The sequence below is a fragment of the Anolis carolinensis genome, chromosome 1 (assembly GCF_035594765.1).
Source record: "Anolis carolinensis isolate JA03-04 chromosome 1, rAnoCar3.1.pri, whole genome shotgun sequence".
Classification (NCBI taxonomy): domain Eukaryota; kingdom Metazoa; phylum Chordata; class Lepidosauria; order Squamata; family Dactyloidae; genus Anolis; species Anolis carolinensis.
The window spans coordinates 74249866-74394044 of NC_085841.1; the positions used below are offsets into that span (position 1 = coordinate 74249866).

At 39.7% G+C, this 144179-nt stretch overlaps 2 protein-coding genes across 5 annotated transcripts in view; both read left to right on the forward strand.

Annotated features, from left to right (window-relative positions):
- Positions 1 to 18008: 18008 nt before the first annotated feature.
- On the forward strand, positions 18009 to 87046 carry cnksr3 (CNKSR family member 3). 2 transcript variants are annotated; one of them, XM_008123699.3, is made up of 13 exons: positions 18009 to 18185; positions 46960 to 47123; positions 54829 to 55031; positions 60741 to 60828; positions 64229 to 64270; positions 67495 to 67614; positions 68847 to 68906; positions 72567 to 72635; positions 75440 to 75586; positions 79078 to 79205; positions 81260 to 81468; positions 83244 to 83333; positions 83975 to 87046. In XM_008123699.3, the coding sequence occupies exons 1-13, from the start codon at positions 18134 to 18136 to the stop codon at positions 84274 to 84276; spliced, it is 1674 nt and encodes a 557-aa protein (XP_008121906.1). In that variant the 5' UTR covers positions 18009 to 18133; the 3' UTR covers positions 84277 to 87046. The 2 variants fall into 2 exon arrangements, with proteins under 2 accessions (XP_008121906.1, XP_008121900.1); XM_008123693.3 differs by having other exon boundaries at positions 18010 to 18185; positions 79075 to 79205.
- Positions 87047 to 117252: 30206 nt separating this feature from the next.
- The window catches only part of ipcef1 (interaction protein for cytohesin exchange factors 1), a 52403-nt gene continuing 25476 nt past the window's right edge, over positions 117253 to 144179 (forward strand). The window contains exons 1-3 of one of the 3 annotated variants that reach the window (XM_008123706.3): positions 117253 to 117301; positions 138103 to 138152; positions 143675 to 143711. In XM_008123706.3, the coding sequence (XP_008121913.2) occupies positions 138129 to 138152; positions 143675 to 143711 (61 nt within the window). In that variant the 5' untranslated portion in view covers positions 117253 to 117301; positions 138103 to 138128. The other 2 variants (XM_008123707.3, XM_008123713.3) reach the window with 2 other exon arrangements.

The following is a 144179-nucleotide window of genomic DNA, read 5'->3' on the forward strand; positions in this document are numbered from 1 at the left end:
TGAAATCTATACTCCACTGCAATAGGCTCATAATCATAGAGTTGGAAGTTACCTCAAGGGCCATCTAGTCCACTGCTTCTTAAATTGTGGGTCCCATGACACCAAATGGGGTCCCATTTGATCAAAGTTGGGATCATGAAAAATTTGACAACAGCAAAAGGCTTCTGAACACCACCTAAACATTTACATAAATCTGTTAGCAACAATGTGCAGTGTTAAAAAATTGACTCTGCAGAAATGACTTCAGCTGTACTTCATAAAAAGGAAAACCAGCCTGTTTAGCAAGCCTCGCAAATGCTGATTTGCTATCAGTAAACATCTGATTTTTATACTTGTTTAATGTACCTATATACCTGGTGTCACATAAAAATATCTTGGGCAGAAAGGGGGTCATGAATGGAGAAAGTTTAAGAAACCCTGATCTAGTCAAACCATTGTAGATCAAGGAATCCACAGCTGCCTCACTTTGTCCACAAAGGATTTTTCTTAATCCGAAAAAGAAAATTTTAATTTTAATTCCAGACCTGACTGCAGAGGAAGCTATCAAAGGAGCAAACAGTAAGGTAAGGAGAACAGTATCAGCAATGGACAATACTATCAGCAAAACGTTTAATGTGTTGATGGAGGCTTTCATGGCCGGAATCACTGGGTTGTTGTGCATTTTCCGGGATATATGACCATGTTCCACAAGCATTCTCTGTATGGAACATGGCCATACAGCCCAGAAAATGCACAACAAGCCAGCCAAAAGTTTGTTTTGTTGAACTCTTTCTCATTTTACATACATACATTTTACATTTGCCTGTCTCTAGCATCTGGCATGGTCTATTATAAATATAAGAATTAGATCACAGAGCAGGCCTAAAACCATGACCTATTTATCACAAAAGGTTGCTTATAATAGGAATATTTGAATGCACTTATTGTATTATATTTTAATCCAGATTTCAGGCAGAAAATCTCTTTCAAAGCAGCTCACAATTAAAACACAATCATTATTTATGTTGATTTCTTTATACCATAGTTCACAATGCACATCTGGACAGTGCTTGTCAAATACATGAATGACAGCAGGATAAAGCTCCTATCAGATGGTGCACAACTAAAATACCAGGATAGTAAGACAATGAACAAAACAAAGGAATGAGACATTATAGACTATGCCCAGGCATTTTGGAAAATAACTTGAGTTATTAACAGGTATTCCAAATCACTTGGAGTCATGGTAATCTTTTCTCAGTTCTTGTTACCCAACAGTCATGGACAGATTATGTCAGTGTGTAATCCATTTTTTTTGCACCAAACTTATTAAACTTATTTGACTCTTACCACTCTTTTGAATGTGCCCTTGTGGTGTTGTAGTGTTTATATATCACATATTTTCCTTTTAAGGGTGTAGCCAGCATGATAATATTTTAAGTGTTGCACCAGGACTATGCAGACCAGGATTCAAATACCTGCGTGGGCATGGAAACTTGCAGGCTGACTCTTGGCTTCAGAGAAAGGCAAAGGCAAGTCCTCACTGAACAAATCTTGGCGAGAAAAGCCATTAGGATCACCAAACATTGAAAATGATTTGAAGGCACACAATGGGCCCCCAGCTCTATCTTATTAGATTTGCCATTACAAGGCAGTCTTATCCCTTTATTTGCCTGAATGTAGGGTTCCAGCTAGCTTTTGAACCTAGAACACTGCATAAAAAGTTTGAATTTTTATAATTCTATATGAATTCTAGCAGCTGCCTTGTCTCTGGAGCCGTGGATCCAGATTTTATCCAGAACACCACAGGTGGTTGAGAATCAGGTTCAGCACTTTGGATAGTATCTGAAATAGTAAAACCTAAAATGAATTTGCCTCTCCAGACCTCAAATAATACTGAAGCCTCTGTTTTCCACTATTCTATACTGGTCTGATATGGTCCCTTCAGTAATTCCCTGTGCTTCTGAGATTAAAAATGGGAGTGGGGGAAGCTGATTAAGGCCCATTATATGTGATATTTGCAATATGAGTTTGAGACCTATAATTTTATTGCTTTTGCTCCCAATATAATCTTACACCCTCCTAAGTAATATTAGCTGGTGGGCTGCTTGGGATTTCTGCAGATTCACTGACTAGTCAGTTTTGTGGGTGTTGTGTTGTATGTCTTCTCCTATGTTCCATTTATGTGAGTTGTGATTAATGAACCACTGACAGCAGTGAGGCAACAGTGAGGAGGTTGCTTCCTATTATTTTACAGATGTTGAAATGAAGTTATTTGGCACTGTCTTATTTGTTATATGCATGACAATGGCCTGTTTTGTCCCTTGAGTTGGCTTTTCCTGTGTATGGCTGAAATATAGACAATTTCACCAGTTAGTGAAATGTGGCAATATTTCCAGGGATGAACATGAGATGTCTTTCATTGTTTCTACACATTCCCAAATGTTTTGACACTGGTTTTTTCCAATCTTTTCCCAGGATAAAAACAGGAGAGGCGGTGGTTCTTCTGCTGATGTCATATCCTGGTGTATTGTGAACATACAATTGTTAGAAACATTATTTAGAATTGGGGTAGGCAAATTGTAGCCCCCATCAGAGCTTGAAAAATTACTTTTTTGAATGGCTACACTCACAATCTCTGAGGCAACTTGGCTAATGGCCAATTTGATCAAGAAAAGTTGGAAGTTCTAAATTTTTTAAAATATCAAGTTCTATATGGTGTTATTCAAAAACTCACATTAGTATCCATTACTGGCTATTTTACCTAGTGCTAATAAGATCTGCAGCCCAACATTATCTGGAAGGCTAAACGTTACTTGCCTTGTCCTGACCTGGAAGATGTGACTCATTGTATGAGGTGAAGAGGCAACCAGGCTGTAGAAGCTAGAATCTGAGGGCTAACATCTAAGGACTGAAGTGAGTTTTGCTTTCAATAACTGTGTGGTTGGATCTACACTGCCATATAATCTAGTTTCTGAATCCAGATTATTTGCTTTGAATAGGATTATATGAGTCTACACTGCCATATAATCCCGGTCAAATCGGATACTGGATTATATGGCAGTGTAGATCCAACCAGAGTCACTGTATCTCTCTGTCATATTCCCCTTGGAAAACTGTCCTATTTACCCTTTCCTGTGTCATTATTATAAATGAGAAGGAGCTAATTTGGGCTAGATTATATTTGTGTTTATATGTATTTCTGCTCTCACAGGAATATTCACTTAGAATAGTCTTAGAAGGGTAGGAAATGCCTGTACATGCTGAGCACAGTGTTTCTCTTTTTCAAAAGTGGTCTTTATATAATGAAGTCAGCAAGAGACAGTCAGGGTCAGGGTTGGGATTTTCAAATGAACTTCTACAATTCTCAAAAACCCATAGCAATCAAACAAAAATCACCTGAGTTTTATCCAAAGATGTTGATTATACTTATATAAGAATAATACTTACATAACAAATATTTTTGATGCACAGCTGCCAGCATTTGAAGCCAAGCCAGAGTGCTGTGGTTAAGTATGTAAACTGTAAAAACATACCAAGTAATAAAATCAGACTTTGTTAAATACTGGTATGTGCTCGAAATAAACCTGGTGGCAATAAGAGAAATGTAGCAAATCATATGGTGAAACATTAGGAAGACGCTTTTGTGTTTGGAGATTATATATTGTTGCTGTGTGTCTTGAAGTAATTTCCAACTTGTGGTGACCCTAAGGAAACTTACATGGTTTTATGGAGCTGAGAGCGTGTGACTCAGGCAAGGTCACCCAGTGGGTTTCTATGGTCTCCAGAAGCATAGTCCAATGCTTAAACCACTGACGATGTTATCCCCCAGACAGGTCCAGCTCTCATGTAAAGTTTGGACTACAACAGGGCCGTAGCCAGAAAAAAAATCGGGAGGGGTTTTGAAAATTTCGGGGGGGGGGGGGTTGAACCCCTGACCCACCTGCCCCCCGGGTTCAGACCTGTCAATATCTGCTTGAGATAGTGCCTGGAGGGATTCTTAATGTTTTACATCTCATAGACTTAGCATGGGGATTTGGTTAACCAGTTAAAATTCATGAGTAAACCAGGTTTTTTTTTAACCTGAAAAATTTCGGGGGGGGGGGGGGGTTGAACCCCTAACACCCCCCCCCCCCTTGCTACAGGCCTGGACTACAACCCAGAAATGATTTCAGCAGCATCACAGCCACCAGTTGCCACTGGCTGTCATTCAATAGGTCCCACCAGTTATACCACAACGAAAATAGCAAAAGTTGTGGTGATCTTGTCATTTCCTACACTGGGAGTTTTCTTTGTTAAAGGTTTAATATTCTTTGCTTTAGAATCTGGGAACTCTGTTGGCACAGAGTTCTGGCATTATTGGTATGTTTTCATACGTAGCCTATATGTTTATCTGGGTAACTATTTGCATTAAATACTAGCTTGCCTTTTGTAAATAATGAGCATTCCAAACTGTACAAAGATGTAGGGAGCTTACAGTGACTTCATAGTACAATTTGTTTACCCCGCCCTGTCCCTAAAATAAGATTTTCACCTTTAACTAGCTTCAACCTCAGTGTATAAGAAGTGCCATAGATAATACAAACATTTTTGCTAAATGAGAACAGAGAGAAGTTAGCAAACCATTTCTAGAATCTAGTAGATGCAATTTAAAGAAGGAGGAGGCGGGTGGTATTTTTTCCCTGCTTGGCAGTAATTCAGTTACATTAGTCTACATGTTGGCACTAAAATATGTCAACAAGAAATGGGGCCTGAGGTATTTGAAGAATATGCCAGGTTTCAGTTTTAGATTTAGAGAAAGTAGTGATTGACATTCTTTTGTTGATTAAAAGAGGCCATAGAGTACTTTCCAGACTTAGATCTTACTCTCCACATTTTAAAAGAAACACGCCTAAACAAGAATCTGTGGTATCATTACCTAAGGCAAGTTATAATGATACCACAGATACTTGTTGCTGGACTGAAGCACCCATCATTTCTACCAACATAGCCAAATGCAATCCAACATTTGAAACACCTCTGGCCTAAGGAAAATGGGACATTTATTAGTGGCTGAGGCTACAGTCCTATATACACTTTGGCCCCTTCCACACAGCTGTATAAAATCCACATTGAACTGGATTATATGGCAGTGTGGACTCAGATAATTCTGATCAAAGCAGATAATGTGGATTATCTGCCTTAGTATCCTGGCTTATATGGCTGTGTGGAAGGGACCTTAGAAGGACTTAAAGCCCATTGATCCATACTCAGATTTACAAAAGCATGAGATGCAAAGCTTCACAAGAGGCATCTCCAGATTTAGGCTGGTATCCTGAATACATTTATCTAGGAGTAAGCCACATTGACAGATCCAGTATGGTTTTCAGCATTAGATCAGGACTCCGGAGACCAGGATTTGAATTCACAGTCAGCCATGGCTACCCCCTGGGTGGGCAGATCTCTTTCTCTCTCAGCCTCAGAGGAAGTCAAAGGCAGACATACTTTGAACTCATTTTGCTAGAAAAACTCTGTATTAGGGCTGTCAGAAACTACTTGAAGGCATACAGCAACAAGGATGACAAAAGCAACCACATTTAATTCAGTGGGTAGATACTTTAGATAGATACGTATAGCTCTGTTAAAACCCTACTCACACCAAATAAATCTGTCTTCCTTGTACAGTTTTGATTCTCAGAGGTTTTTCCCCTGTGGATCACTGAAAATTGCTGGAAAGGTCAGCAAAGTGCACATAGTAAAACCTTTCTTTTGTATTTCAATTCAAAAAATATATAACTTATGTTTGAATAACATTTAAGCATCATCAAAACCAGTGCTGCATAATGAAAAGAATGAATCTGATAACAGGCACTCATAAGGAACTTTTATGACCAGCAATTTTAAAGGGAAAAAATGAAGAAATGGAAACAGTGCTTTATTGTGGAAGCACTATTCCTGTGGTAGAAGGCTTCTTAACTTCTTTGAAAATGTGTCCCTTATCCAAAAGGTCGTGATCTCTGTCCTTGTTGGTGGTGGTGATGGCGGGAGTCAAGGGCAGGGCCAAATTCAGATACTGTTGACATGTACAGAGATTTTTGACTGATTTGCACCTCTGTGGAAAATGGAATGGAGAACCGGTGCTTCATAAGAATTCAATTCAAAGTACTGCTTCTGCCATGCTGTTGTTGGTTCATACCAACCTATTGCAGTGAAGGATAGTCACATTCAATTTGTTGTCATTGTTCAGTTTTTGTTTGTGATATTTGTGACCCTATAAGTTTCAGCAGGAAACTTGAAGGAACTGGGGGCGGCGACGGCCGACAGGGAGCTCTGGCGTGGACTGATCCATGAGGTCACGAAGAGTCGAAAACGACTATACGACTGAGCAGCAAGTTTCAGCAGTTACTTCAAGTATAGGCACCTTCTGAAATAATCCAATAGTCCTTGGGGTGTGTGATGCCCCATGGGCCTCTGAGTCCTGACCCCAGCGTCATCATGGATCATGATGATGAAGACATGGGATTTTTGCCGTCTCAGCAAGAGACTGTGCCATTCCAGATGCCTGTTGTTGACAATTCTTGCCAAGAACTCATTAAAACGGACCTTGAACAAGTTCTTCCCAGCGCTTCTCCCCCTTTCGCGAGAAGGGAATTCTTTGAGGTGAGCCGTTTCCAGAGAGCACAAACAAGGAGAAGCGCGAGATTAGCAGCCAGACAGGGTGCTAATTAGCTAGTTTCCCCTGGGAGCTTTCAGGGAGGAACGCATCTGGATGAAGATGTATTTCGCTTCTTTTTCCCTTGGGAAAAGAAGCTCTGGACACCTGTTTGCAGAAAGATTCGAAGTTCCTTAAAAGCTTTTCGCACGGACTAGCCTGTGCGGAGTCAATGAGTCAGTTGAAGGATTAACTTCGGTTCCAGCTAAGTGTGGACTGCGTTTTGAGTCTGCTATCTCTAGTCTCTCCGTGCCTTGCCTTGCCGTGTTCTTGACCGGTCTCACCGTGTTCCCAGCCTTGCATCTTGTCCCAAGTACCCAGTCTTGTCTTCAGTTCCTGCCTTGGACTTACTTTGAACTCTAGTAAAACTTTTGGACGCTTTCCCCACTCTAACTGCTTGGAAGTTGAGTGTGTTTCGGTTTTGGGATTACAACTTTGAACTCTAATATTATAAACTGGACAATATATTTCTGGACTATATTTGACCTTCCCTGAAAGGTCTATTGCTGAACTACATTTTCTATTTGTTTTTATCCTACTATAATATTTCCTTAATAAAGATATTAGATTGTTATTGGCATCCGTGTGTTGGTTCTTAGTGCTCCACTGTGATGCCTCATGGGCCTTGTAGTCCTGCTCCTAGTGCCATCGTGACAGATGAAGACGAAAACATGGGGTTTTCACCGGTTCAACAAGAGCCGGAATCTTTCCAGCTGCCGGATGTTTTCGCGCAAGAACCCAGTAGAACAGACCTTGGGCATTCCTCACCCCCGTTCCCTAGGAGACAGTCCTATTCTGCAGACAGGGGAGTGAGAGAACAGACTCGCAGGAGCTTACGGATTGCAGCTAAACAACAGACTGATTAGCCATGCTTCCCTTGGGAAATTCTAAGGAGTTTCACATCTGGACAAAGTTGGGTTTCGTTTCCCGTTCTCTAGGGAAAGAGGTTGTTGGCGGGAAAACGAGACCCCAACGTGCCTGGCACGTTAGAATTGTTGCGGAGTCAACAGAGCAGCTCCAGAAGCAACTTCGTGTTTCCAGCCTTGTGTGGACTTCGCAAAGTCCGCAACCCCAGTTCCTTGCCTTCCGGATCAAGTATTCAAGATTTGCCTAGCTTCGTTTCAACCACGGACCTTGTTCTTAGAATCCCTGTTTCGACTTGTTCCTAGCCACGGACCTTGTTTAATGATTCAAGTTTGTTTCCAGCCTTGTTCTCAAGCTACCTTGGACTTCAAAGACTCTGGGCATTTTCCCCACACTATTGCTTGGCAATAGTGTGTGTTTCGGTTATTGGATTAAAAACTTTGAACTCTAATATCATTTATTGGACAATACATTTTTGGACTTTATTTGACCTCATTTGATAGGTCAGCTTCTGAACTATATTCTTCACTTGTTTTTATTACCTTTATATATTTACTTAATAAAGATATTAGATAGATACTGGCCTCTGCGTCTGGTTCTTGGTGCTCTGTTGCCTCGGGTGTGACATCCGCTGCCTGGGCGTGACAGTTTGACTCCGCCACAACAGCACTAGGTAACCAAAGGCCAATATGACTGATCAGCAGGGGGCCGGGGCAGCCGTGCCGACCGGGGCCCCTGTGCCCAGCTTCACCATTACTCAAGAAGAATTTACCAGGATTCGAGACAAAATCCGGGAGCAAGAGGGGGAGATTCGCGGCCTGAAGGATCGCGGGGTCCGACTCCCAACTCTGGCATTGCCAACCAAGTTCTCCGGAGAAGCCTCAAAGGTCCACGTATTCCGTCGCCAGTGTTTGGCGTACCTAGAAGCCTGCCACACGGAGTTTCTGCAGGAGGACCTCAAGGTGGCTTGGATCTACAGTCTTTTGGATGGACCTGCGGCCACCTGGGTGACGGCACTATATGATGCAGGATCCCTGTACCTTGCTACCGCACAGCAGTTTCTGAACCATCTCCGGAACACATGGGGAATTGAAGACGACCAAGAGGCGGCTGGTCATAAAATCTGGCGCCTATTCCAAGGGGACAGACCGCTGTCACAGTACATAGCCAAGTTCCGTGTGCTGGCTCAAAATACAGGCTGGAACAATATAGCCCTTAAGGGCCAGTTTCGTGAGGGACTTAACCATGAAATGCAGGAGGAAATCTCCAAAGTGGACCCCTCAGAGACTTTTGAGAGACTTATCGCCCACTGTTTACAGGCAGAAATCCTGCTTGCCAACAAGAGACAATGGATCCGGGGGCAGAGTGGAAGGCCCAGGATAAAAAACCCTTCCACTGCTTTTCCCCAGCCTCGCGCAGTTTGGAGACCCCCGCAACCAGCCCCCACTTCCATGGGGAGCGTGGATGAACCGATGCAACTGGGCCACGTGTGACCCAAGTTAGATGTTGCGGAGAAGGCCCGGCGACAGCATCTGAACCTTTGTTGGTATTGCGGAAATGGAGGACATTTCGCCAAGGAGTGCCCGGCGAAGAAGCGAACACCCACCCGGTTGGCGGCAGCGTCCTCTATGAACGCGGAGACCGCTGAGGTGGCCGAGACGAAGCCAGCGGGGGAAGGGAATGACCGGGTATAGAAGGGCTCACCAACCCGGTCAATATCTCCACTCAAGAGCCACAAACGGGGGTCCTATTCCTTTTGGTGGTCACGCTGTGGTCAGTCAAAAAGGGGCCCGTCATGATTCATGCCATGATAGACTCTGGTGCAACCAACAACTTCATCGATAGAGACTATGCTAATTCGTTGGGGTTGCAATACCATGATTTCAAAAATGCCCGTGTAGTTCAGGCCATCGATGGGCAGCCGCTGAAGACAGGGCCTGTTAGCCAATGGACTGAGCCTACTCGAATGTGGATTAGGGAACATATGGAAGAGGTCTCTTTCTTTGTCATCGAGGTTCCTCACTTCCCTGTGATCTTGGGAATTCCCTGGCTAACACTCCATGACCCAAACATTTCTTGGTCCCGAAGAGAACTCCAGTTTGCCTCGGAATATTGTCATAACCACTGCTTGGTAGCCAAGGTCTGCCAAACCACAGAATCAGAAACCATCATTACCTTGCCCAAGAAATATTCGGATTTCTGGGATGTATTCAACGAGAAGGAAGCCGAGAAACTGCCCCCACATAGACCTTACGACTGTGCCATCGACCTTGTTGAGGGGGCCCCAATTCCGCGAGGACACCTCTACTCCCTGACTGAACCGGAGCAGAAAGCTCTCAGGGAGTTCTTAGAGACAAACCTCCGCAAGGGGTTCATTAGACCCTCTCAATCCCCGGCTGCCTCGCCTGTACTCTTTGTGAAAAAGAAGTCAGGGGACCTACGCCTCTGTGTGGACTATCGGGCACTGAATAACATCACAAAACGGAATCGCTATCCGTTGCCATTGATTGGCATTGATTGGATCGAGTCCGAGGAGCAAGAGTCTTCACCAAACTGGATCTTCGAGGGGCTTACAACTTGATTCGCATCAGGGAAGGGGACGAATGGAAAACTGCTTTCCAGACCAAATACGGACTGTACGAGTCATTAGTTATGAATTTCGGTTTGTCCAACGCTCCCACAAAATTCCAACATTTTGTCAATGATATCTTCCAAGATTATCTAGACCGTTTCCTAGACCGTGTACCTAGACGATTTTTTGGTGTTTTCTAAGTGTCAAGAGGAACATGACCAGCACGTCAGACAGGTGCTACAGCAGTTACGGGACCATGGACTATATGCTAAGCTGGAAAAGTGCGCTTTTGATTTGAAAGAAGTAGACTTCATGGGATACCGCGTCTCGCCACTGGGGCTATCCATGGACCCGGCAAAGGTAACGGCCGTACTGGAATGGCGGGCGCCATCCAACAAAAAAGAAGTACGCTTCCTGGGGTTTGCAAACTATTACCAAAAGTTCATCCCAGATTTTGCCCGCCGGTCTGATCCAATCACCAGCTGCATCCAGGGAAAGAAACCTTCAAGTATAGGCACCTTCTGAAATAATCCAATAGTCCTTTGGGTGGCCATTTATATCTACACAGAGGTCTTCTGGGAGACATTTACTTCAGTCAATCAGGACAAGGCTGCAACTGTTAACCAGATGACTTCTTCATCAGCCCCCCCCCCCAAATTGTGGAATGATCTGACAGAAGAGATTTGACAGCTGGATATGTGGGGTTTAAAACAGAATCAAATTCTCTTCTGTTAGACCTGTTTGGATTGCTTGTAAATTATAAGTTTTTAAATTATGCATTGATTGATTTTAGTAGGTCTTAAACCTTATGCTAATACAGGCAGTCCCCAAGTTACGAACAAGATAGGTTCTGTAGGTTTGTTCTTAAGTTGAATTTGTTTGTAAATCAGAATATATATTCTGATTTACAAACAAATTCAACTTAAGAACAAACCTACACACACACACACACACACAAGCTTTAGATAGCACAGGGAAGAGTTAATACTCCTGCGGTGTTTGTTTTGCTGTCTGTGCCCATTAGGAAGATTTCACCTCACTTTCTGACCCTGTGATAATTGGAGTTTGAAAAAAAATTGGCTTGTTGTGGAAACAAGGATTGGCGAGAAAGCATCAGTGGAGACATCCTTTTCCCATTGTAACTCCTCCAGGACTGAATTTCCCTTCCGAGGGGTAGATTTCTCTCACTTCCTGTTTCTCACTCCCGTTCTACTTGAGTGCCATCACCGTTCAAGCAGGGAGCTTTGAAATGGTTGAACAGAAGCTCTCCAAAGCTTTAGGTGCGCTTACTGCCTATTACAGGGAAAACCACCTTAAGAACAGAGCATCTCAAGCTCTGAGGATCACTTGGGAAGGAATTCCACTGGAGCATTGCAGCACACCAAAATACCTGGGAGTCACTCTGGACCATGCTTTCTCTTATAAGAAGTGCTTCTTGAATATCAAGCAAAAAGTGGTTGCTAGAAATAATATCAAACAAAAGTTGATTGGCACAACCTGGGGATCACAACCAGACACAGTGAAGACATCTGCCCTTGCGCTTTGCTATTCTGCTGCTGAATACATATGCTCAGTGTGAAAAACATCTCACCACATTAAAACAGTGGATGTGGCCCTTAATGAGACATGCCACATTATTGCAGGATGTCTATGCCCTACACCAGGGGTCCCCAAACTAAGGCCCGGGGGCCGGATGCGGCCCATCAAAGCCATTTATCCAGCCCCCACGGCACAAGGGCAGAAGAGGGTTGGGCTAAATGACGCAAGGGGTCTCTTCTTCTCTTCCAACCCTTATTATTATTATTATTATTATTATTATTATTATTATTATTATTATTATTATTATTATTATTAACATTGAGGTTGGGTGGCCATCTGTCAGGGGTGCTTTGCTTGTGCTTTTGGTGCACAAGGGCAGAAGGGGGTTGGACTAAATGGCCCAAGGGGTCTCTTCTAACCCTCTTTATTATTGTTGTTGTTGTTGTTGTTGTTATTATTATTATTATTAACATTGAGGCTGGGTGGCCATCTGTCAGGAGTGCTTTGCTTGTGCTTTTGGTGCACAAAGGCAGAAGGGGATTGGACTCAATGGCCCAAAGGGTCTCTTCCAACCCTCTTTTATTATTATTATTATTATTATTATTATTATTATTATTATTATTATTATCATTGAGGCTGGGTGGTCATCTGTCAGGGGTGCTTTGCTTTTGCTTTCGGTGCACAAAGGCAGAAGGGGATTGGACTTAATGGCCCAAAGTGTCTCTTCCAACCCTCTTTGTTGTTGTTGTTTTGTTGTTGTTGTTGTTATTGCTCGGTGGCCAATTATAGTCCGGCCCTCCAATGGTTCGATGGATCGTGAACTGGCCCCCTGTTTAAAAAGTTTGGGGACCCCTGCCCTACACCGCTGGAGATATTATAATGTTTAGCTGGTATTGTACCACCTGACATCCACTGGGAAGTAGCAGCCTGTAATGAAAGGATCAAGGCAGTGACATCTCCGGCCCATCCTCTGTTCGGATATCCTCTGTTCGGCAAGCTAATACCTGGAACCTCAATCCATGGCTGATATCAGATGAGAAACTCCTCTCTGGGCACACAGAAGACTTGGCAACTTGGAAGGCACTGACAGTGCTCTGGCACCACGAGATGCAGAGCCAATCTTAGGAAATGGGGCTACAAAGTGGATTCGCAAGTGTGGAAGAGAGCAAACCACAAACCACTTACTGCAATGTGGTCTGAGCACATGCACAATGGAGGACTTTCTTACAGCAACACCAGAAGCACTCCAGGTGGCCAGCTTCTGGTCAAAGGAAATCTAGTATAATGCCAAGTTTTTAACTTTGTGTTTTTTGAATACATTACAACTGTATCCTCAATTTGTTTGTGACACGATAAATAAATAAAGAACCCTTGTTCTTAACTATGAGTCATTTGTAAGTCAGATGTTTGTTATTTGGCAACTGAGTGTACGCTTTTAATTGATTGTGTGTGTTTAATTGGTGTTCAGGCTTTAACTGTGTTATGTGTTTATTTGGAGCTGCGTTTTAACTTGTTCCATGCTTCAATCCATAAGATATGGATAAGAAATAATAATGATGATGATAATAATGATAATGATGTATATGCCTTCAAGTTGTCTGACGACGTACGGCAACACCATTAACTCTGTAGGTTTTTTTTCTTTTTGGCAAGGAATACTCAGAGGTGGTTTTCTGTTGCCTTCTCCTGAAATATAGCCTACAGCAGCTGGTTGATTTACATGGGCAGACATAAATGGATGAATAATAGCTATGACTGAAGTGGGATGGTAATACATCTCAGCACAGTCAGGAAGACTGTGACCAAGTGATTTATCTGCCTGTTTATTGGCTCTGGAGTGAAGAGTATCCTCTTGCTTCATGGATGTGGATGCCCCTTCAATACTATTCATTGTAAAGCAGGATGCATGACCATTTTACAGTGATTCCAAGAAGAGCACACTGAATTAAAAAGGGCAAATAATTTCACTCAATTAATTCAACTAGAGAGAAAGTACAGGAGAGGTAGAATTATGTCCTTCTTTTTGACTCAGGCAAAAGCAAACTCCTGTGGCATTTCCTAACTTGTGCATTCATTCTCATTAAAACATTGTCATCTTGATGTTGCTTTGCCAAAGTGATGTTGTTTAGTTACACGTGTTCCAGTTTGCATCTATGAGATGTTGAAGGGCATGCAAAATATACATGAAAGTTGCATCTCTAAATTAATTCTAACTACAAATCAGAATGCCCTGAAATTGAAAAGTCCCATTTTAAAATAAGCATATTTAAACATAATATGTGGAATAAAATTCTGTAGGTAAGGTAAAGGTAAAGGTTTTCCCCTGACGTTAAGGCCAGTCGTGACCGACTCTGGGGGTTGGTGCTATTCTCCATTTCTAAGCTGAAGAGCCGGCGTTGTCCGTAGACACCTCCAAGGTCATGTGGCCGGCATGACTGCATGGAGCGCCGTTACCTTCCCACCGGAGCAGTACCTATTGATCTACTCACATTTGCATGTTTTCAAACTGCTAGGTTGGCAGGAGCTGGGTCTAACAGCGGGCGCTCATTCCGCTCCCGGGATTTGAACCTGGCACCTTTTGGTCCGCAAGTTCAGCAGTTCAGCGCTTTAACGCACTGTGCCACCAGTCTAAACATTTGAAGGCCACTTGCTGAAAGAAATTCAAGAGTATAGAGCAGGCATGGGCAAACTAAGGCCTGGGGGCTGGATACAGCCCCCTGGGCGCTTACTTCAGGCCCTCCTCGTTATCCCTGTTCTCTTGGCATAAAGCCACCACGACCCACCACATCCTTATGCACAGAGAATAGGGAAGGAATGCATGCAGCTGTTGAGAACCCTCTGGAGTGCTCTCAGACACCGCATGTCTTGCCCTCCTCCCGGTATAAGGACAGTGTTAGCAGCCCTGTCCTTATGCTGGGAGGACGGCTTGAGGCAGGCACGCAGTGGTTGAGAGCCCTCCGGGGTGTTCTCAGATGTTACCTGCCTCACTCTCCTCCCGGCATAATGCCGAGAGGACAACCCAAATATTGAGGGAGGAGTATTGGAGAGGAGGATCGGGGCAGTTGCAGTCATGACCCGCCCCCTCCTGGCCCCGCCCTCTCACAGATCCTCTCCCTCCTGGGTCCATCTTACCCAGCATGTGTCTGGCTGGCTACTCTTTTTCCTGGCCCAGCCTGGCCCTCCCAGCAGGGCCCACAATGCGACCCCAAGGCAAAAAAAGAGGCTATAACAGGTTTTGTCCCATGAAGCAAGCTTTCTTTGGACCTTTGCAGAAACAATTCCCCTAGGATTATATAGTGCCTGGGTTATATAATTAATAATAATAATAATAATAATAATAATAATAATAATAATAATAATAATCTTTATTTATATCCCTCCCTCTCCCCGGAGGGACTCGTGGCGGCTTATTTAGAGCTTTATAAGTTAGCATCTAAAACTGGGTATGGTTTGATGCTTGTAAGCAGGCAAACAGTACTTGTATTAAGTCAACCCTCTCATGTCAAAGGGCAGACCATAATGTTATATTTATTTCCAGCCTCCAAATTGTCATCAAGAAGACATGATGTCTATAGTAGACATCAGCTGAAGCTCCCCATTGTACCAATATTTTCTTTAGGGAAAATGGTGATGTTGCCAGATCTTTGCATTCAAATACATATATTATCATTACAATGGGCTGATCACGCACTAGGCAGGTTTCACTGGTTATTCTCTTACTATATAGTTTTATTTGGGTGTGTCGCCTTCCTAAATTAGCAGAAATTACGTTCCCCTATTGAGATGATAGTATTTTGTTACTGACATCTGTTTGACCTTCCAGTTGTGTTTAAGATAGTTGCCACTGCAGGCAGCCAGGCACCTAGCTCTTCTTACTTAGTTTTTTTTCCATGTCAGGAGCAACCGGAGTTGCTTCTGGAGTGAGAGAATTGGCCGTCTGCAAGGACATTGCCCAGAGGACGCCCGGATGTTTTGATGTTTTTACCATCCTTGTGGGAGGCTTCTCTCATGTCCCCGCATGGAGCTGGAGCTGATAGAGGGAGCTCATCCGCATTCTCCCTGGGTGGGATTCGAACCTGGCAGCTTTCAGGTCAGCAACCCAACCTTCAAGTCACGAGGCTTTTATCCCCTAGGCCACCGGAGGCTCCTTCTTATTTAGTTGTAGAATAGAGAATGTATAAACAGTGGGTGGGCAGACTATGGTAAAAATTCACCCACTACATATGAATCCACATTGAAATACGTCTATTGATGAAGAAATGCGTGCCTATTGGGTTTAATTAAAGACAACAAATTGATCAAAGCAGTTGTTGCACCCCAGGCCTGAAGCCACCTATGACCACAGCCTCACACAAGAGTCCAGAGTAAAGTGACAGCGATGAATCCAGAAGGATCCCCAAACTGCGGACCTGCACCTTCAGGGGGAGTGTGACCCCGTCAAGCAGGTAGCCACCCTATGCCCCGATCGGTCGAATGGCTGACCTGGAGGACCTCTGTCTTATCAGGATTAAGCCTCAACTTGTTGGCCCTCATCCAGCCCATCACAGCAGCCAGGCACTGGTCTAGGATCTGAGGGGCATCCTTGGAAGTAGGTGGAAAGGACTAGTGGAGTTGAGTGTCATCCGCGTAGAGATGGCACCGAACTCCAAAACCCCGGATGACCTCGCCCAGCAGTTTCATGTAGATATTAAAAAGCATGGGGGACAGAATGGAACCTTGCGGGACCCCACAGGTCAAAGGCCAGGGGTCCGAGCAGGTGTCCCCCAGCTTCACCATCTGGAATCGGCCCTCCAGGAAGGACTGGAGCCACTGCAGAGCAGTAGCCCCAAGGCCCATCCCAGAGAATCGTCCCAGAAGGATACCATGGTCAATGGTATCGAAAGCCGCTGAGATGTCTAAGAGAACCAACAGGGACACACTCCCCCTGTCAAGCTCTCTACCGAGGTCATCCACCAAGGGGACCAAAGCCGTCTCAGTGCCATGACCAGGCCTGAAGCCAGACTGGAATGGGTCAAGATAATCGGTGTCATCCAAGAATCCCTGGAGTTAGTCCAAAGATAGTCCAAAGATAGTCCCAAAATACAAAAGCAGCTTAAATCTATAAGCAAAACTTGAACAAGAATACATAACAAGAGCATGAAGAACTCCCAGAATGCTTGAATCCCCAAAACTAAGACTTAAAACAAGAACTAGAGAACCCAGGCCTAGCTGTACTTGAAATCCACATTGCCTGAAGTGAAATCAGAGTGCCCATTAGCTCCTAATAAACGAAGTTGATCTATGATTTGGTTTTCAATGTATGTTAGGCATTTAATTTTTACAATATTATGTTGTAAACTGCTTTGAGTCCCTCCCAGAGGTGAGAAAGGTAAAGGTAAAGTTTTTTTGCTGACCAGTCTCTTTGTGTCCGACTCTGGGGGTTGGTGCTTATCTCCTTTTCTAAGCTGAAGAGCTGGCATTGTCTGTAGACACCTCCAAGGTCATATGGCTGGCATGACCGCATGGAGCACCGTTATCTTCCCACCGGAGCGATACCTATTGATCTTCTCACATTTGCATGTTTTCGAACTGCTAGGTTGGCAGAAGCTGTGGCTAACAGTGAGAGCTCACCCTGCTCCCTGATTTCAAACCGCCAACCTTTCAATCAGCAAGTTCAGCATACTCAGTGTTTTAACCCGCTGTGCCACCAGGGGCTCCAGGGGTGAGAAAAGTTGTATATAAATACAGTAAATAAATAAACATATTGAAAGAAACTCTTATAAGGGGTTGATTTAACTGGTTTGATAGTACAGCTGAATGACTGTTTTGCGAAACAAAGCATGTTTAGAAAAGTATGTGGCCAACAGGGGATATTGGGAAAGAGCTACACTCATGTGTTGTCGAAGGCTTTCATGGCTGGGATCACAGGGTTGTTGTATGTCTTTCGGGCTGTGTGGCCATGTTCCAGAAGTATTCTCTCCTGACGTTTCGCCCACATCTATGACAGGCATCCTCAGAGGTTGTGAGGTATATCTCACAACCTCTGAGGATGCCTGCCATAGATGTGGGCGAAACGTCAGGAGAGAATACTTCTGGAACATTGCTACACAGCCCGAAAGACATACAACAATCCAGCTACACTCATGTTTCATGACACACAGTCGGAAAGCCCCAGAAGCATCTTCAGGGGGAGAAAAGGGTAAAGCAAAGCAGACGGGAAAGCTGTGCGGGCTCTCCTCCCGGGAGCGCCTTGCCCTCCTGCCCTTCCGCGTCCCTCCTGCAGGGGGCGGAGCGGGGCCGGGCGCGGAGGAGCAGGGAGGCAGGGAGGCTGGCCCGGGCCGAAGGGGGCGGCGCGGAGCCGGGGACTCCCTCCCTCCCTCCCTCCCTGCTGGCCTGCCTCCTTCTGCGCGCCTGGGCGGCCGCCTGCTCCGATGGGAGCCCGACGCCAGCGGGGCCAGAGCGGACAGAGCAGCCAGCCCTAGCCGCCTCCGCCCTGGGAGCCTTGGAGGATGGAGCCGGTGAGCAAGTGGAGCCCCAAGCAAGTGGTCGAGTGGACCAAGGGTAAGGAATCACAGCACACAGCAGCGCGGTACTCCGCCAAACTTTCCCCTTCCAAACTTCCCTCTCGCCCGCTCTGCTCTGCTCAGCTCTCTCTTTGTAGAGTTGTATACAGTACTTTTCTCCCTCTTCTTTCTCTTGGACAGAACTCTGGGCTCCTCTTTCCAAAGGCTTCTTTCTCCCGCGTCAACTCTCTCCCAGACTTGGGACTTTCCTTCCCCGACTTCCCTCCGCCTCCGATCCCGTCCTGTTTACTTTGCTGCCTCCTTGGCTGTTGTTTTGTTTGGTTTCGCCGAAGGCATGCCGGGGCGCCTCTAGCTGCAGATGGCAGTCCCCTCCGCGTGTCCTCGACCCCAAGGCGGCTCTTCTGCGTGTCCCGCGCCCTGGTTGGTTTCCTGTGAGTGGGCTTCGGAAGGGAGCCGTGGGCTTCCATTGCCCTCCCCCCCCCGTCTCCAGAGGGAGGGGTTTCTTGAGGCCTGGGCGCTCACATCAACAATGTGTTGTCGAAGGCTTTCATGGCCGGAATCACTGGGTTGCTGTGAATTTTCCAGGCTGCATGGCCATGTTCTAGAAGCATACGCTTTCCAGGCTGCATGGCCATGTTCTAGAAGCATACCCTCCTGACATTTCTCCCGCATCTATGGCAGGCATCCTCAGAGGTTGTGAGGTCCTAGGCAATTGGGGTTTATTTATTTGTGGAAAGTCCAGGTTGGGAGAGAGAACTCTTGCCTGTTTGAGGCAGGTGGAAATGTTGCAACTGTCCACTTTGATTAGCATTGAATAGCCTTTCAGTTTCAAGGCCTGGCTGCTTACGGCCTGGGGGAATCCTTTGTTGGATGGAAAGGAGGAGGCCATAAAAATGAACAAAATCTGGCTACCAGTATTAAACAAAACTCTAAAATCAGGACAGTAAATAAAGAACACCACTAAAAAAAAACAAAGGAATTCCAGACATAAATCAATCAGGGCCAGCTAACACTTCCCAACAAAGGATTCCTCCAGGCACTAGATCTTGAAACTGAAAGGCTATTTAATACTAAATTGAAACATTCATACAGGCCTGAAACAGACAAGAGTTCTTTGTCCCACTCTGGACATTATTCCACAGATATATAAACCCCACTTGCCTCCGGTGGCCTAGGGGATAAAAGCCTCGTGACTTGAAGGTTGGGTTGCTGACCTGAAAGCTGCCAGGTTCGAATCCCACCCGGGGAGAGTGTGGATGAGCTCCCTCTTTCAGCTCCAGCTCCATGTGGGGACATGAGAGAAGCCTCCCACAAAGATGGTAAAACATCAAAACATCCGGGCGTCCCCTGGGCAACGTCCTTGCAGACGGCCAATTCCCTCACTCCAGAAGCAACTCCGGTTGCTCCTGACACGAAAAAAAAACAAAAAACTTGCCTAGTTTCCGACAGACCTCACAACCTCTGAGGGATGCCTGCCATAGATATGTGTGAAACATCAGGAGAAAATGCTTCTGGAACATACAGCCCAGAAAACTCATAGCAACCCAGTGATTTTTCCCAGCAACACAGTGTAGATACAGTTTGGAATGCTTGGGGCTAGAAGTATTTTGGAACTTTTAAAGAAATGGCACATTTTTAATGTGTACATACATACATCATTAGATATCTCAGAGATGGGACCCAAGACACCTTATAATACACATTGCCTGAAAATAATACTTTTTGTACCTGAGACCAAAATGTGTGTACATTGAACCAGCTGAAGCAGAGGTGCCACTGGCTCAGCCATCCATGTGGACTGTTTTGGATTATTTCTGAATTCTGAATGCTCAGCTTATAGTTGAGGCATGGGCAAACTTGGGCCCGCCAGATGTTTTGGACTTCAACTCCCACCATTCCTGACAGCCTGAGGCCCTTTCAGCTTAAGCGGCTGAGGGGGGAAAGGAAGGGGCCTGAGGCTGTCAGGAATGGTGGGAGTTGAAGTCCAAAACACCTGGCGGGCCCAAGCTGGCCCATGCCTGCTATAGATACATATCTATATCTATATCTATTTTTCTATTTAGCTCTCTTGCTCTAGAATGGTCTTTAACACATTGCAGACTCCATAGGTTCTCCATCTCCCTTAACCGATGTTTCTCGTACCAACTGGCCTTGTTTATACAAGGAGACAAATTATCGCAGTTTCACCCTAGAACTTTAGACTCTGTGGGAGGAGGTCATTTGGACTTGGGCAGGACTTACTTCTGAACAAATAATATCTATCAAGTTGTCATAAGCCTTGCATCAATTTTTTAGACTTGTCTTATTTCCTTGTCAGAGTCAAGCAAGCACATCCCAGATATATGCTATACGTTTGGGAGCATCTGTGTGCTCAGACATTCCTCACAGATTATCTTTTTGAATCATGTGAGCTCTGCGCTTGTCTGTTTAGATGAGAGCCTGCTAGGAGTTGAAGGCAGGAAGACTCCAGATGTATGATGCCAGACATGTTTTGGAGATATACATGTCCTGGCTTCTCAAAACTCGAGTTTTCATAGAATCATAGAGTTGGAAGAGACCTCATGGGTCATCAGTCCAACCCCCTGCCAAGAAGCAGGAAAATCACATTCAAAGCATCCCCGACAGATGGCCATCCAGCCTCTGTTTAAAAGCCTCCAAAGAAGGAGCCTCCACCACACAGAGAGTTCCACTGCTGAACAGCTCACATAGTTAGGAAGTTCCTCCTAATGTTCAGGTGGAATCTCCTGTAGTTTGAAGCTGTTGTTCTGTGCCCTAGTCTCCAGGGCAGCAGAAAGCAATCTTGCTCCCTCTTCCCTATGACTTCTCTTCACATACAGTATTTATACATGGCTATCATGTCTCCTCTCAGCCTTCTCTTCTGCACGCTAAACATGCCCAGCTCTTTAAGCCACTCTTCACAGGGCTTGTTCTCCAGATCTGTCAAGACCCAGGCTACAGAACACCAATAACCATGCGCAGAGGCCGGATTCTATCTAATATCTTTATTATAGGAATATATAAAGTCAATAAAAACAAGTAAAGAATATAGTCCAGAAGTAGACCTTTCAGGAAAGGCCCAATATAGTCCAGGAAAATAATGTCCAATATGTGATATTAAAGTCCAAAGTTATAATCCAATAACCGAAACACACACTTTGCCAAGCAATAGTGTGGGGAGATGACAAGGTCTTTTAGTCCATTGAAGCTTGACAACAAGGCTGGAAAACAAACTAGATTCTTGGCAAAACAAGACTTGATACGAGGCAACCAAGAAGCAAGAACAAGGTCCGTGGCGAGGTCCGGGGAACAAGGCAGGCTTGGAACTTGGTCCTGGAAACAAGGAACTGGAGTTGCGTAGTCCACACACGATCTCACTCCTCAAGCTGACGAGTTGACTCTGCAAGGTTTCCTTCGCGGCAAAACACCTAAATAGGGTCTCGTTTCCCGCCAGGAGAACACTTTCCCTGGAGAACTAGAAGTGAAACCCAACTCTGTCCAGATGCATGACTCCTTAGAATTTCCCAAGGGAAGCAGACCTAATCAGCTAATTGTTTGGCTGCGATTCTGGCGCTCCGGCGATTCGCCTCCCTAGCTCCTCAATCTCTATTATAATTGTCCTTTCGAGAAAACGGGGGAGAGTTCTGCCCAAGGCTTGTTTGGCTGACTTCTTGAGGGCAAACATCCTCTAGGTGCAGGGGCTCCGATTCTGACTGAACCGGTGGAAATCCCATGTTTTCCTCCTCGTCTGCCACAATAGTACTAGGAACGGGGCTACAAGGCCCATGAGACATCACAAGATCTTTGATCATTTTAGTCGCCCTCTTCTGGACACATTCCAGCTTGTCGACATCTCCCTTAAATTGCGGTGCCCAGAATTGGACACAGTGAATCCAGGTGTGATCTGACCAAGGCAGAATAGAGGGGTAGCATGACTTCCCTGGATCTAGACACTAGACTCCTATTTATGCAGGCCAAAAATCCCATTGGCTTTTTTAGTCGCCGCATCACACTTTAGGCTCATGTCCAAGATTGTTTTCACACATACTGCTGTCGAGCCAGGCATCCCTCATTCTGTATCTGTGCATTTTGTTTTTTCCTGCCTAAGTGGAGCATCTTGCATTTGTCCCTGTTGAACTTCATTTTGTTAGTACTGGCCCATCTCTTTAATCTGTTAAGATCGTTTTGAATTCCGCTTCTGTCTTCTGGAGTATTAGCTATCCCTCCCAATTTGGTGTTGCCTTCAAACTTGATGATTTTGTTTCCAGAGTGCCTGTACATTAGCTGGTTTGTGGAAAGGCTCATTCAGAACAGGTAAATAGCAAGCAGGACAGCCAGTGTGGTGTAGTGTCTATGTTGGACTATGACTCTGAAGACCGGGGTTCAAATCCCCACTCTAAACCCAGCAGGTGACTTTGGATATTACTCTTTCTCAGACTCAAAGCAATGTGCTGGCCAATGCCCTAGTAACAAATCTTGCCAAGAAAATTCAGTGATAAGGTTATAATGACTCGAAAACTACTCAGAGGCACACAACAATATGCAATCACTTAAGCTAAGCAGCCAGTCAGTTGTAATGTTCCTTCTTTTACGGCCTCTATGCTTCCATATTGTAGCAGGTACTTGGTATCTGCTGAGATTTGGTCCCAGACGACCTCATGGGTATCCAAATCCATGGGTGCTCAACTCCCATTATATACAGTGGTATAATAAAATGGTATTCCTTATATAAAATGGCAAAGTTAAGATTTACTTATGGAGCTTTGAAAGTATTTTAAAGCTGTAGATGGTTGAATCCATGGGTGCAGAAAACATGGTTATTTGACATCTATTAGACATTCACCATGCAAGGTAACTGTTTTGGATCCACCATTTAATATGGTGCCCACTTCCATGTATGACAACCAATCTGGGCCCTACCTGTGACTGATTATTCTGGATATGGTAGTTTTTTTTAAAGTTGTCATTCCTTTCTAACTTCAAGAAAAGGTTTTTGAAAAACTTGGTTGGAACAAAGTTAGCCATATCAATCTCTGTTCACTGAGGAAGTCGTCCTCTTTTATCAGTTTTTGTGGCCATCTTGCCTTAATTCAGGTGGTTGAAATCAGTGCAGTTAAAAACATCTTTTAGGAAAAAATGCTTTAAAAAGAAATGTGGTTAGTGTATATTACCTCGTCTGTTGTGACCTGAACTTCATCCTTTGTTTTGTCCCTCTTGCTAGCAGTCATTTTTTCACAAATTTGCATAGCCATGTAAAGAAAGCTAATGCCTCCTTCCAAGAGCCTGAGACAGGGCTGAGCCTCTATACCTCTCCTGAGAGGCCTTTTAGGACTAAAGGGTGGGGCTAGGGGTGGGGGCGGGGCCTCTTCCCAAGAGAGCGGGACAGGCTGTAAACCTCCCCTGAGGCGCTTGTTAGAACATGGGGGTGGGGTATAGAGGTTCAGTCCTGTCAGGCAGTTGGGAAGAGGCCCCGCCCCCTCCTCTAGCCCTGCCCCCTGTGTCCTGGCAGGCGCCGAAGGACAGGGATAGAAGCTCAGCCCTGCCTCAGAGCTCGTAACTGCCCATCCCACTCCTGGCTGCCCATTTGTGACCCCGCCCACCTCCCCCTTCCCATCCCTGCATCTTGGACTAGGGGAGAGGCTCAGCCCCACCCTCGAGCAGGAGCCACACCCATCCCTCTAAGCCACGCCCCCTTTCCAGGGGGTGCTGGGTTGAATTTTTTCTGGAAAGGGGGCGGTAGGCCAAATAAGTTTGGGAACCACTGTACTAGACTTTGCATCAGTTTAGTCAATTGAGCATCAAGAAACTCAAGACATTTCGAAAAAACTGCATCATCCACCAGTACTATAACAGGTTCTGCCCTGGTATGGATACCTTAAGGTTCTGCATAACCAGGGATTACAATGTCATCAAGCATATATGAAGTTTGCTAGGGTTTGCAATGTAGCGAGGGAGTGATTTTTACTTATTGTGAAGAAGCAGTTTGAGAACATGGTTGAGAATATCAAAATCCTAATGATGTAAACACACTTAAAAGTTGAATTGGCCTATGAAAATGTGTTCATATGTTTTGAAACTATTTTAATTATAGTTATATTTTGTTTTTTCCCACCTGAGACTTGGGCTTAGGTGACTGCATTAGACATTTCAACTTTTACAGGTGTTAAAGGCATAGAACCCTTGCAAAAGTGGGGAAAAATGAATGGAAAAAACTGTTTGTTTGTTTTTTTACCTGCAAGCATACCTCTCTTGGAATCTCTATTTTGACTGTAGAAGAATCCAGATTTTGACTGTAGAATCTCATTAGAGGACCTACAGATAGTTAAAGAAGTTTTCCTTCTGGGACTCTCTAGGTCCTCCTTTGCGACTTTGTGGTCAATGTCTGTGAAAAATTAAATCTGAGAATAATCACATCTGCTAAAGTTAAACCAACAAATTTGGAGAGCTGACTGTACAGTTATGTACGATTTGTAATAACGCGAATTCCCAAGCAATTTGGCATGCCTATTCCTCATTTTTGGTAAACCTTCAAAGAGTTTTGAAGTTTTCTTCTCAAGTTAGAATGATCTGTATCTTTCAGCTACTTTTTATCTACTTGCTTTTTAAGATCTCCAAAAGCATCCTGGATTCATACTAGGGTTTTGACCTGTGAGGTGTTGATTAATTCCAACCAGAGAAGTCCCTTTGAATCACTTGTTTGAATGGTGAATCAACTTGTAGATGAAACCTACTGATGTTAATGGGATCCCATCCTCACCACTTAGCTGTTTTTCAAAGCTACTCTTCAAGGTTAGGATATGTTCTGGTGTCACAGTTTGGAAGTGTTTCAAACCTGGATTGCAACTTCGAGAATCCTCCAGCCAGCATCGACAGAAAGAGAATATATCCAGGGGTACATTTGCTGTATTGTGATGTTATCATTGAAACCACAAATCTGTTCAAATATATGTGAGCTAATGAAGGTTAAAATGTAGAATCTATGTCTACATCCTGTACCTGAATCAACCTGTCAACCTGAATGTCTTTAAAAAAACGATTAGGCAACTAGGGCAATCGGTGTCTGCTGGCTAGGGTTATTTGCTCCAGTGTCAGAAGCAGTATGCTTTCACATATCACTCACTGGGGAGCATGAGATGGAGGATGCTGTGGTGTTCATGTCATGTTTTTAGATTTCTTATGGCACCTGGTTGGCCCCTGATTGAACAAAATATGGACTAGATGGGCCTCTAATATTTGGCGTCTTGGACCTTCCAATTTGCATAGACCTAATTTTTTAAAATCCAGCTATAGTCTACATTTCTGTGTATATTTCCTAGTAGTATACATATTTGAATCCGAGGAGCGGGGTGAGCTACCATTGCTAGCCCCAGTTTCTGCCAACCTAGCAGATCGAAAACATGCAAATGTTAGTAGATCAATAGGTACCACTCCAGCGGGAAGGTAACAGCACTCCATGCACTCATGTCAGCCACATGACCTTCCATGTGTCTACGGGCAATGCTGGCTCTTCTGCTTAGAAATTGAGATGAGCACCAACCCCCAGAGTTGGACACGACTAGACTTAATGTCAGGGGAAAACCTTTACCTTTACCTATACATGCATTGCACTGCAACTGCAATGTTATTAAAATGTGCACATGCAAATCTTCTAGAAACATAAATATGCCTAGCATCCAGTGTGTTTTCATGTCATATGCTTGATTTTGGCTACAATACTATTTCTTTTTTGTGATTCTTGAAACTTTCCTCTGATTTAATTCTTCATCTTGCATCCAGAAGTTAATTTCTTTTCCTAATCCAAGGACAGGCACTAGACTCACTTATACAGTACTGTAATGTGGGTTTAAGTGTGCTAGGGTTGCTTCCTTCTGCTGTTTATTCTAGGGGACCCCCCTCTAATTAACCAAAGCTTGGTCTAGCCATAGTTAGTGGTTTTAACTTTCTGTTGGGTATGTGTGCTTTTAGCAGGAGGGATCTCTCTTTTCTACAATACAGTGTTTTCATGCTCTCAGTGTGACAAGACCTTTCAGTGGAACATCAGAAGGTTTCCTAATTCTATACTTTGCCTGATGAGTTTGTAATAAGTCAGTGGTCTGGAAAGAAGTGAACTCGTTATGTGCTCATACTAATCATGTTTGTTGCTTTTGGGCATAACAAGTATCATTTGAAATCATCCAAATGGCTTGATAATCACATTGGTGTTATGTTTAATTTTAAATCCATAGCCAAGAAAAATGCCCTTTTTTGGCAGTGATTTCTTAGGTTATTACTTCTCACTAAAGGTTTAAATTTCAGTTCATGTTATGTGTACTCTTTTGAGGACATAAAGGAAGACCACAAATTTCAAAAATTGCTGTAAAACACTAGTGTTTGAGATATTTGTGCTTTTTAGGTCCACAATTATTGGGCATAGCATGAGCATCCGTAGCAGAACAATATTTGAGGGCTGTAAATAAACTGTTTTATATGCGCATAGGAAACAGTGGGTTTCACAATCTCTACAGATAATAAATAAGTGGCTACTGCAGTGGTAGAACATTTGCTACTGTCATATAGATTGAATTCCTGCATTTCTAAGAAAGTCTAGGGCAGCATGAGAAAGCGGCTGCCAGTCGTTATTAATAATCTAGATTAGCGCTCCAACTGAGTTAGGGCAGCCTTCTAGACCCTTATAAGTGCGATCGTATCAACTCCTGTTGAGAATTCTCAGATTCCTTGTAATACCTTACGAGTTCAGAAGATAGTTCGTTAGGGCTAGGAGAACAGTGAAAACCAAATACCTTATAAAAATAAATAAAGTAAATGTGCTGGTGGTTGATGCGATTTAAGGTTAATGTTGCAGAGTCAAACTGGAGAGGGCTACTGTACTTGTAATGCTTGTGTAGAAGAGGGAATTTTTCTTTTTACATATCACAAGAAAAGATCTTCTGAAAGTCTCTTTTCTAAAAAACCAACAAAGACCCAAGACCCCTCTCCAGTTTTCACTCTGGCAATCCTTTTTCAGTTCAGAGTGGGGAAGGCTTTTAAAGAGCTTTTACAGCTCTGTCCAGAAATCCCAATTCATTCTTCCAGGAAGGGGTACCCTGAATATTTGTTAGGCTACAGACACCATCATCTGCAGTCATGATCATGCTTGTCCAGAATTGTGTGAAACTTAGCCTAAGATTTCTAGAAGGCATAAAGATTGCTAGATGTTCTTGCATTGCATCTCAGAACTATGAGGAAGAGTCACTTCCAGAGACCTGACACTGAAGCAGGGAAAAATGGAGGTAATGCATTTGCCACTCCCAAGTGCAGTTAAATTGCATGTCTGTACAATAGGCATCATTTGTGGGGGAGGGCATTGCAAGGCATCTGTATCCTCAGACATGGTTTCGCACCAGGGATTCTCTTGGGAACTTTGGAATGCAAATACTGTTGCGTTAGTGTTGCACAAGATCGAAATGCGTTAAGAACGTAGAGACAGGAGGAAACGGCTGTGAATGACTAAATCCATCATCTAGCTGGCTTGTGGAAAAGTTAACCAAGTGATTCTGTTTAAGTTAATTTGCTTTCAACTTTTTGTTTTCATGATATGCCAAAATATACAACACTTTGAAACTTGCTCTTTTAAAAAATATTCAAACAAGCAAAGCCCCTGCTTGAATAACTAATTTGAAAAAGACACTGTTGTTTAAGCAAACATACCTCCTCTTGGAACATTTTTTATTTTTGTATAAGTTTATATTGGCGTGCTCTTCTGGAGGCTTTGCTCTGGAAAAATATCTGAAAAGGTATGTCTTAATGCTTATATAGAGTCTTTTTCCTTTTGCTTACACAATATTTATTCCCAAGGGACATGCTGAAAATCACTCCAGCCTAATTTTCTCTAATAAACCACCACCCTCAGGTTCTGCACTTGCAGTTGCTAATCTGCAGCATGTGTTTCTCCAGTGTCTGTGTTTTAGAAAGCTGTCTAAACTTTATTGCAAACCCAGCCCCCCTGATCTGCACCATATGGGCCTAGCTAATTTATTTTTTTCTGGGTGAAGACATTAATCTGGGTGAAGGCTTTAACAATTGGTTGGCTGTTGTCTTAAGACCAAGGGAATTAATGAGACTTGGTTGCTGTCAGAAAAAAAAAACTTTTGTGCATGAACTAAATATACCCTTTGGAAGGACTGCTTGAAGGGTGCTTGGAACAATTTTGTGGCTTTACCTGATGTTTTGCCATTCCTAAATGACTATATTTAAAACACTTGTGTATATATGTTGGTTTGGAAAGGGAAAGGAATCAGCCTTTAATTTGGGGCGTGGGAACTTGTACTCTTCCAGATGATATTGGATGATAGCACCCTTCTTATTTGACTGTTTACAAAGTTGATTCATTTTGGCTGCTTTTAATGCTAGTTATAAATATTCTTTAAAATGTGATTTAAAATGAAAATTGAGCTCAATGAATGTAGGCACGTTATGGTTTTCACACTAACAATCTCTTAAAAACCACTTCTATTGGTTTTATCAATCACTTTCAGTTAAAGCCTGCTGTAGAAGAATGATCTCATGGGAAAATATATTATTTTTTAATAATTTTTATTAAAGATTTTCATATTACTTGTACAGTGAAAGAGTGAGAACATATATTATTCATGTGCCCAAACATTTATATTTTTATATGTATGTGTATGATAAAAGACATGCATTTGTTGTGTGTAAGATAGGATTCTTTGAACTGTTAACCAAAGAAAAATGGGCACGTTCTTATAGGCAATCATATCTTTGAATTGCTCTTTTCTTAATGGCATGAGAATTCAAAACAGGAAGTCTCTAGGTAGCTATAACTTCACTTTGGTCCAGATTAAGAAAGTATTGCTGTGTGCCTTCAAAACTTTTCCAATGGATGGTGATGCTAAGGTGAACCTGCCATGGAGATTTCTTGGCAAGATTCCTCTGAGACTGAAAGAAAATGATCACACGCTGAGTTTCCATATAAGCTGGATGTCTGTTCTACTTCCTGCACAAGAGAAACACTGAGATTGTTTTCTTGACTTTTTTTGGTTAGAACTTGCAGATATGAAAGGTCACCAGAACTAAAGATATTTCCAGCTTCTGTACTATTGTGCCATTTTAGGGAATGTTGTGTTGCTTGTTTTGCCAGTGATGCCACTCAGATTTCCTGTGTTTTTCTTTATGCGTGCATGTCCTTTGCATTTATAGCCCATACTTCTTCCAATGATCACAGGTGGCATGTGTAGGGACTCCTTTCCTCATCTGTTTGCCCAGGGCACTTAGGGCCCTTCCCCACCCATATAACCCAGAATATCAAGGCACATGCAAATGTGAGTAGATCAATAGGTACCGCTCCGGCGGTATGCAGTCATGCCGGCCACATGACCTTGGAGGTGTCTATGGACAACACCGGCTCATCGGCTTAGAAATGGAGATGAGCACCAACCCCCAGAGTCGGACACGACTAGACTTAAGGTCAGGGGAAACTGTTACCTTTACTTTTATCAAGGCAGAAAATCACATAATATCTGCTTTTAACAGGGTTATCTGCCATATATTCCAGTTCAAAGCAGATAATGTGGGATTTTATTCAGCTGTGTGGAAGGGCCTCTGTGACCTTTATAGGATTTGTCATTGATTTCATTTACCAATTCATTTGCCCAGTGAAATTTTCATTTGCCACGTTATTGCTGTTGCTGGTACTGTTTTAAGTTGTACTTTGTTTACATTCTGGGGAGGTGTGTGTAAAAAAGATTGTTGTAGCGTAAATACAAATACACTGATATCCACATATGTTGTCTTAGGCTTAGGACTGCCAGCTCGAGAAGTATCCAAACAAAGAGGTCAATTTTTAAAACAAAATTAAACAAATTTATTGCTGAGCTGTTAAGATGGAATTAGAAACCACAAATTACATATATTTAGCAGTGATCCACAATTATGGTTCAATACTTTAATCTCACTTGATGTGTTAAAAGGAGCAATCCATCAGTTTGGTTGTGCACATAGTCCTACCATTAAAAAACAACTTGTTACCCAAATAATAGGATTTTTAAGTGAACTTTTTCCACATTACTGTGAAGGTATTTCGTGCTGTGCATATGGCCAATTAATATTGTCTCCTTCATATGTAACAATTGCATCACTGCTATTTATTATGCAGAGCTACAAAACATATAGGGAACAGAAATAGAAAGAAGTGCCACATGGGGCACAAGATCATCAACAATCTCTTTTTTAAGGCTGTCTTGAGAGCACTTAACTAGTGTTGCTAGGTACTAAGTAGTGTAAGTCCAATTGCGTGGGTGTCTTTACGTATCTATTTCCCGAGTGCTTTGTTTCTGCCCTTTAATGCTGAAAAGTGAGTCCTGTTTCATTCTGCTGGAGAAGAATTTCCTTTGTTTCCTAGAGGTTAAAAATATATTGAAAGAGCTTTTGCATAATAGGCCAGGAAATGCCTCTGACGGGATACTATTTCAGACTATCTATCGCAGGTCTCAGTAGGACCAGCCAAAGACCTTCAGGGTCTCAGACAGATATTAACAACGGAAAAAATATGGGATTGAACAGAAGTTGCATGTTCAGCTGGTATGAGCGCCAATCTGTATTACTGTTTCCCCAAAAATAAGACAGTGTCTTATGTTAATTTTTGCTCTCAAAGATGCACTAGGTATTATTTTCAGAGCATGTGTTATTTTTCCATGAAGAATTCATATCTATTGTTGAACAAAAAACTTACATTTATTATATACTGTACAGTAGTTGTTGTCACAAACCAGCATAACCAGACAAACTGTGAATCCTATCAATAATTTCTTGTTACTACCATTATTTCCATGTAAAACAATCCATGGTACGTACATTTACCGATCCTGCATGCTTTGGTGTTCTGTTCAGCACGTAGGCTTCCAAAATAAAACTTTGCTGGGTCTTACTTTCGGGGGAGGCCTTATTTTTAGCAATTCAGCAAAACCCCTACTAGGTCTTATTTTCAGGGGATGTCTTATTTTCAGGGAAACAGGGTAGTGATCTCTATTATGGTAAAGTAGATTGGGCAAGTTTCACTTTCTCAGCCTTCTAAACAAATCTACCTCCCATAGGTTGGCATTATGGTTTCCATAGGCCAGAAATGACTTGAAGGGGCACAGCAACCACAGCTTTGGGGAAGAATGGATGTTTGTATTTTACTGTTAGTTCAACTTTATCCAACTTTATGCTTTTTCGATCCATCTGATTCCAGTGTCCATCATATTCAGATAGCAGAGCCAATGGGGTTGATGTCCATTAGAGTGCACCAGTTTGTGAAAATTTGCTTTCTTCATGTTTTATGTTTCACTTTGGTATTATGAAATTATTTTACTTTTCCTAACATGAGAGTGAACATTGTCCTGTTTGCTTATCCCCTTTTGAACACTTAGGTTTGGTTGCATTCATTTTAATTAAACTGTCATATTGATTAATTGGAGGCTGGAGTGGGCAAAAAGTACATTTTTTCAGGCAGTTAAGTTGGGTTGTTGCAAAATTGGCTTTTCAACAGGACAGGTGCTCTCCTCAATTAGTCTCATTTATGAAAATAAGTTTTTAAATAAGTTTTTAATGTGTTTTAACTGTATTTGTTTTGTATTATTTTACTGTTAGCCATATTGAACTCCAAATTTTGGGAGAATGGTAGAGCAGAAATAAACAAAATTTCCTTTCCTTAAACAACCCAAATTATTACTTCCATAAACCCACCCACATTTAAATTACACACATTTTTGGATTTTGAGAACAGTCTTTTCCCGCTTCTTCTACAGATGCCCAAGATATTGAGGGCCCTTCCACATAGCCATATGTGACAGTGGAGACTCAGATAATCCAGTTCAAATCAGATAATGTGGAATATCTGCTTTGATAATCTGGGTTAAGTGTTGTGGTGTTGCAGAAGCATAAAAGTAATGTTGGAAGGTATCCCAGTCAGCCACTTGACAATGCAGAACTCCATTGTGCAGAGAAGTTGGAATGTGATGTAGGTGAAGCTGAAGGGTGACCTGTGGATTACCCTGAATGTTTCTGAGTCATGAGAGAGACAGCATTTGCATGTTAGACAGAGAATGAAAAGTCATAGTAGTGCTTACTGTCCTGTTGCCTGGATGCGGTCCAGAATATTGCTGTAGTGTAGTTACATCAGGACATACAGTGAACCCTTGTTCTCCTAAAGAATTTCCATTCGTAATATTTGTGCCTCAAACCAAACTACTGTTTACATGCTCTGAAACAAACTACTGTTTATTTTTCTTGGGTTTCTATTTCAGTAAGCTTTACATGTTTTTAAGGTCCAGGATGCAAAGTTTTAGTATATTGAGCTTTCACTACAGGTGATCAGTGTCAGGCAGTTCTCCACGTTTTGTCCAGTTTTCCTGGAAAGGGTGTGTTCTATGCAAATCAAAAGCACCCAAGAAATACAGACACCTGACGCCTGATGGCCTTAGTAGGTATACATCTGGGAATCATTGATGCCAGGGGTATCTGCCAAATATTGTCCTGTTGCCTATAGTTGCTAGAAGGCCTTTGGACTTAACTGGAAACCTCCCCATCCCTTCTCTATCCCCAACTGCCAATGGGGGATATCTAATTAAACTTGGACAAGACTGGCCCCAGTTGTCCGAGCGTTGATCCTCAACGAAGTGGAGTAAGGGTGGGGATCAGCTATTGAAGTCAACCTTGAATCTTCATGCTGTGTCCAAATAAGTATGTGAATTATTATTATTATTATTTATCTATTTATTATTATTTACTTCATTTCTATCCCGCTCTTCTCACCCCGCAGGGGACTCAGAGCGGCGTACAACATATATTTAGACAAAAATGCAATGCCACATTATACAAAGCAAATAAAACATAACAAAAAATAGAAACAATCAACATATAAATATAAATTAAAACCATTAACATTAAGATATTAAAACATAAAAATATAAAAACAGCATCTGGGTACACCTTCCCCCTCCCCCTTCATGGTCTTAATGTCTTCTTTGACTCTCTTGGATGCACTGGGCCCTTGCCAGCATCCTCCTTTTATGCCCCAGCCTCAGGAGGCAGCAGGTGTTTCTGCTGGGCCTTGCTTCAGCCAGGCAGTCAGGACCAGAGTCTGCAAGGAGCTGAGGTCAAAGGCAGCCTGCAGCAAACAAACAGTGCCCTTTCCTCCAAGCTCCTCGTTGTTGATGTTCCATGGCTGTCTAAGATGGTGCTGGGTGACTGGGCCCCCACCAGCATCCTCCTTTTATGCCCAGCCTCAGGAGGCAGCAGGTGTTTCTGCTGGGCCTTGCTTCAGCCAGGCAGTCAGGGCCAGAGTCTGCAAGGAGCTGAGGTCAAAGGCAGCCTGCAGCAAACAAACACTGCCCTTCCTCCAAGCTCCTCGTTGTTGATGTTCCATGGCTGTCTAAGATGGTGCTGAATTCTGAAGCAGAGACTGTACAGTAGCTTCAGCTATGTTTGAACATACTTGGTCCATCTTTGTTGGAACCTAGAATATAAACACTTGAATAAAGATCTTTCAGGGAGGCCCTCCTCTCGATCCCGCCACGTCACAAGCGTGGTGCGTGGGACGAGGGAGAGGGTCTGCTTGGTGGTGTCCCCCCCCCTTTGGATTGCCCTCTCCAGGGAGATTAGGATTCGCTTTTCGTAAGGACCTGAAGACCTAGATGTACAAACAAGCTTTTGAGAACATCTGGTCTGTAGTTGCTTTGTGCAATTTTTATGCAATCTTGCATTACAACCCATGCTCTGTCCCATGGCTGCCCTCGTCCCATCACCTTTGCACTTATCACATTCTCTTGCCCATTGTTTACAGTCTGGCCATGTTTACAGTAGCTTACTGCCAGAAGAACACTGTTTTAATTGAGTTTTAAGTTGCTGTTTTATATGTATATTTTGTTTTATTTAATTGTATTTTATATTGTGTTTTATCTTATGCTGTGTTTTTAGGCACTTTTGTGCTGTGTGTAAGCTGCCCTGAATCCCTTTGGGGAGATGGAGGCAGGATACAAGAATAAAGTTGTTATTATTAAATCAGTGGACATATTACATCAAATGTTGATGTGAGATGGGGTCTATGGGAAGCTCAAGACAATTGTTTTGTGAAAATTGTCTATTAATATAGTATTATATGGTATCATAAAATTATATATGTGTGTGTATCAGTAAATGCTGAAACAGTATAATTCTTTGTTAATGTCTCTGCCAAAAAGGGTGGCTCAGAGGAACTAGTTGAGGCATGCCTGAAGAATGTGGTTTAGAAGCAAAACTTTTGTCACTCAGTGATTGAAAATAAATGAGAAACAGAAACGTCTTAGGGAAAAATTAACTTTTCATTACGGTGTTAGTTTTTCTGGATTTGAAATGAAATAAAACACTTCTTTACACAGCAGTGTTGGCCTTGAATTCTTTTGCCCTCTTATAAAAATAGGAAGTTTATTTTTTGTTATGCAGAGCTTTAAGTTCTTACCGCAGGATTCTCTGTCAGAAGTTCACTAAAAACAATAAGAGAAAGTTGAAATCTTTCCCAGTGTGACAAAGGATCTTCTTGGCAACATATGTCTGAAGCCTGGCTGATTTGCACATGGATGTCTGCTGTTGTTACTGAGCACAAACTGAGTGTCTGAAGTGTGCTGGGTTTTGTACATTCAGTACATGGCAGTGATGCAATGTCTTCCGAGAAGGCTCAACAACCTACATCAGATGGACAGAATGGAACAAATGATTAGTCTAGGGTAGGAGAAGTATTGGAGAGAGTTGGATGCTGACAGAGGCCAAATAAGTCCTCGATTGATCTTCAAAGGTAAACCGGTGAAGGGTTTGAAAAATATAGGTTGACAAGTACAGGTTTTCTTTCTTTTTCTTCTGTAAATATCTAATAGCAGATCACATTGCAAGCCCATGCAGTCCATAAGTTTCTACTCTACTATAAGGGATAAAGGAAAAGCTGGGGGCGGATGAGTGGGATGGGATTAAGATAATAGGATGGATGGTCTATATCCCCCCATGCGCCACTGATGGTCTGATTGTTTCTTTGGCCTTAATGCAAGTACGCAGATAAGGAATACAAGGTATTGGGGCGGGGGGAGACTTGTATTGGCACAAATTTTTATGTTTCCTGTTGATATATGCCAGGCAGTTACTCTGGGGGCCAGATGTAAAATCTTGGCAAGCTCAGCTGCTCTTTCTGATGTGTATGGTGATTTCTTTATGGCTTCTCAGGCTCTTCTGCCTTGAAATGTAATTTATATTCTGAATGAAAATACCTAAAAGGCTGTAAGGAGTCTCTTTGAAAGCACTCTGAAATAGATGAAGGAGGGTAAGTAAAGGTCAGAGATTGGAAAAATTAACTTTTTGAATGAGAATTCCAAGAACCCTCCATGCTGATCAGGGATTCTGAGAATTGTAATCCAAAAGCTATAATTCTCAAAAGTTTCTGAGTTCTTGTAAGCGAATACAGAATTATTTACGGTTCATAGAAGGCACAAGGTCTGTATCTTCTTTTGGAAGGAGAGTGAATAAGATCAGCTCTTTGACTCAGTTTGTGCCAAGATCAATTCTCTAAACTTTCATTTTAGAGAATGGCCTTATAAAGTAAAAACATTCACTTAATTTAACTTAAGCACAGGCAATTACTTAAGTAAAAGCAATCTCTGTTATTTCTCTTATACAATAAGAATAATAGGAACTACAGAAAAATAGCACCAGAAAACATTAATGGATGATGGATCACTCCAAAACACTTTGCAAAGTCAATCCTGTCTGCATTTCTAAGCATACTAGGCTACTTTTCTTCTGATTATTATTATTTTAGAGGCTTGGGATGCTGGAGTGAGAGGGAATTAATTGCAGTGTAACATTTTGGCCCTGTGGGTTCTCCCCCAAAACTCTTGCTTAATAAAAGGCCTGAAAGACATGATGGGTGTAGCATCACACTTCCCCCTTCACTGATTTGTGGACAAAAGTCCTTGCTGTGCTATTTTGCTATTTATTTTGTGTTTAAATTCATTTGTTTCCAAAGTGATGCAAATCTTGTATTGCTAAGCCGCTTATCAACTTGGTATCTAAGCAGGCACAGTGGGGGCATTGTAGTGTCTGAGCTTTATTTTTCTGAAGGTTTCAGCTGGGCAGGAATTGTACTTGCACAAATCCCAAGTATAATTGGAGAAGAATTTTAACTCCCTGTAGGCAGGTCACATGCCTGGCATACCAGCGCCTTTTATTCAGCTCTCGTTCACAGATGTATTCACTTCCCAGGTCCTGAACCTTCCTGAGAGCCTTAATGACTTAGACTTGTGTTAAAACAACGTGTGCTACCATGGGGAAAATGGCAGTGGAGAACAGTAACAGTCGACATTCCCAAATCACAATTCAGTCAACTGGCTGTCTGAATGCAAGAAATAAGGTGTTTTTTAAAATGATTGAAATTGTGAGCAGTGTTACCTGTTTATGATAGGTTGGGCATGAGTAGAGTGGAGATTACCTTTGGCTTTAAATTCATTCCTAGGTGCCTGCTCAAGTCACATCTAGACTTTTGGGTTATTTCTTCTATTTCAGAGATAAATTCTTAAGACATGGAATTCCTGTCAAAAAGGAAATAATAGTAAAGAGGCATAATGGGGGAAGGCCATGCTTCTACCAGGGAACACTGGAGCAGGGAAAAGCTTCCTTCTTTGAATGACAACCCCCAGAATATCTCAGCTAGCGTGGCCGGTTTGGGAAGAGCTGTGCCCTGCTGTTGTTTAGGCATCTTCAGCAGTATATCTTCTCAGGTTTAGGCCATAATCAGACTTTTGACACTAACTGTTGCTGGAGCCTCTAATGCTCATGTCACAACAGGAGGACCTGGGGCCAGAGGGGGGAAAAGGCTGTGGTCAGGTTAGAGGTGAGATAGGTGTGTGTAATGGATGCAAAGGAATACTAAGATACCTGTTACCTAGGGCTGAGACTATCAGACTGCACAGCTTTGTTTTGGCATGGTTATTATTATGTTCTTCAATTTGGTTTTGTTTTAGCTCAATTTCTCTTGCCAGAAATTTTAAACTGGTGTTGCTAAGTGCTAAGTGAAAATTCTCCCCCCCCCCCCCCCGCCCCAGGCAAATGTTTACAGACAAGTTGATGCCAGCAAGATTGCATGTCATGTAATGAGTCTAGCCTGGAATGACAGAGATAGCTACCTCAAAACTCCTCGGTGGCATGTGCTCTTACTACACAGTGGCTTCCGACTGGTTTATTGTGTGTAGTAGTCAGTGTAGGTCCTTGTATATGTGTGCATTAGTCATTTGGGAGCCAATAGAGATTGGGTAGGTGATGATTATGGTGTGAGCAAGTATCTTCATTGCAGTCCTTCACAACAGTTTCACGTTGCAGTGGGAGGCGTTCTGGCCCAGCCCAGGTGTTGCCCCATGTGTCCCAAACAGCCTGGAGCCTTCATTGCAACATGGCTTCCGGTTTTCACTGTGGGAATAATCTTTAAAGTACCAATTATTCAGAGTTCAAGCCAGGGAGCCAGCATGATTCACAAACAAGTCCTGTAACCACAGAAAATCCATTAACTTGGAAACAACGCACACTCTCGATCGCAAGGTCTTGGAAGATGTGGGGTGACTGTGGTGTGTTGAGCAAAAGATATTATTAACATGGCATGTAGTCTCTCATGCTGGAGAAGTATAAACAGAGTTTGCAGTTTACTAAGATTTTTTTTTTCTCCTGAAAAATTAAAATAAACTTTGGCCTGACTGGCCTAAACTTAGGGCTTTTATTGCCATTCCCAAATAAATAAATATTTGCACTTCTTCAGGAATGTATTCATAGAACTCTTCCTGGAAAGGTGTTAACTTAATTCCCTGAGTAATACAAGTGAAATATTATTTCTGGGTAGCTAAGGAAACAAACTATATGTTTAAATGGAGATGCTGGCCTTTTAGCTTTTACTGCAGGGGTCCCCAAACTAAGGCCCGGGAGCCACATGCGGCCCATCGAAGCCATTTATCTGGCCCCCGTGGTGGCGGCTCCCTCCTCCTCCACCGAGGAAGGTGCGTGCAGCACAAGGGAGAAAGGAAAGGCGTGCACCTTTCCCACCTCCTACCTCGCCTGGTGCGTGCCTTTCAAAGCTTTGCTTGTTTATAATTGTATTTTAATTATTATTTAATTAATTAATAATTATTAAGGGGTGCTTTGCTAGTGCTTTTGGTGCACAAAGGCAGAAAGGGGTTGGACAAAATGGCCCAAGAGGTCTCTTCCAACCCTCTTTATTATTATTATTATTATTATTGACAGAAGGATACAGTATAACACAGCAAACGATATATATATGCTGGATTTTGTATCACAAAATCACAAGTCAAACACTTCCCAAGTATTTAGGACTGTGTAATATATTATTATTATTATTATTATTATTATTATTATTATCATTGTTATTATTATTTTTATTAACAACATTGAGGCTGGGTGGCCATCTGTCAGGGGTACTTTGCGTGTGCTTTTGGTGCACAAAGGTAGAAAGGGGTTGGACTAAATGGCCTAAGAGGTCTCTTCCAACCCTCTTTATTATCTTTATTATGATTATGATTATGATTAACATTGAGGCTTTGTTCCTTCTTTTGTTACATACCTAAAGTTTATGTGTAGAAAAGCAAAAGTAATATGGCAACTCATGTAATTTTGTACAGGAGAAAGAATACCTTCTGAAATTATTTGTTTTCATAAAGGTGAAAAAATAAGCTAATTGTACCAACTTTTTAGTAACAATGTTATTAAAACATTTTGACTATTTGATTCATTTTACTTTGGTTCCTTTCATTGTATTTTGTACTTAGGAAATCTGTATTTTGAAGTACAGTAGAATCTCACTTATCCAACACTCGCTTATCCAACATTCTGAATTATCTAACACATTTTTGTAGTCAATGTTTTCAATACATTGTGATATTTTGGTGCTAGATTAATAAATACATTAATTACAACATAACATTACTGCATATTGAACTACTTTTTCTATCAAATTTGTTGTATAACATGATGTTTTGGTGCTTAATTTGTAAAATCATAACCTAATTTAATGTTTAATAGGCTTTTCCTTAATCTTTCCTTATTATCCAACATATTCGCTTATCCAACGTTCTGCTGGCCCGTTTACGTTGGATAAGTGAGACTCTACTGTACTTTGCTAAGTGTCTGTTTAGAATTCTTGTTCATTGAACTCTAATCATCCAGAGAAGTAACCATGTTAGCTCAGTTTCAGCAAAAATGATGATAAGGTTGAGGATTCTGGGAATTGCAATTTAGTTTATCTAGGTAGTAGCAGATGGAAGAAGTCTGATGTTATAAGCATTTGTGAATTAGTCCCCTTCTCTTTTGCTGTAATGGAGTTCAAGGTAAATCAGTACAGATTCTTACATGAGGTATGTAAGTAAGCTTACTCCTTCCTTCACGAACACAACATGTCCAGGTTCCTGGCATATGAATCAAAGGCTAGGTAAAAAGCAAATAAGCAGCAAAAAGACTATGTGGCATAAAGTGTCATCTGGGTTAGGAAAATCTGAAGTGCAAATTTAAACAAGGACATGAACAAGAGCAAACAGATGGTGAGATTAACCTTAAACAGAGCTAACAGAAAAAGAGGGGAACCTATATTTTAAAATAACAACAGCCCACAAAACCATTAATTTTCTAATACTTCATGTAGTAGTAGTTCAGATTGTTAGTTAAGATACTATAAAGTCAGGGCCCTTCCAGACAGGGTCCAAAATGCGGGCCCTGTCGGACTTTTAAAGAGGAATAATTTGAGACAAAGCGGGATAACCTGCTTTTTATGTCCAGAAGGGCGGTCAGAGCAGCCTCATAGTAACCCAGTAAGTTTTTCTTTAGTTTTAAAGCTTTTTTTGGTGGTGGTGGTGGTGGTGGTGGGGGGGGGGGGGGGGGTTGGGTGGTCTGATGCCATCCCAAAAACTTTTGGGATGGCATGGGGATGCCCACCTGGGAAAGTCTTGGTTTTGCAGGGAGGTGTGGGTATTTAAACCCGCTTCAAAGTGGGTTTAAGTCTAGTCCCTTAGAGAAACTGACTTTAACAAATAATGTACAGTTCTTAGGAATATTGGTCAATTCCCCCCCCCCCCCCCAAAATCCACAAAAGAGCCAATGTGATGCAGTGAGAATTCTAATTGCTTTCCACTTTTGCTTTCCTTGAGCCACCTGTGTATCCCTGCCTCCCATTTTTTGACAGCCCAATCAACTGATCAGGTGTTTCGAGCTTTTAAAATGTGCAGATGTACTGAAGCGGTCCACACAGGGGGAAGGGAAGGGAAGCATGTCGTTTGCATGACCGCAGGGATATACAGTCATATGAAGGTGTGCATTGTTTGGGCAGAATCGGGTTTTAAGTGCACCTTTTTAACACAGGCTTTTCAGCTGTTAACCTGATTCCTCCCGCAGATTCCCTAAATTTCATGTAGCCACGCCTTTCATTTATCCCCATTATTTCTGGCTTTTTAGAAATGTGTAGAAGGGCTCTATGATTCCATTTAACTGCTGTGGCATCATCACATGAAACCCTAGGGTTGGTAGTTTAAGAAGGAGCGTTTTCAATTCTCATTCATAGCAACCTAGTTCCTCACCAGACTACAAGTTCCAGGATCCCATTGAATGTTATCATAGCAACTGAATTGGAATATAGCACTGTACAATACAACTCCTTTATCCACAGCTTCAATATCCACCCACAAATAATCATCCCAGAGTTGTTTATGGGCCTCTCTGGGTCCTCCAGTGTGAGTCTGTCTGTGCTATGCTTCTGGCCCAAAGGATAGTTAAGGTATAGGCTTCAGTATTTCTTTGGTTTCAGGTATCCACAAGAGGTCTTGGACTGTATCGCCTATGGATATGGGGGGCATATTGTATTTGTTTAGTGTGAATGGACCCCAGGGCTTCTCTTGACTTGAACTTAACATCTAGAACTTGAATGGGGAGGCCCAGGTTATGCAGATTAATTCACTAGATAAATCTGGAGTTCCAGTCTAGCCTTCTGGATTTTTCTTCCTAAAAGTTTGAAATACCTGTCCTTATATTTAGATATTGATAGTAGGAGCTTCAAATCAAAAAGTGTAGCTAGACCTCCTTAATTGTGGAACCCTTATCCATGGTCTCACTTACCAAGTCCCATGCGGGAAGTGTCACTCTAGGAATGTGCTAGGTCCTCAAAGTTCTCAAGGTGTCACCCTGGAAGACATAGCATGCTATTTAGAAATTTCTAGATCTTCCAGCATGACTGCTATTCTAAGACTAGACTTCTGGTAATTTAACTGTAGCCTAGCCTCTGTCAAGACCTTTTCAGAAATTGAATTTGAATCTTGGATGGACAGGAGTTCGTCCCCTTCTAGAACAATGGCCCTAGATCGTGGTCCTCAGGACATAGTTGAACTGCAGCTCTCAGCATGTCTCACCTTTGGCTGTGTTGAGTAGGACTGGTAGGGGTTACAATCCAACAACCTCTGGGAAGTCACAGTCCTGGTCTGGTGAGCAATTTTCTTGGGGATATACACACTCTGGATAACATTTGGGGGGTGGGGGAAGGGACCTATCTCACAGGTGTAGATATTAAATATTTTATTCACCAGTGGACATTTTTGGATTTTAAAAAGGCCTGCTCTGGAGGTATTAGAAAGTGCTCCCTGTTTTTCTAATGTAGTGTTCTTGGAAAAGTAAATCACAGCAAAGTGCCTTATAAATAGATGACAAGAGCCAAAATTAAACCTTACACCCAGTCTTCCCCAACATACTGTCCTGAAGATATATTTGATTGCAGTCCCATTATCTTGGTTAGTATTCCATGTCTCCACAATATGTATTTAAATATAATTTCTTTAAATCATGCTGTGTGGGGATATTCAAGTTGTAATCAAACACATTTTCAGGGACAACTGCGTGTATGTGGGGTACCAGGTTCATTAAGATGTTTTAGATATGCTCTCCACAGCATGGAATTAATGGTGTGAAGCATTGAAGTAAACATGAAAACATGGGACCCTGCTAACCAGGCAACATTGAGATTTAACAAGATACCATCCTTCATCAGTATCCATTAAAGTGGTTTTGCAGTGGCATTAGGACTGCCTAGGCTTGCCTCTTACGGTACAGGTGTTTCTTCAAATCGATTGATACCACCTTCAGTTGTTGAAAGAAGCCAGCCTTTGCAACTGGTTTTGTTGAAACTTGAATTGTCAGGTGTCAGCAGCAAATCTGTGAGCACACTCTTGTTTCCAGTTTGTGTATTCAAGCCTGGTTATTAGCACTGCCTGGCGTTGTTGAAAGATTACGTTTTGGACGAAGGTGGTGAATTGCTAAAATCTCTATTGTGTGGTTAGTGGAAGCTCATTGACACTACTCTTGTCTAGTGATAGATTGCATCTAATGAGATGTACCTGAGGCCACCTTTCAGAGCTCCACTGTGCAGTTTTATTCAACAATAACTGATCTTACATTGAAGGAGACATAGTGCATATGTTAATGGAGAAGTCAACATATCCATGGGTCAAGTACTGTATCTTAATTATTCTGTATTTTTTTAAATCATGTCTTTCGCCAGAGTGCAAAAGTTTTCAATTTAGGAGAACTTTAAAAAGCATTGACCCTCCCTGATGCAACGCTGCTTCTGGTCTTTTTCAATAGCAGAAGCAGTATTCCGGTGGTGGTGCCCCTGAGGCAATACTGGCACTTACTGCTCTGTGCAGGTCATATCACAAATCATACCAGTATCCATAATTTTTGCCCCCTAAAACCTGTACTTGACTTATGCATGAGATTTGATTTATACATAAGCATATATGGTACTTAATTATTTGTTAATTACACTTACTGCTTGCCTCTCCTCTAAGGGATTATAGACATTGTCCTCTCCATGCTTTCTGAACATGTGTCCAAAACTGGATTTATCACACCTGGACAGAAAGAATGCACTGTTTTCAGTGTGCAAGCCTAATGGATGCAAACATTAAATTGGAGCATTTGTGATTCACTGGAGCTTAATTTGAGCTGTGTGTGGTTGTATACAGTCCAATAATAATATTTCAGCTATCCTTAAGCCCTGCTGTATTCGTTGGACATAAGTTCTTGATTACGGGTTGAATTACCCCTTTTGTTTCTCCTTGTCTTCATGTGTGCATATGTATGTTTTACATTTAGATTTTTTTTACTGAAGCATTCACAGAACGTATGATGAAGCAGAGTTGAAATGAATGCTGTGATAATAAGAAGTTTTCATCATATAAAACTTTTCTTTTAAAGATTGTCTGGTTTTGTGGAATTTTGGTATGCTTTGTTCAACAACAGAGGCACTTCTCCATGTAAACTACATCACAGGAGAAGTCTCTTAAGAATGGAGCCTACTTTTGATTTTTCTCTCCATGTGGTTGTTAGGAACCCTCCTTTCACTGGATTTCCCCCCATTTTTAATTGAAAATTCTGTTGTTTTTTGTCTCAAACATTTTCCTTCTGTTCCAGACATGGCTTGATTTCTAGGCACAGTTCTCACATCTTGATTTGGAAATGTCAGTTGCAGAGGTTTTCTGTTTCTTGATCTGTATCCAGGTATTCTTACTAATTAGAAATAATGGAGGTGGCACATCTTCATTTCTTCTTCATGGTAATCTGTGCTTCACACAAATGGATGCTATACCTGTGCATTGACCCAAGTAGAATGTGCCAGAGTTGAATAGTTTGGAGGCAATTCTGCTCCTGTCTATCACACATGTCCATGCCAACTGAAGTAATTGTCCTCCAAGTTTCTCTCCATGTGGTTGTTAGGAACCCTCCTTTCATTGGATTTCCCCCCATTTACTGAAGCAACAACAAATTAATGACCTAAATCGAATAAAGATGAAGGTAAGTTACTCAACACAGAGAACACTCCAAGAAAAATTATTCTTAGTGGACAAAGAATAATTTTTCTTGGAGTGTTCTCTGTGTTGAGTAACTTACCTTCATCTTTATTCGATTTAGGTCATTAATTTGTTGTTGTCTTTTGTTTCATTTATATCCCTCTTTTTCAAGGCTCTCAAGGTGATGTACTTGGTCCACATACCCATTTTAATCTTGGCTACCATCTCATGAATTAATGTAGGTTGGGAGATAGTCTATGGATTTCATGGCTAAATATGAATGTAGACCTATGGTCCATTCATAATGAAGGAAAACACCCAATGAAAGCCTGGAACATGTGCTTTGGTGAGACACTAGAAGAACATTCTGGCTGATTATTCTAAATACCCTCCCATCTTCTGATTCTATAGAATGTTGCTCTGGCAGTAAAAGGGGGATACTATCATTATAATTGTGTAGTGTGAATGGGCTCCACTTTTCCCAAATCCCAATCCAAGATTTCAGCCACTGTACTATAGTAGATACTGTTTTTTCAATTGATTTAGAGTGGTAGCAGCATCTTTGTCACTCTTCTTTTCACAATATTCAAGGCAGCTTACAATCATAGTATTCCATAGCAAGGGAAGGCAGATATTCCCAGCTCTAAGCACTCTGTTTCCCCAATTCTGTCATAGCTATTGTACCCGTGGCTTTTATTTTCATCATGGTGGCATAGTGTGCCAATAGGAATTCAATCATAGATGCTCTTTATCTCCATATCTTCAACCACAAATTCATGCATATTGTGGCTGGAATTCAACTAACTACCAAAGAGTCTGCTGCACATAATCTATGTGCAACTTCAGTGCCTTGTATTTGAGGAACCATAATTTTGAGGCACAGCATTTTGTCTATACAGTATTTGAATCTCCTGCATGATGTACAATCTGCTTAAGCATTAAGCCGGGCTATTTATTTATTTTGTTAAGTGGATCTGTTACACCTTTTTTTTTTTAGCTAAGTGTCCCAGTTTGGTTATCTGATCGCTGTTCTCTAAGGAATTTGCTCAAACAAAGAACCTTTTTTCATGTAGAATGAGTGAATTCGTAACCCTTTCATTGTTTCTGTTTGCATTCCAATGTTTCAGTGCTTTCTCTTGTTCTGTGATACCTCTAAGGTGGCCACATGTGTAGGTGAGAGCATTGCTGCACCTTCAATAGTTGTGCAGACAGGGGATTTTGAGCAAGTGTAATTTTCCCAGACTAACTTAAAAACATTGAATCTAGGAGCTTGTGCCTGTATGTGTCCTGCCACTGAGCCAGGGTTCCTCCTCTGTCCTTGTATGTTTATACACTGTTTTGTTCTGCTTAAATAGTGATTTAGAACTATATATAACCTAAAATCTAACATAACCTGAAATCTAAGATATTAGCACCTACATTATCCTTTATTCAAAATTCCAAAATCCTCCAAAATCCCAAATTATCCATATTGGTAGTTGAGATAGTGACATCTTTAATTTCTGACGGTTCAATGCACACAAACTGTGGTCCGTGCATAAGATTAAAATATTATTTGAAGTGTATATGAAACATACATGAATTTCATGCTTAGACTTGAGTTTAATCTCAGAGCTATCCCACTTATATGCAATACATGTACAATAGAGTCTCGCTTATCTGACATAAACGGGCTGGCATAATGTCGGATAAACAAAAATGTCGGATAATATGGAGTCTCCTACTGTTACCCATCTGACGCAGCACTAGACACCTAGAATACTAACAACAGAGACTCAAAGGGTTAAGGCAAGACAATGACTTGGGGCTAGAGCAGCTTAGCAGGAAGTGCCCGGATGTGGAAGAGGAGTGTAGAAATCACAGAGGGAAGGAGGGAGGATGTTACCGCTTCTGGCCTCTTTTCCCCCTTTCTTCGCTCCTCCTCCTTGTCTTGCCCTTTTCACTTATTGGGAATGGAAGGAAAATTTGGAGTGCTCCTTTAATTGAAGGGGAAATGCTGGAAGAAAAGTGGCGTCGAATAAGACCTAATGTCGGATAGGCAAGACTCTACTGTATTCCAACATCAATTTTTTTTCCAAAAACCAGATAAGGGATGTGTAACCTAAATGCTAAATGTAGCACATTTAAAGGACTGACTGATAACTTTATAAATGCAACCCCAAGTGAAATGCAGTGGTAGTTTTCAGTGCTAGACTTTTACATGGCTGTATCTCAAATTAGGGTGGCCAGCTTCCATCCCCTTCTTCATTCTTGGAAAGTCCTCTGTTCCTTTAACCATTATCAAAGTCAAATGCAGTAATCACCACACAGGTAGTTCCCAAGTTACAAACATCCAAATTACATACAGCTCATAGTTAAAGACAGGGCGAGACAACAGTAATTGAGAGAAATCTATTCCTAGGAAGGGAAATGCACTGCTGAAAGAGTTATCATGGAGAAAAGGTATCTGTACTGAAGCTTTACCACCAAACCTGTTTCCATAACAAGCCAAGTTTTTCAAAATCTAAGTATCACAGGGACAGAAAGTGAGATGAAATCTTCTGAATAGGGGTGCAGACAGCAAAACAAACACCACAGGGGTGTTATCCCTTCTCTTTGGTATCTAAAACTAAAAAATATATTTGGAGTTCCACAGAAAATGTGCTTTTTCTGACTTACATATAAATTCAACTTAAGAACAAACCTATAGAACCTAACTTGTTTGTAACTTATGGACTGCCTGTAGTACATGTTTCTTTTTAGTGGGTTACTTTGAATAGAATGTATTTTCATTATATGATAAGGAAGGCAAGAGATTTAGGAGTATATATTTTAGCATTTTACATAAACAAGAATAAGCTAGAGAACAGATGTGCTGATTGTCTTGTGCATGCGTTTTTAAATGACAGAAAAAGCATTAGAAATATGATTACAGTGAATTTCTTTCTTATTTAGGTTTGGATGATTGCCTGCAGCAATATGTCACAAAATTTGAACGAGAGAAGATAAATGGAGCTCAGCTGTTACAGATTTCTCACCAGGATCTCGAAGAGTTAGGCATCACCCGCATTGGGCACCAGGAACTCGTTTTAGAAGCTGTGGATCTTCTCTGTGCACTGGTCAGTTTATAGAATGAATAAATATCAGAATCACCCCTCCTTTCCCCATCCTTTGTTTCATGGAAGTGTTTGACAGGTGGTTGCATATTTCCCAATGAAAGGGAAGACATGTTCATGTAAAGGGTTTAATTTTGATCATTGCTAACTTGGTTATGAATGCATAACTAAGTATTGTCTCCTGGGTCACCCCCTATTGGAGGGTAATTTCCAAAAAAGGAAAAAACATTCAAAAATGGTAAAGCAATAGCAGCAGCAGTTCAGCAGATCAGAAGCTTCTAGTGTCAGCAGTAGAGTGAGCTGAAGCAGTTCAGGAGCAGAGTCAAGCTTGAAACTTTATTAAAAGAACTACATATCTAGATAGGAGAGTTAACAACACGGCCTAACTAACTCACAGCAGGCATCTTGCCTCTCCATGCTCACAGGAGAAGAACAAACATGAAGGACTCAGAGCTTTGTCATGAGCTCAGAAAAAAGGTATGTCCTTAAGAAGTATCAGTCTAAACAGCAAGGTAATGGGAGCAGAGAAAAGAGGACAATGAGGGAAGGGCTTTTCCCAGCCAGCTAATTCATCTCCCTGTCTTAAGTCCTTGATGAAGACTACAAGCTTGCGCAGGCTGTGGTTGAATTCCAGCACCCACACCTCAAACCTACTTTAACAGTCAGCAGCCACTCCAAGCAATGAAATCCGTTCTCTTGTGTGCCTGCCATAGATATGGGCGAAACGTCAGGAGAGAATACTTCTGGAACATGGCCATACAGCACAGAAAATACCCTGTGATTCCAGCCATGGAAGCCTTCGACAACACAATAGTTCCAAAATAGGGAAGAGGCAGTGTGGCAATATCACGCTATTGTAAAGCCATATCTCTAGGTTGCAAATCTGTAACTACAGTACAGGATGCTGTTGCTATTACTGTTATTGTCATTACCATCATCATCATCATTTTTATTCATGTTACTCCTTTCTGCCAGCAGTGGGTCTCAAGGCTGCTTATAAATTGTTAAAACCATATAAAAGCATCACTAAAATATGTAAATGGAAATGTTTTTTTTAAACAGCAGTGACTCAATCTGTAGAGTATTAAAGATCAGTTCGACCTTGCAGCGAATGAATAAAGTTTATTTTAGACAGTTGGATGGAATAGTAAGTTGCCTGATGAAGGAGAACAAAGAGGGTATCATCCTAATCTTGAGAGGAAGTACCAAAGTCTGGGAGCCGACACTGAGGAGGCCCTCTCCTTTGATCTCAACAAACAACCTTAAATACATTTTGAGACACAGAGAAGGGCCTCTTGTGATATCTCAGAGCTTGAACAAGCACATAGAAGGAGATATGGTTCTTCAGATAGCTGGAATCCATTTGAGAGGCAAATCCAACACTTTGAATTGCAGCTCATTACATGGGATGTAACTAAGACCTTGTTACTATGACCAATAAAACCTCTCCAGTAATAAGTGTAGTTAAACTGACTAACATTCTTCTTCTAAAACACCATAGCTTAAAATCTCAAACAAATTAAAAACAATGAAATAAGCAAACATACAAAAATAGAACATCCATCCCCAGTTTTAAGAGCCATAGGCCAGGCAAAGTAGCAAAGTCTTCTTGGTTGTCGTCAAGAATATTAGTAGTTTGCTTATTTCCTTTTAAAATGAATTTGAGCTCTAGCTATCGTTGCTGATTTTGAGGAGGGAAAATGTTGCTGAGATTCTTAACTCATTGACTCACTCATGTATACCACATAGGTATTGCAAAGGCAAACTAGAAGAATTCTCTCCTTTAAAATATGACATAAGGTATTGTCAGGGGTTCTACGCAGTCATAAAACCCCTGTGCTTGTGGAAGTGATTCTATTAGTTCCAGTTAAGGAACCAGGTATCCAAAATCACAGTCATAGTGGTCTTCTACTTAAACAACGATATACACAGAAACTTCTGTTAATTTGCAAATGAGCAGAAAGGCTTTTCTTTCTCCTTTGTTGCAGCAGTATACAAAATATACTAACTTTACAGATTCTTCTTCCTCACTACTTAAAGCAGTAATTCTTCAATACACTCTCCAAACCTCCATCTGCCCCTCATCGAACTTACTCAGTATAACTGCAACCTATATACTACTACCACTGCATTGAATCACCACACCCTAATTACAGTGGCTTAACTCAGAGGTATTAACTCTGCTATCACTTAGAAAATGTCAGGTAATTTCCAAATATTGACAGATATATGGCTGCCAGAGTGTTGGGTTCATATCAAGAATGGCTTGCCTGGTTAGGAGCAAAAGATGTCCAGCTGTGACATGGAATTAGGCACATATTAGGCAGATAAGTGAAACATTTATCAGAGTGGCTCTACCATTTTTTACTATTTACTTGTGTTCATCTAGGCTGGATCTATAATGACATGTAATGCTGTTTCAGAATGCAGATTAACTGTATTGAACTATGGCAGTGTAGATTCAGCCCTAGTTCAGTGGGGGTATTCGTAAAGTAGGAATTTGTGTATTTATAGAGCAGCTTCCATCTCCTTATATCTGTCAGTGTCTGAGTCTATGTCACTCTTATTCTGGAGTGAGACAACTGAAAAACTAATTTTTCATAACAGAGGTGACTCCCTCTTTTTTCTGCATGCAGAATGTTTTTTTTTAGTTTATTTCTAAATCTACCAGGATATTCTCTCTTCCCACCCTTTGCTTTAATTCCTGTTGCATCAGAGTCATTGTGCTGGATACAGTTTACTTTATGATAGGGATATTCTTGTTCTGGCCAGTTGCTCCATTTCTCTAAACTGGTGCCAAAAGTGTATACAGTTTCATCAGTGAGAATGGTGGGAAAGAATTTGTTGTCACTCTGTTATGCCCTGACTCGGCTACATTCCGTTCATTTGGTAACTCTTCCTGCATTTGAATGTGTTTTTCTTAAAATGGTCAGAGCCTCTGAGGGCTGATATAAAATGTGCCCTTGTTCCAGGGGATGGAACAGAAATAATCTGTGCTTAATAAACTTGGAGTGGGTGTATGGGGAGTGAGGCGACCCATAACAAATGCATTTTGTTTGAAACAGCTGACCTAAATATACCCCGCAATCTGCAATTTATAGGGTTGTGAACATCACAGATTTTTAAAAAGTGTTTCATAAAAATTAAGCAATGGTGAATATGACCACCCTCAGCAGCTCACTGGAGAGCAAAAGAAGAACTAATATGAGACCTGATGGGAATCTAGAAGTCAGGGCCACTGACCTTTCACCATTTTCAAAATGTCATTTCATGAAATGGGAGAGGATTTGAATTTGTACATGGCTAATCCCAATTTAGCCATGAATTTACTGGCTGGCCCTCTGGCAAGTCTATTTCATTCTCTGTGCAAGAAGTTTATAGTAATACATTGGCAACTGCTATTTTGCGATAAAAGATGAAGGCGATATAAATTGCTAGTCTGCTGCTGTGTTGATGTTTAGTATAGTAGTAAGCAATCACAATTGGTGGTGTGCAGCATTCTAAAAATAAAAATCTACAAGTGTGAGACAGAGGGACAACGTTTGTCTGTCTCTCCCCTGTTGCCTCATGTTGTGGGATGCATGGGCTACTGAGCTCAAGATATTGTTAAGTTGAACCACAGTAAGCTTTTAGGAACCTTGTCAAAGGCAAGTTGATCCACAGTGACTCCGATTAATGATTAACGAGACAAGAATGTTTGACCTTAGTGTGTTCCCAGGTACATGTGCCTTTCTCTGTGTGATGAAAAGGGTGCGTTGAGCTGAAAAGGGGCTTTGGATCTATTCCGTACGATTGCCTGAGTGCAGCTGTGGGGAAGACATTTCCAAAAATGTCTTTGCTTCAATCAACACTATTTGCTTTAGCTCCTTGACCAATATGGCAAATATCATTTTCCTACATAAAATAGATTTGTCTTTCCCAGCCTGGCATTACCTATGGTCCCCTGCCTGCATGCTAATACCACGCTGGGGAAGGAAGGCTGATAAGAGCTGGAGTGAGATTGGAGAAAGGGATGGGGACACTGGCGTTGTGGTACTCTTGTTTAAACATATCAGGTTTCCTTGGTTGCAAGGTGGGGACAGAGTTATGGGAGTAAAACGTTAAATCTAGTAGTCTAACCCCCTTCCTGCCATTTTTGCATTTTTCTACTGGAAACAACCTGTTGGCATGTTTCTTTGTATTGGGAAGGAAATGCATGGCTCCTTAAAGTCAATTCATAAATAGATACCACACACCAGACAGCATAGCCAGTGAAATAGGATAACAGGGGCTCAAGCCTGATAACTTCTGAAGGTCTATCTATCTACACCTTTTCCCAGCTTTATAGACGTAAATATTCGAAATCAAGATAAGTCTAGATGTTTAGTACCCCCTTCCGTTAGCAGTACAGTTTGGAACAGTGGGTTGTCATGTGTAGTAGTGATAATTGTATATACAGTAGAGTCTCGCTTATCCAACGTAAACGGGCCGGCAGAACGTTGGATAAACGAATATGTTGGATAATAAGGAGAGATTAGGGAAAAGTCTATTAAACATCAAATTAGGTTATGATTTTACAAATTAAGCACCAAAACATCATGTTATACAACAAATTTGAAAGAAAAAGTAGTTCAATATGCAGTAATGCTACAAAGTAATTATTGTATTTACGAATTTAACACCAAAATATCATGATGTATTGAAAACATTGACTACAGAAATGCGTTGGATAATCCAGAACGTTGGATAAGCGAGTGTTGGATAAGTGAGACTCTACTGTACAATTTAATGATTCAGTTGCATTCTTGTTTTGTAACTGTAAGCACATGCCCAGTCATTTGCTTGCGACCCCTGAGAATACAGCAGCTAAAAGCACTTTTTCTTGCTTTCTTCGAATAGTTGTAAATTGCTTGACCAAACTGTAGCTCATGTTTGAGCATGTTCCATTTTCTTAGAGAAGATGTTATGAGTGCATTAGTTCATTTGCTGACAATTACATTCTCTTTGTTAGCAAAATACGGTAGCTCATAGAATCTGGCTCAGAACCAGATTTGGAGGGAAAGCAACATAACAGAAACAAATCTCACAGCATCCTAAAAAAGGCAACAGAGGAACATTACTGGAATGGCTTCTTGTGCTTGTGTACTAATACATTTGAAAGTGATAGGTTTATATTACTGCTGCATTTAAATATTTACTTTGTTTAGTAAATACTGTAATGCAAAAGTGCTGGGTCATATTTTGTTTTGTTTTAAAAGGAGAGCCTTAACTATAGACAATAGACCTTTAGGGGATTTCAAGTAGAATTGTAGGTTTAAGCCAGTGGTTCTCATCTGGTAAACTGGCTGGGATTTCTGGGAGTTGTACGCCAAAAACATCTGGGGACCCCAGGTTGAAAACCACTAGCTTAAGCTATCGGATCTTGGAAACTAAGCAGTACTTAGATGGGAAACAACCTCCCATGAATACTAGGGACTTTATCCCATGCTACCCCCTTCTAAACACTTAGAATCAATTGAGGGTATGATTTATGATGGAGCCCTTCCCACAACACAGAAGACTTCCTGTGAGTGCTCATTGTGCTTAGTTAGGGAAATGTCTGAAACAGTCTAACAAAAAGAGGGAGGAGAAGACAGAATGGGGATGTAACTGGAGAAAACACCAATAAGCGTGTGTGATAGTAGCTGTCAAATTTGTCTGGATTGAATTGCTTTAGTGATGCACAGTAAGGGGTGGTCCTGTGTGTGGTTCCCTTCCAAGCATTGACATTTCTGTTCTAAAGTCCTGCTTTTTTTGTAATTAATATAATCATTCAAAATATCGAAATTTCACAATATCTTTGTTCTTCCTGTCAGTACGGCTAGCTTTTTAAAGTTTCTTACTTCTGTGATGGAGATTACAGAGTACAAATCAGTGCCTCGGGTCTCCTTCAGAGCAGCAGGATCGGAGGGAGGGGAAAGCTCTGGAGGGAGGGGAAAGCGCAGTATGCTCAGGCTCCCCCCCCCCTTTAAAAAAAAGGTTTTTTTATATGGAGTGGCTGGGAACTGCACTCACTTGTATGATAAACTTGAAAATGAATTATTTTGGGAGCAAAGACAAGGGATAATGTTTTAGGTCAGTGGTTTTCACCCTGTGGGTCCCCAGTTGTTTTGGCCTACAACTCCCAGAAATCCCAGCCAGTTTACCAGCTGTTAGGATTTCTGGGAGTTGAAGGCCAAAACATCTGGGTACCCACAGGTTGAGAACCACTGTCTTAGGTGGTTTAGCTATACTTCAGAGGAAGGAATTGGTCAAATCACTCCTGAGTATTCCTTGCCTAAGAAAATCCAATGAAATTCATGAAAAATCCAAGAAAATCCAATTAAACCCAAGTTGACACGTGACTTGAAGGCACATTGTCAGCCTGCCCATTTCTTCGTGTAATTAAACACATATTTTTAGTGGCTTTTTTGCAGCAGTATGTCAATTCAAGAACATTTTCTTGTGTGTGTTTCTTTGTCTTGTTTTTCAGAAGGCTTGACTAGCAGTTTGTGATGCCTTATCCTATGCCCTATCCTATGCTAAGATTAAAGAGATCTGGATCTTAAACAGACATGTATATCTTCAAATGTATGCTTTTTCCCAATAAAATGTTTGTTATCCAAATATGTGGTCTGAAATGTAAGATTGTGTCTATGTATGTGCTTTCAAGTTGTCTGCTGATTTAAGGCAATCCTATGGATTTAATGGGGTTTTCTTAGGCAAGGAATACTCAGAGGTGGTTTTACCTATTACTTCCCCTGAATAAATCTAGCTTAATTATAAATACGTGGTCAAAAATCAATTCTTTAAAATAAAACAAAATTGGTTCTATGAAGTATCATTTTCAAAAAATATAGTTTTAAAATAAATCTACCTATAATTCAAACATATATGTTAAATTCTCTGTTGTAAAACCTCAGTCATGACCATAGGATACAGTAATTTTCATAATTTTTATGGCAAATAGACAAGTTTTTATGTACTACTTTATTACAAAGTTATATTATATTTTGGAATTATATCTTCTTAAGTTCACGTACATCTGCTGGAACTGGGATTGGTCTGTTTTGTCATTTCCATATCTGGTAAAGTGCTGCTGTTAAGCTGTTATGTAGGGGGCTAGCAAAGTGATCAAGGTTCTCTTGGAGGTGTCCTTTACACATCTTCACAATTCACTAACAGATTTTCTTAACATCTCTGCTGCATAACAAAGTACATGTAAAGTATATGTAACATGCACTGTGAAAGAAAATTTCAGACATCATTTGTAATTATTTCTGAACAAACAAAAGGGAAATCATAGTACTATAATTACGTGGTGTGAAAGGGCCCAGATGTTGGTTGGTAGGTCCTTGATCAGTTGTACAAATGAATTCAACCATAGAATTTAAGATGAATATGGTTTAATATAGTGGTTTTCAACCTTTGGTCCTCTAGGTGTTTTGGACTTCAGCTCCCACAATTCTGAACAGTAGCAAACTGACTGGGATTTCTGGGAGTTGAAGTCCAAAACACCTGGAGAACCAAAGGTTGAGAACCACTGGTTGAATATATAAGCGGTCTTGAGATTCTAACATGGAATATAAATGAAATAGTAATGCAATTATCAGTAACAATATGTGATACCTGTTGATTGCCAATGCATTGCACTGTCTTGAGAACTAGCTTAAGAGGATTAAGTGCTCACTTAAACAGTTTTTCTCTACAGAATTATGGCCTTGAAACAGACAACATGAAGAATTTGGTTCTGAAGTTACGAGCGTCTTCCAACAATCTGCAAAACTACATTGGTAGCCGGAGAAAAAGTTCAAATTACGATGGAAATACCTCACGCAAACCACCGAATGAATTTCTTACCTCAGTAGTAGAACTCATTGGTGCTGCCAAAACTTTACTGACATGGCTGGACAGGTATGACAATAAACTTCATGCAATAAAACAGAAAAAAGTAGAATCTGTTCCTGGCTTAGTGAAATGATTTCATTTCCCACACCTGCGCCCCAAATCATTTGGCTAAAGCATATTTTGGAGGATGTTGATAGATAAATGTTTCTGTTAGTTTGGCTTTTTGAGACTCTTACTTTACAACTAATATATGTATTAGACTTAAAAGTGTATTTCCATATGCTTGCATAGAATTAGGCCACTTTTTGCAATCGTTCAGGACCCCAGACATTTCAGCCATGAAAATATGAGCTATTTGTGACTGACGGTGCAATCCTTGTGCATGTCTGTTCAGAACTAAGGTCCTTTAAGGTCAAGGAGGCTTATCTCCAAGCAAGTGGGTATAGAGCTGCTCTTCACTCCTTGTATGATAGAAGGGAATTGTGGCCAAAGTAACAAAGTTTCCGAAGCAGGAAATGTTCCTTTTTCCTGGTTAAAGTAAATCAGTGGCTGTGGTGACAGCTGTGGGGGAAGACAACAACTATCTGAGCAGATAATGCCACAGTTTGAGGTCTGGTGATAAGCACAACACCTCTTTCATGCCGACAGTCATCCTGCAAGCCCTGCTTGTAAGTCAGGAAGTATGTAGGAGAGATCACGAGAGAAGCTGTGAAGCCGACAGGATGAAGGGGAGTCTCTGAAATGCCTTTGTCCTAACTACTACTTGGACTGGTTCTTTGGCAGTTACTTAGATTCTTCCTTCCTGCCTGCCTTCCTTATTTTGAGCTCACCATGTGAAGATAAACAGTTGGATCAGTTATGCATTTTCAAAATTAATCCTAATGTGCTTCTATTATTGGTCCTTCTGAAACAATGATTCCAAAGCTCTAGTCCTATAAGTGTTTTTGGACTTCAGCTTCCAGCAGCCTTAGCTACTTTGACCAGACATTCTTGGAGCTGAAGTCCAAAACACCTGGATGATCAGAGTTTGGGAATCGCTACTCTAAAATTAAAAGATGGATAACCAAAGTTAACTGCCTTTAAAGAAGGACATACAGTCTCACTTATCCAACATAAACGGGCCGGCAGAATGTTGGATAAGCGAATATTTTGGATAATAAGGAGGCATTAAGGAAAAACCTATTAAACATCAAATTAGGTTATGATTTTACAAATGAAGCACCAAAACATCATGTTAGACAACAAATTTGGCAGAAAAAGTAGTTCAATACTCAGTAATGCTATGTAGTAATTACTGTATTTATGAATTTAGCACCAAAATATCACGATATATTGAAAACATTGGCTACAAAAATGCATTGGATAATCCAGAACATTGGATAAGCGAGTGTTGGATAAGTGAGACTCTACTGTAGTTAGCTTTTTAAATACTGCAGTCACCTTAGTACAGGCAGTTCCCGAGTTACAAACACTTGGCTTACAAACAACTCACAGTTAAGAATGGGCATGAGACAACAGGAAGCGAGAGAAATCTACACTTCGGAAGGGAAATTCAATTCCTGAAAGAGTTGTGATGGGGAAAAGATGTCTCGACTGAAGCTTTTCCTCCAATCCTTCTTTACACAACAAGCCATCTTTTTCAAAATCCAATTATCATGACAGAAAGCGTGGAGGAATCTTCTGAACAGGGGCACAGACAACAAAACAACCACCACAGGGGTATTAACCTTTCCCTATGCTATTCAAAGCTATAACATATATTTTCGGCTGGAGTTACACTAAAAACATGTACCTGTTTCAACTGATATAGAAATTCAACTTTTTGGGTTTTTTTTAAAGCACATTTTGTATACGAATTGAGAAATTCTTATTTGCCTGTTCATTTTTATACCTTCCACTGATTTCAAGGCAGGATATATATCCCCCCACTTTATCTTCACAACAAAGTTCTGAGTTGTTATTCAAAGCCATAGTTGTGTTGCTCTGTTTTAGCAAAGACATTTGTAAAGGAATCTAGTCGCTTCTTTGAGACTAAATAGGAAGAATAAAATTCTAGTGTAAGCTTTCATGGACACAGTCCACTTTGTCGAGCTTTCATCAGTAGGTTGTGTCCATTATGCTGGAAATGTTTTGTTCTCTGTTAGTCTCAAAGAGCTACTGGATTTTTCTATGGCTGTAGCTACATTTTAGAATTAATGTGGTTTTACATTACTTCAATTGCCATGGCTCAAAACTATGGACTCCTGAGAGTTGTAGTTTGGTGAGGCACTAGCACTCTTGGCTGAGAGGGCTAAAGAACATGTAAAGCGAAAACTCCCAATATGGTATCATCTGCAAACTTGATAAACCTTCATCCAAGTCATTAATAAAGATGTTAGACAGCATTGAGTCTATTTATTCTAGAACAAAAACACTGAAAAGGACTAAATGTTTACTTTAAAATTCATTGTGACAGAAGAAATTTAAAGTAACAGAGAGGAAATTAAGCAAACAAACCAAAACAAATTTTGCATCAAGTTCCCCTCAGACTTATCCTCAGATCAGTATGCCAAAAAATAGAATTTTTGAGGATTCGCAACTCCCAGAATTCTCCAGACAGCGTGGCATTGTTATTTCTTTGTGTCTTATATGTTAAAATTGAATTTAAAATGGCAAAAAAGGATAAGAGATGACTGAGCTACCAGTTCTCAAATTTTTTTTGTTTTTGTAAAATAAGCTTCCTAACATTTGGAAGCTAAATTAAATGAGCTAATGTGATTAGCTCATCTAATTTAGCTTCCAAATGTTAGGAAGCTTATTTTACACTGAATTGACATCTTCCTGCTGAAGTTCTTTGCTTATTCTTTCTTGAATGGAAGGCCTTGCTATGCTGTGTGCTGTTTGTGAATTGCCCTTTGGAGATTTTTCTTTTTCTTCTTTTTTGTTTTTTTTAGCCAAGCAAACAGTCGACTTTTGTGTACACTTACTTTTTTTATCCCTTGATTTCTGTGCCAAAAGATAAGTGTTGTTTTTCCCACTAGACTAGCAAAGTGCTCATCATTGTTTATTTTCTCGCACAGCTCAAACCAATTGCGCCTGTGTGAGAAAGTTTGCTGCACTTCAGTTGGTGGTTGTGATGTTGTGAATACAAGAAGAGAGAAAAAGCTTCATTTCCTCCTCTTCCCCATAACACGCTAACAGTGTCTGAGATAGACGCAGTTCAGGTTCTCCCTTCCTTTATTTTGTTAGGTAGAAATAAATGGCTTCTTAACTATAGTGCTATTGACAGGCAAGAATGAATGAGAATAATGAGGAGCCCTATGTGGGGAGGGGCTTTGGGGTCATTTTCAGTCCTTGGAAAAGTTAGCATACCTATATTGGCTGGGAGATTCTCAGAATTTTAGTCCCAGAAGTGATTCTCCTGAGTCCTTCATATAAAGTGTTCAGTTCTAGGATAAACGGAAAAGCGAGTAAGGGCTGTTTTTCTGAATGTTTTCATGATTAATGTGGTATTTTAAGTGGACAAAAGATGTTAAAACTTCCCTATTGAGGCTTCTTGACCAAGGTTGGCCTCCATTGTCATTCCTAGGGATTTTCTTCCAGTGGAAATTTCATAACTGCATTATTTATGTATTTCAAATTACAACTGATGCTAACCTATTTTTGGGAGAGTCAGCGTGGTGCAATAGTTTGAGTTTTGGGCTAGGACAATGGAAAACCAGGGTTCAGATCCATGTTTGGTCATGGAATCGTACAGGGTCACTTTGGGCAAGTCATTGTCTCTCAGTTTCGGAGGATAGCAAAGGCAAACAGCCTCTGAACAAATTCTGCTAAGAACCCTATGCTAGAGTTGCCTTAAGATCACCATAAATCAGAAGTAATTTGGTGTGGGTACACACATCCACTCTTGAGGAATTGGACTTTTTTGCTTCCACAAGTGGCAAAAATGTAACTGGAGAACAAGCATCAAGTTTGGAAGATAACACTGTTGTTAGATTCATTTAAAGTTTTAGGAATGTATTAACATAACTTTGCAACTGCTTGCCAAGGAATCTGTTCCTTTTCCTTCCTATGTTTGCACACAGGGCTATATAATTGCTGTATAATGCATCATCACTGCTAGGACAAAGACCTGGCAAATGAGCTCCCTAGGTCACCAGCAGCAGCTCGTCTTTCCCCTCTCCAACCTGATATCCTCAGCAAATTCCATATGATGGAGGCAGGGATTTGTATCTCACATTGGAAGGCGTCACACTGGCCATGATACTTACTCTTACCTAAGTTTTGTGCAAAGTGAAATGAAACACTGCCATCCTCACTATAACATCGCTGTTGTACTTGGAGGGCTCTTTTTTTTCCTCCCTCTCTTCCTTTACTTAATAACAAAGAACAAAAGCCCAGGGAGAGAAAGAAAGGACTCTAATCTATCCTTGAAAGTTTCTGCAGAAATCCCTCCTTCAGGATTTCTCCTAAAAGCTTGAAACCAATTATATACAAGGCAATCGGGTCAGCATTCTCCTTCTGGATGGTTGTATGTTTTCCGGGCTGTGTGGTCATGTTTCAGAAGTATTCTTTCCTGACGTTTCGCCCACATCTATGGCAAGCATCCTCAGAGGTTGTGAGGTATACAGCAACCCTGTGATCCCAGCCATGAAAGCCTTCGACAACACATTCTCCTTCTTTTGAAGTAAATACATTTTCCCCCACCAGGGCTGTAGTAGATTTGGCAGCAATATGAGGGATGCAGCCCCTAAGATTTGGAGTGGATATTACTATCCCAACCAAGGAGGTAGGCAACAGTCAGAATTGCAGGGAGGGGGTTTACATTAAGCTCTTTCTAAAATACCTTAAAGGATCGCAGCTCCTTAAAAAAAACGTTGCCCTCAAATATTCAATAGGAGACCTGTGGAAACATTTATCCTACATTTTTGTAAAAAAAAAAAAAAAAGCACAGACTAATTTAGCAAGACAGTCTAGGCCATCTTTATGACAAAAACTGACTAAGAGGTTCCCCTCGAGGTGCTTGAAGACCTTTAGAGTCAATTTTGACCTCTGGCAGGATACAGCTCACAAAAATGGTTCTGGGGTCACATGTGGCCCCTAATTCCTAGAAGTGGCCCATTCCAAATCCTGATAGATACAGTAAAGGCTCACTTATCCACCATTCGCTTATCCAACATTCTGGATTATCCAACACATTTTTGCAGTCGATGTTTTCAATACATCATGATATTTTGGTGCTAAATTCGTAAATACAGTAGTTACTGCATAGCATTACTGTGTATTGAACTACTTTTTCTGTCAAATTTGTTGTATAACATGATGTTTTGGTGCATAATTTGTAAAATCATAACCTAATTTGATGTTTAATAGGCTTTTCCTTAATCCCTCCTTATTATCCAACATATTTGCTTATCCAACATTCTGCCGGCCCATTTATGTTAGTTAAGTGAGACTCTACTGTACCACTTCTTTTCAGTTGGCCGGGATTTGGGCAACAGCGGGACTTATTGTACATTAGAAATACTGGCTGGCTAGTAAGTCAAGATAAAATGTTTGCACTATAAGCGGTTGTGAAAAGAGTTAATACCTAGCTAAAAAGATGTTTGGCGTTTTAAACATTGACAGCCAAGTAGCCGCCCCGAGCCCTAGGGGAGTGGCGGCATCTAAGTTTGAATAAATAGATAGATAGATAGATAGATAGATAGACCTGTGGTTATCCATGCTAAGCTTAAGGTAATGACTACTGTTGTGTGGTTTATTTTTACTTAAAAGTGCATTCTTGTCTTACCATAGGACTCCATTTACTGGGATAGCTGACTTTTCTATGACAAAGAACAAAATCATTCAGCTGTGCTTGGATTTGACCACCACTGTTCAGAAGGTCAGTCTTTGTGTGTGTTTCAGGGGTTAGGGATTCTCCCTTTCTATGTTAGTAAAAAGAAGTCATAAGGTTGGATGGTTGGAAATAACCATCATGTTATTTTACATGTAGCTTGGAAACAGAAACTAGTTGAATTCTTGAGTATATTTAAAGATCATTAGAGCAAGCAAGTGTGTACAGGCTGTTGCCAGGTCTCTCCTATAGTATGTGTTAAATTATTATTTTTACAATTTTGAAGTGTTGTCTTTTGGAATTGCTTATTATTAAGTTAGAAGTTATACATCACACCTGGCTGCCTTCCACTTACTCTGAGGGTATGTGTGATCATGAACTAGATTTTGTAAATTTTTGCTCTGTTCAAATATTGCTCATGAGAGCCATTGTGTTGTAATGGCTTGAGCGCTGGACCAAGAACCTGATGCCACAGCAAAATTATTGTGCTATTACTCCACTTCATGGATCCAGACTGGTTTTTGCAGCCTATTGAGTCAGTAGAGTACTCTGACAGCAAATTATAAATGTCCAGCCCTGAACTGTGAGTTCCAAGATTTCATAGGAGAGAAGCATAGCATTTAAAGTGGAACAATCATATTATAAACATGTAGTGTGAATCAGGCCCGAGACTCTGAGAGGATTTGAATTCCCGCTTAGCCATGGAAATCCAGTGGGTGACCTTGAGCAAGTTATCCTTAGAGGAAGGCAATTGCAAAACCTGTTCTAAGTACATCTTTCCAGCAAAGCCTTATGATGGGGTCACCATAGATTGGAGTTGGCCTGAAGGCACACCAACACAAGTATTATTCATTTGCACTTGTTTCTTTATTTCCTTTTATGAGGTTCTTTCTTATACACAAGTGTCCTGCATAACCCTGACTTGTTTTAGCAAGTGTATCATTTCACATAGTGTTTTGTAATGATCATTATGCCACAGGTTAATAAAACAGGTTAGCTTCACTAGCTGTTCATTTGTAAGAAGCCAGTACACAGTTTGGTTGTTATGACAGTTTTACTGACTATCAACTTGTGTGTGTGTGTACACTTCAAAAAGCTGGTTCTGACATATGAAGCCAAATACAGCTTGAGTCCACACTATCTGCAGGGCTATTTCTTCTCATACACCCTTGTCTAAGTTCTGAGGCCTTGAAGAAAGAACCTTCTTGGTTCCTAGAAAAGCAAGAGTGGATTCCTCCCTTTTGTCTTTCATCAGGAAGACAAAGCTCTTTGTATTTCAACAGTTTTTTGGGAGAAACAATCTGTTTTTAAAGAAAGAACTTTAAACAGATTCTATACTGCTTTTTAACTGTTCTTTTATCCTTTTATTATTCTAAGGGTTGTTTTGAAGCATTTCTAAAGTTATAGATTATTTTATTACATTTTAATGATAAGAATTTATCTGCACTGCATTTGTTTTCATATTGTAAGTCTCTTTGTGTACTAGTTTATAGGAAAAGTTATTAATTTATTTAATTTATACTCAAGCATAGTAAATTAAAATCATTTACAGTCAAATTGTAAAAACAATTAAAATCAGTTCATAAACATTTTAAGAGCAATTTTAGAACAAAAAGGTTTAGAAGATAAATAAAACATCCCTGCGAATACATGAAAATCCTAGTTAATTAAAATTGTCTTTGTCTTCAAAAAGAAAGGGAAGGAAAATAAATTAATAGAAGGATCTAAATTAGGGTCATAAAATATATCATGATGATGATCCCAACAAGTAATATCCCCCTCTTTTGAATTTTCTTCTTGTACACCATTATGGTGTGAAGGATGCCCTCAGTATGAAGAGTCATGGCACATATTAATACATGTGTACTTTCAGTTGTATTTCTGGCATTTAAGTGCTTTTTGGTCTGATTATTTTGAGCAGAACTTGACAGCACTGCTGTTCTCTCTGCCATTCTTGGACTGAATTGAATGCTGTGGGCTGTAGCTAATTGGTGTCATGCCATTAATGGAAGCCTCTTTGATCGAGCCCATGTCTATCCATCCTGCAAAACCTCACTCTTTCACAGCCTGTGGCATCCTTCTGATCATTGTGAGAAGTGGAGTATGGGGGAGGGAAAAGGACTAGAAGTCACTTCTTTCCTCCATAGAAATCTTTTGCCAGTTAGAATCAAAGTGTCTTCCATCAGTGGAGTGTGGGAGGAAACCCTTAAAGTCTTGTGTACATTCTAAACTAGAAAGTCACTCCTGAATGTTGTTTAGGCATTTCTTCAAAAATGTAAGAGAGTATTGCAGTCTTCTAAGTTCTTACTTCAAAGCCTTCTGTTAAGTCAATACTGCATTGTTTCCTTTTTTAAAATATATTTTCCTGGCTTCAATTCCTTTAGTAGAGGATTTTGGATAATACCTTTAAGATCAAATACTTAAAAGTAGAATTACTTTCTGAATCAAATTTTACTGTCTAAACTGAATTAATACCAACTTTGGGGAGAGAATCAGGAGCAGCAGTTTCCTTGAACAAAAAGGCTTTCTTTGGTTCTGGTTGCAAACTCCTTAGTTTTCCCATCAACTCCCAAAGCCAGTCGAGATTAGAGTAGGATAACATGCTGGAGGATGCTATTGAACAAGGGAATTGGCATAAATCAAACCTTTTCCCCTGTTTTCTATGAGCCAAAATGCTCTCTAGGCTAAATCAAGAGCTTCCTAGATCTAAATCATGGGGTATTTTAAAAGTAGGGGGGAGGGGAATTCCTCAGTGATAGAGCACGTGCTTTGTGTCCCAGTATGTGAATATAAAAGAATGAGTATTGGATGGGGAATCAAAAGAACCGCCAAGAGAGTCCTATTCCTTGTTTGGTTGGGCTTTGCCACCCATTGTTTCAACTTGCAGAGTCTTGAATCCCCTTTCTCCAAAGCCAATCCACTCACTGCAAAAATCCTAATGCAGTCTGCAGCTTCTGCAGGCAAAACTGGAAAAATCACATGTCTGAAATCTGAGAACTTAGGTGGGGAAATAGCGACACTGTCTGTGCCAGACTGTACCACCCATGAGTGCTAGAGCCAGTGGTGAGAGATAATGGTTATTATTATCAAATACTTCTGGAGTTGAGTGTATGTTCCACAGTCTGCTTTTGTAGAACTGCTGCCAGTACAGATAAAGATGGACTAACAGCCTAACTGTAGAAGTTAGAAACCTAGGTTGTCATTAACTAATCACAAATGTGCCATGTGTACCATTCTCCTTTGCATAACCATTTGATGAACCTGAGCTGCTTAAGAAGAAAGAAGGAATTAGGATCTTTGGATCATTATCAAAGGAATCTAAATGTAACTACTGTTTCACACATCTCTTACTTACTGCACATGGAAGCTGTATCAAAGCATCTCTTTGGACCTACATAGGATCTCCCAGTAACAAAATACTGACTTTCCTCTTTTTCTTTTTTAAAAGGACTGTCCTGTAGCTGAAATGGAAGATAAAGTTCTCAGTGTGGTAAGATTAAATTCATACCTTGAATTTCTTTGCGCTTATAACTTTTAAAAAAAGGGTTGAAAGCTTTGCTTATTAAGGAACTTCAGAAGAGTGACAGAGATTAGTGCCCTGTGCTGTCTTTTTCTGTGTTCTGGTAATCATAGAATTGTAGAGCTGGAAGGGACTGCAAAGGCCATCTAAACCAACCGCTTGTTATGTAAAAATACATATCTAAGCACTCCTGAAAAATGGCCATACAGTTACTTTTTGAAAACCTCTAAAGGAGGAGGTCTTTAAACATTTCAGCCATTTAAGATGGAACTTGTCTATAGTTGTAAGAACTGCAGGTTCCCTCTTGACTCGGGCAGAAACACTTGTAGCAGTTCAGCATGCTCACAAAGGGCTAAATCAGGCATGGTCAACCTTTGACCCTCCAGGTGTTTTGGACTTCAGTTCCCATAGTGCCTAACAGCCGGTAGACTGTTGTCTGTTGTTTGCTTGATGTTTGTATGATGTTTTAATTCTACTGGTTTTTATTGATTTTAATATACCTTATTGTTTATGTTTTAAACTGGTCCCCATGTAAACTGCTTCGAGTCCTTTTGGGGAGATGGTGGCTGGATATAAAAATAAAGTTGTTGTTGTTATCATCATCATCATCATCATCATCATCCTCTGCCACAGCTAGGGACTTCTGTCTGAAGAAGAAACTTTCTCAAGCTATGCTTATTTGTCATTAAAGTAATTAATTTTTTCTTTATCTTCTGTTCAGATGTGTATGTTTGCCACAGTTCTGCTTTGTATAGTTTAAATGAAATATTGTGGGTTTTTTATTACTGCTAAAGCAGTAAAGTTGCAAATTTATTTTATTTTCCTTACTGAAGGAATTGTATATTTTTCAAATTTTATTATGTAGACACATAATTAATTTCTTTAATTACACATTGGGATGACAAATTCATCGCACACAAAATGTTGAAGCACATATATCCCATGACTAGTGCAATAATACTGTCAATAAGATAGCAAGCAAACTTTGTTCTGATAAAAGGTGTACTTAGCATGATACAAAAATATGTTTCTAATTGCACTTAGTTTGAAAGGGGAGTTTTCCAAATATTTTTGCAGCAGTCTTGTGACTGGAGTTGGGATGCAGTGACATGCTTTTAATATTTTGTAATGGTTAATCATCACTTCCTGCTTTTGACACAAATCAGGCTGTGTTCTTTGATAAGGCTTCTGCCTGCTGATAAATGTTTAGAAATGCACAATGACTAAAAATACATGCACCTCAATCAAACATAGAACAATTTGGTTTTCCCCACATTTTTCCATACTCAGTCCTATTAATGTATAGTGGGTGTTGTATGATTTTGTTTTTTCTGCAGCATTGATTTTTAAAAAAACAATTGCTTTCTCAATTGTGTTTTCACTGTGCTGATTATTAAGAATGTTGGCCACACTTGGATATTCATATTTTCCTATATAGGAATACTAAAATATGTACTTATGTATTTTTGTTTTACTGGAGTAGGAGTGATGAGTTGTATAGAGTGTGAACTCACTATGATTTTTTGGTTAGTTAGGGCAACATTTATGGAATAGAAGAGGAGAGGTATAAAAATCCAATCTATTTAGAGCATTGAAGTCATATACAGTAGGAAAGAAGCCCCACTTGGTGTGATATACAACATTTACTGGGGATAGCTGCACAGGACCGCCACAAATTAAAAATGCTTTAAAAATCTGAAAGAATAACAGAAGTTGACTATAGAATCACAGTGGAGGACTTGAAGTTTCATTTTAATAAAATTCAGGAGTAATCAAAGGCATCTCACCAAGGTATCCCACCAAGGAGTGTTGAGGGAGGAGAAAGAGAAATCTTTTCTCTTTCTTTGCTGAGCTCTAAGGGTGCTTCCAGATAGCACCAAAATGTGCTTTTAAAACTGAAGTAAAAAATCCCTGGACTTGACAGTAAGTCCACACACAGTAAGTCCCGGGAAATGGTCCCCCACCATCGTCACATCTTCCTTTGTAGTGGATCAACATGGAGAGTGGATGGGTGACATCCGGCTGGTGTTTTCTTTTTTTAATTCACTCTGTTATGTGCACATGCGAATATACTAATGTAAACACAGGCAGATTTCGTATCTCTCACTTCACCCCGCTTTAATATTATCAGGTTTTTAAAAAAGAGTTTCAGAGAGTTCCAATTGCTTTCCACTTGTGCTTTCCTTGAGCCACTTGTGTGTCCGTGGCTCCATGTATTGATAGCCCAATCAGCAGATCAGCTGTTTTGGGCTTTTAAAAAGTGCACGTGCACTGGAACAGTCCCCACAAGGAGAAGTGAAGGAAAAACATGTGTTTTACATGACTCTGTGGATATACAGTCATGCAAACCTGCACATTTTTCTGATGGAATTGGGTTTTTAAGTGCACCCTTTAAACACATGCTTTTTAGCTGTTAACCTGATTCAGCCCGCACTTTGGCTAAACATTGTTTAGTCACCCCCACTCCCTTCTAACCCAGTTATTTCCGAGTTTTTAAATATGTTTAGAAAGGCCTTTAGGTTCACTGGATGGGCAGGTGGCAGAACAGAATGTCTCCAGCCAATGCAATAAAACAACTCCATCAAGATTGCAATTTTCCCACCACTTTTTGTGGCAGTGATTTCAGGGTGAGGAGATGCTTCTCCGGCAACTTCCACTGAGATTGCTATTTCTCTGGTAAGACTAGCAGTGGGGGAAAATGAGTGGTAGCAGGTTCAACATGAATTTTGGAATAAGTTACACTTCTTTCATCGTCCTGTGATTTTTTTCATTGCTGAGAGCATTCTCCTGCCTGATGCTTCTAATAGTAGTGATGGGACCACAATTTCCATAATACGTGAGCTGAAATTTCACCCAAAACATACTAGGGCATTGTGCACTCCTTCCTTTTAAGCAAGGTATTGTGGTCTTCGCTATCCCATACTTCTAAACTGCAAACAACTGTAGCTAATTAATAACATTGTTTCAATTAGCAAGGCTTACTACAATGACACAAAGGATCACAATATCCTTACGAGTTGAGCAAAGGCATATTGACAGAGTAATGCAGCCTGTAAATCTGGGTGCAGTAGTAAACCAAGAGTAACTATTCAGTCCTCCCTCCTGCGTTAGTTTAGGGGGAAATAAAATAATGTATGTGTGATACAACATAGAGTCAAAAAGCAATCTTATAGCTCATGTCTTTTTTCTTTCAGTCCAAGGTTTTAAATGGAATTTGTGATAAAACAATCAGGTCAACAACAGATCCATTGATGAGCCAAGGAGCATGTCTTGAGGAGGTTCATTTAACCAACATCAAACCCGGAGAAGGCCTGGTAAGAATGCTTTCCTTCTGTGTTTCTCAACACAGTGCTCCCCTTTTAAGCTCATTCATGGTGACTTAGTCTTTGTAGAGTTGGTGAAATTAAATTGGTGTTTAAGCACACACTAGCCAGTCTCCTGTTAGTGACATATGCAAGCATAACTCCACCTTCTGATTGCGTGCGTGTGTGTGTGTGTGTGAGAGAGAAAATGGTCCTTATGGAGGTTGGTATTCCTTGTCTACCACTGCCCCTTCCATCGCATTTCTGCAATTACCATTTCATTGCTAGTGGAGAGCAGAGGAAATTGGGCAAATCTCTCGTAGTCAAAAACAGATGAATGATGCCATCTTACTGAGATGATGCAAGATGATCCCATGGAGCTTGGTGGAATATGTCTTCAGCCTGCTTCTGGTTTTGGGAACATTGTCAGATACTTCTGTGATGCCCCTGATCAAGTGTGTATGTGTTCGGGGGGGGGGGGAGGTAATGTAGTTAAAGATAATAATCTGTTCCAAGAAAACCTAAAAGAAGCACCAACTACTAGTTTTCCACTGTAGTCTAGTTTCTGACCTTTTTAAATGCCAGGGTGCAAACATGGCAGTGATGGCAGCCAGAGATGGCAGGCTCTTTGAGGCAGTGCAGGCACTTTCCCTTCTCTACAGAATGCCCTTATCCTTGGGTCATATCAAGCTTATGCATGATCTCGACTTCTATATGGTCTCAACTTATACCAGAGTACAGTATATATATATATATATATATCACAGAGTGATGAAAGATCTCTGTTTGCCCTAGTATGTGTTTTTTCTCACATACTAGTATGTATATACACTACTGAATGCATGATATGATAAAAGGTTGGGATATATTATAATAAATTTATATATATATTAATTGTGATCAGAAGATATATAGGGTTAATTTGAAAATTTTCTTGCTGAAGTGCTTGTCTGATGTGTGAACTAAAGCATGTTAAAAATCAGGAATCTGGATTCTCCTTAACATTTAGTTTGTCCCTAAGTTGTATGGGTTTGAAATAAGCATTTATCTCTCTTCAGCAAGAGAATTCCTTTCTATTCCCTCATTTATACAATTAAACAGTGTTGTGTTGGGGTTGGTGCCAAAATGACATGAAGGAGGGATTTGCTGCTAAGAAATAAATGATTGTACACAGTCTAGTAAGCATTGTAGGTGAGCTGTAATTACTGTTGTGCTTATTTTATCTTCTCAATTGCCCAATTTAGGGAATGTATATAAAATCTACTTATGATGGATTGCATGTTGTTACTGGAACAACAGAAAACGTGAGTAATTTTTTGTCCTCTTCAAAACATAATGAACCTAAGCTATTTTTAGATAAAAAAGTACCCAAGGCACCGACTTGATTAAAAGCAGACTCTGAACCTCTTATATTTTTATTCATTCAGATTTCATAACACTATCATTAAGTTATCCTTGACTACGATAATTAAGTGTGTACTTGTTTGACTGTATCAACTTGTCTAATATCAACCTATTAGTTCATTTTGCAGCACGCAAATAGATAGTTCAAAATGCCGGTGGGGTTTGAAATAACTGGAATTACCAGAACCATTGTTGAGTGCGGTGCTTTTGGTGTTTGCTGTAGTAAATGCTGACTATACAAATATGTACTTCCATAGTGTGCTCTGTCTTTTACAAACCCAGCAGCAGGATGTTTAGACTGGGAATAAAATGTAAGATACCATATACTTCCTGGAACAAAAGGAATTTTTTCCAGATAACAGAAACCAACCTTTTTAGTTGTAGAACTTAAGAGTTGAAAAGAATGGCCCTGGGGCGTGCGTTGAGAAGGTGTGGAAAATTATCATACGAATTTTATAACTTCAAGGGAGGTAATATTTCTTCCGAACAGAAAGGTGATGACTATTATTCATCTGGCAGAAATTATAGGAAAACATGGAGTTGTTCCTTATCGTAAACCATTTCTTTTATATATGCCCATGTTTCAAGCTAATCAGAATGCCTGACCACAGTGGCTTTGAGTAGAATTTTAAAAAACAGTTCTGTATTTGACATACATTTCAAGGTTTTCTAACTCCATTAACTTTTTTTTCCCCGTGTCAGGAGCAACCGGAGTTGCTTCTGGAGTGAGAGAATTGGCCGTCTGCAAGGATGTTGCCCAGGGGACGCCCGGATGTTTTTGATGTTTTTACCGTCCTTGTGGGAGGCTTCTCTTAAGGCCCCTCATGGAGCTGATAGAGGGAGCTCATCCGCGCTCTCCCCGGGTGGGATTCGAGCCTGGCAGCCTTCAGGTCAGCAACCCAACCTTCAAGTCACGAGGCTTTTATCCTCTAGGCCACCGGAGGCTCCTACTCCATGAACTTGCTAGGTGTTTGATTTAAGAAACCCTCTTTCAATAAGAAATAAATACATTTGAAGAAATGAAACGTTGGCTCCCTCATATAAAAGAAATAGAGTAACTCTTGTAGTATCAGAACATGTGAGGTCCAGGTTCAGTTCCCCATTGAACCACTCACTGGGTGGCCTTTGGTGAGTCATGCACTTTCTTAACTTAAACTGTCTTCATAGGATTGTTGTAAGAATAAAGCAGGGAGTAGAAAATCCCATTTACATCACCTTGAGCTCACTGGAGAAAGACAGTGTTGAAATAAAACAAGCACAAACAATATAACTTTTCCTTCCTTTTTGGGATAATCCTTATCTCTCCAGAGGACTAAAGGATCTACAGTTGCCAGAATTTTTTATTTTTTGCTTTGCAAGTAGTGGTATCAGATGTAGAGGACAGATCTTCCTCTTTCTCATTTGTGTAATCATGTTTTAAAGGAAAGCTTAAGATAGCTGTTACTGAAGCCCTTGAGTTATTCAAGAGGAATGAGATGTGTCTGGTTCCAGTCAGGTGACAGGATTTCCAAATTGTTTTTAACGACTTGTGATTTCCTGCCTTCTGGTGGGAATGCTCTGGTCCAAACAAACTTTCTGGTCCTCATCCAAATGCTCATGATGGAAGTTTTGTGGGCTTTGTATGTTTTCTTAAAATGGATGAGTTTGGCAAATTGATGTTTATTCCTCACAGATATTCCTTGTGTAATATGCATTTTAGACCTCAGTTCTTTGATTCTGTACTAAGAAGTACAGTTAGCTGGATTCTTTCAAAAACAGTCTTTTTCATGCCAAAGGAAGGGAGTTGCTCATTAGGGCTGGAGATTCCCTGTCTTTCCCAACATTTTTTTCCTTTCTTGAAGTTCCTGCTGAGTATATAACTTTATCTCCTGATTCTGACTCTGTATGATTGGAATGTCTTAGATCCGTCAGGAGGTAGTGGTAGGTGAGAGGATCTTGTCGAGGGAGATTTTTAGTTTTTAGGTCATTCAAGGGAAATATCCTCTCCTCTATTGTGCTTGATAAGAGACTAGGGGAAATGAAGCATTTGTTTCAGTTGTATGAGTCACATGTACCAGCTTAGTACCTTTTTCCTTTCTCTCTGACGTCAGTTGTCAGGATATTGTTGGCTGTGATGTTGTGTTACGGTAGCAGAGATAACTTAATGGACAACTGCAGTAGTGGACCAAGGAGAGTATTTGGGTGCTGAAGTGCTACTTGCTGAGAGGTTACTAGACATGCCATCCATTTTGTTAGGATGCCTGTCTTATCAAGGTTTTCTCTTTCTGTACACATACAGTATGCAAGCTGGCAATGTGTTCTCTGGGATTCATATAGATGGTTTTGGGGGTCTATCTTGATGATATTTCATTATGTTTTCAGGACTTTATTTGGTGACTAATCGGTAAGGAACGTGCAAGTTGAAAAGATATATGTATAACCTAGTCACCTTTAAAAAAGAGCATGTTGTTCAGATAGAGAAATACTTTTTTATTGCAAAAACTTTGATGGGAGAGTATTCTTAATCACCATAAAGAGAGGTTACTTGAGGTGAGCCTCTCAGTGATGTCCACTACTTATGATACTGTGTGAAGAGTCCTTTCTATCTTCTGCTGTTTTAAGAGTCAGTTGCATGTGCTACTTCACACAGCTGACTGGACTGGATTAATTTGAACTAGCTTAACAGTTTTTTAGTGTTCCTTCTGCCCTGTGCTTCTACATTTTCTCTAAACTACCTTGTTGAAAACAGCATAATGATTTAATAAATAATAAATTAATATGAATAAAATTGCTTTATAGAAAAGGGGAGTTCTGCACAAGCATTGCTCATACTTATACTGATAGAAAAACTCTTCCTGAAGTTCAATTTGATCTCTGTTGTTTGGCCAGAAATTTTGTTTGTTTGTGATAATGGATCATTACAACAGTTCTTGAACATCTAAGAACATCTAGGAGCCCCCAAAACTGAATAACACATTCAGAGACATTGCTTTTATGCTATAACATTCCCTACCATTCAGTTCCAGTGAAGTATAACCCACTAAAAGGAATTCCATTTAGCGGCATTGAGGCCAGGGGTATGCACAGAACCTCCTGGTAGGAATTTTTGAGAGTTACTGTCCTAAAATTACATATTTTTCTGAGTAGTGTTTATGCAGATATAAAAGCAGGTTGCTTGATTCTCAATTGTGGGAGTTAGTAATGAGTTACTTGGAATAGTGTCACAACAAAGACCTCCTGCAGAAATAATTAGCAGAGTTAATAGCAGAGTGGCATTGATGAAATCTTTGTTAAACACTGAAGGAAAAGCTTTGTTTCCATCTCCAGTGACCCAAATTACGGGGTTCTCAGTTGCTCCCTGCTTTTTTTGTTCCCCAGGGCTTCCGTGTTATAGACATGTCCTTTCTGTTCTGATGTTTCGCTGCTCATAATGGTTTAACTCTCATAGAAATGTCATTGGCACGTTCACTGGTGTTTCTTGTTTGCCAAGGCTCTTCTTCTCCCCATAAGCAGGTGGTTGCTTGGTAATTTTAAGTGGCAAAGTTAATGGAAACATGCATTTCTGTTCTTGTCCTTTCTAGTCTCCTGCTGATAAGTCTCAGAAAATCCATGCTGGTGATGAAGTGATCCAGGTGAATCGCCAGACTGTGGTGAGTGAAAGTCATTTTGTGTTGTCCTTTTTCTTGGAATTTAGCTAAGTGTATTTCAGAATATCAGTGGCCTATAAAGCAGATTTTTGTTCTGGTTTATGGGTGGTGGGTGCATACATTCTTGTTTTTTTCCTATCATTTATGATAGATGTGGTCAAAGTATAGTTCTTGGGACACCTTGTTTTCATTTCTGAAGTGCTTCAAATCATTAATTCCCTTTTTGTTGAAATCTTTTTTGGGCTGATTTTCAGACTGCATTTGCCTGAAAACTGTCTTACAAATTGCTCAAACTGTATCCTTCCCCACAGGCCCGTAGCCAGGATTTTGATTTGGGGGGGGGGGGGAGGGCTGAGTCTGAATGAGAGAGGATCTACCCTAGCAAACCTTTTGTATTGTTATCCCAATACCCCCATACATATGGGATATATTGAGCATGGTGATCAGATCATGATATGAATAATAATAATAAAAAATGTCATTTATTTACTTTCATTAACAAAATGTTTAGAATACTTTTTGACTTATTTTTTACTTTACACCCTGAGAATTTCGGGGAGGGGGATGAACCCCCTGAAGCCCCCCCCCCCCCCCCCCCGGCTACATGCCTGCTTCCCCAGATCTTCCTAAGCCGTCAAAACAATTAGCCAAAATTGTGACCTCAAGTGATATTGCTTCACTTTGAATATGCTGAAATGGTGTTGGTGTGGCCCCCTAAGCAGGTGTGGGGGTGAAATGAACCCTGTTCACTAGCAGTTGCCCACCTCTGCTTTATGGAGTATGAAGAAGCATGTTAGGATCTCTAGTCATAGGCAAGATACTTCAGTTGTGCAGAAAATGTTTGTGGTCCTATTAACATATATCTAGTAACTTTCTGATATTATCTGATCTATCTACACACTTGGGATGCAGCCCATTATGGAAACAGACTACAGTCTATTGTAGCATGGTCTAGCAATGTAGAATTTGCCATTCCACTTCTTACTATATGATGTTTATGTTCTAAAATGGAGAATCAGGGCTATTTATTAATGTGAGTAATATCATTAACGGGGGAGGATACAGGGAAAGAACTACTCCGCTTTTGAAGCAGCTACACTGGCTCGCAGTTTGTTTCTGGGCGCAATTCAAGGTTCTGGCTTTAGCCTATAAAGCCCTAAACAGTTCGGGCCCACCCTACTTGAGGGGCCGCATCTCCTCCTACGAGCCCTGAGATCATCAGGAGAGGCCCTTCTCTGTCACAAGCGCGGTTGGTGGGAACAAGAGAGTGGGTCTCGCACCCCAAGGCTGCATGGACACCTTGAAAACCACACTGGAGCCCAGAATATAAGCAATCAAGCTATTTATTGTAGAATATAAGTAAGCACAAGTAAATAAAGTTCAAAGTCAATAGAGTGGACGAACCACCAAACAACAGAAGTCCAAGCAAGTCTTTCACGTTATAACGCAAACTGGAACGCTGCTTAGTCCCACAAGAAGTATTAAAGGTAGCCACACAGAGTTCACTTTCCAAGCAGGAAACAGCAGAAAGCCACAAGAAGCAAGAACCGAGCTCAAGGTAATCCAAGAAACTGTAATCCACAAGGAAGGGAAGGTCCAACAGGAAACAAGGTTAACAAGACAGGAGATACTTGGAATCCACACGGCAGGATCTTGGCTTGAAAATCACGGATGCAAGAGCACGGAGACAGAGATCTTTCTCACTTGAATTGCAAAGTTGACACCTCTGCGGTGCAGAGAAAAGAAGAAGTATTTAAGGAGATTTCAAGGCTATCATTTCTAGTGAGAGCTGGGGAGAGCCATCCGTCTCACAGGAAAGCTGCTCATTAGCGTGTCTTTGAACCAAACGCTGACTCCTTCTCAGAGACTCCCTCCTGCTCCGTCCTTGGGTAAACATCTCCCTTCTGTCAAAATCATCAGCCTCCTCCAGGGTAACATAGCCCTCTGGCCTTTATTGAACTGATCTTGACTGCCAGCAGGAATGCTCATCTCTGATTTCAGAATCATCTGTAAAAACCAATTCAGGTAAATGTAGCTGAATTGCAGGCAGAGATTCAAAGTCTTGGATAGGGCCAAAATCTGACTCTGGCTCCAACTCAGGCTGAGCTACAACAGAAGGCCTTTTCGGTGGTGGCCCTGCAGCTCTGGAACTCCCTCCTAGACATGTGCATTCGGCCCCCTCCTTGCTGGCCTTTTGCTCTCAAGTTAAAACCTTTTTATGGAACCAGGCCTTTTCTGAAGATCAACAATAGGCAATGGCCAGATAAGTATAGGTAATTGTATATTCTTGGAACGTTATTTTGGACCGACAATATTTTAACACGGCCTAAAGGAAATGGAGCTTTAAGGATCCTAGAACAACTGTTTTAATGGATAACCTTAACAGCCTGAGGGTCAGGGATTTCATAATGGTATAATGTTTTAATTTATTAATTTGTTAAATTTGGCTTATGTAGTGTGTATTTCTGTTTACTTTGCCTATATGATGTTTTTGTTGTATTTTTATGTTATGTAATTTTGTCGTTTTTAACCATTGTATGCCACTTTGAATCCCACCCATGGGAGAAAAGTGGGATATAAATAAATAATGTATGTGGTTTTTTTCAAATAAAGATTTCAGGTAGCTTCCATTAGAAATGCATTTATGCTATCTTTTCCTAGTATAGCTTTTCATTATATTCTGAGTGAGTGCTTATTATATTTTTTTAGTCTATAGTGAAAGGTTATTTCCCTAGTAACATTGTATGGGACATATCCTGATTACTGTTTAAAATTATGTAATTCATTTCATTTGGTTTATTTTGAAGGTGGGATGGCAGCTGAAAAATCTTGTGAGGAAGCTCCGAGAGAATCCTTCTGGAGTAAATTTGCTAGTGAAGAAACGCCATACAGGCTCTTTCAACTTTACTCCTGCCCCACTAAAAAACTTAAGGTGGAAGCCACCACTAGTTCAGGTAATGTGAAATGATGATGATGATGATGATGATGATGATGATGATGATGATGATGATGATGATAAACAACTTTATTGAGGTTTGGGAGTGTTGAAGTAGATTCCAACACTCCTAGATGCAATCAAGAAAAGCAAGTTGGCTGTTTCAGGCACTTATTTTGCCCTGAACAAAATTGGGAAGGAGTCAGTTGGGGTGCAAAAAAAGAGGGGTGCTGGGAAACCAGATCATATTTTACATACTCTATTTATATTTTAGGTGAATGTCCTTTCTTGTCTCAAAAGTTGGGGACAGTTAATAGAAGGTTGACATTTTGTTTACTAATGCTCATATTAAAATTTAGTAGTACTTAAAAACTCCACAATTTCTGAGCTTATCCTTTGATTAAAATGTCTAAGTCAGTTAAATATGCCAGAAAAGCAGTCCACCCAGGATTGAGAGTTATGTATTGGAGATATGGGGTGAGGCTACATGTTTTCATGATCTCCTAAAATCAAAACACAATTTCCCTGCAAATAATAAACAGCATTTTAGCCTCGCCTTGACTCTGATCTGACACTTTCTCAGAGGCAGTTGTTGTTTTAACATGGAAGAGCATTTTACTCAGCAGTTTTTGTCCCACCTTCTTGTTGTCTAAAGTGGTTTAAACCAGGAAAGACTGGACACTTCCCTGCATGCTTTAAGCAATTTTTGTTCAATCAATTTAGAGTTGTATGAGATCATACCAACATATTTGATTAAGACTGGAAGACAATCGGGATTGCCCGTGCTGCAATTTTGCCCAATATGCATATACATATATACACATATATCTCCTGGGAAAGAACGTAAGCTTAAATTTCAAAATGAATTCTCATTATTTTACACCAGTAATTAAATTTGTTAGAATAGTTTTGCATCTATTGCTGCATGGAATACAAAAGAGCCAGTGTTTTTGGAAGATTTTGTAAAAGCTCCTTTTGCAAAAAAATAATCTTCCCGTTGTAATATACCAAAAGAAGTTGGGAGTAGGCGGGAGAGATGACGTTTTTCTCTTTAATCCCTGAAGGAGCACATTGTTGATTGGGACAGATATCTTAGTGAGGCCATTTGGGGCCAAATTGCTTATAATCTTCTGGACAGATGAATTCTGAAGTAAATAGTAAATGCTTGCTTGGTTGAAAAACTACTGTCAAGAGATTATATTTGCTAAATAGAACAGCACTATCCAGGGCATTCTCTATAGCCTAGCTGAATTGTGATTCCCCCCCCCCCCCCCTTTGCTTTGTTATATCATGGGGTGTCTGCATTTGCCAGCTGCTGGTATCAGCAGAAATTGAGACTGATAGGGTGTGGAAAAGGCAGGAGGATTAATAGCATTAAAGAGATGTTGATTTTTGAGGTCAAACAGGTAATGAGAATGGAGTGAGTAGGTTGACACCTTCAGGAAGTTAGGGAATAAATTAATGTTATAAACACAGACATAGTTCTCAGGATTCTTCAGCTATTACAGGTACTTTTCAGCTGTTGCTGTGCATAAAGACACTGCTGTAGTTGTTTTTCTGGATAGCGTTAAGATGAATTGCTGGAAGATCTAGTGTGGGAGATTGAACACTGGGAAGTAGCTCATAATAATGTTGTGAAAGTAAAGAGTGTGGTAAGCCCAGCCTTTTTCCTAATCCCCCATTGAATCAAAAGAGTGGTCATACTAATAGACTGTGGGCAGGTCAAATACAGTTTCTTGTCCAATTCTAAATGATGACATACCTCAGGGGTTCTTCCACACAACACTATTATAGGTTCAGTTCAGCTGCCATGTCCTCATGCTATGGAGGCCTGGAGTATGTACTATATCTACTCATATATAAGTCAGCCTCACATATAAGTCAAGGACAGGTTTTGGGGTCATAATTATGGATTTTTATTTTGCTTATGGATAAGTCAAGGGTCATTTTGCAGAGAGAGGAAAGTGTCAGAGGTGTCTCAGAGAGCAGTCTTCGCTCACCTCCACGATTTTTCTAGGCATTCAAAAAGGCCAGAAGTCGAACCACAGCAAAGCGTAGAGAGGTTTAGTGCTTCTATTGGGTTATTCTGGGTGGACTGAGGTCTTACTTTTCATCACTCCCCTTGGAGATGATTTCTTTCTTATTAGAGTTAAGGTAAAAGTAAATGTAAAGGTTTCCCCTGACGTTAAGTCCAGTCGTGACCGACTTTGGGGGTTGGTGCTCATCTCCATTTCTAAGCCAAAGAGCCGGCGTTGTCCATAGACATCTCCAAGGTCATGTGGCTGACATGAAAATAAATAAACATTATATATATAAAAAATGGATAGAATTCAAATGCATAGTTTTGTTAGTCTGAAATACTGCTTTGGAAAGGGATCTTGTAGCACCTTTGAGACTAACATAGGATACAACTACACTGTAGAATTAGTGCATGTTCATGCCCTGGCTCAAGGCATAGGAATTGTAGCTTTACAAGTTTGTTAGCCTTCTCTTCCAAATAATGCTGCTGCTTCACCAAACTAAAACTCTCATTGATTTCATAACATTGAGCCAGTACAGTTAAAATGGTGTCAAAATACATTAATTCTACAGTGTAGATGCATGCATACAGAAGTAACTCATTTGACTGCCAAGGAGGCAGTATTCCTGTTGTTATTGTGGAATGCCTTCAATTCATTTCTGACTTCCAGTGACCCTAAGGCGAACCTATCACAGGGATATTCTTACAAGATTTTGTTGGGGGGGGGGGGGGGAGGGTGAGTTTGCTTTCTTCTCAGGCTCAGAGATTGTGAGTTTCTGTGGCCAAGTTGGATAGCATAAGCTTTCATAGACCCAAATTCAGTAAAAAAAAAAAAAACCAAAAAAAAAAACAAACCAAAGAGCACTGAGCAGTATTTAAATATATATATATATTGTTGCCCCTTGGCAATTATATGACTGATGTGGCCCTTGATGAAAATGAGTTTGACACTCATGAATTCACTCACTCACACATTCTTCCGCTGCATTGTGACCCTGTGGTCTTTTAAATCATGGATAGGTAGAACAGAAGGCTGGAATCGCCCACAAGCACCAGCTTTCTTGTCAAAGTAGAGCTTTGACTTCTAAGGGTTCACCCACCCAGTTTTGTTTACTAAAGCTTTTACTTTGGAATACTGGAAGTTTACAAAAGTGCTTCTGCTTGCTTTATGGTCTTGCGTCAAATCCAGAGTTCAAATATTAGGGAAGGATCACTGAAAAAACGTCCAAGCGCCTCCAGACAAGACATTTATTTTTAAAATGTTACTAGTAGTCTTGTTGCACACAACCTCAGACAGAAGGAGCGTAATAAAACCAAAAGACACAATAAATAGTCCTAAAGCAGGGCAGTTGATCAAATAATCAGAAGCTATTTCCAGAAGTTTGTGTCAGAGGTGAAAATGAAAAATCTTGTCATGCAGTGGATGGAAACGACTGCTTGAAAGGCATGCTTCTGTTACTTATGAAAATTTCTGTTTCATCTCACAGCAGACCAGTCCGCCTCCAACTACTACTCAGTCCCCAGAAAGCACCATGGAGACTACTTCACTGAAAAAAGAGAAGCCTGCCATTCTGGATCTATACATACCTCCTCCACCAGCTATTCCATATGCTCCTCGGTATGCCAAGAGTTCTATATTGCTTCACAAAAAGCTCCCATATTATTTGGGAATTGTGTATTATTATTTTGGATTTGCTTGCCTGCAGTGCTTCTGTTGTATTAGCCTGACATAATTACCAATTAAACAGATTTATTTTTCATTTTAATTTACATTTGAGCCTCTAAGCATATAACAGTATTATTGCCTGTTCTCTATGGGTGTCATGAATACCAGAGTGTCCTGAGGGCATTATTATTCTTTGAAAAGGCAAGGTGTGGCAGAAAAAGCAACTTTTCTGTTCTTTCTGCTAGGTGTTTGCCCCTCCTTTTCTGTTGTTAATAACTTAGAACTTGCTATTTATGATATACAAAAATAGAAAACCAGCACTCAAACTGTAGAAAATGATGATAACTCCATGTTTGCATGGTAAAAACAAATCTAGCTAGGGCATCGGACATTCTCTTGTCTTCAGATGGTGGCAAATTCCAGAGTTCTTGTTGGTTAAAAACAAAGTGGAAGATTCTAAAGGCCCATTCACAGCAGTTTGAAACTGCATTATATGGTCAGTATAGACTTATATAATGCAGTTCAGTGCAGTTAAATTGTCATATGAGTCTATACGACCATATAATGCAGTTCCAAACTGCATTATATGCCACTGTTGATGGATCCAAAGTCAACTGTCTCATCCAAGTAGACTTTATGGCGTCTTGTCAAAGCCCAGATTTGACATGAAAATCTGAACAGACCCAACTGTGCTTGAATGGTCAGGACAAAAAAAATCTTTCTTTCTTTGTACATAGTTGTATTTTTTCTTCAGTTATTTATTTATTTATTTACAGCATTTATATTCCGCCCTTCTCACCCCGAAGGAGACTCAGGGTGGATCACATTACACATATAGGCAAACATTCAATGCCTTTTAACATAGAACAAAGACAGACAAACATAGGCTCCGAGCGGGCCTCGAACTCATGACCTCCTGGTCAGAGTGATTCATTGCAGTGATTCATTGCAGCTGCTCTCCAGCCTGCGCCACAGCCCGAGCCCATATTTCCAAACTGAGTTACATATTTCCAAATTGTTTTCATCCAGGTATAGCCCCAGTTGTCATGTTACATATTTTGGGAAGCCTTGTTTCCTTCATAATGGTTTAAAGAATGTTGCCAAAAGTGTTTCCAGTTTATCTTTCCCTGCCTTTGCATTGCTGTACAAAGTCTTCATTTTGCACAGTAAAAAAGATGTGGAATACTAACCTAGGATTATTAAACAATAGCTGCTGAGTTGCTTCACCAAGATTGCTGTTAAGGCCTAGTAGTCATGTAAGGAATAAGGAAGTGCCTTTACATGTTGGTAGCATAGAAGCCGTGGACTAAAACATCTAGAAAACAGTCTCCCATCACTGCTCTCACCTTAAGGACTGAAAGTTTAGGCAGTGGCTTTCTTCCTGAAGTATCATTCAGCATTATATCATCCACTTACCAATGCATTTCCAACCAAACATTGTCCTGCCATCCTTGATAAGTAGTCAAGTAGTCTGGCAACATTCTGTGTTATAAAATAAAGAACATTTTTGAGTTGGATATAAATCTGACACCACAAAAAAGTGAATTCTGTGCTATGTATATATTATAATAAGCAAACAATGCTGTCCTTTCTTGATGTAACTAGTTTCTTTGGAAGCTTTTTGCCTTTTCTTCATGATTTATAGAGCTGCTGCTAATCATGGGGCAAAGTGAGTTGCACAGCACTTGCTCCTGATTATAAAAATCTTATTCAGTTCCCTCTCATCACTATAATGGCACCAGGAAATACTCACATAGCTTCAGACATGCTTTTGCTTGCTTGTAGCATTAAGAGCTAGAAACTTGCTTTTAGAAAAAAGACAGAGATGAGATAATGGGGCCAATGTAGCATGCTATGCCTTTCTTACAATGCAGTATATGATGCCTCTCTTCATATTTTCTTTATTTTTGACCAGATTTCAGTGAAAACTGTTGAGACCATGTACAAATGTAGTGTCATAGTATTTTATGTTTATATTGCTAACTGAATTCAATGTCTTTTTTTAGGGATGAAAAGGGCAGCTTCCTTTATGGAGGAGGAAATAAACCGAAGCAGCCCTTACCTGGTTCCAAAGGAGCAGAATCCCCCAATTCTTTCCTGGATCAGGAGTTTAGGAGGCGAAGGTTTACTCTTACTGATACTGATCCACAGCCTGGCCATCCAATAGGAGCACATGTTCTACCAGCAAAAATGAGAGAAAAAACACAATCATATGGTAGGAAAATATCTTCACCTTTCCATCTAGTCTTCTTTCCAAGCTGTTAACCATAGGTAGGCAGCTAGTAGCCTTCCAAATAATGTTGTGCTTCAAATCTCATCAGCATGGTGCAGAATGATGGGAATTGCGGTTATCAGCATCTGCAGGGCCATAGATTACCTTAAGCATGATTTAAACTAGTCTCTTCCCCCACACTTTGTATTGAATTTGTAAGACTAAGAAACACAGCCTCAAATTACTCCACTTGCTGTTGCCAACTAGTCTAGACCCACTGGATTAATGAGATGTACATACATGATGACTTACTATTCAAGCCCTAGCATTTAATGAGGTTTTATGTGTGAAATCACTTCTTAGCATTTGCTAAAGCAATTCATTGAATCATAATTTTGAAATGATTTATTTTTTAAAAAACAACTAAATTATTTGACTAAGCAAAGATGTCAAGAGTCTGTAAGTGATGAACATTGTTATGGAAGAGCACTAAAATAAATGTCTTACTAAGACAAAGGTAGGCATATGTGAATATGACCCTTCTACAATTTAAACTGCAATCTTTGTACGTATGGAAGAGTGATTCCCACTTAAATGAAAAAGACTAAAGAAACAGGCCTAGAATTATACTGCAAGTAAGGTTTGAGGAGAGTGTGCCATTGGTTTCTAACAATAGGTGTAACCCATTGAGGATTATATCATGTCTGTTAGCTATGGTGACTAAGGTGGTCTTCTGTGTACACAAACAGTTTATCTCTAAACCAAGAATTAGAAACATTCAACAGGAATGAAGGAACCTCACCTTCATGTGAGCACCAGGAATAATCTTACTGGCAGTGTTTATGCGTTTATTTGAATATTCTTCATACTGCAACTTTCCTTCAATAATAGGACTCAAGGCACATGTTTTTGTTGATGTTGTTGAGTTGCTATGTCCTATCAAGTCAACCCTGACATCTCTCATAAGGTTTTCCTAGCAATATTGAGTCAGAAGCGGTTTGCCATTGTCTTCCTCTTAGGAGGACGGGAGTCACTTCCCCAAAGTCACCCAATGGGTTTTCATGGCTAAGTGGAAATTTCAGCCCTGGTCTCCTACAGTCCTAGTTCAACACTAAAATAACTACCCCATACTGGTTCTCTAAGGCAGCTTACAAAAATTATAACAACCTAAAAAGCATTTACAAAAACCTAAATAAAAAATATATTAAAAAAACTCATTGATAAAATAAACATTTCATACTGTTGGGACACTTTAAAACTGATTTATTAAAAGATAAAAATTGGCACAACACACAATTTTTAAAAAGACTTTATTTATTTATTTACCATTTATTTATTTAATTATATCCCACCTTTCTCAACCCCTGGGGGTTACAAATGCCACTTACAAATGCCACTACATAGTGATTAAAGACACTTGTAATCAGTTTTTTTAAAAAAACCCTATTTAAAAAGAAAGGTTTTCACATATTGATGGAAAGACAGAAAAATAGGAGATATCTAGCCTTCCTAGAAAGAGCATGAGAGCAACCACCCAGAAAGCCCTCTCCTGGGTTCCTGTCAAACAGTCCTAGGTAGTCATAGGATTGAGAAAAGTGCTATCCTTGAAGATCTTCGAGCCTGACTGTTTGAGGGTACTACAAGATTCAGCTCTGCCTCTGGAGACCTAGATTTCAGAATGTCTAGGAGTGCTTTCGCAGTTAAAGCTAGTGCACCAGTTCAAATTTAACTCTGATTCTATGTTATTGTATTACTGGAAACTTTTTTGTTGTCTTTAGGAAAGCCTCGTCCATTGTCAATGCCAGCAGATGGGAACTGGGTAGGAGCTGCAGAGTCTTTCTCGAAGCCCAGAGGAATGGGGAGAAAAGGTGAGAAAACAATGTTCGGTAGGAGGGCAACTGCTTTCTTGAAAATGCTTTTTTCAGTGTGTTTATGCTAAAGGATGGGCCACTTTACTCGCTGAGATTTCTGGGAGTTATAGCCAAAACACCTGGGGACCCGCAGGTTGAGAACCAGTCGTTAGGGAGATATGATCGTAGAGGGTTAGGATGATGACACTGCAAGGGTGAGCTCAAATTAGGGATGGGAAATTTTGTGAGTCTTGCAGTCTTAACTGAGTCTAGGTGAATAAATCTGTCATTGGTCTGGATGACTGGATCTATCAGTTCAGTTTTCTCCCATATTTGATTTTTTTTAAAAAGGATTCTTCCATTCTAAATTAAAACAGATGTTCAATTTTTATATGACCAACTGGAAGGAAACTCTCACTTTCCTAGTTCATATCAATCCCATCCTATACAGAAACCATACAAAACCCTAGGTCAACTAAAAAGTTAAAAACAGTATGGCTGGTTGGATGATTCTAGTAGTTGTACTCCAAAAAAGTCACTTTGCCCCTGACAAGATATGGGGAGCATAGTATTGGACCATCTTTACTGCATGCCTTATTTCAACCATCAGGACTTGAAGTTAAACACAAAGTTTTCCAAATATCACTTTTGCATTGCAGGTGAAAACGTTCTCTGCCGCTACTTCAGCAATGAGAGAATTCCGCCTATAATTGAAGAAAGTTCCCCGTTGCAGCACCAGTTTTCCAGACCTATGATGGAAAGGCAGTTAGTCAGGGGCGCAGACTACATCAGAGGAAGTCGGTATTTTGTTAATATGGATCTTCACAACAGTGCCACCATCCCTTTCCAGGAGGATGGTGCCAAAAAGCCGCCTGTGCCCCCCTCCTCTACAAAGTCCTCCTCAACTGAACCCTCCCTGCTGGTCAGTTGGATCACACGGCTGAAACTATTGACTCACTGAATTTACTGACTGGACTATGATTATTTTGGTGGTGGGGAGGAGATATGTTACCAAGTGCCTTCCCCTCTCCATCACTTCTAGGTCAAGAAGCTCTGCATTATCTACAGAGTTATTTAGTAGTTAACACGTATTTTATTTATCTACCCAGAAAAGCTTGCTGTTTTCCCAGATGTTGCTGTCTCAAATTCACTGGAATTGTAGTGTGTGTGTGTGTGTGTGTGTGTGTGTGTGTAAAAAAATGTATGAGAGAGAAACCATACATTTTAGTTTATCTGCTCAAGAATGGAGGGGAGTTCTGTCCTCTGAAGAGAAGTGATCAAGCTTGAGCGATTCAGATGACCTGAAATCCACGTGACCCATGCGTAGCAATCTCTGCATCATAATGAGGCCTGGTGGCACTTCATTTGCTACACTACTCTCAATGTCATGCAGCCTACTGGACGTGCAGCTGATGTAGCACTCAGCAAAAAGCCTGAGCTGCAATTCTGAGCAAGAAAAAAGAAGAGAAGGAGACGTCATCCCCCCCCCCCTCCTCCGCTTCTTTTATATGATGTGTTGGGTATTGCAAGTGACTGCAGACAACTCAACTCTAAGGAATAAAAAGGCAGTTTCTTCCTGTCATCCGACAAGCTACAAATGTGAGCTTCTTTTGGTTGATACCCAGTTGTTAAAATCTTAGTGCAATTCAACTACTCTTCCCTGAATTGCTGCAGTGCTCATCCAATTAAGATATGGATTGCTACAACATGCCAAGAAAATGCATCTCTAGGGACAATGGTAAAAACAAATATATACTGTTTTTGTTTTCTTTGAATCCATAAATGATGAAGACTGAATAGCTTTTAACCAAAGTGTTCTGAAAAGAATTCCTTCGGGGTTTTGGTGCATCCCGAGTAGTTCAAAGTTGAACTGGTTTGATCATATTTGTGCTTTAAAGACTGACTTGTGATAAATTAACACTTTTGTAAGACAATTTTGACAGTTTTTTAAACTATTGGCAGAAAAACTACTTTGTTCTTACTGATTTAGTTACATTTGGTCAGAATTTGGGTGATCTGCACAATGGAGAATTTGGAAAAGTCTTTGGATGTTAGGAATTTGTAGAGAAGAAGTTTTGTTAGACATGCAAAGAATATTCTGTTTAAAATAATTTAAAAGTTTAAAATTGTGCTGTATTTTTTAACCTTAAGCAGTTTTCACACTTCTTGCTTACAGAAGACTACTAGATTTCTGCACTAATTAACTTGTGTAAAAAGTTGTTAATTCCCTTACCCACAGAAATAGCAATCAAATCATCATCATTTAATTACTTATTAATCGCCCTCCATCCACGATGCTCCAGGCGATTTACAAATCATGTCATTTGGAAAGTCTCAAAGTACCTGCTGGGCTTTTATTTTACACTGAAAAGATTTTACACTGCTATTTAACATTATCAGTTTGAACTCAAAAAAAAACTGGATTGAGCGGGTCTTCTTTCTTTTCTTTTAAATAGGTGTGGGATACATGTCTGGAAATGTCTAATTCTGGAAATGATGTTTTTTTTTCAGCTTGGAAAGACAGATGTTAAATTAATTTGTGATAAAGACAACTTTATCAGGTTCACTGGATTTGCACTAGTTTTACTATTAAAAATACATAAGCTTATAACTAAGTTTCATCCAGTCTTCACAGACAAAAGCAAGCAATGATATAGCTCTGAATTAGTGTTCTTTCAACTCTTGGCATCAGCATAGTAAGACTTTGTTACCCACAGTATTTTGATTATGTCTTTCCATCATATAAAATGGTTGGATTTTATTTTTAAAGTGAAAAGAATTGAATTGACATTGCTACCCTGAGTAAAGCTGGCTCATTGAAATGGTTAAGCCATTTTAAACATACTTTCCAAACAGCCAGGTATCTAAAGACAGAAATGCCTAAACACCTCAGGAGGGTATTTACCAGAGCCCGTTTTGAGCAGCTGGATACGATGGTCAAACACGGAAGGTTTAATCAAGTTCCATACAACGAACGATTTTGTATTTGTGGAGCATCAGAGGTGGAGGATATCGCACATGTTTTGTTCAGCTGTGAATTGTATAAGAAAGAGAGACACCAATGCCTCGGACCATACATTATTCACAAAACACACTGGGACCCACATATTAAAATTTCATTTTTGTTGGCCGGCCAGAATCCTAAAATAACACACAAAACAGCCCTTTTCCTATTCAAAGCCACACAACTGAGAATTGCATATCTGGAATCAATTGGGGTAAACTGTGCAGGTGATGCAGATATTTGACCTGAACGGGGTCTTGTTAACAGCTTGTTTATTTTAACTTCTTTTTTTACCGCGGGTTGTATGTTGTATGTTGTATGTATGTCTATGTGTTAAATGTTTTGATACGGCCGATGGGCTAATCAATAAAACGTGATTTGATTTGATTACTTATTAATCGCCCTCCATCCACGATGCTCCAGGCGATTTACAAATCATGTCATTTGGAAAGTCTCAAAGTACCTGCTGGGCTTTTATTTTACACTGAAAAGATTTTACACTGCTATTTAACATTATCAGTTTGAACTCAAAAAAAAACTGGATTGAGCGGGTCTTCTTTCTTTTCTTTTAAATAGGTGTGGGATACATGTCTGGAAATGTCTAATTCTGGAAATGATGTTTTTTTTTCAGCTTGGAAAGACAGATGTTAAATTAATTTGTGATAAAGACAACTTTATCAGGTTCACTGGATTTGCACTAGTTTTACTATTAAAAATACATAAGCTTATAACTAAGTTTCATCCAGTCTTCACAGACAAAAGCAAGCAATGATATAGCTCTGAATTAGTGTTCTTTCAACTCTTGGCATCAGCATAGTAAGACTTTGTTACCCACAGTATTTTGATTATGTCTTTCCATCATATAAAATGGTTGGATTTTATTTTTAAAGTGAAAAGAATTGAATTGAGAGGATGGCCCCCAAATGTAATTGAAATGTTAGATCTGTCCTCTGTGAATATCTAGACAAGGCTATGGGAGATTATGAAATCTGTCACACAAAGTCCTTACGTGTGCCCAGACTCTCAAATGCCAGTAGAAAAAGATGTGGTGGTAACTAAGAATACACCTTTTCTGTATATGTGTGAGTATTTCTATCTTTGGATGAGAGGCACACAGTTGGATTTCGAAGTTCCTATTTGATCTATCTGATAATGTTTTAATGTAACACGAGAAATATGTTTCACACTTGCTGTTGGGCATGCTGGCAATCCATAGAGTAGATAGTTGAATCTAGTTTGCATGAATGAGGGGATAATGAGATTGAACTGTGCACCAGAAAATCCTGGATTCAAAAATGGTCTCAACCGTCAAATAGCTCTGTAGCCTTCTGAGTGGTACCATCGTTAATTCCCTCACACTGAAAGATTGAGATAATTCAGTTTAAATCAGCCTTTACTGTTCACTACTCCTAAATTGCATTGCTTGATGTAGTGGTTTGAGTGTTGGACTACAACTTTGGAGGGTTGAGATTCAAATCCTGTTGGTGACCTTGGGCAAGCCCCACTTTCTCAGCCTCAAATGAAGACACAAAGGGGGAAAACACTCTTTATAAACCTTGTCAAGAAAACCCGATGATAGTTTACATTAGAGTCGCATAAGTCCGAAGCTACTTGAAGGCTCACAACAATAACAACAACAAAGCATGATGAATTCTGGTCTTGATTGTGCCTGTTTACATTACATCTGGCGCTTCTCTTGGGGAATAGCATGGGAAGATACCAGGAAGGTATTTACACCACACTTGGCAATTTCTTCCTCTTGACTAATAGAGATCAGGGCCCCTTTTCCGCAACACAGTTATACCATTACAAGTCCACTTTTAACTGTACAGTGTTCCCCCACTTATCACTGGGGTTACGTTCCAGGACCACCCGTGATAAGTGAAAATCTGTAAAGTAGGGACGCTAGGCTTCCCCTAAGGAAGGAAGTAGAAAGAGGGAGGGAGGTAGAGAAGAAAGAAGAAGGGAGGAAAGACAGGGGAACATGGTGCAGCCTCCTTCTCCTCCCGCCGCCGTTTGGGCTCCTTCGTCGCCCGCACCCGACTGAGACCATCCTCACTGTAAACCAGAGTTTTTATGATTTATAATAATATTTTAAAAAGGTAAAGGTTTCCCCTGAAGTTAAGTCCAGTAATGTCTGATTCTGGGGGTTGGTGCTCATCTCCATTTCTAAGCCGAAGAGCAGGCGTTGTCCGTAAACACCTCCAAGGTCATGTGGCCGGCATGACTGCATGGCCACATTTTAGTGTTTATTAAACAGCTGCAAAACAGCAAGTCATAGAATCATAAAATAGTAGAGTTGGAAGAGACCTCATGGGCCATCCAGTCCAACCCCCTGCCAAGAAGCAGGAAATCTGGATTGTTTAGTTGAAAACTTGCAGTGGGAAAAAGCTCTTTCTAAATAAAGGTATTAAGTGATAATTTCACTTCATTACACAATAATCTGTTATTTCTTATTGCTGGAGGGATCGTTTAGTTCTGCAGTGGGTGTTTTGAATTGGCCATGGGCTTTCTCTTTCTCTGTTTTATCACAAAATACTAGCAACAAAATGTGGAGGTTTTTTGCCATCCTTAAAAACATCTTTGCTTTTGGGGTAGCAAGATTAGTCTTGCTTATTTTGCTGGAAGTTTACTGTCTGAGCTGAAGCTGAATATGTAAGGGTTCCTTTTCTTTTTTTCGTTGTCAGTGGTTTGGGAGACATGTGGGCTTCCAGAAACTGGGCTATGATTCCCAATAAGCATATTTCACTTCATCCAAGTGAAATATGATAGGAATGGCAATCGAGCAGCCCCTAGAGCAGCGGTTCTCAACCTGCGGGTCGCGACCCCTTTGGGAGTCGAACAGCCGTTCACAGGGGGTTGCCGCTTCGCTTCCTTCAGTCTGATAAGGGGCTCCTCTTCCTCTTCTCCCTCCGGTGGTGTGGGGCAGAGAGGAGTCACAAAGAGGTGTTTGGAAGCAGAGGCCTGCGCAGCGGGATCTCTCTCCTTTTTCTTCTCTCCCCTTTCCCCTTTCTTTTGCTTTTTGCCTTTTCTACCCTCCTCCTCTCTTGTTCTATCCCTTTCTTTTCTTTTTCTTTCTCTCTTCCTCTCCTTTCTCCTTCCTTCTCTTTCTCCCCCTTTCTCTCCCTTTCTCCTCTTCTCCTTTTGATATCCCTTTCTTTTCTTTCCCCCCTTCCCTTCTTTCTCCCTCTTTCCTTCTCTCCCTTGCCCCTTTTCTTTTATCTTGCCAATCTCTTTCCCTTCCTTTCTCTTTCTCTTTTCTATCCCTATCCTTTTTTCCATCTTCCTCTCCCCTCTTTTCCCTTCTCTTCTTTCTACCCCTTCTCTCCCTCCCTTCTCATCTTCTTCTCTCTATCTCTCCCCTTTCTATTAATAATTCTCTTACTCTTCCCTCTCTCTTTCCTCCTCCATCTCTCTTTCTTACCTCCCTTTCTTTCTATCTGCACCTTTTCTCTTTCTGTCACCATCCCTTTCCCCTTCTCTTTCTGTCTTTCCCTTTTTTCTATCTGTACCTTGTTTTCTCATTCTGTCTCCCTTCTCCTTTTCTATCTCTCTCCTCCTTTCTCTCCTCTCCTTCCCCTTCCTTCTCTGCTCTCTCCCTCCCCTCCTTCTGTCTTGCTTTTTATCTTTTTCCTTACCTTCCCTTTTCTCTCTCTCTTGTGCCCCTTTCTCCCTTCTCTTTCTTATGTCTTTCCTCCTCTTTCTTCTTCTTCTTCTCTTTCTTCCTCTTGTGCCTCTCTTTCCCTTTCTTCCTCTGCTTTCCTTCTTTCCCTTTCTTTTTATCTTATTTCTTCCTTTTTTCTCTTGTGACCTTCTGTTCTTCTTTCTTTCTCTCTCCCTCCCTTACACGCCTCTCCTTCTCTCTCTTTCTTTTCTACTTTCCCCTCTTTCTCTCCCCCTCCCTCCTCCCCTGACTTTCTTTCTCAGCCTCAGAGGAAAGCAATGGTAACAACACAGTGTGGACAAGAAAACCCTTATGTTTTTGGCCTAAGATTTCCAAAAGCCAGGTTTGTTTTGAAGTCACACCAGATTAGCCTCCCTTTAAAGGTGAGACCTTCTAATCCACATCCCTGTTAAAGTCTTCGCAAAGTTATGTAGGTTTATTCTTTATGTAGTTTGCCTTATGTGTATAATGTGATCCGCCCTGAGTCCCATTCGGGGTGAGAAGGGCGGAATATAAATACTGTAAATAAATAAATAAATAAATAAATATTCTTAAGTTGAATTTGTATGTAGGCCAGAATAGGTACATTTCTTAAGTGTAACTCCCACCATATCTAATTACATATTGTTTTGTGATTAATCACTATGCTTTAATTATGTTCAATTTGTAACAAGAAAATACATCCTGCATATCAGATGTTTACATTGGGATTCATAATAGTAGCAAAATTACAGTTTTGAAGTAGCAATGAAAATAATTTTATGGTTGGGGTCACCACAACATGAGAAACTGTATTAAAGGGTTGTGGCATTAGGAAGGTTGAGAACCACTGCTCTAGAGGGCCATACATTCCCCATTTCTACAAACCTCTGCAGAATTATGGTATAGATGTTTGACACCATTATAATTGCTGTGGTTCCATCCTATGGGGTATTGGGATTTGTAGTTTGTTGTGGCACCACATAAATGTTTCACAAAACTAAAAATTCCAGAACACCATAGTATTGGTGTTGAACTATAATTCTGCTATGTGGCTACAGCTTTAGTAATGTGTTGTTCTAAGGTGCTAAAATAACCTGGTGAAGAAGTGTAATATACTGCATAGTTCTAGGCATCTAGAGTAGATTTACTCCAAGATGTTTTCATCAGCAAGGAAAATACATTGGGATGCAGGCAATAGTGGTACATGGCTATTCTCACAGGCCCCAGAGAGTTGTGTTAATTTTTTGGACCAAAAGGATAAGGTGTATTGAGTTGTTATGGAAAGAACTGTTTTCCAAATTATTCAAGTTGGCAACTGCAGTTTTGTGTAAGCATATTCTCAAGGAAATGCATTAACTTTCTGCTTCCTCTTTTGCAACCACAATTTAAAAGCCATAGTCCATACACGTTCAGGTAGGGAATTTAAAAAGTTAACCATTCTGCAAAGCCAGGAAACAGATGGTAGAAACTGAAAGCTTTACTCTTCAAAGTGGAAACAGAACACTTTCTTCCAAAGTATATGTGTGTGCTTCCTTTGCTAAGAACCAACTTGTAAAATAAAGATGTCCTCAGGGAGACTGAGCTTCACCTCTAAGCTGTTCTTGGAAACTGGTATGAGGTCTACACATGGAAGTCAACTCCCTACCCTACTTAGATCTCATCCTGAAGCAAGGACGAAGCTACCGGGGGAAGGGTAAATGAAGGCATTCCCCATCCAAATAGGATTTTTTTTCTTTTCCATTAAATTTGTCTTCATTTCCCAAATTTCTAGCTTTCCAGAGAGCGAGACACTGAAAATGGTGCTTATGTAGGACTTCTACTTGCTGTGTTTATATTTCCTTGGTATCTTATCTTTAGATGCCTAAACTGATCTCATTTGCCCCCAACCTCTGGGGTAACTATACTCCTGACTTGAAGCGAGCAACTGGATCAGAGTTTTTAAAGTGTAAAGTAGAGTTTCTCAAACTGTGTTCTTCCAGATGTCTTGGACTTCAGCTCCAATTCCTAAGAGCTGGTAAACTGGGTGAGATTTCTAGGATCTATAAGTTCAAAACACCTGGAGGAGCAGGGTATGAGAAACACTGTTCTAAAGAATCACAAGTTTTGTGGCTCAAAACCAATTGTAGAGAGAGGGGTCACATTCTGCATGGATAATGATATTAGCTCTGATTTTATTTGCTTGAAATTTTTTCACATGTAAAGCTGTGTTTTGCTCTAGTCAGTAGAACTAAATATAAATTACTGGCAAAGCTTCCTTCATCTTCCATGGTGGATGCAATTTGCAGAGATTTCTAAACAATCTCTCTGCCAGTCATGTACTGATATAACATGCTGTCCTCTTCATAAGCAAAGTATGAACAGACTGAAGACTACTTTTCAAACCCTATTCTTGGAATTTTTCTGAAGCTTATCTGGTCTTAAAGACAATGAACAGTATGCAGGTTTTCCTCAAAAACAGCTGACCTACAACCTCAGAATTGTATGTGCATTTTATAATTGTGGACATCAGGTTTGTTCTTGGAACACTTAGAGTAGTTCATGTGGAATGAAGATTATTACACTGTGACCTGGCATCACACACTGGAATAGTGATTCCCAAGCTCTGGTCCAGAAGGTGTTTTGAATTTTTAATTCTAAAAGTGTTGACTTCTTTGTCAAATGATTAGTGATTCTGAGTCCAAAACATCAGAAATATCAGTTTGGGAAACACTGCACTAGAACATGCCTAGATTTCTTTGAAATGTCTGAAGGTTCCATGACAACATCTCAAGAATTTGTCAAAAGAAAAACAAATATAGAAAGGGATTTCTGGTAGAAAGTTTTTTGCTATGTGAAATTAAATTATGCACTTCACGTTACTTTTTGTTAGTGTTTGGGAACGTTGCATTTAAGAAATACGACTAATAGATTTTGATGCCTTGTCAGTTTTCCTTATTTACCCATTATTTGAAGAATTGGGCATTACTAATAGAGTCTCACTTATCCAACATAAATGGGCTGGCAGAACGTTGGATAAGTGAAAATGTTGGATAAGGGATTAAGGAAAAACGTCAAATTACATTATGATTTTACAAATTCAGCACCAAAACATCATGTTTTACAACAAATCAACAGAAAAGGCAATTCAATACAAGGTAACGTTATGTAGTAATTACTGTATTTACGAATTTAGCACCAAAACATTGCAATGTATTTGAAAACATTGACTACTAAAAGGCAGATTGCGTTGGATAATACAGAACGTTGGATAAGCGAAAGTTGGATAAGCAAAACTCTACTGTACATCATGATGTAGTATTAGCATTATCTGCATTATTTTAATGCAATTTAATACATTTTAAAACTGAAAAGTGGTCCAAAATCCCGCAAAACCAACTATTTCAGTGTTGTGTGTATGTGTTATGTTTTTAAGTCAGCATAATGTGACCCTATGCATTTCAGGTTTTCTTATACAAGGAATATCCAGAAGTAGCTTTGCTAATTCCTTCCTCTGAAATACAGCCTGTAGCACCTGGTATTCTTTGGCTGTTTCCCATTGAGTTATTCACCAGTGATGACCCTGCTTAGTTTCCAGATTATGCGTACAGATTTCTTGATGTGGAAATATTAATATATTCATGTGACTAATTATTGTACAAGAATTTTATAAGCCAGAGTGTTTTTAAAATGATATTTTATGTCTTCATTAACCCACCCACCCTACAACATGTTACAGGTAGTGCAATTACTTGCAAAACACTACTTTCAAGGTCTGCCTTTAGTTCTGCCTCATTTTGTCAGATATAAAGCTTGCAATAGTTATATAGAAACATAAAACAAGATCTTTAAAATGACAGCATTAATCCCATTACATTCTTCACTGGGATGCACTACAGATCAAGAAGGGGTTGTACAGCTCATGTCCTCCCCGTTTAGATGGTCAGAAATGCACCACTGAACTCTGTAACATTATTGTATTTCCATAGTTAGCTTGAGTGGCTGGGACATTGGTGCCAAGTCATTCCATGCCACACTGATCTTGATTCACTTCCTTAAGGATTGTGCTAAATTATTTGAAGCAATCTTGGGGGGGGGGGGGGGGGGGGGGAGCTCTAAATATAGAAAATCCAGGCTATACCTAAAGTAAACCTTTACTTCTTTCTCAATGTAGCGTTTACTTTGCAGCTCAATACTGTGGTCAGGCATGTAGCTGGGGGGGGGGGGCTTGAGGGGTTTCTCAGGGTGGTCCACGAAAAGGCCTTACATTTATTATTTAAACTGTTATGTTTATTCATATCATGATCTGAGCACCATGCTCAATATATCCCACATGCATGGGGGTATTGGGATAACAATACAAAAGGTTTGCTAGGGTAGATCCTCTCCCACTCAGACTCAGCCCTCCCCCCCCCCCCCCCCCCGAATCAAAATCCTGGCTACAGGCCTGACTGTGGTGTTATTCTTTATTCAGCTTCAGAAGTAACTGCATATCAGTTCTGTGAAAAAGATCCACTGACCTCCAGAGAACCCATCCTGCTTGATTTGCAGCTAGTTCTTTATTTCAGTCGCATGATGTCTACGACACAAGCATTGGACAACATCTTCCAATATTTAATCAAATATGACTTCCACAATTGCTGATGTTAATTCCGATAACGAACGAGACTCTGGCATGCTAACTCTATTTTAATTTGTATCAATATTTGTATGTATGTATTTTTATCCCTTACAATTTTATCTTGTAAATCGCCTAGAGCATCGTGGATGGAGGGCGATTAATAAGTAATTAAATGATGATGATGATGATGATGATGATGATGATGATGATGTTGCTGCAATGTTGGTTTTAAAAATAGAAGACTGCTAACTGCTGCGAGTAGTTGACTTTGAAAGGAGTGTAACAAGCCTTCATTCCTTTGTGTTTAGGTAGAAGAGTCAGAGAAGTAAAACCATTAGTCAGCCTTGACATAGGGCCTCCATGGAATTTAACATTAAGGCCTAAATTCCATTGTTAATCCCAACTGGAATACATCTACTGACTCCACCAATCTTAAAAAATATCGACATGCCATATGCCCATTCATTCAATTATTCAGTTAATTTATTGAAGAAACTTATCTTTAACTAAGCCTCTTATGGCAATTTAGTGAATATCTAACCACAGCTAAATGACCTGGAGAAACAAATTCCAGGACATCTATCTATTAAAAATGCAATTTTGTCATTTTATATTAGTGATACAATTTTACTATGGCATTTGTATATAACAAGACTTGGTATCCCTGACGCCTCATCTACACTGCAATATAATGCCATTTCAGAATGCAGTTTAACTGCATTGAATTGGATTCCATGAGTCTACACTGCCATATAATTTATTTATTTATTTATTTATTTTTCAAACTTATATGCCGCCACTCCCCTAGGGCTCGGGGCGGCTTACAAGAACCGGCTAAAATCAACAATTTAAAAACATCTTAAAACATCTTTAAAACATCTTTAAAAATATCTTAAAAACATCCTAAAAGCACCTTTTAAAACATCTAACAGAACTCAAAGGCCTGCCGAAACAGGTGTGTCTTACATGCCCTGCGGAAAGCCGACAAGTCCCGCAAGGCACGGACTTCAGGTGGCAAGGTGTTCCAGAGAGATGGTGCCACTGCTGAAAAGGCTCTGCGTCTAGTTGCTGTTAGACACAAGGCCTTAAAACTGGGGACTTCCAACAGGTCTTGGTCCTCAGAACGGAGGGATCTCTGGGGTTTGTAGGGGGTGAGGCGGTCCCTCAGGTACATCGCCCCTGGACCATGTAAGGCCTTAAAGGTAAGTACCATCACTTTGAAAGTGATCCGGTGCTCAATTGGTAACCAGTGCAGCTGCCGTAAGATTGGTGTTATGTGGCATCTCATCGGGACTCCCGCAAGGAGCCGGGCAGCAGCATTTTGCACCAATTTGAGCTTCCGGATCACCGGAATATATAATGCAATTCAGTGCAGTTAAACTGTGTTCTGAAATGGCATACGTCAATGTAGATGGGGCCTGAGAATTCCTGGAACCTTTCCCAGTGAATACCAAAGGACCAACTTTTGAGTATTTTGTTGTTTTTAAGGACTTCTCCAGGACTACAAGATTCAAAGCCTTTTGTATGATAGAACTTGGATGGTAACTAGAATAAAAAGATTGAGAATATCTAGCCCATCAGGTAAAATTCACATTGTTTTCCCCAAAAGAAAAATATGACAAAGACTTCATTGACTTTGCCAGGTGATTCATTGGTCTCATTTCACAGAGACCTTGTCTAAGAATGTGGATAACTTTCTCAGATGAAGAGTACCTTGAACACAATTGTTCTTCCTACTCTTGCCTATCTAATTTCAACTTTGCCCACTGGACCATGTTATTTTTATTTTGCTGTATTTTCTTGGTCTCTAGGTTCTCTGTATAGAAAAGGCTCACCTGTACATCCTCAATTCAAAAGGAATTGCCAGCATCCTAAAACAGAGTGACGTTCTGAGTGGTGTTCCAGTGTCCATTTTGATAGGTGTTTCAGATCATGGATGGAACTGTACCCATGTTTCAGACCAGTCCTTAAGCTGTGATCTAACATTTCAAGCAAGTGGCGAACTGCTTGTAAAATAGGATATTAGTGTGCAACCATGGCATAATCTAGTGTTACACTGGAGTAATGCCCCAACAGGGCTTAAATAAGTTAGCAAGTTAGTGATTTGAAGGATGTACATACACACTCACAATGCCCAAACAGTATTCTGGCCGTTATCTGTGAATTTAGGCTCTGCCCATCATGTGTCACCAACAACTTGTCCCCAGAGGAATGTGATTCTTAAATCAGAAAATAGTCTAAAGTATTCCTTCATTATATATTTGACAGACATTTTTACCCATTTCCCTTTCCCAGCTTTCCTGTTCTGCAGTTTCTTATACAACCTCTTTGTAGAGCAGTGGTTCCCAACCTGGGGTCCGTGGACCATCCCAAGAACTAAAATATGGTCCGCAGCCACACAGTTACTACACTGCTACAATGAGAGCAACTGGTCTTGCAAAACCCTCTTAAAGGGCCAAGCCAACAGGGATGTTGGGAGGAGAGAGGCTGACTACCCACAAAAGGTGTGACAAGTCTCCTGACTGCTGCTTCTCCCCCTCCCCCTGAGCAGAGCAATTCCATGTGGCGCCTAGAAGTGGTGGCGCCTTGGTGTCTTCATTTTTAGGCCTGTTCCTGGGATTATTTGGTGCTGATTCAGAAAATTGCATTGGATAGACAACATGAGCTCTAGATTATTAAATATGGTTTTCTATGTGCAAGCAGATGGTGATTATTGGATGGCATATGTTCTATATTAGAGCTGATGTGTATCCAATGCAATTTTCTGAATCAGTATCCCAAATAACCAAACCAAATCTAAAGTTGACCAAAAACTGATTCGTAACCTTTTTGGTACTAATGTTGGAGAGTGGTCCCTGGTCAAAGTTGTCCCTGGTCAAAAAAAGGTTGGGAACCACTGTTCTAGAGTCAGGATGCACTCAATTTAATATCTGTAGCATGTTGCTTGTGTTAAAAGTCATAGCAGCACTATTTACAACCATTTCCTGAAACATTTAGGGAATAAAGGAATACAGTAATAGTTATTTCACTAGTTGACCAGCAGCTACACTTACCCTGCTTTACACACATGTAAGAAAAATATAACAATGAGGCCAACATAGACTTCTACAGCAGTCTTACTAATTGTAGCTTGCTTGACATGAAAAGAATTTAAAAAATCATATTCAGTGGTTAGAACTAACATGTTTCCATTTCTCCCCAACTTTTTTGCAATGAGAAATGTTGTCAACACAGTATTACAGAAACAGGAATCAAATGCCATTTACATCTTTGTGCGATGACACACAATTATAATCAGGGCACTTTAAAAAGGAATTTTCCTATGTTGAGGAGAATGTTGTTCACATATAACAACAGTCACTTTATCAAATTTCTTTGCACTTTTAGGCCTTGGCCTGGGCAAATGACAATTTTTCCAGTGAGGTTAGCAGAATATTTTGGTGAAGAACCCACATTCATTGGAAACAAGGAGTCTGTGGTTATTACACAGTGTTCTGGGGATGCACCAGTGAGATGCTGGAGGAGAATGAGTAACAAGCTTACAGGTCACTCATGTGAGAGGGCTTTTCAAGGGTGATACATATACAAGCATTTGTTTAACTTGGCAGGAGATTATATTGAGTTAGCAAAGGCTGTTTCTCTTTTCATCAGCACTTGTGCTGAACTGCTGGAGTTTTTGGGACTGATAAGAAAAGGTTTTTGGCTGCAACCCTTAAGCCACTTGCCACAGAATTAATTCTGCTGACAGGAAACTAACTGAATGAAGAAAGTTACTGAATATAAATCCTCATAATGCACATATCTACAGAAAACCCATTAAGAATTTTATTGCTTCTACTTTTAAAAATTGTGGAAGACATTATGATTGGTCGTAAGGATCCCACTCCAAAGGACAACAATAGCCAGTGTTGGCAATCTAGCACTATCTGTCTAGAGTAGCATTACCCTTCAAAGAGTGGATAGGCAACAACAAACCATGAAATCCTGAAGGGTTCTGTTACTTTATGGTCTCAAAACCACAGGCATTTGGCATAACTTTTAGAACAAGCCATGACTCAGTGAGCTGGATTTGTTGCCTAGAGAATGTTGGCAGTACCAACCATCTGCAGTGCAGACTCTGCACGTGAACAGGAGAAATCTTGCAAAGGACACAAAATCAGGTCAAGGGCACTTACTGATCACCTCTACAGGATCAGATTATATAAGGCATTGAATAGGCTTTGATGCCTTTTCTGCCTGACCTGAGTCAAACAACAAGAGGGTAAGCAAACCTCTTGTTGTTGTTGTTGTTTGTTCATTCAGTCGATTCTAACTCTTTGTGACCTCATGGACCAGCCCACACCAGAGCTCCCTGTCGGCTGTCGCCACCCCCAACTCCTTCAAGGTCAAGCCAGTCACTTCAAGGATGCCATCCATCCATCTTGCCCTTTGTCAGCCTCTCTTCCTTCTTCCTTCCAGTTTCCCCAGCATCGTTGTCTTCTCCAAGCTTTCTTGCCTTCTTATGATGTAGCCAAAGTACTTCATCTTTGCCTCTAATATCCTTACCTCCAGTGAGCAGTTGGGCATTATTTCCTGGAGGATGGACAGGTTGGATCTTCTTGCGGTCCAAGGCACTCAGAATTTTCCTCCAACACCACAGTTCAAAAGCGTCTATCTTCCTTCGCTCAGCCTTCCTTATGGTCCAGCTCTTACATCCATAGCTTACTACGGGGAATTGCTTTAACTATGTGGACCTTTGTTGCTAGTGTGATGTCTCTATTTTTCACTATTTTATTGAGGTTGGTCATTGCTCTCCTCCCAAGAAGTAAACATCTTCTGATTTCCTGGCTGCAATCTGTGTTAGCAGTACTCTTTGTGCCTAGAAATACAAAGTCTGTAACTGCCTCCACGTTTTCTCCCTCTATTTACCAGTTGTCAAGACAAAAATAAAGAGATGGCATCCTGTGCAAATGACATCTGTGGAATCCAGGTGCCACTTTTCTCCCCCTTGTAATGAAATAGCCTTCTAATCCCTGCCCATTTACCTTGTGATAATGTGCTTTGGACTTGAAGTGGATAGATTCACACAATTTAAGGCATGAATTCTTGGACAGCAATTCCCAGCAGTCTAGAATTTCCAGGTCTTAGGACTTAATCCTGAGTCTCATATCCTTGGCTTGTTCTCTGTTTCTCAGAGCAAGCAGCAGTACTCTTAGAGCATGAGTGTTGCCTTGAGAAACTTGCATGCTTCTTCACTCCCTCTAATTTGTTAGACATCTTGTTTTATTAAAATGGAATCATCTGGACAGCTATGGTTGATGCTTTAGATAACGTTCTTGGTGGCATCAGCAGAAGCTACCTCTTGTAACTTTATCATAGTTAATATCACCAAGCCTTTCATCTCTGCCATTTCAAAAACTCATCCCTACATCTCAGTTATGCACATGGAAATCCCAGATCTATGATAGTCCTGTCCCAACAAACCTACATGAGACCTAGACACCATAGTTAGTGATGGGAGGTGCAGTCAAGCACCTACTGGAGGGATGCCATTTGACCTTTTCTGCTTTAGAGTATTGCTTCTTAAACTGTGGGGTCCTCTTAGCTCAATGGGGTCCTCTTAGCTCAATGTTGGGGTCATGAAAAATTTAGCAACAGTAAGAGCTTTCTGAATGCCATCTAGTCATTTTCATGAAGTGGTTATCAACAACATGCAGTGTTTACAGTGGACTCTGCTGAAAATGTTTCATCTTGACTTCATGAAAAGGAAAATCAGCCTATTTTAGCAAGTCTTGTAAATATTTTATTTTATACTTATTTTATGTATCTATATGGCAAAGGTTGCGTGAAAGTTGTCAGCGGGGATGATGGGTAGCAGAGTGAAATCCAAAAAATTCACCATCCCGGTTCACCTCCTTCTCTCCAGACTGTTTCCCCGTGTGGAAAACAGCACTGGATAAACTCACTCCAGTAGACGAAGTCCAACTGTTGATTAAACTTTATTTACATGAACTATTAACAGATAGAGCAAATTCAGTCCTTTCCTCCATGAGTGCTTGCCGAAAGCACCCATGCACACACACAGCCAATGCTCATCGCTGTTCTCTGCTCTACACAGGAAAAACTCCTCACTCCCTTGCATTCCACAGGAACCAAGATAGTAAGTCCCGGTCAAAACACACTTGACCCCATTGGTCCTGTGATACATCAATCATAGCAGACTCTCATTAACTCCATGATTGCTGAATCCAGATTGATTTTAACATTTCACAATACACAATACCCTGACAAAAGTTTCTTAGGTGGAAAGGGACACAAGTGGGAAAAGTTTAAGAAATCCTGCTTTAGAACAATCCCGCAGCAGGGAAACGAAAAAAAAGTAGACTATTGGCTCAGTCTGTTTTGCAGCTGTCCAGTATTTCTCTCGGTGTTTCTTCCAGAACCACCATGGTGCCTTATGTTGCTGAAAAGCAATCTTATCCATGATGTTTTGCCCAATATCTCTTCAAACCTGGAACTACCTCAAGATTACAATCCACAAACTAGCTTAAGTCACTGATATGAACTTAAAACAATGACTTAAAGTATATTAAAAGGAAGCCATAATAACCTATGTCTATTGCAAATGGCTGCCACACAGAGGCGGTTCAACCACCAGGCCAACTAGGCAGTTGCCTGTGGTGCCATCTTGTTGGGGGCGCCATCGAGGCAACTCCTGTCTCCTGCAGCCTGCCTCCGCAAGGTATTGAACTGCTTTTTCTGTTGATTTGTTGTAAAACATGATGTTTTAGTGCTTAATTTGTAAAATCTTAATGTAATTTGATGTTTAATAGGCTTTTCCTTAATCCCTCCTTATTATCAAACATTTTCGCTTATCCAAAGCTTTTATTTTTCAGTGATTGGTTTTGGGGGTGGGCGCCAAAATTCTGTTCACCTACACTTGAAAAATACCTAGGGCCGGCTCTGCTGCCACATTCTACGTCGCATTGAGTGATTCTCATCCTACAATAAAGAACACAGTTTTCAGTTTTGAATACCTGGTGTAGTCAGTTTGCATTCATTATTCACCTGAACCAGTCAGTCTAAGATAGGGCAGGCTCACTAAATCAAATACTGGATGGTGAATCAGAGTGTAAATAGAATGCATTCATTCAAGCTGAGGGGCTTTCTACACAGGCCTAAAGTCTAAACCTAGAGTAAACCTAGGTTTACTCCAGGTTAAAAAAAATCTGAAAATGTCCAGATCTTTCAGGTGTGGGCCCTGTGGGGAATGAATTGGGATCGCCCTCCATGATCCTAAGGGTCAATCTCCACACCGTTCCATTTTTGGGGGGAGGGGTTCTAGGAGCCTGAAGAACTGGGATGCCACTGCCACATTGCCCTCCCTTGCCCCCTTTTCCATCATTAAACAACTTAAAGGTACAGTTATCTTTCTTGGGGGCTTCAAAACCTCAATTCCTAGAAGCTTCAAGGCACTCTTTTGTGTCTGGAAATGACGCAACAAAGCGTTTGAGGAGGAATTTCCCCCTCCCCTTGGAAATGCTGGTTCCGAAAAGGAACCAGAAATGCCAATTATTCTCGGGACTGAAGGACCCTGAGACTAGGTCCTTTCAAGCTGAGACTAGATTAGGGCTAATATGGAACAAATAGTGGCTTGACAAGGGGGTGCAAATAGATATAAAATTTTCATCTCACAATATTTTGTTGAAGAACCCTGATTATTTGTAGAAGAAGTCTGTTGTGTGCTGCTGTTCTCATATGTGCGACTCCAGTAGCATGCTGCTTGCATAATACATCCCCATGCTATCTGGATCTGAGAATCATTTCTATCACAATCCAGGAGTAATAAATAGCGCTGAGTTCAGTAGGCATTTCTTCCAGTCTGTAGACTTAAGAGGCTGAAATATAGCATGTAAACTAGCTCAAACAAACACTGTAAACTTGGAAACCACTTCCTCTTAGGGAACCCACGTAGATACCATTCATCTAACAGTGATGTGCAGCAACAATGGAGTCTGAACAATAACAGAACTAAAAATTACAGAAGGCATATTAGGAACTTCCCTAAATTTCAAGAGTGTAGAATGGGATTACACCATGTGCAATGGAGTTATAGTCATGTCCCCAGTAGCTCTGCAGTTTTAAAATGTAACACAACTGCAATGTGAAGAAGAAAGAAAATATTTGCTTTGATGAACTTTTCAAGCATTTGAAGTCAACCACAAGGAAGTGGACTCTAAGTGTAAGTAAGATGTGAGCTTTGCTCTGACTGGAAAGAAACGTTAAGTTGTATTTTCTGTGCCCCAATAAGTACAACAGACTCTAAGTTACCCAGAACTTAAGCAATCAGAACTCTAAAAATATTCAAAAAATAATATTTTAAATAAAAAAGCAGTAAAACCGTAATACAATAAGTTAGTTTTTAATTGTCTTGATTTGCTTTTAATTATTATATTTCAATATTAAGATCATGTCAATACAGAATTTATGGTATAGTATCTTATGAAATACAGTGCTAGGCTTGTTTTTAATAGTAAATCTCAAGTAATCAGAAATTACATTTATCTGACATCAATTAATCCCCATAGCTGCTGGTTATCTGGGGGTCTACTGTACTGAGTGTCTGACACGAAGGAAGGCAAAGTTAATGGAAACTGGACAATATTTTTATTTATAATAGAAAGGTATTCTGTTGAAAAGAAGATAAATCCTGAGGATTTTTATGTCTCTTAAATACATAGCTTGAAGATTATTATTTTAAAATTATAGCTCCCTAAAGCTTGCACACAACATGGCTATTCTGGCTCGGATGGATTCTGAGGAGGTGTAATCGCAAAAGCAAATGTTTCCAGTCTCTACTCTTAAATCGCATTGAATCCAACGGAATTTAAGCAACCTGACTGTGAGCAGGCTTGCAAATCCTGCCGACAGGCATGAAGTAAGCCAGCAATGATAGATCTGGGCTGTAGTGACAGAGAACAGAACACAATTAACAGAACTTGGGTCCAATGAGGGCTGCAGATCTCATCCACAACCAGAATCAGCTACTGTCTGTGTATTCAACAGGCTCTTTCTCTGTTCCTCAAATAGGCATAGTGTTGATATTTACTTGGACCAGAAACTGTAGACTGCATTCAGTAAAGTACAAAGCTGTATTTGTATGTGTTTTCCTGTAAAAATTTATGTGGGGAAAAAGAAGACAAGTAGGCTTCTTTTTCTGACTCCTTATTTCTTTTTCCTGCATATGGGTCTTAGTATTTTGCCTTGGTCCTTCCTGCTGAAGAGTTAAAACTGGGGGAATAAAGCAAGAAAGCTATAGATAGAATTCAGGGGGCTAGATGGATGAGTATGCATTTTTAAATATTATTTTTCATTGGTAAACAAATCATTGTTTCACATGGGAATAAATCTAACTGAAATTTGTAATTTGCCTTTAACTATATATATATATATAGACAGCTCCCTCGCAGAAAAAGCAACTTAGAATTGAGCCCCTTTAATTCCCTGAGATGCTTTCTAGGGACATGTTTAACATCTTTATAAATGACTTAGATGAAGGGTTAGAAGGCATAATCATCAAGTTTGCAGATGACACCAAATTGGGAGGGATAACTCATACCCCAGACGACAGGAACAGAATTCAACATGATCTTAACTGATTAGAGAAATAGGCCAAAACTAACAAAATGAAGTTTAACATGGACAAATGCAAGATACTCTACTTAGGCAGAAAAAATGAAATGAAAAGATACAGAATGGGGGACGTCTGGCTTGACAGCAGTACATCTGAAAAAGATCTTGGAGCCCTTGTGGACAACAAGCTAAACATGAGCCAACAATGTAATGAGGTGGCAAAAAAAAGACAATGGGATGTTGGCCTGCATGAATAGGAGTACAGTGTCTAGATCCAGGGAAATTATGCTACCTCTCTATTTTGCCTTGGTGAGACCAATGTGGACAAGCTGGAATGTGTCCAGAGGAGGGAGACTCAAATAATCAAGGGTCTGGAGAACAAGCCCTATGAGGAGCAGCTTAAAGCGCTGGGCATGTTTAGCCTGCAGAAGGGAAGGCTGGGAGGAGACATGATAGCCATGTATAAATATGTGAGGGGAAGTCATAGGGAGGAGGGAGCAAGCTTGTTTTCTGTTGCTTTGGGGATTAGGATGAGGAACAATGGCTTCAAACTATAAGAAAGGAGATTCCACCTGAATATTAGGAGGAACTTCCTCACTGTGAGAGCTGTTCAGCAGTGGAACTCTCTGCCCCGGAGTGTAGTGCAGGCTCCTTCTTTGGAGGCTTTTAAGCAGAGGCTGGATGGCCATTTGTTGGGGGTGCTTTGAATGCAATTTTTCTGCTTCTTGGCAGGAGTTTGGACTGGATTGCCTATGAGGTCTCTTCTAACTCTATGATTCTATGACATACAGTGGTCTTTTAAAAATGCATTGTAGCCATCCCTAGCATGATGCTTCCAGATGTTTGTTTAGGATCACCATATCCCGCAGTCAGCATAATTAGCAAGGTCATGTGAGCTCTGCAAGCTGTCTTCATCTTATTATATGTACGTTTCTTTTTCATACCTGTGAATATCTTTACATGATGAGCTCTTTATATACAGTAGAGTCTCACTTATCCAACACTCCCTTATCCAACGTTCTGGATTATCCAACACATTTTGGTAGTCAATGTTTTCAATATATCGTGATATTTTGGTGCTAAATTCGTAAATACAGTAATTACTACATAGCATTACTGCGTATTGAACTACTTTTTCTGTCAAATTTGTTGTATAACATGATGTTTTGTTGCTTAATTTGTAAAATCATAAACTAATTTGATGTTTAATAGGCTTTTCCTTAATGCCTCCTTATTATCCAACATATTCGCTTATCCAACGTTCTGCTGGCCCGTTTATGTTGGATAAGTGAGACTCTACTGTACATGTGTATCTCAGTAATGATGGAAAGCAAGAAAACCCCCATCAAATTTACAAGAGTGAAATCCACAAATTTGTCTTAAGGGGTGGGTGGTAGCCAGAAAAAAAAATTTCGGGAGGGGTTTTGAAAATTTCGGGGGGGGGGGGGGTTGAACCCCTGACCCACCCGCCCCCCGGGTTCAGACCTGTCAATATCTGCTTGAGATAAGTACCTGGAGGGACTCTTAATTTTTTGCATCTCATAGACTTAGCATGGAGATTTGGTTAACCAGTTAAAATTCACGAGTAAACTAGGTTTTTTTTAACTTGAAATTTTTTTTGGGGGGGGGGGGGGAGTTGAACCCAGGCTACAGGCCTGGGTGGGGTAAATGTCTTGGTGCTTCTATCAAATATACAGAGTAATTAATGTATCGTACCTTGTCTGGAACCCAGGACTTTACTGTTTTATCTTCTTTACTCCTCCTCTATTATGATAAATGTGATATAAAGGCATTTCACTGGACTGACTGCAGCCACAGCTGGAATTCAAGACACACACACACATACTTTGTAGTCTTGACTCTGAAACCAGAGCCTGGATGTGATTAATATGCATACAGGGATCTTGAGACAAGCAACAAGAACAGGAAATCTAATCTGCCATTTTTTCTATATATAGTAAATGCCTAGAAGATAAGCACATAATGGCTTGTATAAATATATTTAAAATGTGTTAGGTAGGCACATATTTTCAATATGTTGTCATGATAAGAACCACATGTAGAACTTGACAAATGATGTGAAACTATGCTGAGGACTTGCCCGTTAAGTTAAAGTTATGCACAGTGTATGTGTGTGTAAATATTTAGCTGGAAGACTGGCCACATGAGAACTCCTTTAGAAGGATCCTGGAGACAGGAAGCCACAAATTATAGCTCTGAAATTTACCATGCTTGTATGTCCACATAAATAAAACCAACTGGAAAGTCTAAAAATATATATAAAAGAATAGAAACTAGAAGGGCAGATCACAGAGAAAAATGATGTAAAAACAATTTCCTTGGCTCAGATCAGAAGACCTAAATTTATTAAAACCTGGAAACACTATCTGGGAATAAACAGTTTCTCCAGCTTTAGTCTGGGGCCTGAAAAAGCAAAACAACATATTTTCATATGAATAATCCCAACAATTATTGGGGATAGGGATGCATAGAATCTGTTGGCTGTGTTGATGTGAATCTCTGCAGCAGTAGTTCCCAGGATTGGTGTGGAATTTGCCTCAGAAGTCATGATCACAATCACCAGAATTGCTATCAGGAATCACTCAATTTACACATTAAATTTGTTCATGGGATGGTGCAGTTTGCTTGGCTGTATAACACTGTATGAATCACTGGTAATTACAGTCTAAGCCATTAATCTTCACTGGTGTGACAAATTCTGTTTGTTTGTGAGTTCTGAGTACTGCAGTGCTCCATAAATTGGTAGTTGAATGCACAATGTTATAATAGATTGACTCTTACTCTCTTGGTAGTGCCATAGCTTCCTAGTAGTAGAACTCTGGTGTGGTGGTGATGGCAGTTGTTGTTGTATGCCTTCAAGTAATTGTTGAATTATTGTGGTTCTACGGGTTTTCTTGACAGGTTTTCTTCAGAGAGCGGCTGCTTATGCCTTCCTTTGAGATTAAGGATTTGTTAATTGCTTGAAGTTACCCAGTGAGTTTCCATGGCCATGAAAAGATTTGAACTCTGGTCTTCAGAACTGTAGTCCAACACTCTTAACTACTACACCATGCTGGCTCCTTTTGTGGGTTGCTACAAGGCATTATTCTGTATCCAGTACTGTTTAATATTTCTATGAAGTCCTTGGGAACAGCTGTCAATCCTTGGGAACTCAAATCCTTTTTATCTCTGGCTCTGCTATGTGTCAGAGATATGTACCTGTTTCTGGACAGTCTTCTTTCTTGCTTTTGTGCCATGTGACTGGCAAAGGAGCCTGGGGGAAGGAGGAGGGGGCTTTCCTCCTTGCTCCTCCAAAGCTCCTTTGCCAGCCATATGGCATGGAACCAGGAAGAGGGACTGTCAATGTGCAGGTAGGTTCCCTGTTGCTGCTGCAGCGACAAGGACACAGAGAGAGTGGCCTTTGGCCACTGCCCAGTGGTGCCAAATCTGGCTTCAGCATGTCTGGGCAGTAGGAACACCCTCCTGCCACCAAGGTAGGCTTAGGACGCTCCTGTCTGGCTACAGTATGAGCTGGAAATCTAAAATTTATCATTACAAAATCCCTAACCAGGGTATCACCAGCTGCCTAAATTAGTTTTGAATCAAACAGTTATTTAATATATTGCTCTTTTTTGTGGTCTAGGAACCAAGCCCTTTTCTCGCTCAGTTATTTCTTTATCTGGCAGCAAATATTCTTTTAAAGAACAAGTTTTTTTAATTTTCTTAACTGAGATATACCTGCAGTTGGACTAATCTCTGTAGAAAAATAATGACTGTAAGGAATACTCTTAGACTGAAATGTAATTCTTGTTTTTTTTTAAACTTCTTAAAAGCTCTTTTAAAACTTTACTGTTTAAATCTCCACAGAACACAATAGAATATTACCTTAAGTAAACGTGCGCAATTGCACTTTGTGACTTAATCCTCATTACTACTAGAACATAATGACTTTTGAGTTTACTTTAGTGATCCCTGACCTCCTATACCTTAACTTGTTACAAAATCTTCTGAGACTGACAGTTAAATTGATAAGTACTATAGCTGCCCATAAAAATACTACTCAAATATGCCATGTTAAACTTTATAATGTGGCTTGTGTGTAATATACCCCTAAGGTTTAATAATCTGTTTTCTCTGTACTCTGTGAGGCAGGAATAAATTATAAGAAAAAATTCAGGCAGTGAAAATGAGTGGGCTCTCACAATACTTTGATGTTTGCAGCACAGACATTAAGTTGATAACATGGTAGCCTCAGCAAGATATACTGGTTGTAAAGCAAGAGTTTAGATAGTAAGTGTTTCAGTTAAATCAGGGAATTATTTCACTTTGGGCTTGCCAGATTCTGGAATAAACTCTGAATTCAAGAAACACATGAAGTAAGGAGGAGAGTCCTGTGAGACTCTTATAACATTTTCAGAAAGCATTTCTTGAACCACTTTTGCATGTCTTCACACATCTGGAATTAGACAAAAGGTTTGTAGGTCCAAAAATTTTATTTCTAGGTTGGATTTTGCCCAATCATAATGCTTGAAATGAATTTTGGTTCTGGCTTTCTCTCTTGCTTTCCATCTTCTGCTCTTCCATTTTGCTTTTTCCATGCCTTTCCCTTCCTCTCCACTGTCCAATCCAGGTTATATCCGTCTCGTTGCTTTGCTTAACGTGGTTGTTGTTGTTGTTGTTGTTGTTGTTGTTGTTGTTGTTGTTGTTGCATGTCTTTAAGTCATTTCAGACTTATGGTGACCCTAAGGTGACGTATCAGGGAATTTTCTGGGACTGAGAGTGTGTAACTTATCTAAGAATAACTCAGTGAGTTTTCATGGCCAAGTGTAGGATTGAACCTTAGTCTCCAACACTCATAGTTCAATGTTCAAACACTATACCATGCTGGTTCTTCTGTCACCCTCCATTATTGTTCTCTCATTGTTACACTTACCTTTCACATACACCTTCTGCTACTTTCTGTTACTCTTGTTCAGTTTCCTAACATTGTGCACTTCTCACTATCTCTCAACCTTGCTTTACCTTCTTTTCCCTGTCTCCCACTTCTACTGTACTCCTCCTCATCTTTCTCTGACCCTCATCTCTTCTCTGCTTCTCCTCACAGCTTTTTCTGTCTGCCATTTTCAGTCCAACCCTGAACTGGACTATATTGGGCTGCTCACCTCTGTTGCAGTTCTTATACCTGTTATAACTCTGGATTATCTCTGTAGCTGGCTAACTAGTACACACATGGTGACTTTCCACTATTCAAACATCCAGTTTTGCATAATTTACAGCTACTCCAGGGAATCTTTGCTGTTTGGAGAGGGATGTGAGTCAGTATGGTAAGCTCTAGCAGTTTCTTAGAGGAGGCCAGTAAGTTTCATCAAGAGAACTGGAGATTTTAAAGATGTTGCCAAATCTTTAAATTCACTCATGATGTGGCAGTATGTTATCCAAATGACCCAATTTAATCGTGGAATCCTTTCCTTGTTCGTATCTCTACTTCAAGCAAAAACCATTAAGATCAACAATACTTGTGTACTTTCATGATAGGGCCTTTCATGATAGGAACACATTAAGATTTTACAAATTAAGCACTAAAACATTATGTTTTACAACAAATCAACAGAAAAAGCAGTTTAATACCTTGCGGAGGCAGGCCACAGGAGACAGGAGTTGCCTTGATGGCGCCCCCAACAAGATGGCGCCACAGGCAACTGCCTAGTTGGCCTGGTGGTTGAACCGCCTCTGGGTGGAGGTGTCCACTTACAAAGACAGCCTCCAGCCTCCACAAACAGCTTTAACCCACTGTGTTGGGGTGCTACCAAAGCCCTCCCACTGACATTGCAGGTTACAGTGAGTGCCACATCCCAGGGTTCCTTTTTATTTCCTTTAGTGTGGAATTTGTATGACCCCACCCACAGCTTCTCCCTTAACCCTTTCTCTCTAAACATACTACAGAGAGAGGTTTGGGGAGAATGCACTATGATTTATAGGAGTCGTAGGGACTGGGATGTATAGTTTGCACACAGCAACTGAACATACTAGAGAGAGATGTTTGGGGAGAATTCACCATGATTTATAGGAGTTGTAGGGACTGGGATGTATAGTTCGTTTGCAATCTAAGAGCACTCTGAACCCCACCAACAATGGACCTGGAACTAACTTGGCACACAGACCCAACATGGCCAACTGTGCATACTGGTGGAGTTTGGTAGCATTGACCCAATATTTTTGGGGATTGTAGTTCACCCACATCCGTATGCATTTTCTAATAAAATTCATAAAAAAACAAAAGCAAAGACTGAGTTTTTCCCTCAGAAATAGAGCAACATATGACCAAACTGATATTACCTAATATCCAAAAACAAACAATGCCCTTTTCAAATAACCTGGGCATTGCCAGGTACCCAAGCTAGTATATATATAGGTTATCTGAAATGTACCAAATGTCAATGTTAAAATAGGTTTAAGTTACCAACAACATTTGAATACATATAATTAAGAATAATAAAAGTAATTTAGAAACAGTACAATCAAAATGAGTACAGAATCCTATTATGGGGGCCTTTCTTTAAAAACATTTGCTTCTCAAAGACCTCCTGGCACTAAAAAGAAAAGATTGTGCTGCTCATAGAAGAACAGCAAGGAGAAGAGTTTTCTGTAATATCACAACTTTCTTCCACTTTGGATCCCAGATGATTCACAATATAGGTTAAAACAAAATACAGTTAAAATAATTGATAACATAAACATTAAAAATAATAAACAAATACTTTAAAAACATTGATTCAGAAGTTCAAAAGACAATTAAAACAAGTGAACTCTCTTAACTCAAAAATAAAATAAAAATACAATGCTCCCCTACGTTTTCTCCTGTAAATTGGATACTTCCTAACACAACCTCCCATCTTTTTTTTTTTTTTTTTTAAAAATAAAGATGTGTGTAGCTTGTCTTGACATTTTTGACTCAGAAACTATCATAGAGTTTCTGGGTCTGAAAGTGTGTGATACAGTGGGTTTTCATGGCCAAGTGGGGAATTGAATCCTGGTCTCTAGAGCCATAATTCCACACTCAAGTCATTGCTTCATGCTGGCTCTTGAGAATGGTAACTAATACTCCTCCACGTCTCCCTAAACTGCACATCCCAGAAGTTTATAGTGTGCTACAATGGCAATTAAACTAAAAGGATAGTGCTATAACCAAGTAATGTGAAATGGCTACATATTGGAAGGTTCCAGTCTTTGAATACCATACTTCTCCAGCAGTTCTTTTAGTTGCTTGTTAGTTTATATAAGGGGTTCAATTTTACTATGCTATAGTATAGAATGGGACTTGTGCATTTGCAGATGTTGGTGTCATTAGGTGGGTGTCCTGGAACTAATCGCAGTGGATACTGAGGGTCTATTGTAGGGAACGAGATTCAGGCCCCATCTACACATGCTGTAAAATCCAGAATGATATGGATTATAAAGAGGTGGCAGTTAGAAAATACACACCCCTAATGTGCATCCATATGGAAAACATGTTTTTAAAAAGTCAGGAGAAAGTCAGATATTGGCAATAAAATGCAGAACAGGAATTTGGGAGGAACATATGCAGCGCTCATGAAAAACGCACCCCCTTTGAAAAATTCACATAAAGAAACCAGATACAACACTCTCAGGAACACCTTTACCCTCCCTCCTCAAGAAGAAATAACTTTTCCCTTTTTGTTTTTGAGTTGGAAGATGAACTCCATTGCAGTTCAAAACATTTCTCCAAAAGGAGTAAGAAAAAAGTCCTTCTGTTCAATCAGTTTGGCTTGAGGGGAGCTTTGTGGATATCACAGAAGCTTTTTAGTGGTTCCCAGCACATGTGTGGAGACTCTCCAGAGTGGAACTGGATTTCTTTAATCCACATTCTGATCTGGATTATGTGGCTGTGTAGAAGCAGCCTCAGACAAATTGAAACACTTCTAAATTCCATTGTTTTCTAACTTCACATTGGAATAAAATACTTGACCATGACTGCATTGTTACATATTTTAAATTCCTGAATTATTAAGAAAATGTTTAATAAACTTTATATTTAGAATCACACTGCCACAAGATGGTTGAGAAGCAATACTACAAGCTTTCTAGCCCACTGATGCATCTATTGTCAATCTTCTTAATCAGCCTTAAGCAAAGAAGAATTGTGTGAAACAGCAAAAAGAAAAAAAAGAAAAAAAAGAAAAAAAGTAAAAAAAAGTATACTGCCACCCTGAGGAAATAAATGGTCCCAGAACAAATTAAGTCTGAATTCTCTTTAGCAGTCAAAATGGCTAAACTGAGACTGTCATATAAAACTTGGCTTACTATAAAAAACAATAATGCTTGATGAGGTGGAAAGCAGCAGGAAAAAGAGGAAGCCCATATTCCTGGTGGATTGACTCAATTCAAGAAGCCATGATCCTGTATCTGCAAGACCTTTAGATCAGGGGTCCTCAAACTTTTTAAGTGGAGGGCCGGTTCATGGTCCCTCAGATTGCTGAAGGGCCAAATTATCATTAAAAAAAAACAACGAACAAATCCCTATGCACACTGCACATGTCTTATTTGTAATGCAAAAAAACCCCCAACAACATTTATTTACTTACTTATTTATTTATTTACTACATTTATACCCCACCCTCTCTCACCCCGAAGGGGACTCAGAGTGGCTTACAAGTTGTATGTACATACAATATATTATGTTATTAGCATAGCACAATATTAGCATTATATATTACTATCTGGTACTATACTATACATTTAATATATAATATATAATTAATATTATTATATTATACCATATTATTATATTGTATTATTATTATTAGCCGCCCTGAGTCCCCTATTGAGTGAGAAGGGCGGGGTAGAAATGCTGTAATAAATAAATAAATATTGTGTTGTATCTATATTTATAAAAGGGTAATGAAATTTCGGCCTAGGACAAAACAACAAAACTACACATCCCAGAAACACTAAACTTGGCAGCACAACCCCTCATCCATGCCTCTATGTTCATACAACAAAAAGAAAAGAAAAATAAAGTCCTAATTAGAGGGAGAGGAATAATTGTTTTTATCCAATTGCTGCCAGTTAGAAGGCTAACCTCTGCCCATTTGGTCTCCTAGCAACCCACTCAGCCCAGGGGACAGGCAGAGTTAGGCCTCACTTAGGCCTCTTCCACACTGCCTATAAAGTACAGATTATCAGATTTGAACTGGATTATATGGCAGTGTAGACTCAAGACCCTTCCACACAGCTATATAACCCATTTAGAATCTTATATTATCTGCTTTGAACTGGATTATCTTGACTCAACACTGCCATATAATCCACTTTAGTGTGCATTTTATCCAGCTGTGTAGAAGGGGCCTCATACTTCACCACAGCAATGCGTGGCCGGGCACAGCTAGTTACATTATAATATTATCATCAATATTATATGTATACACAATACATCATATTATTACCATAGCACAATACCTAGTAAATGAAAGAACAATATAATATTTTAAATAAAAACAATTTTAACCAACATACTGTAAACCTATCAGGATTTCATTGGGAATTGAGGGCCTGCTTCTGCCCAAGGTAATTAGGATTGTTGTTGTTGTGTGCCTTCAAGTCATTTCAGACTTTGGGTGAGCCTAAGTCTAAAACTGAGGGCGGGGGCCAGGTCAATGACCTTGGAGGGCCGCATCCGGCCCCCGGGCCTTAGTTTGGGGACCCCTGCTTTAGATGATGAGTGACTTGCAAGGATTGCCATAAGTTGAAGTCCACATGACTGCAGTCAACAATAACCATCTAAGTTAATGTGTGTGTTGCTCAGCCTGTGTGTAGCTTTAAAATGTATGCAAACTATTGGGTTCAACACAGGGAAAGCCGTTTAATATAACTGCATCTCAGGGTAAGAAAACACAGAAGAAAGCCCAGTTTTCCCTTACATTCCTGCAGTGCAGACACCTGCAGCTGGTGGAACCAACAGTGGATATCTTGATAGCCATCTGGTATTCCTCAGACTTAGATGGCCTAGGGATGTGGGGTGGCTGTCACCTCCCACTCTCTCATACTCTGCCATTGCCAGCTACAGTGGGTATGAGTGTATGAAACTTTATTTATAGACCGCCCATTCTCCCCAAGGGGTACAATGGGCCCTACCTTCTGCTTATCCATAGATATTCCTGCTTATGTGCCATGTGACTGGCAATGAATGTGTAAGGAGTGAGGGGGGCATTGACTATAAATAAGGGGGCAGTGGAACCATAAGAAAGAGGAGAACTTTTTAAAAATAGTACCTACACACGTGTTTCTCTGTTGTGTAACATAGAGCTTGAGTTAAAGTCACAATAATTACTTTATTTTCCCAATGAACACACAGAATGCAAGTTATAAGAGGTAACAGATACTGTCATGGAGTGACAAAAAAAATCAGGTGTGTTAGGGTGCCCCCTACTGGTAATACCTTGTATGAAAGTTAATTTATCATGTAATTTAATTTATCAGGAAAGGAAAATTGATCATAAAATAGTTATTACAATTTTTTTCTGGATAGGGGAAGGAAAAAGGAAAAGCTGTTGTCTTGTGGAGTGGAATTGACTCTATTGCAAAACTTGATCCCCCACCCCATCCCCTATCCCACCAGCCATGGCCATTTTTTTTTTTACAAAAGAAGGATAAATTAAAGGGGAATAATGATGTGTTAAAGTAAAAAAAACAACAAAAAACCAAACCAAACAAGCTCAGAATCCAATACGTCACATCTTGACCTGTTTTTGAAAAGCACATTTCACCCCCCCCCCCCCACACACACACTTTCTTATCTATTCTGTGTCTGTCCCACTGAAACATTATTGGCTCCAGGTAGCATGTCCCAAGATTTAAGGTGCGAGAAAATAAATCAAGCCAAAAGCCAAACAATTAAAAGAACAACAAAACCTGAAATAGCTTGAAAGACCAACAACAGAAGAATGGATTGTCTTATGGTTGTCTTTCATACCATTTTTATACATTTTAAGTACTGTAATACTTTCAAATTGTATCTAAAAGTGTATTTTAGTGGTCTGTGACTCCACAACAAAGGGTAAAAATTATATACTGCTTTTATATTCTTTTACATTGTTTTGATAGTATTTATTGTTTATTGGTTTATTTTAGTATGCATTTCATCTCTGACCTAATGGGCTGTTGACTGCAATAAAAGGTTTTTTTTATTATTATTATTGTTAAGGGTACCAGTTACTCTTTAGTGTTGTAGGTAGCACTTTAGCAGTTTAGTTTCAGTGTTTCAATTTAATGTTTTAGTATTGTGTTTTTAGTTTAATTATACACACACACATTCTTTTTTTCTTTTGTCCTGATTAGTATTACCATGATTGTAAATTAGATCTTGTTACCAGAACAAACAAACAAACAAATAAATAATAACAACAAAATCTGATCATTTTTCCTTTATTTCATACTAGAAAAAAAGTTTCCTAATGATGCTGAGAAAGCTTTGTGACATTAAAACTGCATGCATGTTGAAAAGGAGAGTTTTACAGTAGGGAAATATTTTTATTTTTAAAAACTGGTGGGTGGATTTGGCTTCAATTAGTATTAGAGTAGCAATTGGGGATAAGTGGCTCTGAGGGGGCGCAAGGTCAGTGGGGTAAGCAAGTGGCTCACAGTTAGCTGTCTGAATCACGACACTCAGAAAAGATCTTCTGCGTGTCATGGAGCTGGCTGAGTCATCCATCAAATTCACTGTGTGTGGGTCTGAAACCAGAGCAGAAGTGGGGTAGACCGTTTAGCTGTGAGTCATAGAATCATAGAGCGGGAAGGGAACATATAGGTATTCAAATCCAGCCCCCTGTTCAATGCTCAATCTCCTGCCAAAGCATCCCCAGCCGATAGGTATCCAGACTCTTTTTTTTTGAAAATGTCCAAAGAATTAGACCTAGCAACTCAAGGTAGTTGTTTCAATGGCTGAACAACTCCCATGATCAGGAAATTCCTTCTAATGTTCTGTAATAATTAACCCTCCTGTAATGTAAAACCTTAGACCTATACTGATTCCCTTTGGAATCAGAATACAAACCTACACCCTCCTCTTTGTGGCAACTTTTGAAGCATTAGTGTGATCACGCCACCTCTCAATCTTCTCTTCATCTAATTCAGTGGTTCTCAACCTGGAGTCCCCAGATGTTTTTGGGCTTCAACTCCCAGAAATCTTGGAAAAATTACATTTTGGAACTTCTCAAAATCCCTAAGTCATCATGGTCATGAGACATACCAGTAAGGAAATTCTGGGAATTGTGGTCCAAAATTTAAATTTTCTCCTGATTATTGTATCTAAGTAAGAATGTACGTGTCAAATTTCTACCTTGCAATTTCCCTCCAGCATATAACAATGAGAGTGATTGTTATATTTGTTTGTATTTTATTTATTCCATAGCTTTATTTCATCTGTTTTATTTTATTCTCTAGATCCATGTTCACTATACTAAATGGTCAGAGGGAGCTTTATTAAAAATGGTAAACTGGCTGGGATTTCTGGGAGTTGTAGGCCAAAAACATCTGGGATTGAGAACCACCAAACCTCTACATGTTTCGCTCCTTCAGCCTTTCCTCATATGCTTTGTTCTTCATAGTTCTTTTCCTTTCTCTGAACCTGCTCCATTTTGCCTATATTTTTCCTTAAAATAGATGCCCAGAATTAAATACAGTACTCCAGATGTGGTGTGACCAGTACTGGGTATAGGTAGACTACTACTTTCTTTTACTTGAAAACTGTGCTTCTATTAATGCAAGCTAAGATACGTAGTATTTGCAACTCACTGTTGGCTTTGTACTATACTTCCAGAATAGCACAGCTACAGTATATTAGAAGTTGTAGTCCAAAAAGTAACTTTTCGGAATTACTTCAGAAGCACTGAATTAGACAGATTGTGAGGTTTGTTGGTTGGTATGGCTTTGGGTTGTTGTTATGCCAACAAGCTCCCTTGCTCTTGCTTGCCTACTCATGATTTTCCACCAGTTTCCTCTTGGGTAATCTTTCATTGCCGCTAATTTGAGTAAGAAGAGTTTCCTGTCTCAGTTGAGAAGGTTAAGAAAGTGGCAGCATTGGAGGTTTCTCTTGAATTCCCAACTCCAGGGTATGTGAATTGTGCTCTTTTTCAAGTGTACAAAATACTGTTCTGGTGCTTATCAGGGAAATATAGCCAATCTGACATTATGAGGATAGTTAATACTAGGTTAATTTTAATCAGTTTCGTTTTTGTCAGTTTTCAGTTTTCAAAGAACGGCAACATTTCCCCTTTTCCTTAGGTTAGGCATTATGAATGTCTGGCTGAAGGATGGTCCAAACAATACTAAACACTTTCAATGTTTGTGTGTTCCGAAGAAAAGAGATTTACAGCCAGATTTTATACAAGTTTATCCAAAAGTTATCTCTACAGTTTTAAATAGGGCTTTCTCTTAGCTAAGGATGTCCTGGGCTGTAGCTGTAATCACGTATATTAAAATTAAGGAAATAGACAAGCGTTTAATTTTGTGTGAATTGTGTTCTCCTCTCTGTGCTTCTATTCTGGGAAAATATGCACCAGTTATCTACAAACTAGAAATGACAGTGTGAAACTCCAGAATATTGAACTGGACAGATATGCATGCCATTATAGCTATTTTAATAGATGCTGAGGAATAAATAAGTCGGGAATAAATATTTGCCAGTGGTTATAGTCTTTCAGCACCCTGACTTACCTTTCTATTGATCTAATTGCTTTTGAAAATTGGTGCCAGCATGTTGCAGTGGTTTACATGTTACTGGATGACCATGGGCAAGTCACGTTCTCAGCCCCAGAAGCCCCATGATAGCATCCCTTTAGGCAGGGGTTCTTAACTAGGGATCCACAGAGTCCTAAGATTTCAGGGGTCTGTAAGCTTCAAACTGAAAAAAAATCAACATATTATCTTTATTTTTTCTGACCTCTAACTGAAGCATGGGGTGCCTATCTACCACGATATTCTGAGAAGTGGTATGTGGGTTTTACCTGACTGGCAAAGGGGACTGTGAAACAAACCAAAAAAAATAATAATTGGGGGGGGGGGGGGCGGTTAAGAACCTGTCTTATTTATTTATTTCCAACATTTATTTCCCGCCCTTCTCACCTGAATGGACTCAGGGCGGTCATCATAATTTGGACACAACTTTAAGAAACAGAATAGCAACACTGAATTATACATGGATCCTGTATTTACATGGGTAGGTTTCTTGTGCCCCCAAAGGCTGAACCTTTATCATTGTCATACTCATGTTTGGTTTTTGTTTTATTTTGTAGTTCCCACCTTAATTGGCAATGAAAAAACTAAAGAGCATTAGGTTTCATTTTAATTTGGTGAAACAACACTGGAAACGTGTAGCATGTTTTATTATATTTCTATTTAAAAGTATACAAAAAGGGTACTTTAAAAAATCTGATGAGCTTTCTTCAACAGATCCTCCTAGCTATTTTTGTTATTCATTTGCTTCTACCGAGCTTTATATTCTCCATTCTAGCTCACACCATGTTAGGGCCCTTCCATACAGCCATATAACCCAGAATATCAAGGCAGAAAATCCCACAATACAGTATCTGCTTTGAACTGGGTTATCTGAGACCACACTGCCATATATTCCAGTTCAAAGCAAAAAATGTGGGATTTTTTTTCAGCTGTGTGGAAAGGGCCTTACTCTGTTTTCAAAGTAAAGGCTGCTTTTTATACTGTCTTCCTTCTTTTTCACTTCTCATGTTCTGTATAGTTAGAAGAGCAGGAGTTCAAGAGGATAAATCCTAACCATTAGCTTCTATTGTTGTCATATCAACTGACCATACAACAATGTACTTCAGAAAGTAATGATCAGGCAGTAGCCATAACATTGCTTGCCATCTCCATTTTAAAAAGGAGTTCATAAATTGGATATGTACACGGATCAAATTTTCTGAATTGCATGATGATATTTTGTGTTTGCTATAGTTCTCAGGAAAATGAACTAGAGTAGCAGGTTGATGGGGGAATAAATCAGTGAATAAAATAGTAATAAATTATTCACCCCCTTTAAAAACTGATTTTTAAAAACACAAATCCAGTTTTTTAAAAAAATATATATATAACTAATCAAAACAACAAAGATGCTTGTGACACCATGAAGACTAACAGGGTTTAGTAGGCAATAGGCCAATTTAACTGATGTGCAGAATGTAGACTCACCTGGCAGATACTTATCTAATTAGCTTGAAGGAGATGGTGTGTGGGAACAGAAATATAAAAAGCACCGAGATTGGTGATAAACATAACTGTAGCTATTTAAGAAAAAAAAGAGGTGGAATGCTAGTAGCATACATATCCTAAAAGTACCAGATCGTTTTGGCTCTTGGAAGTTAAGCAGAGTCAGCTCTGGTTAGTACTTGGATAGGAGACTGAAAATTAATACCTGGTGCTGTAGTTTATACTTCAGACAACAGAACTATTAATACCAAGATAACCATATAAAATTTGAGGTCATCAAAGGCGACTTGATGCTACTTATAGTTCAAGGATAAAATAGAGAGAAAGAAAAGTGCTATTCAAAGTGGTGATCCCTGGACTACTGCTTGTTCTTTAGCCATTGGCTCTTGAATCAGGTAAATTTCCAAGAAATAAATACAAAAAATATAGTCAATAGGCACAAATATAGTACTGGCTCTTGGCACAATGGAGAAAACCGAGGAAATAGAATAAAATGTAGAGAAAATTATGTTAGCAGTGTGTTGGGGGAAAACGTTGGGTATGGACAACTTTGCATAGATTAGTTGATTATCTTTCATACTGAAAGATTATTCAAGATACAGTTGATAGAGCTGAACCCCTTGATGAAATCCTGTTCACCAGTTTTATCCCGTCCCCTTGATCTGGTCATGTAAGTGTGATTTATTGTTATAATTGTATTATTTTACTTTGTTTAATAATGTGTATTATGTTGTTATGTAATGTTTGTGTTGCTTTTATGACTGTAAACCTCCCTGAGTCCCATCTGGGAGATAGGGCGGTATATAAATAAAGTTTTATTATTATTATTTATTATATACTGGATTTTTATCTGTAGTTTTTTTTTAAAAAAAAATTGCAAGCATCATCATTATCTTGAGGCCAGAAATAGACTATCGCAAGAAACAAAAATGTACTGGGCATTGCTATCAGTGACTGATATATATTCTGTCGGTTTTAGATTGAGAGGTGTATGAACTCCTGATGCTATTGATGACACTGTAGGGCTCTGTGATTGTACCTACAGTTTAATCATGGGGACAAAGTTGTTTTTCTGCACTTGCATTTGGCTGCTTTGTCTGGTATCTTTCTGGTGAAGTTGGTTGTTGTTGATGCATACTTTCCAATCTCACCACCTACAAGTGCTTAAATATCTGCTAAACGCAGTCACGCTTCATCAATCTGTTGATGTGGGCTGGAGTCCATAAAGGCAAATGTCTTTAAATAGTTGTAAAACTCTTCACTGTTATTGAAGCAACTGATTGACTTGGACATCATTCCCCAAACCCAAAGATGTCTAACTAGTAGGTATTTTTTTTACAGAATACGTAGAATAATGTTAAGAAATTTGTTTTTTAAACAAATCAGTGGCCCTAATAAATCCATCAAATTATTTCCTTTTCTATGCAGATGAAGAACCATTATGATCATTTCTAAAAGTGAATCTTTATACTATATATCTATGAAACACTGACCTTTCATTTTTATGGGAATGAAATGAATACCTCTAGTATGACCACTAACTACTTGACTTATATGTGGCTCTGGGAGTTTAGACAAACATATCAATTGAGCACAGTACAGTATGTAACAATCTTTCATTGTAGTGCTGTTTTTTTTAAAATGCTCAGTAAACAGCTGGTATACATTTAAGGGGGTACTTGGTATACAAATTCTTTGGCTACTTGGTATACATTTTTTGTGTGTTTTGTACCCTAGTGGAACTGATCCATACTCCCAGTGCAGAGTGTGGCAGGTGTCTCTTGCTTTGATTCATGAAAACCAATCACAGGATTACAGGATACACCTACACTGTAGAATTAATGTAGTTTGACACCACTTTTATTGCCATAGCTCAGTGAACCCATTTACTTTATAGAATATCAAGGATTCTCTAGCAGCAAGCACAGGAATCTATATCTAGAGCATCCTGACAGGATGCAAATCTTTCTTCATTTTATTCTTGCATGCATGAGTGAAAATTCCAAATTCACAGATGACCATCCAATTCTGTTCATACACCATCATCTTTCAAAACAGCATATTCTACTGCAGAACAGCTAGTTCAGCCAGGAGATTCTTCCTGATGTCCAGACAGAAAGGATTGTCTTATAATTGAAATCCATTTTTTTCAGGCCCTACCTCCTTGATCAGCAGAAAAACATATTGTTTCATTTTCTTCTTAATTTTTATCACTATACTTTTGGATATTTGAATATGGTTTTAGTATCTGTTTTTTACCACCTCTTAATCTTGCACATTTAACATATCCAACTTCCTCAACCATTTCTTTTAAAACCTCCTCCTCCTCCTCCTCCTCCTCCTCCTCCTCCTCCTCCTCCTCCTCCTCCTCCTTCTTCTTCTTCTTGGATTGCTGTGTGTTTTCTGGGTTGTAGGGCCATGTTCCAGAAACATTCTTTCCTAACGTTTAGCCATGATCCAGACGCATCCTTTCCTAACGTTTCACCTGCATCTATGGCAGGCATCCTCAGAGGTTGTGAGGTATGTTGGAAACTAGGCAAGTGGGATTTATATATCTGTGGAATATTCAGGGTGGGAGAAAGAACTCTTGTCTGTTTGAGGCAGGTATGAATATTTCAATTGGCTACTTTGATTAGCATTGAATAACAGTTTGTCTTCAAGATCTGGCTTCAAACAGACATGAGTTTTTTCTCCCACCCTGAACATTCCACAGATATATAAACCCCACTTGCCTAGTTTCCAACATACCCTACAACCACTGAGGATGCCTGCCATAGATGCAGGTGAAACATTAGGAAGGGATGCGTCTGGATCATGGCTATACAGTCTGGAAAACTCACAGCAACCCAGTGATTCTGACCATGAAGGCCTTCGACAACAAATTGTTTTTATTTATACCCTGCTTTTTCTCTCCATAGGGAGACTCAAAGCATTAGAATACAACACTTCACTTTTTTTTACAAGAAGGAAGATCTTGGTCACCTTCCTTTTTCAACTGCTATATCGAGAACTGGACACAGTATTTCTGTAAAAGTTTCACCAAAGCAGACTAGAGCAGTGGTTCTCAACCTTGGGTCCAAGGAGAATGGTGTAAAGTAGAAATAAAATATCAAAATGGTTTTTAAATTTCCACTATCGCGTTCAAATTAGTTCTAGCTGTTTATGTAATACTGTCTCTGAAGTAATAATAATATCAATTATTCAAACATAAGTAAAGGTTTCTACGGACAATGCCGGCTCTTTGGCATAGAAATAGAAATGAGCACCAGCCCCCAGAGTCGAACATGACTGGACTTTATGTCAGGGGAAAAGCTTTACCTGTGTGTGTGTGTGTGTGTGTGTGTGTGTGTGTGTGTATATATATATATATATATAATCATAAAGAACATATAGACATGTATATTTCTAGGCTGTGTTAGTCAAAATGTTAGAGAACCTCTCTCCTACAGACCCAACCGGGTACTCATTCGTCCATGTATGCAGCACAGCATACATGGATATCAAAAGGCAAAATTGTCCATAATCTCTAGTAAAACAGGTAATCTCGGGTAAAATTTCCTTGTTTCGGGAAGTCCTTCTTTAGGTTGTGTTCCTTTAAATAAAGTTTATTTATTTACTACATTTATACCCTGCCCTCTCTCACCCTGAAGGGAACTCAGAGCAGCTTACAAGTTATATGTACTTATATTATATTATATTTTATTATATTATTAGCATAGCACAATATTATCATTATATATTACTATATTGTACTATACCACAATACTGTAGTATTATTACATTTAATATATATATATTACATTTAATATATATAATTAATATTATTATATTGCAATATTATTACTATGTATTATTATTAGTATTACTATGTTGTTGTTTTGCTCTTCTTTTGGCAGTAGTCTATAATTCTTCTCACTCGTCAACAGTCGTATGTTGTTTCAAATATAATGCTGTCTCTTAGTCTTAATTGCTCGTGTTTAGGTCTGTTCCAATTCAATGTGTGTCAGTGCTACTTGTATTATGTCATCGAATATACATAGCTTTGTTTGTCCATTCAAGCTGCAAGTGGATCTCAACCTGGGGTCCCCAGATGTTTTTGGCCTTCAACTCCTAGAAATCCTAAGAGTTGGTAAACTGGCTGGGATTTCTGGGAGTTGCAGTTCTAAAACATCTGGGAACCCCAGGCTGAGAACCACTGGACTAGAGTGATGATATTGATATGGTCAGACACTGTATTTCTGTCAATAGTCTAAAATTGCTTTAGTCTTTTTTCCAACATTCTTTTTGCTTCTATATGTCACATTCTTCCAAATGTTTGCTTCCAGTATTTAGTAATCTTCCTCCTCCTTTGCTGTCATTTTTCGATTTTCCTGATTAGTCCAGATGGGCGTCAAGCTGTTATTCTGTTGTGTTTTGTCTTCCAGTATGGCAACCATCTTGCACTTGCTGCAAGTACAGCTTCCTATATCAGCATGCAGGAAAACAAACATGGCATAGATACTGCAGTCCACTACAGCATCTCTAATGCTATCCATATCTCTTTGTCCTAAATACAGCACTTCTGCATCTCCACTAGTGTCTCCAGCTAAAAAGTCAATACAAAATGTTCGTGGTTACTGTCATGTTTCATAAATGCCTTCCCATGTGCTTGCAGGACTTAGGGTGTCAACAGATATAGAGACTGCTCACTCTACTGTCAACCAAGTCAGTAAGTGACTTACTCCCTTCCTCTCAGCAGTAAAATTTACCCTTTTGTTAGGGATTCCTCTTCTTCAGAAGAGGAAGGGGAGCAGGAAAGTGTTCATGAATCTGAGGGTGAGTTGGAATCTGAGGAGGAGATTTTGCAAGTACCCACATTTCAGGAGAGGCGAAAAGAAACAGAGCAGAGATGTCCTTCAGCTAGAATAGCTGCCAGAAATGCAGCTGAGTAATTAGGAACTTCCCTAGTAGCTGGGCGGGGACTCAGGGCTATAAAGAGCCTTCCATCTTGTCTTTTTACATCAGCTGAGGCCCCTCCCACCATCTCCAACTGATGCTCGGGTGCCAGAGCTAAGAGGGAGCCATGAAGAGACTTCCATCTTGTCTTTTTACATCAGCTGAGGCCCCTCCCACCATCTCCAACTGATGCTCGGGTGCCAGAGCTAAGAGGGGGCCATGAAGAGACTTCCATCTTGTCTTTTTACATCAGCTGAGGCCCCTCCCACCATCTCCAACTGACGCTCGGGTGCCAGAGCTAAGAGGGGGCCATGAAGAGACTTCCATCTTGTCTTTTTACATCAGCTGAGGCCCCTCCCACCATCTCCAACTGACGCTCGGGTGCCAGAGCTAAGAGGGAGCCATGAAGAGACTTCTATCTTGTCTTTTTACATCAGCTGAGGCCCCTCCCACCATCTCCAACTGATGCTCGGGTGCCAGAGCTAAGAGGGGGCCATGAAGAGACTTCCATCTTGTCTTTTTACATCAGCTGAGGCCCCTCCCACCATCTCCAACTGACGCTCGGGTGCCAGAGCTAAGAGGGGGTCATGAAGAGACTTCCATCTTGTCTTTTTACATCAGCTGAGGCCCCTCCCACCATCTCCAACTGACGCTCGGGTGCCAGAGCTAAGAGGGGGCCATGAAGAGACTTCCATCTTGTCTTTTTACATCAGCTAGAGGCCCCTATCCGCAATAACATGCTATGCTAGTTTTATATCTGGAGCAGAATGAAGAAGGCGGGGCCGGGAAGACATCTTTCCACCATGTCTCCTGTATCAATTTAATGATATAATGATATATAATAATATTATACTACACTAATATTATAATACATTGTATATACATGTAATATTAATAATAATATTATGATGTAATACAATGTAATAATAATTATAATTGACTATTATAATTGTATATTTATATTACATGCAATATTACTAATAATATTGCGATATAGTTGTATAATATAATGTATGTATATATACTTGTAAACCACCCTGAGTCCCCTTCGGGGTGAGAAGGGCGGTATATAAATGTCGCAAATAAATAAATAAATAAATAAAGTAGAAGCAAGTGCAGCCAGCTCTTGCTGGTAACAAACTGACTCTTTGCTCCCCTTATGCTTGCTTCAAGTCTGCATCTGTGGAACTGCTCCTAAGGTGTTATTGCTGTTTCTTTGTCTGAAGTAAGACTGCTATTTGATTTGGGAATTTAACAGAGACTAAGAACTGTGCTTATCCTAAGACTCCCTTGCTTCCTTTTGCATTATTCCACTGAGTGTGCTGTACTTTATGTTTTGCTGAAGTAAAGCATTTTTCATTTACTTACCACAGTGTCTTAAGGCTGTTCTTGAAAGACAAAACAGGACACCTTTAGATCACTGATTCCCAGTCTTTGGTCTTGCAGATGTTTGGGACTTTTATTTCCAGAAGCCCCTGTCGGCTTGGCCAACTATCAAGAATTCTAGGAATTGAATTCCAAAACACCTGGAAGACCAAAAAGTGGGAACTACTGTTTTAGATAATGTGCTCTAAGCAGAATGCAATGTACCTCAATTCACAAAGTATTTGTCTTCCCGAGTACAACTTATTTAATAAAAATCAAGTAGCAGAGGCAAGAGTGACACAGAATAATGACCTCATCACATTAAAGGACGAGTGACCGTAGAGAATCCTTTAAGCATAGAGAATCTCCCCTATTACATCATCAGCAATTCAGTTTCGAGTTGCGCCTCCCCATCACACTCATATGTGGAAACCTAAGAGCGGGCAATACATTTATCTTAGATTCATCACACTCATAATTACGTGGTTTTAATCAGGAGAAACAACAATATCCAAAAGCCAAGAAATACATTGCCCTACCCAAAGCCCCTTAAAGGAGACTGACACCAGTTTAAAACCACTTATTTCCATTAAAATAAAATAAAAACTATTAAAAACACTTATTTCCCCATGGGCTAAACTGTTTCTGTCCCAAGCCCCATATGACACAAGAGACAGTGCTCCAGGTTAAAACAATTTCTTTCCATGGGATAATATTGTTCTGCACCAAACCCCATATGATACAAGAGACTGCTGATGGTTAGGCAATGAAACAGGATGGGAAGCTTTGAAGGTTCCCATCCCACCTGTTGGAACCATGGGAGTAAAACGTGATAGTAGGTAGGAACTCTGAACACGACTGCTGGCCCGTGTTCAAAGTTCCCTCCTTTCAGGACATTTCTGCTTCTTTTCAACCCTGGAACATTTAAGCCCTGTGCCTTTCCATGCTTGAAAACAGACTGAAGTGTCCTACGAGGGGGAAATTTCTCAATGTGATGAGGTCGATTACCAGAGTGCCCTCCTTTGAAGACACTTCTGCCTCTTTTCAACCAAAGAAGACTATGCATGATGGCTGGAAGAAGTTTAACTCATGTGATGAGCTCAGTGCCTCTCCATGCTTGAAAAGAGGCTGAAGTGTCATACAATGGGGAAATTTCTCAATGTGATAATAGTTTCCTGTTGTTCTGTGCCTTCAAGTTGTTTCTGATGCATGGTAAACCTAGGGCAAACCTATCATTGGATTTTCTTGGCAAGATTAGGTCAGAAAGGATTTGCCATTGCCTTCCTCTGAGACAAAGTGGGACTTGCAGAAAGTAAATTATCAGTAGGTTTCCTAAGACTCATCTAAACTGGGAAATTTAGTCTAATGTAAATCTGCCCCAGAGCAGCTCTGAATCCAGCACATTCATGCTGATTCCCAGGTCATAGATTGGTTGAGGCCACTATTACCTTCTCTGCATTGCCACTGTTCCTAGCCAGCCAAGGAGTCAGAATGGGGTACCCAGGCAACCAGCAAGGAGATGAGTGATTAAAGATCTAACAACATCTGGTGCTGGATATTTCAATAACATCACATTTCTGGTATATTTTTCAATTTCATATCCCATTTAGGATTCTGGTGTTGCCATGAAATATAATTTCATATAGCATCAGGCTGCAATAAATCAGTGGAACTTTTGATACATCACCACTGAAAGCAAAGGTCTTTTCTGAAGTGAGCAAATACTATTTCTTGCCACATGAGGGCATAGTCAATTGAAATATTTGCCACAAAATAAAGATGTAGCAGAAGTGAATCAACAATAATAAAAAGCAAGATCATACATAGATCTTTATGCATGTACCTTTTGTTATTTTTTCTCTCAAGCTAAACTTTTATAGAGAACACAATACAGCCTGTGAGCTTTCAGGGACTTCAGTTGGCCACAGATTCTAGAAGCTGCTCACATATGGAGAAAGCAGCAAACAACAATGTAATATGGTTGTATAAAATATCAAGACAAAACATCTCAGAAACAGTTAAAAGTATGGCTCTAAAAACTATTTGAGATCCCAGTGACTAAAAAATAGTAAATTGGTCACTTTAAAACCAAAACAATTCTCAAGACTAAAAGATTATATCTACTCTGGGCAAACTAGGAATCTGCGGCCAACAAAATATTGGAAATATGGTTCAAGGAAACTCTTACCTATTTTTTGATATCACTTTTTTACAGAAAAGCCTGTATCTGTCTGTCTATCTATTATCTATCATTTATCTATGTATATTTTCTCTTTCTAGTCCATACTTGAAATTTCTGGTCAGATTTATTCAAGGTATTTAGGAAATGTTGGGGTGGGACAGGACAGATGGCTCTCCTGGTGCACATGTGTATGGGTGTGTGTGAGAGGGAAGAATTATGGGAGAGAAATGCTCAAACTTTATTGACAAGACCTTTCATCGAAAGGGTCCCTGCAGCTGATCAAGCAATGTAGGTAAAGCAGTGATTCATAATGCCATTTATTCGTTTTTTCCTTTGCGCTTCTGTAAACTGTAATGATACGTTCTCTGAGTATTTCCATTTCCATTTCAAACACACTCACACAATTTTCTAGTACTCATAGCTGCACATTTTGCCCTTTTCTGCTGACAGTTGGACTTTACATAAAATATGTGAAATGAGGGGAACAGAATTGTTTCTTGAGTGAAATAATGGTCAGTGAGGAAAGAGGACCAGCTTTTGCCCTATGAACCAGCAGTGACACAAGTTCCCCCCTCGTCCCCCCCCTCTCCCCCCCCCCCCTCTCTCTGAGGTGGAAGGGGTATGAGAAAGTGAGCACAGTTTTTAATTTTTTAGCTATGCTGATTTTATTGTGACATCTAAACATAATTCTAACTCTATCCCCCAAAAGACAACTCATGCAAACATGGGGTACAACTGCAGTGGGGAGGGAGGGTGAAGGCACACACCCTAAATAAGAATGATCTTTTCTAATTATTTTTCTCTCACTCCCCAAATTTCTAGCACTGCAGAAATGAGACTATGAAAATAGTTCACAAGGATATTTATGTTTGCTGAATTCTCATTTCCACTGTAATGTTGCTTGTGCTTTTCCTAAAAATTTAACCCCTATTTGAGCAAAATCTTGGAAGGTGTGGTGGTCTCGCAACTCCAGGTGTTCTTGGGAAGAAATGGATTTTTTAGATCTGTCACAGTCTGGCTTTAGGCCAGAACATGGAACTGGAACAGCCTTGGTCTCCTTAGTGGATGATCTGCATAGAGAACTTGACAGGGGGAATGTATCCCTATTGGTTCTCTTAGACCTCTCAGCAGCCTTTGATACCGTAGACAATTGTGCCTTTCTGAGACCCCTTGTGAGAATGGGGCTTGGGGGCACTGTTTTGCAGTGGCTCCAGTCCTTCTTGGAGGGTTGCTCTCAGAAGGTGTTGTTGGGGGACACCTGCTCGGCTCCATTGACTTGCAGGATGCCACATGATTCAGTATTGTTCCCCATGTTGTTTAACATCTATATGAAGCCATTGAGGGAGATCATCCAGAGTTTTGGAGTTCAGTGCCACCTATATGCAAGACTGTTCAGGTCCTGAACTGGTGCTTGGTAGAAGTGACGGTCTGGATGAGGGTAAACAAATTGAAATTGAATCCAGACAAGACAGAGGTACTCCTGGTCAGTTGTAAGGCCAAACAGGGTATAGGGTTACAGCCTGTGTTCGATGGGGTTGTACTCCCCTTGAAGATGCTGGTTCACAGCTTGAGAGTTCTCCTGGACTCATCGCTGAACCTGGAACCCCTAGTTTCAACAGTGGCCAGGGGAGCATTCACACAATTAAAACTTGTGCACCAGTTCCACCTGTACCTTGGGAAATGAGATGTGGTCACAGTAGTCCACGCTCTAGTTACATCCCAAATAGACTACTGCAACATGCTCTACATGGCATTGCTCTTGAAGATGTCAGAGTAATTGCAGCGCAGCAGTAGTTGGATGGAGTCAGTGGAACGCAGAACGAAGAGACATCAGAGACGATGGTAAAACTATATACAAAGTTTTACTGTACAAGACAAAAAGACTTGCAGACAATGGACGAACACAGGACTTGACTCTCACTCTAGACAGACAGCACTCGACTCAACTCAGAACTGAACTGATGCAATCAGCAATGCACACACACTTGTGTCTGGACATTCCCTGGTTCCAGCCACACATCAAGGTCATCACAGCTTCTTAGTAATTAACTCTTTCCAGACTATAGTACACTGTGGATGATGCAATCAGTATGCAATACTGGCAAGACACAAATTTTATTTAAACACTACCAATACACAAATCCCACATTAACAGAAGACAGGCCGGAAGCTCCAAGTAGTCCAGTGGGTGGCAGCCAGATTTCTCACTGGAGCGGCATACAGGGAGCACACAACTCCTTTGTTGTGTCAGCTCCACTGGCTGCCAGTTTGCTACCAAGCCCAATTCAAAGTGCTGGCTTTGGTCTATAAAGTCCTAAATGGTTCTGGTCCAACTTACCTGTTCGAACACTTCTCCCCTTATGAGCCAACTAGAGCCTTAAGATCTGCTGGGGAGGCCCTGCTTTCATTCCCACCCCCTTCGCATGTGTGATTAGTGGGAACGAGAGGCCTTGTCGGCTGTGGAACTCTCTCCCCAGTGACATCAGGCAGGGCCCATCTCTTCTGGTCTTCAGGGAAAAAAAGCTAAAGACCTGGCTCTGTATGCAGATGTTTAGAGAATAAGACTTTATGGATTTCGATGCAGTCTGTATAAGGATTATGAACAAGTATTATGTATGAATGGAATCAAGCAGTTTTAATGTTTTAATCTATTTTATTGCTTTATGCATTTATTTGCTCACATGTTTAATTGTTTTATAGTTGATGGGTTCTGTTTTTATAGTAATGTAGAAAGATTGAGGAAGAAGAAGGGAAAACATCATAATTTTCTCTCTCTTCACACTAACACCACCACAATTTTCCATAGCTGGCTTTTCACCTTGATACCTTAGTGCTTTCCCAAGGAATTCTGCCTTCCCTCTAATTATCCATTTATTGGTGCCAGACAAAAGTCTTTTTAAAGAGAATTCCCAGGCTTTAAAAATTATATTATGATTGTTATGTGGTGTTGGCACCATTGACATTTATTTCTGTACTTTTTTTGTTATTCTATTATAAAGCACACTATACTGTGCGTATGCATAAATCAATAAATGTCACTAATAGTAAATAGAATGTAAATTAATACATGCAAATTTACAAGTATACATATATTAAAATACTTCATTTTTTTCAGACAAGAATTGCATTCCCATTTGGCTTCTTCCATTAAGGATGTGGGAACTAATAATTATATACAATATTTTGTTCATAATAGGTTCCTATATTCTTCTCCTCTATTCTTGTGCTTTTTAGTTGTATGTTTTTTCAGGTATCATTTCCTTGATTTCTGGTTAACTTTTGATCTTTCTTACAATTTGCATGGAGAAAAAGGTGTTTCCTATCAGCATGTTTATATTTTATGCATAATTTCTTAACAGAATTGATTTTACATTCTTTCATAGGGCGCCCTCCTAAGTTTTCACTTCCTTGTTTGTAGCTAGTTTTAGAAACATGTTCTTTATTTTTAGCATCCAATAACTGAAGGCCACAATGTGGCTATTTTAGTATATTGTTAAAGAGTTGTGCCTCTGTGTGTTTGTTTTGGTCTATTAAAAGCAAAAGGTGTGTAATTACCAATAGCTTGATTATTCAATCAGTCAATCATTTTATCTATATTGGGACTCAAAGCAGCTTACAGAATAAAAGAAACATAGTTTAAACCACATATAGCTAAAAAGGAAAACATAAAGAAACATCCAAAGTTGACATTTATAACAATTGTTGTATATGTAGTAATCATATATTAGCTGTCTTTCAGTGTCACGAAATTAACATACATTGGAGCTATATAAGGACCATAAATTTGTAGCAGTCACAAATATGTAACTCCTGAGTTATGCATTTGCAACTGCCGTACAGGGTTCTGTCATACTGGCTATAAAGAAAGTACTTTAGAATAAGAACAGAGACTCCAGGCTGCATGAGTTATGGCATATTAACTTACACATTTTCCCAGTTCCAATCTCACCTTTACATGCTAAGTAGTTGATGTATAATCATTCAACTTGGTCCTTTTTTCTGTGTGAGTCTGATAGTATAGTGGGAAAGCACAAATGTTTGCATTCTCTTGAACATTTTCAACAGAATGTGCCTTTTATGAAGTTTTATCCTAAAATACCCACTTCACATTATTTTGGTGTGGGCTTTGCAGATGTTTACAAAGCTACTTTGTTGGAACCAAACTTCCTCCAGTTGACTGGAGGATACTGAAAGCTGTAGTCTGACAAAGTAACTTTTTTACTATTTGGGTTTGTATGTGTGCATGCATGTGCATATATAAGCAGCCCCCGAGTTACAAATAACTGACTTACAAATGACTCTTACTTAAGAACAGGGGCGAGACAACAGAAAGTGAAAGAAATCTACCCCAGGAAGAAAAATCTACTCCCGAAAGAGTTATAATGTGAAAAAGGGGGTCTCCACTAAATCCTTGTTTCCACAACAAGCCAATTTTTTAAAAAAAATTCAGTTATCACAGGAAGTGATGGGAAATCTTCTGAATAGGGGCTCAGACAGCAAAACAAACACCACAAAGGAATTAACCTGTCCCTGTCAAAGAAGAGAAATGGGAGGGATAAACTGGCCAAAATACAAAGATATCTTGATTAAGGAAAAGGGAATCTATGATTAAAATCACAGGAAAAGATAAATCAAGAATTCAAAAACATAGGGTGGTTTCAGTACATACAGATTAGAGATCATTTTAACATAGACAAGAAGGTAGGATTTGAAGATAAAGAAACCTTCTGGGATAAAATAACACAATCGGAATCTAAAATTATAACCAAAATTTACAAAAAAATTATTAGAGTGGGCAACAGAACATGAATTCATCAAAGAGTGCATGGTTAAATGTGCAAAAAATATAGGGAAGTCAATCAGAATTGAAGAGTGGGCGAAGGCCTGGAATTATAGATTAAAATTTACCTATTTGGTGGACCTTAAAAAAAATTGACCCCTCAAAAATTATCAAAATTTTATAAAAAGACTTCAAACAAATGCTGGAAGTGTGGTGAACACGAAGGTACCTACTTCCATTGCTGGTGGACATGTGAGAGGGCCAAGGAATTTTGGAAAGAAATACACCAAAGAATATAAACAATATTGTTAATCAAGATTAATCTGGACTCCAAATTCTTCCTTCTAGGTATGCCAGACATAGAAGATAGAAATAAAGAAATTCTATTTAATTATTTAGTAAAGGCGGCGAGAATGATATACACAAAAGAGTGGAGAGGGAAAAATAGACTGGATATAAACTCATGGCTCAGTAAAATTTTGGAAATTATGAATATGGATAAATTTACATATTTATTATCAAATACTCAAGGCAAGCCAAAAAAACAGATTGGGAGCTAATTAAAATTATTAAAAAAAATTAAAAATGCAAAATGATAAACTAGGTAAGAGAGAAGGTCCATATAACTGTCTCAGACTAAAAAAAAAATACAATGAATAAACAAGATAAGAGATTTAAGGGTACTAAAAGTACGAAGGGAATATTATACAAAACACCACGCAATAGATGGAAGTCAATTTTAGTGATTAATGTTGTGTTTATGTAACCATGTAACATGGGTTGTTGGGTGTTATTTCTTTTTTTCTCTTTTTTTCTTTCTTTCTTTTCCATCTTTTTTATTTCCTTTTCTTTTATGTTTGTGTTTCTGTAGATAGTAATTGGCTTGTGTTTCTTCATTTTTTCTTTTCTTGTACTTCCCATTCCCCAATAAATGTCACTTCACTAGTAGATATCGATCACTGTAATTCACATTGTTGATAAATGTTTGCAACAAAAATCTATTTTTTTAAAAAAGGAATTAACCCGTCCCTATGCTAGTCAAAGCTATATATATACAGTAGAGTCTCACTAATCCAAGCTAAACGGGCCGGCAGAAGCTTGGATAAGCGAATATCTTGGATTATAAGGACTGATCAAGGTAAAGCCTATTAAACATCAAATTAGGTTATGATTTTACAAATTAAGCACCAAAACTTCATGTTATACAACAAATTTGACAGAAAAAGTAGTTCAATACGCAGTAATGTTATGTTTTAATTACTGTATTTACGAATTTAGCACCAAAATATCACGATATATTGGAAACATTGACTACAAAAATGGCTTGGATTATCCAGAGGCTTGGATAAGCGAGGCTTGGATTAGTGAGACTCTACTGTATATATATATAGTTAGAACTACACTTAAAAATGTACCCTTTCCAACTTACATGCCTACCCAGACAGTTGTAATGACAAATTTTAAACTTCCACTCTATGTCTAACTTTTGTTTTGTGTATTTTAATATGTATTTTATGAAAGTATGTTTTAATATGTGTATTCTACAGAGTGTTTTAAATGATTATGTGTTTTAGCAATGTTGTAACCTGCCTTGAGCTGTGAGGAGAGGCGGGTAAGAAGTAAAATAATAATAATAATAATTATTATTATTATTATATACAAATTCAATTTTATAACAAACCTACAGAATCTGGTTCGTAACTTGGGGACTGCCCATTTTCTGAAATTTAGAATACCTTACAATAGGTAACACAATTTCTATAGATGTCTCTACATTTGGAGAAATAGGAAAATGTATTGAAGGATAATGTTCTAATCTGCATAACTAAGATGTGTAACCCAAAGTCATTTTACACGACATTGTTACTGCACTACTGTTCCACTTTAGCGGATACCTTTCCATCCTATTGAATTATGGAATTTGTAGTTTATTGAGCTTCTAGAGCAGGGGTTCTCAAACATTTTCAGTTGCAAAGCCCTTTTTGAAGCAAAAATTTCTTGTGGAGCCCCAAGAAATGTTTATATATAATATAATATATTGTATACATATCAGGCATGGGCCAGGCCAGTGGCAGATGAATGGAGAGTGTTTGTGTGAATTAATTCACACAGTGCAAAAAAGGGCAAAGATAGAAAGAAAGAATAATACAATATTTAAAATGAAGAACAATTTTAACCAATATAAATTCAACAGTACTTCAATGGAAGACCCAAGGGCCATCCAGTCCAACCTCCTTCTGCTATGCAGGAAAAACACAGTCAAATCACTCCCAACAGTTGGCCACCCAGCCTTTGTAGTAGTAGTAGTAGTAGTAGTAGTAGTAGTAGTAACAGTAATAATAGTTACCCCAGGGGTTATCCAGTTCAACTCCCTTCTGCCATGCAAGAAAAACACCATCAAAGAACCCTCTGAGTGGTGGTGGTGGTGGTGGAGGAGGGGAGGGGGGGTCCGTGCCCTGGGAGGATACTGCTGGTGTTGTTTCCAGCAGCTCAAAACTTGCATTTCCCTGCATTTCTCAGGAGGAGGAAAAAGGAGGAAGATGGAAGCAGCATGGCATTGCGGAGCCTCTTACTATCACCTGTGGAGCCCCAAGGGCTCCATGGTGCACCGTTTGAGAACCCCAACTCTAGAGGTTTCTAGCTGAGAACTCAAAATGTCTCCCCAACCTCTGTCCATAGGACAGAATCATGACAGTTAAAGTAGGATAATAGTGCAATAATTGCACAAGGCAAATAAGCTCCAGGTTGGTTTGCATAAAAATGAGTTCCATAACCACATCTCATATATGTGGCTTTCTTAATATATGTGGATAAGTAACTGATATGTTGATTCATAACATTTTAGTAGGCAGCTTTAATTAATTATGTAAATGACACTGTTCATGATAATATTTTCCTGCTGCTACTTAACAATGACATTCATAATGATCAAAGTAGATTATGTTTTCCCTGTTTTTGTTATCAAATGAAGCCACAACCTTTTGCTTTGGAAAATTGTTGCATTTATGTGGCATGCATGTTTCCCTCCACAGCATGATTTTTCTCTGAAATAAAATGGTCCAGGAGTGCTATAATAGCCTCAGCTGTGAGCAGCTATGAGAGTAATTTATTTGCAGGGTGCCTACTGGGTCATATTGTGAAGGATATGAATTTTTGAAAACCAAATCACTTCTATAATTACCTAAATATGGATTGTGGTGCTTAGCGTTAATCCAGCATTACTTAATTCTTTGGATGGGGGCTGTGAACATTTCAACTGCTTAACTGAGAATAGTTTATGTGAATTTTTGGCACTAAATAGATTGGTTATAATCTTGAAGTGCTTCATGATACACATATCATCATCATTCTTATTATTTTCTAACACAAATTGGAATATTTCCATGGAACCACATTGCACAATCAACAAACAAGAGAGTACAATAAGTAGACTAACTGTGAACCTAAAATTTGTAGAGAGGCATGCAAAGTAATCTTTATATTTTGAACATACCATGCTTCAACAGTCTCATATAACTTGATGGCATTGAATGAATTTTGCCAATAACAATGTATTATCATGAGCTATCAGTGTTATAAGGCATGATTTCACCTTGATCTTCAATGTGCAGTCATGATCCATTATTAACCTTATTAACTCAGTCATCAACTAGAAGGGAAACAACAGTCTAGAAATCAGAAAAAGACTAGGACTTAGCTTAGTTGTGAAGAAACTAGACAAGATATAACTGAATATGATAGCCAAGATCACCCATATTGATTTCTGTGTGTAGTTGTGAAAGCTGGGCAGTGAAAATAAATGAAATAAACATGAATGAAAATGACAATGCTGTCATACTTTGAGCATATGAAAAGGCATGATCACTAGGTGGTTCAGGTCCAGGCTTTTTGGCTGACCACATCTCCTTGTATGAACCAGGCTGAGCCATGAGATCTTCAGGAGAGGCCCTTCTTTTGGTCCCATCTCAAGCCCGGTTGGTGGGAATGAGAGAATGGGCCTTCCTTCTTGGTGGCTGCCCCTCAACTGGTGAACTCTTGTCCACAATGGCCCCCTCCCTGCTGTCCTTTTGACAGCAGGCTAAACCCTTTTTATTCAAACAGGCATTTAAAGATGAAGGTGTTTAAGATCTAGTCTGGGGGTGCTGTGGTTTTTAACTCTTAATATGTTTTGATTTAAACGTAATTTCTTTATTGCTATTTGTGTTTAACTCTGTTTTAATTTTTGTATATTTATATATTTTAAATTCTAAGATAATGCTTTTATGTCAAGCCACATTGAGTCCCCTTTGGGGAGATAAAGTGGAGAATAATAATAATAATAATAATAATAATAATAATAATAATAATAATAATAATACATTGTTTTGCAATGTAGAAGGCAGTACGAAAAGAGAGATTCTGCATTACAGGTGGATAGATTCAATGAAGGAAACCACAGGCTTAAGTTTACAGGACTTGAACAGGGTTGTTGATGAACAGGAAAACTTGGAAGCCTGTCATTCATAGGGTCACCATATATCAAAGCTGAATTGATGGCAATTAACAACAGCAATAATATTTTATAAAATACCAGATTTTAGTAAAGAAAATCTCCAATTAAAATGAGTTTGTTCCACTGCCTGAATTTTAGAAGTCTCCATGTCACTGTGGGAAATGTCATGTTGAGCGTTGACATAAAATATATGCCTGCATAACTACAATGGAGACAGGAGTGGGCAGCTTCAAAGAGGAAGGCATGCATATATATATATTTATGGAAGAAAAAAGAATACACCCATTCCAAGCTCTCATCTCCTGGTTAGCTCACATCAAGAAACTGTTTTTAAATGTTCCCTGGTAGGAATTTAAGTATAGAAGAGACAGATGCTCAAAGACAACAATAAATGAAGTTAAGAGGGATATAATGGTACAAGAACCAATATGTCCATCCTCCACATTCTCCAAGAGGTCCCACTCTAAGTTAGTTTTTATTTAGTGTAGACATTTTCAAAAGAAAATTCCAAAGTAAGTTCATTTCATTGTCTTTTAAATCAGGTCTGAAGGGACTACTGTTGGAAGAGCAATAGTTCTGCATGTCAGGTTCTACATGATATGTAGTAGGTTGGAGGGTATTGTGGTATTATATTCTGTATTTTGTTTGTAAGACACAATGCTGTGGGAGATGTTGTTTTAATCATTGCTAGTTTATTTGTTCTCTCGGTGGATATCTTCAGTCCCTCGTTTGGAGGTTTCTGTAGTGTTTCCAAAGATGCTGTGCTGTATTTCTCATTTTCTGATGGTTTTGCTTACATTGTCTTCTGCTCTCTTGGAATGAGAGCATGTGGCAGTTGATCCAAAGGTGTAACAGCAATCCATTTCCCCCTTCAGCATAACTTTAATAAAATGTATTAATTTTGATTTAAAATGTAATTGTGTATTTTCTTTTCCAGCTTCCCCATCAATTTCAATATTGTGCATGGCAGCTGATGGCAAAAACCTTGTAAGTATATAAAACTCTTATTAAATTGAGGATAGGATTACTATTACCCATTTGAAAAATAAGCTTAGAGTTTTAAACATTTGGAGATTCTTATTTCCACTGAATCATCCAGAAGGTTTTCAAGAAAAAACCAATGAAGACTATCACCTTGGCAATAAGTAGTTTGTGTGGGATTGTAAAAAAGCTGGCCATTTTTTTCAGTCTTTGAGGATGTTTTATAAAGATCTCTCTTCTACAACATGCTGAGATATTTAGTATAAATGAAATATTTTCTTATTGCATTGTTTTACTACTTGATTTTATTGTATTTTGCAAGTTTCATTACTATTAAACCATTTTGAAATATTTGAACCAGAAAGAAGATAGAAATATGGAGATGTTTACCAGGTGTTTTTCCAGTGCCTGACTAGTGCAAGATTTGTTACAACGGCTTATTGGTAAAGTAAAAGAATATATTTGAAAAGGGCTGCTATGTAAACAATGCCTTTATTATGTTCAGAAAAGTTATGAGGGCTAGCTGTTCACAGATTTCTGAAAGGAAGTTACAGTAGAGTGTCGCTTATCCAACCTTCACTTACTCAACATTCTGTATTATCCAATGCAGTCTGCCTTTTAGTAGTCAGTGTTTTTGTAGTCAATCTTTTCAATACATTGTGATATTTTAGTGCTAAATTCGTAAACACGGTAATTACTACATAAAGTTACCATGTATTGAACTGCTTTTTCTGTTGATTTCTTGTAAAACATGATGTTTTGGTGCTTAATTTGTAAAATCATAATGTAAAATCATAATGTAATTTGACATTTAATAGGCTTTTCCTTATTATCCAACATTTTCACTTATCCAACGTTCTGCCAGCCCGTTTATGTTGGATGAGTGAGACTCTACTGTATAGCCAAAGAGACTCTGAGGATAAATTCTCAGAAATGTAGTGATGACAACCATAGGATGTAGTAATGATGGCCAGTCTGGACAGCTTTGAAGTGGGAATTAGATAAATTCACATAGCACAGGACAATTAAACTTGAATTATTCAGTGGCTACTAGTTCACTTATTTTGATGTATCATTGTCATTAAAAACAGTGCCATTAGAAATGCCCTCACTAGCTCGGAGCACTGTTTAACAGCTTCAACTAGTTCATCAGCTGCATCTTTTCTTGGAAAGGGCTTCCATGACCATAATGATTCATGTTGTCAGAAATTCTGTACTTTGCAGTGAGTGCTACATAGGAGAGCTCCTCAATATAATTTAGAAGCTCTAATTAGCACATAATTAAATTGCTAATCTCTTGACTGATTCATTGAGTGCCCATCTTTCATGAGGCCATATCTTCTATCACCCACTGCATCTCAGTTGGGTTTTCTAGTTGGTTAAAGCTCTCAGAAATATTGTGGGTAAACAAATAATTTTTAAGCCAGTGTGCCCACTCAGCCCAGCTTTGTTTTAAAGCTAACTCTCAACTCCTTTGCTTGCTGTGAAAATTCAGTGCTGATAGGAGCTCAGGACAAGCAGCAGACATATTGCCCATTCTCATCTATATAAACTACATTGGTGGCCCATTTGGGCCTTCGTCCAGGTACTGAGTCTAGGTATGAGTGCACACGTTTTCAGTCCTAATGCCTCAAAGAAGGCCTACCTGTTCATGCATTAAGATGCTCTTGTTCATCTTCCAGCTTTAACAGACGTCTACTATACACATGTAGAGAAAGAACAAGCCATTTGTTGTGTTCTGATCTTCTAATGCTTTCATAGAACATGTACATCTGGTGCTGACCCAATGTTCTTTTAGGTTAAAGCCATTTTCTAATTAATCCATTTTATCTGATGGAAAAGTTATCCTTCTCATTGTTGTTATCCTCCTGTACTGTTTTTAATGGTGTGTTTGCTTTTCATTATCTATATATGTTTTCTTGAGCTCTATGAGTATGGAGTGTATACTGTGTGTGAGAGTATTCCTCCCTGCAAATATGAGCACTTCCTTCCCAATGAAGTTTTTTCTTTAGCCCTCAGATTTCTAGCATTGCAATATCCTAAACCTTCAGTTGACTATCTAGAAAAGGACAGGATGATGCTAAAGAAAAGGGCGGCTTGTGAGTCCCTTACGCCAAATTGTATTAGAAGTCCTGTTGTTTTGAAGGAATGGATATTGCTGAGAGATGCAATACTCTTGGAACTTGAAGGCCATAATTTCATATTGGTTGGCATAGCTAACATTGAAATTTGCTAAATTTTAAAATCATTTCATTAGAAAGGCTTGTCTACAAGTTTGATATAAGTATAAATGGAGGCTTTTCCCGAAGACAATATGTCACCTTTCCGCATGAAACCCTTTTAATGGAACGAATAGGTTAAACATTAGAGATGGTTCTTTATGATGATCTTACATCCTTCGAACAAGAAGGATGGATATTTACATCAAGAGAGATGTTAAGAATATTAAGGAAGTCAAAAATCTGAATTGGTTTGCTGATATGCAATATGGCACAATTTTATTTAGAGTTGTGCAAAGATTATGCCCATGTAGTTAAAAAGTTTATCAATGGCCTTTGAAACTTAGAGACAGAAGACAGACCTGTAAAAAGTATACGATAAGGTGGACCTTAGTTTTGGGCATGATGTTCAGATGAATGTATTGAAAAATTAGTCCGAGGATATTTTTGCAGTATTTTTTTAAAAAGTCTGTTCCGCTTGATGTAAAGATACTATCTAACCCCAATAAGTTGTCAAAATGGCCCATAATGTTTCAGACAATGTTGGGATATCAGATGAGGAGTGTTTTTTTTCATATATGATGGACCTGTAGGAAGGTGAAAAGTTATTGGTCAAAATTTATATTAACAGAAATAGGTCTGTTGGGCATTATGAATAAAAAACTGGACAGTGAATGATGGAAGAATGGATTTTATGGTTGCTGAGTTGACCCAAATGGCAAAAGAAATCCTAAAGGAAATGTCAATTGAAGATTTTTTGAAAAGCTGGAGACCATTGGTGGATTTTTGGAGCAATGGGAATAGTAATTTTAGCAGGATTATTTAGTTACATCTGTAAAGATAAAATGTGTTGTTTCTATTTTGCATAACAACCAGGTTTGTAAAAAGCGAGCCAGAGCCCTACTGTGAAATACTTACACAACTTCCCCTTGCTTCCTGGTGTACTTCTCTTTCTCTCTTCTTTTCTTACTTCTGTGTCTTTATTTTTGAATGCATACTACTTTGAGTGCAAATTAGATTGTGTCAAAAATTAATAAGAAACACACAGAAAAGTGTCAGGCAAAATTCAGAATGGGAACACAGCAGATGTATGTTTGTTGTCATCATCCTCTTGTTTTTCCCCCAGCTTGGGGAAGCATCCTACAAAAATTAATATGAACATATATAAACCTGTTTTAGATTTGAGCAATGTTCAGTCTCTCTGTAATTCTAGAAATGTTGGGATTGTAGTAATATTTCATTTGGATATGAAAGTCTAATGGGGACAATGCCTTCATTCCTTATCAAAACTAAAGTACATGTAAGACAGTGATATGGAAGAATAATTTCTATTCAAACTGAGTAAAATGGACCATTTCCTGCCATGATGTTGCACATTTTAAATCCTATGCAATGACAAAGCATGATTACTCACCAGCAGGATGGTGGTGATGCAGGATTGCCCTTTTGACATGGGGTTTGAGACAAAAATGATGTAATTTTCTTCTTGAAATTAAACTTCGTCACACGGGGCTAAATTTGGCTGCATGTGCTGCTTTAGCCCCAGTCACCCACCAAGCTGGCCAGCTCCCATCACATGACACTCCGCTGGCTCCATGGATGAAGGAGAGCTCCAGTGTTGCCATTGGAATGTATTGGGGGAAGCTGCATGAACTATGAGTGCTCACGCTTCCCCCATCTGATTGCCCTCGGCTGGAGCTGGGAGATGCAGAGTGTGGGGCACTGAGTTCCCCATGCCCCTCTACGAAACGCAGCACCTTTGGCGAGGTTACTAGGCTACAGTTACTTGGGACCTAGTCCCACTTATTTGTAAGCTTCATTACTTGCAACAGGATTTACTTTGCAGTAGACATGGCTCTATGTGCACAAAAATTGGGGATTCATCCCTATCTCAGTTAAGTATAAAAAATCTGATTTAAACTGTGGTCATAATTACTTCTTGCCACTCCTGTCTTCAAATCTTCATTGGAATCCCCAATCTTGTTTCATTTGAAATAACACATGCCTGCTGTAGACACGGAGACTTTTCAACAATGGCACCACAGTTTCCAATATTTCCAAGCCATGGAAAGTGGAATGCTTGGATGCAGAATCCATGGATACATTCAGGCTGACTATACACGGATTCTTTTCTCTAGAAGTGTTTCACTTTATCAGGTTGTTTTTTCCTGCCTTCTTGAGATAGTACCCCTTTCTTTTTTTGTTAGTGAAGCTAAAGTATGCATTATGCTGCCTTTGGTCTACTCTTTGATAGTTTTTTTGTAAGGAATATGTGTTTTAGGTGTGTTTGCATATATGTCTTAGAGCAGTCATGGGCAAACTTGGGCCCTTCAGGTGTTTTGGACCTCAACTCCCACAATTTCTATCAGCCGGTAGAGCCTTTTATGTGCGGAGGCTCATATTCTTTACTCCAAGCCTACTGCCTGTACTACTAATGTGCATGTGTGAAATAACAGTTCTAGTTCAAGCCTATGGAGAAAGCTTACTAGTTCCTCTAAGCCAGTGGTTCTCAACCTGTGGGTCCCCAGGTGTTTTGGCCTACAACTTCCAGAAATCCCAGCCAGTTTACCAGCTGTTAGGATTTCTGGTATTTGAAGTCCAAAACATCTGGGGACCCACAGGTTGAGAACGACTGCTCTGAGCAAAACCATTTCCATTGGGAATTGTTCAGATGTTCAGCTGCTGGTGCTCAAGGGGTATATCCCTATCTGGTTGACATATATATGTGGCTGGATACTTTAGTTTCACTAATTCCAGTGGGGTTGCATTAGTTATGCAGTAACTTTCTCTCCTACCTTTGATTCTTGTGTTGTCTCTTGTTTTTTATGATAGTGAGCACAGAGTAATGCAAGGGCTAGAAATCATTGTATGGGCACCTAATGAACACAATCTCATCTTTTGAGTAACTTTTAGGTGGCTGAAGCTTCGTTGCTAATATTTTTTGTTGTTGTTCAATTACTTTAAACTTCATGTACTACTCTTATACAAAAGAGCTGTTTGTGGGTACAAAAACAGGAAGCTTGAGTGACAGAGGCGCAAGAAGAGTGGCTGCAATTTCTGTCCTGGAGCTTCAGATGAATCAATTTTCATTACAGCATTTTCTGCTTCAGCTACTTGTTACCCCATTAGCCGTGTCTGTGTTTGTTTGAAAGATTCCATTCTACATTCTCTGCTAAGTGATGCCCACCATCGTCGCCTCCTCCTCCTCTCTCCTCCTTCTGTCAGTGGAGACCTCCCCCTCCCCTTTCTACAAGTGTTGCAACACAATCTGAAATTTCCTCTTCCCTTTCCTTCCTGCATTTCTTGCAGGTTCCTTTGCGTCAGAAGACAAGGAAGAAAAACCAAGGTAATGTGATCTTTTGTTCCTCTTTTTATTTAGTGTGTTTTGTATTGCTCATATGAAGTGGAGGACCCCTTGTTGTGTTGTTTAGTTGGCGGTGGGCATTTAATTTTCATTTGCCTTTGAGGGGGAGGGTGTAGAATCATCATGACATGCTCTTCATTTGGACTAAGCTGTTTTGGTAGGTCAATAATGGTGAGTGAGTGAGAGACAAGAGAAAAGTGTGTGCTTGTGGCTGAATTAATTGCCAGTGTGTTTTGTCTGTGCCACAAAAAGGTACATTTCTAATCAATTTGCAAGGTATACCTTAATGTACCTACAATTCCTGCTATCATTTTTGGTATATGATTCACTTTAATGCTAATACCAAGTGTATTTTGTTTCACTGGTGTGTTATGTTTGCTGTCATTATGGATTTTGTAAAGACTCGTTTTGGGCTGATTTAGCTTTGCCGATCATTTAGAAGGAAAATAT

Bases quoted from the DNA above. Each gene is read 5' to 3' on its own strand.
- cnksr3 (XM_008123693.3), top strand. From the start codon at position 18,134: ATGGAGCCGGTGAGCAAGTGGAGCCCCAAGCAAGTGGTCGAGTGGACC. The intron at 47,124-54,828 runs GTCAGTTTATAG...TTTTCTCTACAG, and splicing joins TGGATCTTCTCTGTGCACTG to AATTATGGCCTTGAAACAGA. The intron at 81,469-83,243 runs GTAGGAAAATAT...TGTTGTCTTTAG, and splicing joins AGAAAAAACACAATCATATG to GAAAGCCTCGTCCATTGTCA.